This window comes from Sphaeramia orbicularis, chromosome 3 (genome assembly GCF_902148855.1).
Source record: "Sphaeramia orbicularis chromosome 3, fSphaOr1.1, whole genome shotgun sequence".
Lineage (NCBI taxonomy): Eukaryota > Metazoa > Chordata > Actinopteri > Kurtiformes > Apogonidae > Sphaeramia > Sphaeramia orbicularis.
In genome coordinates, this window is record NC_043959.1 from 23,849,686 (window position 1) to 23,993,864 (window position 144,179).

The following is a 144,179-nucleotide window of genomic DNA, read 5'->3' on the forward strand; positions in this document are numbered from 1 at the left end:
CGTCTCTACAAGTCGGCCTTGTGATGAACTGGGATTTGTCCAGAGTGTACCCTGCCTTCACCCATAGGTAGCTGGGACAGGCTCCAGCACCCCCCATGAAACTAAGTGAGGATAAAGCAGGTTCAGAAGGTAAATGAATGAATGAATGAATGAATGAATGAATAATAACCCTAGCAAATTGGGTTACAGATGTGACCTGTAAGTGAAGCTCATTATTCTTCTAAGTTTTATACATTCTGTGACTTATCTGGATCTGAACAGGAGTAAAATTGTACAGATATAATGTTACAACTAGTCAACTTCACGAAAAAAACAAAAAAAATAATGCTAGTTCCCGCCAAATCAACAAATTAGCTCATGTTAGCTAAAACACATTTACAATCTGTTAGAATCGTCCAACTAGTGTGAGCTATTACGTACAGATTATGTGGTGCAATTAAATTAAATTCATGTAGCTTGGTTACCATTTTCCCCCAATTTGCCATTAATTCTGTAAGTTGGAAACAAAATTGGTCAGAACAACCTAGTGAGTAGGGATGGGAATCGAGAACCGGTTCTTTTTGAGAACCGGATCCCAGTAGCTTGATTCCTTGGAATCCTTTGCCTGCCTGCGTAACGATTCTGCTTCAACTTTCAACTTTATTTGTATAGCCCAATATCACAACAAGGTTATCTCAAAGGGCTTTACAGAGGCAGTTGGAGTAAACAACAGTCAAATAAACAGCAAGAAATGCTTATGGATTCCGCCTTCATTGCGCATGCAAGATGACTTCACGTGTACGCTGCATTGTTTTGGTCAGAACGTAGCCAACATGGTGTTGAGGCAGAAACGGTCTGAAAAGACGACACCAGGTCCACTTGTAACACTGTCAAAGCTTCCATTTCTTCAGAAGGGTGGAATCCGTCCAATACGCTCAAACATTTGTCCACAGCATGTGAATCATTTGATTCGCTACTTAGCGGCGCTTGTGAATCTAGCGGCAGAGTGAACACCAGACCATCATCCAGGCCCAGTTCTGGTTCTGGTGTGGGCAACAAACATCGTACCCCCTCAAATACAAGTTTCCAAAGGTAGGGGAAAGGAAATGACGTGCACAACAATGGGAGACAGGCCGAGTCGAACCAGTTCCATGTAGTGGAAATGCGGCAATAGAGAAATTGGTAAAGCGTCTTTAGTTTCACTTTCACTGCACACACACACACACACACACACCCCAAACCGGAACCGGCATCATCTGTTATTATTATTTGTACATACTGTATATGTTACATTTTCTGAGCAGAGATAGAAATATAAAAGACAGTTAATGCAAACACACCCGTTTGTACTCTTTTATTCCCTTTCCCAATGAGAATCGATAAGAGAATCGATAAGGAATTGGATCGATAAGCAAAATCCATAATGGAATCGGAATCATTAAATTCTTATCTGTTCCCATGCCTACTAGTGAGTCGGGTAATTTTGTTTTACTTGTAATAATGTCAGCGAAGTCTGAAGAAAAGTGACCCACAACCCAGCTGTGTCATGTCCAGATGCTGCTCAAACAGCGTTCACAGTATTCAGACACTCCTTATATTGGGGACAATAAAAGGACACCTCAAAATGTCACAGTCCCTCAGATGTCACCAAGACACAGATGTCGCAAATAATGCAGGAACTGTTCCGGATAACATCCCACAGCTCCGTGTAGCCCTCAAAGAGGAGTGGAATAACATGCCACGGGTCACAACTGACAATATTTTCAGCTCGATGAGAAGACGATGTGTCTCTCTACGGGAAGCCAGTAGTGGACACACAAGATATGGAGTTGTGATTTCCTTCAGCCAGCCCCCACCGTGTCTACATGAGTGTCCCTGAATGCCACACGCCACTATCATGTTCTAACGGACAGTAATCTGTACCACACTGATCAACAAAATACTGTACCACATTGAACAACAGAATAAACTGTGTACAATTTAATATATTGCAGAACAACTAATGCTATTAAAATTTAAAGGGGTCATATTTATCTAAACCCACTTTTATTAGTCTTTGGTTCATTTATTTGTGTATTTGGACCCTAATAGTTCATACAGTTTGAATTTGAACCCTCCAGGTGCTGCAAAACTATCTTTATATTCATTTTGGCAAAAATCGAGTAGATTTCTACAACCTGTTTTAATTCCTGCTTAATTTCATACGTTTTATAACTAGTTACGTCACAACATTTGCACATATAAGGTCAAGACTTCCGACGAACATTTCACAGAGTACGACATAACTGTTTGTCAGCAGCAGCGTTTGTCGCAAAAACTGAAAATATGTCCAAATTTCGATCTGATTTCCTAAAATGTTCAGTTGTTGGTTGAACGGGACAGCAGCACAGCCAACAACCTGGAAGGGTCGGGGCGTGAAGTGGCTTATTTGCATTTAAAGGGCCAGCGCTCAAAACCACCTTTCTGGTGTCATTACTCAGAAATAGGGCTGAAGATGGACCTGTGGAGTTGAATTAGTGAAGAATTTTGTTTGGTTTGTTAGACTTTATACAGTATGACTTTATAGCTAGTTGTGTATAGATAATCATTAAGGCTATTATTATTTAGAAGGGGGCAGGAAATGTACATTTTTCTTCATCCTGCTCCTTTTCGAGCGTGGGTGTGTACATGTTTTTTCACCTGATGATTATTGAATGTCTGCTGATGAAATGCACAACCATGAATGAAATAAATGAAATGAAATAAATGACTTTTTTTTTTTACTGTATCCTGCAGCTCTGTCTGTGTTTGTAGGTGTGTCATACATATTACACTGTTTTAAGGCAAGGCAGGTTTATTTATATAGCACGTTTCATGCTATACATAAAACATTAAAAGCATTACAGCAGGGAAGCGATAAAAAGTATAGACATGAGAGAAAAAAAAAAAAACAACAATAGATAAATAGATAAAACAGATAAAAACTTTAAGCTTAGAAGAAACAGTGCAGATCTGAACTGATGAATAAAAACTCTATTCAAATGCAGCTGAGAACAGGTGGGTCTTTAACCTGGATTTTAATAAACGGTGTGTTTCAGCTGATCTGAGGCTTCCTGGAATCCCTAAAACCTAGTTTACCCTTTTCCACCTGGATGCAGATATGTCTTGAAACAATACGTGTATGGATATGAAACTTTTAGAATCCACTAAAGCAGGGGTGTCAAACTCATTTTAGTTCAGGGGCCACATTCACCCCAATATGATCTCAAGTGGGCCGAACCAGTAAAACAATACCAGTGAAAAAGGTAAAATTACATTATGATAATGTTTGTATCTACATCGTTTCCTTAAAAATCTGAATAACAGGAACAACTTGAAATGTCTTAAGAAAAACAAGTGCAATTTTAACAATATTCTGCCTCAGTTTATCAGTTTATCATTACACGTGCGTTACAACTTACATTACAATTACAAATACACAGTGTTGATAAAATTACATTTACTTTTCTCAAGACATTTCACGTTGTTCATATTTCTTCGGGCAATTCACATTTTTTGGAAAAGGATAGTTTGTTAATATAAACATTTTCATGTAATTTAACTTTTTTACACTTAAAACAAAAATTAAATCTGCAGTTGTCATTATTTATAGGTTATTATGACAGTATTTTCTGGTCTGACCCAGTTGAGATTTAATTGGTTTATATGTGTATTTAAAATTATTTTTACACTATTGATTGTTATTATCTTCAGTGTAATTTTTGCGTTTCACAAATTCATCCTACGGGCCAGATTGGACCCTTTGGCGGGCCGGATTTGGCCCCCGGGCCGCATGTTTGACACCTGTGCACTAAAGAAACATCCCACGAGCGTTGTCGTCTGGGCATAGCCTAAAAAAATCTTTAGCGTTACTCTTCTGTAGAACTAAATAAAACATGACAAAATAAAACAAAACATAATGACAAAACTGTAACTACAGGTTCTAATAAATCCCACTACACACAGAATGATGTGCAATTTGTTTTACGTCATGAGAAATTGGATGATTTCTGGCAAAAACAAATGCATTTCCATGCTTTCTGCTGCTATCTGGCAGAATGTACACATTGCATATGCTATGAGCCGGCACCTGGGAAGCAATGGATATGTGAGCACTACTGTAAGAATCCCAAACATTGAAACTGAGCCCCCTGAACAACAGCACTGCTGATCCCCCCCAAATGTTCCAGAGAGAGGGGTCTTTCTGGGGCACTGACACCGGATCCAACCTCTCGGCCCTGGGATGAGGATCAGGGCCAGTGGGGGGTGGGATGGGACTGGTGTTGGTGAGATGAGTGGGAGGGTAAAGGCACAGAAAGGGCGGGGGGGGGGGCAGAGAATGGATTGTCCACGGGTGCTTGGGAAGCTGAGGAATATGAGGGGGTATTACCGCCCCGGCACAGCGGCCAGATGGATAGCAGATGACTTTAGTTCTTCCAAAATACTCCACAGGCCGAAGGGGAGGAAGAGGGGTAAGAGGAGAAGGTGGAGAGGAGGTGAAGACGGAGGAAGGAAAGGAAAGGAAAGGAGGGAGGGGAGGGGAGGGGAAGATTTGTGCAGGAGGAGAAAAGCTTCAGTGAAAGTTTCTGTTTTACAGCACTCCCCCCACCCTAACCCCCATCCCCCGTTTTCTTATGACTGTGGGCTGTGACATGTTCATCAGCCGTTTGTGTGTCCCAACATGTCCAACTGAGGGGAAAAAAAAAAAAACAGCCTCCATATCCTCTACATACACACACTTTAAGCAGCAAAAAAAGGGGCTCATGCTGGAAACATCAAAACATCTCAGAATTCCCCCTTTATATCCTCACATCAGCTTAATATCCATCAACTTTCAGTCATCTGTGAACACAACTTGAAGTCTTATCATGTTCCAACTTTTCTACAGGACTTAGTCTGGTTCCAGTCTGCCCCCTGGTGGATGGACCAGAATTGTCTCTGCTGGACTGGTCTGGTAGTCTGCAAGGCCTGTACTGCCCTCTTGTGGTGAAGAAAGTCATGGAAAATCAGGTACGCACACATCATCATTATCATAACTTTTATTTAAACTTGGAGATATATTGACTTTTTGTCAAATCTCTCAACAAAATTAGCATTCGAAATTCTGGTTCTTCCATTCCAATCCAATCAATTTTTTTTTAATTGATTAATTAACCCTTTCGTGCATAGTGGTCACTCCAGTGGACAGTTCTTCTCCAGCTGTTCTCTTGTATACCCATGGGTTTTGTTGTTTTAGATCCATATCAGCCAACACAGTGGACACTTATGCATTATCCCATACACTGACATTCAGACCATTACTGTAACTTTGCTTTTCTTGATAAACCTGATCTGTTGTGACATGTTTGAGTGTAAAACAATTGCTAGTTGTAATTAGACTGTAATTAACAGTTTTTTTTTTTAAACAAAAAGTTGTTGTTTTTTTGCATATTATCTTCATGAAGTGAGTAATAACTAGTATTAGACTATGATAAAATGTGAGAAAACATCAGATTGGCTGCATTAAAAAAAATTATTCTGTAGTTTTCACACAGTTTATCAGTTTGTGATATTGCATTTTAAATACATGTTTCTTTGTGAGTAGAAGCCAATAACGTAATAACGGCTGATAACGTAATCAATTTGCCATTTTTAAACTGTAATAGGCCAAAAACGTAATAAAAGTTCTGAACCGATAATGTAATAACTTATGACGTTATCGGCCTAGTAAAAAAAAAATTCTTTGCAAATGTAAGAACTGAGCCAATAACGTAATAATATATTATTATCACTGTATTTAAGTTTGATTCATTAGATATAACTGTGATAAAATTTCTCTCTCTCTCTCTTTCTCTCACTAACCAGCCAATAACATAATAAGTTATTATGTAATTGGCCAAAAGTTATTACGTTATCGGTTCAGGACTTTTATTACATTATTGGCCAGTTATTATGCTACTGGCTTATTACATTTAAAAATGGCAAATTTATTACATTAACGGCCTTTATTACAAATTAAACACATGGTGTCCAGCTGAGTGGGCATTTTTGTAACTCCTGTGACGTTGACTGGCCGTTTAGCGGGTGGAGGTCCGTGAAATGAGAAGGAGATGAGGCAGAGGCAGGAGATGGTGTGGTCCACAATTTTTTTTTAATATTTTCAATATTATCTATTTCACACAAAGTGCAAGTGCTGAAAGTGCAAAGGCTAAAAAGTGCAAATGCCAAAAAAAGTGCAAGTGCATGTGGAGGTTGGAGCAGCAGTGTCTTCTCCAGCAGTCGAACACAACTGATGAAAATGGGCGCCTTTTATATTGTTCAACTTAACTGGCTAAAACCACTACAACTCCATAGGGAAGTTACAACTCAATATAAATTGCTAAAACTAATCTAAAACCTCCATAACTAAAACCCACAACCGTAGCCTATCTAAAACCCAAGCTAAATATCTAAAACTCTAAATCTAAACACCAAAGTTAAATAAACACCCATAAACCAATAAAATACATCTCCAGACTCCCCCACACATTTCCCTGCCTTAGTCCAGGCCGGAACTTTCTTAAGGGCTGTTGTTCACACTGGGACTCTTTTTGCTGACGGACCTGGACACAAGGACAGGGTAAGCACAAACACTAAAACACCATTCACTAAAACACTTTAAAATCCACTCACACAGACACTAAACAAACTAAACTTAAATACTGCACATTTATATTGCACTTTATCTTTGTGTCTTAATTTGTGTCTCCTTTTTTCCAGGGCCAAGCAATCATCAATCAATTAAAATACAAGCACCACTGGATGTAAAAACTGAAAAGGAAAGACAATAAAGTCAATAAACTACTTTAAAAAAAACCAATTGCGTGCAGTTACTCTGTTTGTGCAAATATGTTTAAAGTGCTGTGCTGTAAACTACATGTGCAAGTTAAAGTGCTTAAGTGAACACAGGTGTCTGTATTTGGTACTTAAGTGACACACGGCTGTTTGTCACACTCCGTTAAAACTAGGTTCATTAAAAAATTTCAATCACATAGTTTTTTTCATGCCTAAAGAGGGATAAAAACACTCGGGGAAAAAAAATCTTGGCTAAGATCCTCATAATTCATGCATCAAAGGGTTTATTTATTTATTTAATTAATTTATTTATTTATTTAGAACATGCAAAGGAACAAAATAAAACAAAACGAAGCAAATTAAGACCAAAACAAAATAACATTTAAATGAACAGAATCTATCTTCAAGCACATACAAATCTGAATTTTCCAAAAGGAGGAGGAAGAAGGATAAACTTATTTAATCCTACCCCTCAGTGCTTTTACACCTTTATCACTAACTTAATACAAGAATCAAACTATACAATTTTCCTAATTTTAGCATCGAACCACAACAAATCCATCGTGCAGTAACTGAATTATACACAATATGATCATGGCAGTACAGTCATACAAACAGACTCAACAATTCAACAATTTTCTTCAATAATTACAGCATATTTATCAATACAACATTATCCATAAACAAACAGGCCTCATTGTCATTATTAAATACTGTACCTCTCAATAATCAGTTCTTTATATGTTTTTTAAACTGAATTATGTTTGATATTTGTTTTATCTTTTCACACAATTTGTTCCACAGTTTTACTCCGCAGATGGTGATACAGAAACTTTTTAACGTAATGCGTACTTTATGAATCTTTAAATTAAAATTTCCCTGTAAACCATAGCCTCCCTCTCTTTCACAAAACATTTCTTGAATATATTTATTTATAATACACAAATTTAAACAGACACAAAGGTTTCCAATGTGCTGTGCAGTGAAATAAATGCAACAAAAACCTTTACAATATCATTTACAACTAGAAGCACTCGGAGAGCGCAGACCTCCGCCAAGGCTGATCAGTGGCCCCCCCCGTGGGCCCCCCCACCCCCGATCACCACCAAAATTTAATCATTTCTTCCTTATCCCATTTCCAACAAACCCTGAAAATTTCATCCAAATCTGTCCAGAACTTTTTGAGTTATGTTGCACACTAACGGACAGACAAACAAACAAAACAAACAAACAAACAAACCCTGGCAAAAACATAACCTCCTTGGCGGAGGTAATAATACGTATCAGTCATATTATAGTGTATAGTTTATAGTATAGATATGCTAAGACTAGGAAGATGATTACTGTTATTAATTATTTAAGGAGAAGGGGTGGGAGTTTATAAGTTATACGTCTTCTCACTCCTTTTCAAATATCAAATCAAATCAATTTTTTTTAATATAGCACTTTACAACAACATAAAGAAGCCCAAAGTGCTTTACATCTAAAAGCATGATTAAATTATAAGATAGAAACAGGTTAGTCAAGTACCATAAATATGCATAAAACAATAGGACACAATACACAGTGATGAAAAAGACTACAGATTAAAATCTAATAGTGTTTCAGTGCTAAGGGTTCAAAGCCAGTCTAAACAGGTGTGTCTTTAACCTGGACTTGAACAGGGGCAGGTTGGTGAGGACTCACAAGAATATGTATTATATGTCTTATGTTTAAGTGTTTTATTTATTTATTTTCTTCTGTTTTGACATTCATATTCGAAATAAATACATCAATCAATCAATCAATCAATCAATTAAACAATATAGCCGAGACAGAGCAAGACATTTGAAACATCCAATGGAGGTATCAGAAATACCGAAAAGTAAAAGTGACAAAGACAAATTAAAAACAGAGAACTCCACTTAAAAAAAAACAGGAGCAGCTGGAGGTAAAATAAAATGAGTTATGGCTTTAAAACACAAAATATTTGAAACATACAATGCCATATTAGAAGTATCAAAAAGTAAAAGTACATACACACACATCACACAAGAAAATAATAAAACTTGATTTAAAATTATTACAGAAGTATTTCATAATTAACCCTTTCATGCACAGTGGTCACTACAGTGGACAGCTATTCTACAGCTGTTCTCTTGTTTATTTATGTGTTTTGCTGTCAGCCAACATAGTGGAGCTTATGCATCATCCCAAACACTGCAATTCATACAATTACTGTATCTTTGCTGCTCTTGATAAACCTGATCTGCACTAACATGTTTTAGTGGAAATCAATTGCTAATTGTTATTAGACTGTAATTAACTATTTATTTTTTAAGCAAAAAGTTTTTGTTTTTTTGTTTTTTTGCATATTATCTCCATGAAATGAGTAATAACTAGAATTAGAGCATGTTAATATATGAGAAAAAATAAGATTAGCAGCATTAAAAATGTTTCTATTTCATAGTTTTCACACAGTATATCAGTAAATGCATGTTTTTTGCTTCATAAATTTAATGCATGGTGTCCAACCGAGTGGACATTTTTGCAACTCCATGAAAAATAGGTTCATAAAAAAAATTTCAATCTTGTTTTTTTCTTTCATGCCTAAAGAGGAATGGAAAGACTTCGAAAAAAATCTTGATTAAGGTTCTCATAATTCATGCATGAAAGTGTTAATGTAAAACAGCTAAAACTGTCCATTTCCTGGGTCTCAGGAGGGTATTATCTCCATGAAATGAGTAATAACTAATATTAGAGTATGATAAAATGTGAGAAAACATTAGCAATTTAGCAATTAGCGGCATCAAAAATGTTTTTATTTCATAGTTTTCACGCAGTTTAGCACTTTCTGATGATGCGTTTTAAATACATGTTTCTTTGCTTCAAAAATTAAATGCATGGTGCCCAGTTGAGTGGACATTTTTGTAACTCCACGAAAAATAGGGTCATTAAAAAAAATTCAATTGCATTGTTTTTTTTTCATGCCTAAAAAGGAATAAAAACAATCAAGAAAAAAATATTGACAAAGGTTCTCATAATTCATGCATGAAAGGGTTAAGGATAGATTTGTATTATAACCACAAATCTGAATTCTGTGGTGACAAGATTTTTTTTTGTTTGTGAAATTTAGTTTAGGGTGATGTGAATGTGAACCACAATGACATTTTTGCATGTCAATTGAATTAAATTAATTAATGAAGATTGTGTATCAGCATACTGAGATATGTTGCTGCTGTTAAATCAGAAGAATTCATTAGCAAACTGCATTTACAGAACAGTCATAGCAGTCTCTAAAGTGCAATAAAAACTAAATTATGTATTCGTTAAATCACTTGAAACTTTATTTTACTGACAAAAAAAATACAAAGACTGTTTTTTTCAAAGTTTTCAAAGATGGAATTAACTTTAATCTAGATTTTTAGGATAGCGCAATTAAATACAGGGAGTGATAAAATAAAACAAAAGGAAAAAAATGGTGACAGATTATCATTTTTAAGTTATTTTTGTTTACTTAATTTATTCATATGCTCCTATTATATGTATGTTTTTTTATAACTATGTTGGATTCTATTCTATTCTATTCTATTCTAGTCTATTCTAGTCTATTCTATTCTGTCTTTTCTTTTCTTTTCTTTTCTATCTATTCTATTCTTTTCTTTTCTTTTCTATTCTATTCTTTTCTATTCTATTCTATTCTGTCTTTTCTATCTATTCTATTCTTCTCTATTCTATTCTTTTCTATTCTTTTCTATTCTATTCTTTTCTTTTCTATTCTATTCTTTTCTTTTCTATCTCTTCTATTCTATTCTTTTCTATTCTATTCAATTTTTTTCTTTTCTATTCTATTCTATTCTTTTCTTTTCTATTCTATTCTATTCTTTTCTATTCTATTCTTTTCTATTCTTTTCTATTCTTTTCTATTCTATTCTTTTCTATTCTTTTCTTTTCTTTTCTATTCTATTCTATTCTATAACAGGCGACTTTTCATCAAATCTCTCAACAAAATCAACATTCAGAATTTTGGTCCTTCCATTCCAGTCCATTTTTATTTATAAAGCACAAATTTAAACAAACACAAAGGTTTCCAAAGTGCCGGACGGTTAAATAAATGTAACAAAAACATAATAAAAAGATAAAATACTGAGATGAAAAGGCAACTACAATACATATTGACAGATTGAGGGAAATCTCGGGGCAAAGAGTGGAAACAGCTGTTGAATGTATGTGACCTTTGACCCTTAAGTGCCATTGCATGAGATTATAAACACGTGAGTTCAAGTTCTCCTCCTCTCAGTTCTTCTTAGTTCTCCAGTTATATGATGTGCATCGATCGTACGCTATATCATCTAAAATAAATAAATAAAATGAAATAAAATACACATTTTCTGTATCACATTACCATAATCAACACTACCATGTCTGTGTTTAGTGCAGTGGTTTTATTCATCTCTCACAGATCGTGGTTAGACTAATACACTTGCTTTTTTAAATAATGTATATTTTCAACTTTTTTTTCATGAACATTGGAAAAAACACAGCTAACCATCTGTTTAACTTTGTGAGTCGTCTTTGACAATAACATAAAAATCAATTAGTATACAAGGTTATAATAGTTTTGGATTTTTCATTATAGTTCAGTTTTATTTAGTTTTGCCTTTTTTTCTAATTCAGTTAGTTTTAATTAGTTTTTAGAGCAGGTTTGCTCGTTTTTATTAGTTGTTGTTTTTTTCTAAATGCTTAGTTTTAGTTTTTTCATATTTTTTCTCTTCTTCGCTGTCATATTCACATAAATCCCATACAGGACTCTGCTGCTTTAGTCTCCATGTTTCCAGGTACAGTTCGGACTAGAAGACGATTCTAAACCAAATAACGGACCGTGAAGTGTCGGATTGGTGAAGCTAGCTAAAATTGCTGGAGTGAAATAAATCAGTTTCGTATCAAACCAACATTGACAAAAACAAAAACGAAGGGAATTTTATCCATAATTTTTACACGTTTTAGTTAGTTTTATAAGTACACGATACAGTTTCAGTTATCATTTTTTTTCTTTAAATTATAGTTTCTATTTCAGTTAACGAAAATGTTTTTTCAATTCAAGTTTTCGTCATTTCGTTAGTTTTCATTAACGATAACACTGGTCAACAACAAATTTATTGTTTAAGTTTTTTGAGCTGATTTAGGATAATTTTGGTGTGCTGAATCCAAAAATCACATTAATTTTGCTCAATCAGGTCAACTTTCTGAACTATGCTACATATTGGCTTTTTAACATTTTTGCTTACATTTATGGGCATTTTCACATCATATGTTACAAAATTCTTTCATATTTTTTGCAATAAACGAGTTCAGAAGATTTTACTTTTGCCAATTTATCATTAATGTTTTTTTTAATATTACAGGTGAATGAAATGGCTTCGACTAGAAGATCTTGCAAAAATAAGCCTGATGTATTCTGCTACATCTGCGGTGAATACACCATTGTACCTAACAGGAACCAAGTCACAAGTTTCATAAAGTGTGCTTACCAATCTTATTTTGGTATTAATTATTATATTTTGTAGGAAGATCAAATTTTTCAAAATCAAATTAGCAAAAAAACCTGACCTGATTGAGAAAAACAGATGTCATTTTTGGATTTAGCGGTGCAAAATGGTCCTAATTCAGTTGAATCTTTTTTGTAACCCAGTGTAATAACCTTGGTATACAATATAATTTCTGTTACAGTTGATCAAAAATGGTCATGTGTGCTTAAAACACTACAACATCTGTGTGGGAGATTTAGGTGGAATATTATGGAAGAGAGAAGGAAATCCAAAATGCATCAGAATCTGTTACATACAAATCATCTTTATCATTATTATTATTATTATTGCTACTTCTTTTCACTTTAGCCACTTTAACAAACTTATTTATACTGTTTATATTTCTATCTCTTAATTTTTCTATTGTATTGAAGCATACTATCTTGCACTGTTGTACACACTGGAATTTTCCCCCTTGAGGAATCATAAAGTGCAATCAATTCAATTTATTTCACTTCAATTCAATATGAAGGAAGGTTTTGCAAATTCCTGAAATGTACTATTTTCATTTTCTTTGTTGCTTAAAGTCATTAAGGCCATTAGAAGGAGTTTCATAGAAGAAAAAACACTCAAAAGAAATGTGACCTGAGCACAAGTGGGTTAAATAACTAATACGAGAAGTGGAAACATCACTCATTTCCTGCTGCTTTTTCCACATGTCACGGGGTCAGATCATCAAAAACACCTTCAAAGGATACACCTGTGTTCCCCTGGTGCACCGTGACCAATGTCCAGGTCACAGCTGAGGCCTGAGGAGTCGAGGAATGAAGGAAATGATAAACGGGGAATGGAGAAGAGCCTGAGAAGGTTGGAAAACCGTCATTTAACACAGTTCACTGTAGCACCCAGAAATACAAGCTGAAACTGTGTTTAAAAAGAAGGAAGGTGTTTATTAAAACCCTCCAAGACCGTTAACAGACGATCATATGTGGATTAAAGGTTGGTTTTGTTTTCAAATGTTTTCAATAATTTTTGACTCACTAAACTAAACCACACATATGCTTTAATAAAGTAAAGTAACGTAATATAAAGTAACGTAACGCAACCTAAAGTGAAGTAAAGTAAAATAAAGAAAAATGAAGGACTGGAAAGTAAAAGAAAGTAAAGAAAAGTAAGGTACAATGAGGTAAAATAAAGGAAAGGAAAGGAAAGGAAAGGAAAGGAAAGGAAAGGAAAGGAAAGGAAAGGAAAGGAAAGGAAAGGAAAGGAAAGGAAAGGAAAAGAAAGTAAAGGAAAATCAATTAAAGTAAAATAAAATAAGGTAAAGTCAAGTCAAGTAAAAAAAATTAAAGTAAAATAATGTAAACAAAAGAAAAGTAAAACAAAGTGAAGCAAAAGAAAGTAAAGTAAAATAAAGTAAAGTAAAGTAAAGAAAAATAAAGTAAAGTAAAGTAAAGAAAAATAGAATAATGTAAAGTGGAGTTCCTCATCTTTTCATTCACATTACGTAGCTCTTATTTATTCATAAAGGATCCATAGTGAATGAATCACCTATAATTCACAAGAATTTCCTACTTTGAGACAATGAATGGATCTAATTAACAAATTAGAGTGAACAGTCATTTATTTGGAAGTCTAAAATATCTTTAAAAAAAAAACTTTCAATAAATTTTGTCTGAGTTACAAAGGGGAAAAAATCATTATTATTATTATTATTTTTATTTTTATTTATTTATTTATTTATTTATTTATTTATTCATTCATTCATTCATTCATTTATTTTTCTGAAAATTATGACTTTTAATCAACTCAATGAGGTCAGTACTCCTGAATTAAATGACATTTGACACCTGATTCTGACCAATACTATAGAAATACTCTAGAAAAACTAAATAAACTAGTAGAGGTCAGAGGCTTAATTCTGTGCAGAAACGTTATCAAGGTCTCTGGATCTGGGCTCGTCTCAGACGGACTTAAAGACGGTCCTTGTTTCAGCTTTTTCACCCTAAACCCACAGAACTCCACCATCACTGATTTAATTCAAATGCTTCATTGTTGGACTTATGTAAAGCAGACCGTTTTTAACATGTTTCATAGGAACAACATGTACTTTGATCAGTGAGAACTGGATGGTATTAGTCCATGTCACAAACCTGTTTCTACATCCAGGGTGACTTTGTTTGAATTCCTTTTGCCTGAAGGTTTGAGACAAGCACAGACAAGATAGAGTTAAATGTCGTAACTGCTCAAAGTGAAGTTCTCACATAAAAGCACCAGTGAAGAGGATTAGTGTAATGACCAGTGAATGTTACAGCCTCAGCTCTAAGACGCTAGTGCATGCACAGAGGCTTCTACTTGAGTTGTAAGTATTTTATGCTGCTTTTGGTTTTTTTTTGGTTTTTGATTTAACCCATAAAGACCCAAACATCCACCGTCGACCAAAACCATACTGATATAACTGTTGATCCACTAATCCTATCAATACATGTAAATAATTAGTGTAAAATACAGTTTGTCGTCTTTTCACGGTCATCAGATATAACCCATTTGGACATTCAGAGGCTCTGTAGTTACCATGGAAACACCGTCATCTTCTACAACATTGATTCACCGTTAAAGCCCATGGAGTTGGATCAATGACAGTGGATGGATACACTTGGTTTACATTCATTTAATGATAAATTTTGCTGAAAAAGTCACCTTTTCTTCAGTTTTCTCTATTTCTGACATAACTAGAACTAAACTTCGGACCATAAGAGACCAGGCCTTCTCCTCTTTTTTATTTTAATTTTTTAAATTTTTTTTTAATTTATCATTTTATGAGCAATGTAACAGTATATACAAAGGAGCAGAATTACAGTGCATTCATTATACATTGCCTTTTATATCATTTTCCCCCATGCCCAATCCAACCCCAAGGCCCTCCGAGAAGGGGCAACAGCAGAAACAAGAACATCATAACAGTCTCTGAGCAGTAGAAAAATAAGTACAAGCAGTATCAAATCTGTTGTGTACAAGAATATTAACTGAGCTAATGGAAATAGAAGAAAATAAAAATTAAATTAAAATAAATAAATAAATAAATAAAAATTAAGAGTCGTACCTTGTAGATACCTGTGTTTACTTTTAAATATTAGACATTACCTAGATGTATCAAATGTGACAATAATTGGTGGACAGAACAAATTACGACAAAAAACAATACCTAAACAATAATAAAAACAGAGTAGGGTGGAGGTGTGAGAGATCAGTCTGAAGGCAGCGTTTGTAAAGATTGAAAGTAATCTAAAAAAAGATTGCCATTTATTAAAGAATTTAGTTGAGGAGCCTTGTAGTGAGAGTCGAATCTTTTCTAATTTAAGAAAAAACATAACATCTTTAAGCCAAAATGAAATTGACAGGGGTTTAGGAGACTTCCACAAAAATAAGATACGTCGTCTTGAAAGGAGGGATGTAAAAGGTATTATATCAGACTCGATTTGGTTAAAACAGGAGTTAACAGGGAGCCCAAATACCGCTATAAAAGGGCACATATTGATATTTTTCCCAAGAATATTAGTCATGATCATAAAGTAATCACCCCAAAATTTCAGTAACTTGGACAGGAAAAGAACATATGGGTTAAGTTGCAGGGGGCCTTCTCCTCTGTCGCCCCCATGTATCTGGAACTCCCTCCCTGACCACCTCAGAGCTCCTCAGTCACTAGACTCCTTCAAAAAGGGGCTAAGAACATTTCTGTTTAGACAGGCTTTTTATGGCCCACCATGATGCTTTTGTTTTATTCACGTAGTCTTTTATTCCTGATACAGTATTTTATTTTTTATTGGACTGTCTTCTCTCTGTAGCACTTTGAGATTCTGCTGAATGAGAAGTACTTTAGAAATCTGATTTATTATTATTATTATTAATTATATTATCATAACCTTCAACTATAATCTGAGCTTTTATGAATGTCTGCATGATCTGTGAATTAAACATAAGAAAATACATGATTTTCACTGAAAAAACACAAAATACAGAGGATAATTTCATAATAAATGGCGATAAAGCACTTAAGACAGGTTAAATAGAGAGAAAATTCATTTGGGAACTACCATAAAAGTCAAAATGGGTTAAAAGGGTCAAATTACTGGCCTCCATCCAACAAAGAAAATACTTAAAGAGATGTTGAAAGTACAGACTTTAGGTTAAAACCATCCAATGCATTATTAAAACTTGAGAGGGTTATGGTTATGGTTATGGTTTCCTGTATTTCATTTACTGATCACATTAATGTTCATAAAAGCTAAAGTTGATGGTTATTACATCAAAAACAGAGAAAAAGTGACTTTTTCTGAAAAATATATCATTAGTTGAATATAAAAACAAATGTCTCCATCCACTGTCATTGATCCAACTCCATGGGTTTTACTGGCGAATTAATGTTGTAGAAGATGACAGTGTTTCCATGGTAAATACAGAGCCTCTGGACGTCCAAATGGGTCATATCTGATGACCATGAAAAGATGACAAACTGTATTTTACACCAATTATTTACATTTATTGATAGGATTAGTGGATCAACTGGTATTAAACAGTTTATATCAGTAGATGCTTTTGGTTGGCACTGATTGTTTGGGTTTTTATTGGTTAAAGAAGAGTTGCATCTTTTCCATGAACACAGGATCTGTCTAATGATGTGATTGTTTCAGAAATGAGAGGCTCCTCACTGCATCAGTTACAATTTAAGAACCTTTTTTTTTCCCCAGCTGATGCATATTAATCACTACTGGAGTTAGCTAATGGAAGAATTTTAAGATCTTAACAATGCCTTTGACACTGTCATTCTTAATATATTGATTAGAAAAATGGAGATGTATGGTTTCCAAGGTGTTGTTTTAACTGGTTAAGGAGCTATATATGTAACAGACAACAAAATGTCATCAGCAAAAGTGAATTAGTATAAATTTAGATGGATGGTGGAACATGTGGTGTACCTCAAAGGTCAGTTTTAGGTCCTAAATTGTTTAATATGTATATAAATGACATTTACATGGTATCATATGTATTAAAATGTATATTATTTGCAGATGACAAGTATTTTTTGTTCTGGTGGAGAGTTTCAGCAGCTTTTAGAGGTGATCACAAAGGAAATAAATACATCTTAATTAAAAACTGGTTTGATATAAATAGAGTGTCTTTAAATTTGAACAAAAGTAAATTTATGTTATTTGGAAATCAGAAAAGAAATACAGGAGTAAAAGTTAACATTAATAAAGTAAATCATGATCACGACTGTCATGATAACAGAAATTATGTTGAAATAATGATTATTTTGGTTTCTGCAACATCACTGACTGAGTTGTAATAGATGTACAATGTTTGTCATGTCGGGAAGGAGTTACTTGGAAATACTCAAGTAACGCACCTCAAAGCTTTAGTACCTGATTAAAACATGCCACTACTATGTGTTACTGACAGTAGATATCAGAGTATTTTAACAGACCATAGTCTTATTCAGTCTAACCTGTACTAAAGCTCCCTCTGTTCAATCTGCACAGGTTCAGAGTGGAGTTTAGAAGTGAGCACATTTCTCTGTGGCGCTAAGAGCAGCTGTCAGCCAATGGGATTAGAGAAGAGGCGACATCTCTGCGATTCAGGAAACCCTCTACTCCTCCGGTAGAAACCTACTGAAGGCAGACAGCAGGAAAACCACATCTGGGCTTCACTTTCAAAATAAAACCCCATCCAGGTCTGTGCCATAATGCCTCTGATTGAACCAGGACAAATTATATTCAAATCAAATCAAATCAAGTCAAATCAAAGCAAGTCAAATCAAAATAAATGAAGTCAATTCAAAGAAAATCAAGTCAAATCAAAATAAATTAAGTCAATTCAAATTAAATCTAATAAAACCAAGTCAAATCAAATCAAATCAAATCAAAGCAAGTCAAATCAAAATAAATTAAGTCAAATCAAAGAAAATCAAATCAAAGAAAATCAAGTGAAATCAAATCAAAATAAATTAAGTCAAATCAAAGAAAATCAAGTCAAATCAAATCAAAGAAAATCAAGTCAAATCAAAATAAATGAAGTCAAATCAAAGAAAATCAAGTCAAATCTAATAAAATCTAATAAAATCAAGTTAAATCAAATCAAGTCAAAGCAAGTCAAATCAAAATAAATGAAGTCAAATCAAAGAAAATCAAGTCAAATCAAATAAAAGAAAATCAAGTCAAATCAAAGCAAGTCAAATCAAAATAAATTAAGTCAAATCAAAGAAAATCAAGTCAAATCTAATCAAATCAAGTCAAATCAAATCAAGTCAAATCAAATCAAATCAAGTCAAATCAAATCAAATCAAATCAAATCAAAATAAATTAAGTCAAATCAAAGAAAATCAAGTCAAATCAAAGAAAATCAAGTCAAATCAAATCAAAATAAATTAAGTCAAATCAAAGAAAATCAAGTCAAATCAAATCAAAGAAAATCAAGTCAAATCAAATCAAATCAAAATAAATTAAGTCTAATCAAAGAAAATCAAGTCAAATCAAATCAAAGAAAATCAAGTCAAATCAAAATAAATTAAGTCAAATCAAAGAAAATCAAGTCAAATCTAATAAAATCTAATAAAATCAAGTTAAATCAAATCAAGTCAAAGCAAGTCAAATCAAAATAAATGAAGTCAAATCAAAGAAAATCAAGTCAAATCAAATAAAAGAAAATCAAGTCAAATCAAAGCAAGTCAAATCAAAATAAATTAAGTCAAATCAAAGAAAATCAAGTCAAATCTAATCAAATCAAGTCAAATCAAATCAAGTCAAATCAAATCAAATCAAGTCAAGTCAAATCAAATCAAATCAAAATAAATTAAGTCAAATCAAAGAAAATCAAGTCAAATCAAAGAAAATCAAGTCAAATCAAATCAAAATAAATTAAGTCAAATCAAAGAAAATCAAGTCAAATCAAATCAAAGAAAATCAAGTCAAATCAAATCAAAATAAATTAAGTCAAATCAAAGAAAATCAAGTCAAATCAAATCAAATCAAAATAAATTAAGTCTAATCAAAGAAAATCAAGTCAAATCAAATCAAGTCAAATCAAAGCAAGTCAAATCAAAATAAATTAAGTCAAATCAAAGAAAATCAAGTCAAATCAAATCAAGTCAAATCAAAGCAAGTCAAATCAAAATAAATTAAGTCAAATCAAAGAAAATTAAGTCAAATCAAAGAAAATCAAGTCAAATCAAAATAAATTTAGTCAAATCAAAGAAAATCAAGTCAAATCAAATCAAAGAAAATCAAGTCAAATCAAATCAAATATCTCAAATTTGCACATATTTCTGTTGCTCACTATATATGTCTGTATTGTTTTGTGTTGTGCTAGTTGTATAGTGCACTGTCACTGGCAGACCACCCATAATTTTGTGTAATGACGATAAAGCCTGTTCTATTCTATTCTATTCTATTCTATTCTATTCTATTCTATTCTATTCTATTCTATTCTATTCTATTCTGTTTTACATCATAGGCTGTGCTATGAAGTCAACATCACAAAGGCTTCGTTCAAACTGAGGGCAGAAAAAGCCCAAATCTGATCTTTTCATTCTTATGCGTCTCAGTGTGTTTTTTTCATGACACTGTGAATGGCCTCATCTGAATCAGATACAGATCGGATCTTACACAATGTGACCTTAGTGTGAACAGTTTGAGCAGGATTCATGCGACTTCTGTCACAAAACATCAAGGTTTGTTACAAGATGAAATCACGAGCAGTAAAATAGTTCACATGCAACATATCCATGAGTGCAGCTGTAAAATGAATCTAAAACATGAGATATGATAAGGTTCACACATGCACATGTACTGCATAAAAGCGCGAAGTGCACATGAATGCAGCTGAAAAATGAATAAAAAAACAACATATATAAAGGTAATTTTACTGCACAATGACAGTTTTACAGTAAATGTGAACATATTTACTGAAGTAAGGTTCTGGAAATACTTGTTACCCCCAAAAGAATATCATTAACTGCTGTTGAATTAGAATGAATGCAGATGTACGGCAGAAAAATACAAAATGCACATGAACGCAGCAGAAAAATGAATCAAAAACATCTATATAAAGGTAATTTTACTGTACAATGACAATTTTGTGGTAAAATGTTTACATATTTACTGAAGTAAGGTTCTGAAAATACTTCGCCTTTCAAAAGAAAATCATTAACTGCTGTTCAATTACAATTAATGCACATGTACTGCTGAAAAATACAAAATGCACATGAATATAGTAGTAAACTCAATCAAAAACATCATATATAAAGGTAATTTTACCACAAAGAGACAGTTTTGCAGTAAAATGTTCACATATTTACTGAAGTAAGGTTCTGGAAATACTTGTTACCCCCAAAAGAATATCATTAACTGCTGTTGAATTAGAATGAATGCAGATGTACGGCAGAAAAATACAAAATGCACATGAATATAGCAGTAAAATCAATCAAAACATCATATATAGAGGCAATTTTACTGTACAATGACAGTTTTGCGGTAAAATGTTAAGATATTTACTGAAGTAAGGTTTCTGAAAATACTTCCCCCTTCAAGAGAATATCATTAACTGCTGTTCAATTACAATTAATGCACATGTACTGTAGAAAAATACAAAGTGCACATGAATGCAGCAGAAAAATGAATAAAAAAACAACATATATAAAGGTAATTTTTCTGCACAATGACAGTTTTACAGTAAATGTGAACATATTTACTGAAGTAAGGTTCTGAAAATACTTCCCCCTTCAAGAGAATATCATTAACTGCTGTTCAATTACAATTAGGGCGACACGGTGGTGCAGTGGTTAGCACTCGTACCTCACAGCAAGAAGGTCCTGGGTTCGATTCCAACACCAGTCGACGGGGGGTGGGACCTTTCTGTGTGGAGTTTGCATGTTCTCCCCGTGTCTGCGTGGGTTCTCTCCGGGTACTCCGGCTTCCTCCCACCATCCAAAGACATGCACTAACAGGTTAATTGGTTCATCTAAATTGCCCATAGGTGTGAATGTGAGAGTGATTGTTTGTCTCTATATGTCAGCCCTGCGATGAACTGGCGACTTGTCCAGGGTGTACCCCGCCTTCGCCCCTATGTAGCTGGGATAGGCTCCAAGCGACCCCCGTGACCCTAGTGAGGATAAAGCGGGTTCAGAAAATGAATGAATGAACAATTACAATTAATGCACATGTACTGCAGAAAAATACAAACTGCACATGAATGAAGCAGAAAAATGAATCAAAACAAATATAAAGGTAATTTTACTGCACAATGACAATTTTGTGGTAAAATGTTTACATATTTACTGAAGTAAGGTTCTGAAAATACTTCCCCCTTCAAAAGAATATCACTAACTGCTGTTCAATTACAATTAATGCACATGTGCTGCAGAGAAAAAACAAACTGCACATGAATGCGGCTGAAAAATGAATAAAAAAACAACATATATAAAGGTAATTTTACTGCACAATGACAGTTTTACAGTAAATGTGAACATATTTACTGAAGTAAGGTTCTAGAAATACTTGTTACCCCCAAAAGAATATCATTAACTGCTGTTGAATTAGAATGAATGCACATGTGCAACAGAAAAATACAAAATGCACATGAACGCAGCAGAAACATGAATCAAAAACATCTATATAAAGGTAATTTTACTGTACAATGACAATTTTGTGGTAAAATGTTTACATATTTACTGAAGTAAGGTTCTGAAAATACTTCGCCTTTCAAAAGAATATCATTAACTGCTGTTCAGTTACAATTAATGCACATGTACTGCTGAAAAATACAAAATGCACATGAATATAGTAGTAAACTCAATCAAAAACATCATATATAAAGGGAATTATACCACAAAGAGACAGTTTTGCAGTAAAATGTTCACATATTTACTGAAGTAAGGTTCTGGAAATACTTGTTACCCCCAAAAGAATATCATTAACTGCTGCTGAATTAGAATGAATGCACATGTACGGCAGAAAAATACAAAATGCACATGAATATAGCAGTAAAATCAATCAAAACATCATATATAGAGGCAATTTTACTGTACAATGACAGTTTTGCGGTAAAATGTTAAGATATTTACTGAACTAAGGTTCTGAAAATACTTCCCCCTTCAAGAGAATATCATTAACTGCTGTTCAATTACAATTAATGCACATGTACTGTAGAAAAATACAAAGTGCACATGAATGCAGCAGAAAAATGAATAAAAAAACAACATATATAAAGGTAATTTTACTGCACAATGACAGTTTTACAGTAAATGTGAACATATTTACTGAAGTAAGGTTCTGGAAATACTTGTTCCCCCAAAAGAATATCATTAACTGCTGTTGAATTAGAATGAATGCACATGTACGGCAGAAAAATACAAAATGCACATGAACGCAGCAGAAACATGAATCAAAAACATCTATATAAAGGTAATTTTACTGTACAATGACAATTTTGTGGTAAAATGTTTACATATTTACTGAAGTAAGGTTCTGAAAATACTTCGCCTTTCAAAAGAATATCATTAACTGCTGTTCAGTTACAATTAATGCACATGTACTGTAGAAAAATACAAAATGCACATGAATGCAGCAGAAAAATGAATAAAAAACATCAAACACAGAGACCATTCGATTGCACTATGACAGTTTTGCAGTAAAGTGTTATCATATTCACTAATGTTCTGCCTACACACACACACACACACACACACACACACACACACACACACACGCACACACACACACACACACACACACACACACACACACACACACACACACACACACACACGCCTCTCCTCCATGTGCTTTTATTTTGTCAGCCCTCTTCCGTGGTGCGTTCACTTCCTGTCTGGACTTGACGCTTCTGGAGTCCTGCTGCTGCAAACGGCTCTCAGTGACTGATGAGTGCAGTGTTGTGGATACGGACGGCCGCCTCTTTTCTTTAACCTGGCTCTTTTTCTGCCTCTCATATTCGGTGTTTAACGGACCTTTTTTTCCTCCGGAGCTGAAGTGAAACGCCGGGGTGGAAGATGTCAGTGGCCGGGCTGAAGAAACAGTTCCACAAAGCCAGTCAGGTACGGAGACGCCTGGCACCGCCGCTTCATAACAACAATTGTTTGGATGTGCATCGTGTTGTGTGTCTGAAAACGGTAACGGAGCCGAGACTGAGGCATTAAAAAAGTACATTTAGGAACTTTGAGTCAAAATATTGAATTCTGGACACATTTGGCGCCGTTTCTGGCACTGTTATGAGGCGTTTGAGTGCTTTCTGCGCAACGGTGTCTCACCACAGCAAACCTCAGTGGAAATTGTGGCAATATTAGATTCTCTCCCTCGTACGTGAAAATAAACCCACTTCTTTCATTTCTTTAAAAGTGTTCTTGAGTCGTGGAAGTATTGCGAACAATTCGGCATCATTTGTTGGCGAATATATGTTTATTTAGCAGCACAGTTTTAGCACTTTGCGAAACGTGTTTTAATGCATTTTCAGCCGTCTGCGTAGTGTTAGCCAGTTTGTTTTTGTTCAGGTACACCAGACTCCCTTTAAAAATGTGAATATTTTTTGTTTTCTCTGCCATGAGGAAACAATTTTTTTTTTTTTTCTGGATGAAAATAAGTTTATTTAGTAGCACAACATTGCATTTGGTTAAACAATTAATTAGGCATTTTAGCTGAATTCCTTTTACAAATATGATTTTTTTTTTTTTATTTATTCTCTGTTATAGGAAAATATACATTTTGTTGCTCAGTGTTTATGAAGACAGTCCATGAATTGGTGAAATATTCTGGACTCTTTTTTTGCATATTTGTAAATGTAAATATCTGTATTAATTTCTGAAATGAACAAAGTATATTCTCCTTGCTCCATAGCCTGGGACAGGTTGGAGGTTTTCTAAGTTGTCTAACAGTACTTACTTGGCTTGGAAAGTGACACTAAAATGAGAAAATTTTATATATTCTTCATCATTGTTAAATAAATTTTCCTTGCTTGACCTCTTTGAAGACGGTCCATGAATTACTTGAGTATTGTGGACATTTTGGTGTTACTTGTTGATGAAAATATCTGAATTCACATATTCTTTGCCTGGTACAGGTTGGAGGAACAGGATATGAGGCATTTTCAGCTGTCTGTTACTTTGTTTTGTAAAGTCAGACCAAAATCCCTTAAAAAATGAGAAAACGGGATGTATCCTCAGTCATTGGTAAACTATTTTGTCTTACTTGAGCTTATTGAAGACAACTAATGAAGTAATTTATTGATGACTCCCTTTAAGAATGTGGATATTTTATGTTTTCTCTGCCATGAGGAAACTTTTTTTTTTTCTTGTTGAAAATAAGTTTATATAGTAGCACAACATTGCATTTGGTTAAACAAGTAATTAGGCATTTTAACCAAATTCCCATAATAAATATAAAAAATGTTATGTATTCTCTGCTATAGGAAAGTATAATATTTTTTACTCAATATTAATGAAGATAGTCCATGAATTGGTGAAGCATTCTGGACTTTTCTGCATATTTGTCAAAGAAAAAATCTATTAATTTCTGAAATGTTAAAGTATATTCTCCTTGCTCCATAGCCTGGGACAGGTTGGAGGTTTTCTAAGTTGTCTGTCTAACACTGCCTACTTGGCTTGGAAAGTGACACTAAAATGAGAAAATTTTATATATTCTCAGTCATTGTTAAACAAATTTTCCTTGCTTAACATCTGTGAAGACAGTCCATGACTTACTTGAGTATTGTGGACATTTCTGTGTTATTTTGTGATGAAAATATCTGAATTAACTTTAATATTAAAACATATTCTTTGCCTGGTACTGGTTGGAGGAACAGGATATGAGGCATTTTCAGCTGTCTGTGTTACTTTGTTTTGTAAAGTCAGACCAAACCCCCTTAAAAAATGAGAAAACGTTATGCGTTCTCAGTCATTGGTGAACTATTTTGTCTTACTTGAGCTTATTGAAGACAACTCATGAAATAATTAAATACTGTGGATATTTCAGCTGTATTTGTTGATGAAATATTTTAGTATAGCACTTGGATAAACAAGTTGAGGCATTTTAAGTGGACAATCTAATGTTATCTTGTTTGTTTTGTGCAGTCAAACTAAACTTCCTTTAAAAAAATGAAAAAGCAAAACAAAAACTATGTATTTTCGGTCATATGTAAACAGCTTTTTCTTGCTTTACTTTAGTGAAGACACTTTATGAAGTATTGAAATACTGTGAACACTTCGGCATTAATGAACAAAAAACAACTTTATTCTTCCATTTTTTGGGGGATTTCTTAAATATTAAAGTGCTCTCACTACTCCTTAGACCAGGGGTGTCCAATCCTGGTCCTCGAGGGCCAGTATCCTGCATGTTTTAGATGTATCCCTCTTCCAACACAGCTGATTCACATGATAAGCCTATCATCAAGCTCTGCAGAAGCCTGACAATGACCATCAGGTGTGCTGGAAAAAGGAAACATCTAAAACATGGAGGATACCAGCCCTCGAGGACCAGGATTGGACACCCTGCCTTAGACTGTTAGAGAATAACCAAACAAGTCATCTCATTAAAAGTACAGTGGAATGTTAATTGTTCAAGACATGTCCCCAAGAGTTCTGCTAACATGAACATAAACTGACATATTTCTCAGTATAGTTAAATCCAATTGCAGTATTTTGGCCTATATGTCCTTCTGTACTGTTTAGTTTCATTTGTTTATTCATACTTTGTTTAATTAAATGGAGAAACAATAAATGACCTGACAGTCCACTCATCAAAATTTCACACATTCCACCCATTGTTACTTTCACTCCATGCTATTCACTCACATTAGTCATAAAAATACCATTTAGACTGAAAGCCATGTTATTCCCACAGCCTGTTGCCACTAAAATACACATTGGTGGGCGGCTGTGAGTAATGTTGAACCAGTTCTAACATGCAGAGAACATTTAATCAAACGCCGCTCAGTGAATCGTCTTTTTCTGTAAATGACCAACGGTTCTTTGTGATTATGAAGCATCTTTAGCCTTTGTTTACAGATCTTTTCCAGTAACTAAGCCAACAGTTAAACTTCCAGGTGGAAGTGGACTGGATTAGAGTGGAGTTGGCATGAGGGGGGTTCTTCTCCATGGGCTTCCTGTCCATCTGTTTAGTGTTCCCTCAGCATACATGCAGCCTGCTGAGGCTTTTGGCTGTTGGACATAGTTCAGTTACATTACATGGCAAATTACTGTACCTCTGTGTGGGTTTTTTACCATTTTACTGTTTGGGCTTGGAATAAATAAATTATTTTCCTGTGTGCTGGAATAGAATAGATCTTTTTATTGTCACTGTTACAGGAACAATGAAAATCAGTTTAGCAGCTCTGTTTCTTATTTAACAGCAAAAACACTTTTTATGCACTTTTATATATTTATATAGCCTACATATTTATAGGTGTATGTGGACTTTTTTACAGAATTAGGTGTTTTTTCTAGTATCTTTTATCTGACTCCATGAACCACTGCACAAAAGTTTCTATGAGTATATGTATGCACAAATGGCAAATAAAATTTTTGAATCTTGAATTTTTGAAGTGCAAAGAGACTATATAAAAATATCATGAAAAATTATACAGAAAATATATAGCTACTGACAATATACCAAAAAAAAAATACAAGAAATTGCCGACTAAAATATACAAAAAGCCAACTCTATACAGCATATAAGGATATATACAGGTAGTATAGGATATATACAAGGTAAAATTGATAACAAGGTGCATGGGTGTGAGGATTACATTGTCCATTAGAACAGGGGAGGTGGTCATTTATTATTTCTTCTGCTTATGTGATGTACCAGTCCTGTTATCGGTAATGTTTTTTCTGCCACTAATTTGAATCCCGTCGCATCATTGTTTGCTGCTAATTATAACACTGAACCACTTTTAAAGTGCAAATGCAACACAAGTCTAATGATGCATTTTCAACCTGCTTTGGACAAGAAGGAAACAGCTGATGTGACAGTAGCAAGGCTTCTATTACCCTTAGAAATGCACAAAGTGTAAATTGTGCAATAGAAAACTGGTAATGGAAACACAGAAATGTTGCAAAAACTGTCAAAGATCTCAAAAAAGTTCTCTCATGAGGTGGTTTTTGAGATGTTTCAGTATAGAAGTATTGTGCAAAAGTGTAACGGAAACACATTTTGTGCATTTTCACAAGTCACGGGCATGACAAGTCCGGTGCCACGACCGGTTCGATAACATAACAGTTCATTAAATGTTACTCGGGTCATTTGGAAATTCTGGATTCACAACTCGGTGAGTTCTGTAAAATTCTCTCCCAGAAATCCATTCTGCGTGGCCACTGCTAGCAATTATGCTTTGTCAAAATTGTAAAAATATCGCTTTTATTTTGGGGAAAACTGTATGTAATGGAAACCCAGCTAGTGAAACCAATGTAGAAGCATCATATGTAGTAATACCACTGATGGCCAGGAGGCTAGATGCTGGGTCCCTTGGACTTGCTTTCAATTTCTTTCCAAAAGTACTTGATTCTGGAGTCATTCCGTGTCAGTTGCTGTATTTGAACCTTGTAATCGAGTCTATCTTAAAATCGGTTTCCCCTTTATAAGATTTAGTGATAGAAGGCTTTGTCTGGTGTGTTGGGCATTGATCGACATGATGATGCCTAAATCCCCTATTGAGTTTGACTGCCGGAGCACATTTTTAATTTTCTTGAAACTTGACAAGCCCATCAAATTATTATTTTTTTTGATTAATTTCACTTTTTTTGTATCAGTAAGTGAATATTAGTATTATCTTCCACCATTTTAATTATTTTGTCCAAATATCTTCACTTCTGACTCAAAAAAGCCATAACAGTAGCAGCCAAACCTCAATCTCCTTTAATTTCATTTTAGTTTTGTCCTGTTGGCTCACATGGCCTGATTTGCACCCATTTATATCAGACTGTCGGACTCTGCTTAAACCTGTGTGGTTCCCATTCTTATGATGGATGGACTATTGTACTTGACATTCCCAGTCTGCTGTTGGACATCCAGGTATAGCATCCGATATCCTAAGAACACAGGCTCTTGAAACTCGACAGATTGGCCTGAATATTCCTACCTTTATTCATATTGATTTCACTGATGATCAGAATGTGATGAAATATGCTGGTGCTAATTGTACCATGTGTCATTTCACTTCCTGCCCATGTCAACCACTGCAACAGCAAGGTTTAGTGATGTGTTTTATGGTTGACTCATATGCTTCTATACTTAGTCTTGACCGTAAATCTGATGTTAAAACCACAGAATCCACTTCTCACATTACTGCTGCATTACTGTTACCTGACACGGAGAAGATGGAGCAGGCATTACAACATTAAAAAAAAAAAAAAAAAAACATATGGGAGGGAATTGAGCACCATTTATTTAAATTGTAGTTATTTTCCTTCAATTTGTTGTGCATTTGTTTTTGCCAGCCGATGAGCGATCGCCTCAGTAATTCTCTTCTGTCTGTAGGAATCAGTCGGGTTTGGATTTGTGCTGCATAGAATGGTTATATGGACAGAACCTTTTAACATCACTTTTAGGGTGTATTCACACCTACCACGTTTGGTCTGTTTAAAACGGACCAGAGTTCGTTTCCCCAGAAAGTCCGGACTTTTTTTTAGGTGTGAATACAAACCTGCGAACTCTGATTCGAACCAAACAAGCGGTCCACTTCCAAACGGACTCTGGGCTGGTTCACTTCTGGTGTGAATATAACCAACCTCAAACGGAACCAAACCAAGGAATCTTGCGCCTTTTTGTGCTTGACGAGCCACCGTAGCCGCTGGAAGTAGCCGAGGTTTACGGGTGGTCAGAGCTAATAGCCGCAGCTATGAGCTGTGGACAGACGAGGAGCAATGAGGAGACTGAATCTGCCATTGACATTTGGTCAGATGCCCGGATTATGAAACTGGCTCCGACTGAGCTTTTCTTGAGTGTTAACATTATTTTCGAAAATTTGTGTTAGTAAAAATACAATTTATATTCCGAAAATGATAACTGTATGTAGGAGTACCATGATTATTTTCATCAACACCGGCCATCTCTGGTTCACCCCGCCCCCGACTTTTCTGTCCAATGCTAGCGCAGTTCGTCACATGCGTGCTTGTGTTCACGCATTTTGGTCCACTAGCAAAAAGTGCAATGTGAATGCGATCCAACCCAAATGAAAAAAATAAAGTCTGCATTTGATCCGAATCAAATAAGTGGACCAAAGGACTTTTCAGGGGTGAATAAACCCTTAATGACTTATAGTAGTGCTAAAAAGAAGATACTGTCAAAACACAACCTGAATAAAACCAAGTTGGACTCAGTGTATTAGACAGAAATGGGGGTATAGGGTGTGTAAAAAAACCAAAACAAAACAAAAAACAGCCAGGGTGTGTAATATTCCGATGGGTGTAAAAGCGACTTGCATAGCGCGACAGCGTCATGAGCCTGCCACCCCCTGCCCCCCCCCCCCCAAAAAAAATCTGGCCTGGGTGGGGGTGGGGGGGTGGGCTTACACGCATTTTACAGTAATTATTGACATGTATTGATAGGATTAGTGGATCAGAAATTATTAAACATTTTAAATCAGAACATGCTTTTGGTCACTGGTGGATATTTGGGTCTTTATGGGTTAAGGTAGGGTAGACTACTTTGATTAACATTCATTTTGACATTTTGGATGCCAGGACGACTAACGGGTGATATGGAAAATAACACATACACCTCTGGATGAATATAAATAAGACTGCAGACAGGAAAACCGAGAGTAAATCATATTCATGTGGGTTAGGGTGCATCAAACCCCCCTTTTGTCAAGTTTTTTCCAGTCCCTAGTCTAAAAAGTTTCCATTTGAGCAGAAAACACTACCTGTAAAATACTAATGAATTTTGACCATGTTTAGGTGGGCCACCGTGCGTTTGAAAATTTGAACTGCAAGGTTGTTGAATTCGGCAGGCTCAGAAAGCGAATATACCATTTAATACAGTTAAGTTAAGTAAAACTTCTTAAGTTGCTCAAATATGCTTTATAAACCTTACTATCAATAGTTTAAGCCCTAATTAAACTATAAATAAAAAAAAAAAATACAATAAATTTGATCCTAGATTAACCATCTGGTGCCCTCCCTTTTCTTCAGTTCAGCAGGTACCAGATTTTTTTTCCAGACAAGGGTGGGCGGCTGTGGCTCAGTTGGTAGAGCGGGTCACCCAATGACCAAAGGGTCAGCGGTTTGAATCCTGGCTCCAACTGTCAAAGTGTGAACCCCGAACCCTAAACCCTTGCTCCTAGTAGGGCCAGGCTGTGCCTAGCTTAAGTTCAGTCCATTTACCATAACACATTTTCAGTGTAAATATGCTAAAGGCAAACCACCCAAGAGTAGTGAAGAGAAGAAGGTGAGGCACCCTGGGGGCCCTTTGAAGAGAAAAGGTGGCCCTGCAGATGAATGGGAGGAAGTTATTGGCCCTTTACTGAATGCTATTCCAGCCACTCAGCTTCCTTTGGTCAGAACAGTCCTTGAAAGGTACAGATCACCGCCAAAAGAAAAGCCATTAGAAGACAGCAAAACCATAGCAAAAGGAATATCTCTAGAAGTTGAGACAATATGTTCCAACAAAGGCCCACCATAACTGTGTTCTAGCTGTGTGTGATGTGATCAGCCTCTGGAAAGACTGTCATAACCCTGGTTGATCAAAAACCTTGCCATTTTTTATTTATTTACTTCTTATGATTTTATAGCAAACAGGAATGAAAAAACAAACCAGTCAAAACTTTGGATTTTCTAACCTGCCGAATTTGGCAGCCTTGCAAGTCAAATTTTCAAACGCCCGGTGGCCCACCTTAAGCAAAAACAAATTTAGCTAAAATTTTGCAGGAGTTACTTTTTCACTAAACGGAAAAAAGTTAGACTAGGGACAAGTAAAAAGCAAACACTGCAAAAAAATGGGGGGTTTGATGCACCCTAATATGGGTGTTTCTTTGTAGTTGAAGTAAAAAATGCACAATTGGGGTGGCCATGTCTCAGGAGGTAGAGCGGGCCGTCCAATAACCGAAGGGTACTGGTTACTATCATAGTTTACCACCGCCAGAGTGTGAATGTAAGAGCGAATGAATAATGGATCAATAAGGTAAAGCGCTTTGGGTGCCTTGAAAAGTGCTATAGAAATCTAATCCATTATTGTTATTATTATTATTATTGCGGATCTGTTCTTCTTGTGGTTTTTATTGGATGGATGGTTCTCATTGTTCAGCCGTCCACCATTATCAGTAAGCATTCCTTCCACGTGCCTCAGACTATTACTGACATTGTACCATTTGTTCTCCCCCCAACAGATACCATCAGTTATCTAACTAGAGAGAAAACACTGGCATCTATGCTGACCTTAGACCAGCAGCAGGGGTGGCTGAATCATAGATCAGGCCACTCTTTAGAGATTTACTGACTCACTATTCAGAGTGTCACTATCCCTCTCACAGCAGAGGAACCTTTATTGTGGGTATCTGGGGTTTTGCAGGCGAGTATGAACGCCGTAATATACAGTGCGCGATTGCTCAGCTTTATCAAGTCGTTCCCCTGTGCATGAATTAAATGTCAACCCGTCACATCCTGTTTGCGTTCATGGTCGTCATTGTTGGGCTGTGTGATCCCCTTTGCACTTTGATCACAGTTCTACTAAAGCAGCTTTATTCATAGCTTGTTTTCATGACATCAGAGGGAGGTCGAGACTGCTTATCCTCTCTCTTCATTCATTATTCGCAAACGGCCATTTTTCCCTTTATTCAATATGAAATTCTCCGCATTTGCAGTATTTTCTACCTGTTATTCCATAATACCCGTTTGATCTCTGTGTTGTTGTTTTCTGGAGCTCCAAGGCTGCAAAACAATTCACTGAGCATCTGTCATTGAATTCAACCACTGTGGTTTCCCATAAGTGGAAACGTGGTGACAAAACAGCTGAAAAATAACAGTCGGGCTTATCATGCCTCTGCACAAGAGAAAACAAAAGATTTTTTAGAGCAAGCTGCTTGTCATAGATTTGAAAAATATTGTTTGGTACTACAGCTGCTTCCTGCGGTGATAATGGTGTAGTGACCAGGCCCCGAGACCGCATATCGAAATCTGTGCAGAAGATACCGGGACAGGAAACACTGCTGCTTCCTGTCAACTGTATCTGAGTCTTTTTGCTCTATTTTTGGACGTGACACAGGTGGAGTCAATGGAATTTTATCCCTGCTCATGTTAGATCAATGAACCAACCACTGTAAAACATTAGATACTGTCTCTGCTTATTCCACTGAGCTGACAGATATAGAAAACATACCTATATTGATATTTGTTGTGTGGGTTGCAGCTTTCAATTAGGGCCAAAACTAATGACTACTCTATTAATATGTCAGTTATTATAAAACACCCAATCAAAACCATTATGCTGGTCTCAAGTACTGTATGATAGTTGTGACTAAACATCTTGTACCAAACACTGTATTTTTGAGATCACACTGCTATCGCCATCTATTTAGTTTGTCTGATCTGTTTATTTCAGTTCTATGTTGTTCTACATACTATGCACTATCAAACAGTCCTAATAATGTCCCAGCAAATGAAATCTAATAATGACCTTTCAGACAAACAGCAAAGGGTCTGAGCTTTGAAAGGATCTCGCACTGCTGCAACAACACCAGTTTTTACCACAATGACCATTTAATTCACAAATCATCCACTAAATGTATTTGTTAAAGGCTGATTTTGCTTTGCACAGATTGATCCTCATCTACACATTGAGAGGCATGTTGCTTATTAAATTAACTTCGGTACTGGATTGGGACTTGGTATCAGCTGATGCCTAAAGCTTGGGAATTGGTGTCGGCATCACACCTGAAAATGTCATCTTGGTGTATCCCTGACTACCAGTACATGACTTTAACTGGTTTATACTCAGCCTGGTCTGATGTCATTATGTGGGTAATTTGGCTCATTTTAACTTCCTCCATCTTCTCTGTGATTTCCTGTCGATAGCCTTATGTAGCTTCATGGAATCGGTCCGAAAATCTGGACCATCCAGAAAGTACTGTCACACTATAAATCAGTGAGTGATTTTGCATGAAAACGCTGTGTGTTAAAGATGGCTGTTACTGAAATGTTCTGATTGTTGTGTCAGCTTTATGACTAATGCTTGTATAAGTGACTGAATGCACTTTTAATTTTTTACTGAGTACACTTTTTGGTTTTGGTTAAAATGTATGTGATTTAGCGTTAAAGGGAATATTTCCCTCTGTAGCATCCCCACCTGATGGTCATTTTGGTTTATCATTAAACTTGTCTTTTGTGTTTTCATACTGTGATATTCTGTATTATCTCACGTTCAAAACACACTGTCTTTAGTTTGGGAAGTATTTGGGCCACGGCTTGTCATTTAGGGCTGATAGTGGGTCCTGGAGCCAGACCAGTTGAGGACCACTGCTGTTAATGATCCAAGCCAGAGTTCATTCTGATCTGGGCCAAGACCCCACTGCCTGTTAGGACCAAAGACTGGCTGTTGGTCAACACTGTATTGGTTCAGTAGGCAGATGGGTAGGTAGTCTGAATTAAACAAGGCAGTCTGCTCACTGATTCCCTGAGAATCCTACTGTATCTACTGCATTGGGGCGGGGGGGGCATTTTAAGACCCTTGTATCCTTGTTTCTCTCCACTTTTCTTATTTTTCTTTTATTAGAATGAATTGAATTCAATGATTGGTTAAGATGCAACTTTGTTGTTTGGAGCTCTGTTTCATGTCATAGACCTATTATTGTTATTATGTCAGTGCCATCTTTTTCTCTACTGTGTTATTAGTCCTGAAGTTGTTTTTCACCCTGTGAGGTAAATGGACATTTGGTCTGAGTGCTGGAGAGACTCTTGAGTGGAACTAAAGTAAGAAAAAAAAACCTGTTTCTGTGAAGATAAAGTCATGCACAGAGCACCTGTTGGCTTCATAACTCATGTGTGTATTCCGTGACGATAGATTTGTCTAGGAAAATAATGCTCACATTTTCAATAGACGAGCGTTGATAATGACACAAGGTTTGTTTGCTGCTGTTGAGGAGCTCCACGGTTCAGCTTTCCATCTGTCCTGCCTCCTTCCATGACTGTATAGGAAAACTGGTGTTTCTGATCTACTGCTCAGTTTACGGTGCAAAGTCCAGAGTTGACAGGGAGTTTACAACACGGAAATGTGTTTACTGCACTCCACGCTTTCCTGTGTTTAGACAATTTGCTGCTTATGTGTAGAATATAACAGGAGAGTTTGCATAAAATGTGGTAAGTGGTCGATATTTATATAGTACTGGTTGTCAGATATAGTTGAAACCACTCATTGATGGTGTCTGACACATTTTACCTTTAATTTCTTTTTCAGCAATTAGTCTGTCATGGTTGGCCACATTGAAAATGTGGATAGTTTCAATGAATTGTTCAGCCTTAACCCTTTATAGGACACTCAGAAATAATTTAAACCTTAATGTGTTATTGGAGGACCTAACAAGACTCTGTTACTTTTGTGCAATATTTAAATTTTTTTTATTGTTATATAGAAAACCAAGGTCAATGAAGTTACCATATTTGTTTCCTTATCTGTAAGTGGCAAAAAAAAAAAAAAAAAAATCCAAGAAGTAAATTTTAAAAATACAAGAAAAAACACGTAAGGTGAAAGGAACATGCATTTTAGAACATAAGAACATCTGTTTTAGAACATTAGACCAACATAAGTGCTGATCCAGACACCTGTCCACATCCACATGATCCCTTTGAACATCATTCCTTACATTAGTACCATTACTTCATGGTACCTAACAAAGCAGGTACACTCTCTGTTCATGCAGAGGTGGACCTTACAGACCCTGTAGACCACATTGGACCTGAGATTGTTGACTCACTGTCCTCACTGGAGCTGTTGTATTTTTTTTTTTAGATTTACTTCTTGGATTTTTTTTTTTGCCTCTTATGGGTAAGGAACCAAATATGGTAACTTCATTGACCTTGGTTTTCTATATAACAATAAAAAATTTGAAATAGCCTATTGCACAAAAGTAACAGAGTCTTGTTAGGTCCTCAGATAACACACTAAGGTTGAAATTATTTCTGTGAGTACCCTATAAAGGGATAATTCTGAACAATTCATTGAAATTATCCACATTTTCAACGTGGCCAGCCATGACATACTAATTGCTGAATAAAAAATTAAAGGTAAAATGTGTCAGACACCATCAATGGGTGGTTTCAACTATATCTGACATTGTAATGTGTGCAGAAATGACCAAAAATAGTCAGTTGCCAGATAAAGGGTTAGGTTTGGAAATGCACTCCTCTCCCTTTTCATAAAACCTAACTGTCTTGATTGCATCACCATTTCTTCACCTCAGGTCACAGTACACAACGTTCAAGGCAGTGTGTTGTCATGTGTGCTGTAACTTCCATACAGATCCGCTGTCTTTCATCTGTAGCACTAACATTCAATAACCTATGTACACACTGGAATAAAAGCCCTTAATCGGAGCCATCGCTGACACCTCGCTCACAGGAGTCTATCCATGTTTAATGATGTGCTGATGGGGGGGTGGGGGTGGGGGGTTATTGAGACTCAGTCGCCTGGTGGTCTGGCAGGCAGCCTTTCAGCTCATTAACATTTCAGCAGCTCATCATCATTGTATGCAGCTTCACAGTGACGTGGCTCAGGCAGTTTATGTTGGACAGAACAGAATGAGAGTCTGCCAAGTGAATAGCATCTGATACTCGATACACACAAACAGGGAGTCTTCCTGAAGCGTTTCCCAAAGAGTACAACATGATACCAACACCCTGTTCTCCCGTCTATTATGTAACACCGACTATCCTCGGGGGCTCAGAAGTCAAGACGTTCAACTTTTCAACAATATTCCAGCTGAAATGATTCAGTTCAGGTACTGGTTTCAGCTGTTTTCGAGGCATAATTTTGTTGCTGTTACCGATATGAAGGCTTCCATCAAATGTATCTGTTTATCAAGAAAGTAAACAAAGTAATTGTTAGGTTGTTCATGCCTATGGAATAAACAGGGCTGTGAAAATATGACTAAACTGGAACATCTCACTAAAAATGTTGATAATTCAATACCTTTTAGAGAGGGGGGCGCTGAGACCGAAATGGAGGGCGTTAGTCTGTATAAGTATCAATATCAAGCAGTATGTTATGTAAGTGGTGAATTTCCAGCCTATTTTGGCCGTTTTTGAGTACTTCTGATTTTGCCTTTACATACTATATAAAGAAATGTTTACTATACCCATGTTTGTTTGTTTTTTCAGCACAACTTCATCTATATCATCTGCCTATTATTTTTTCACTTTAACCTACTGTATCAACACAAAAGGACAAAAACACACAAAAAATATAAAATCTGATTTGAAAAATTTATATAATTTATTGCATAAATAACACAAAGATGCTTAACGAAACTTTTCAAAGAGTGTAAAAGTGAATATTGGTTCCAGATACTAGATATATAAAATCAAAATTGGAATAAATTAAAACTATACTCAAATATTTGACATAAAAGCATATCTCTACATAGGTGTTTTCACTGGTTTTCTCACCACCACCCCACCCTGGTCCTCCTGGTTTCCGCATCTGGTTCAGGTGGGGGTCGTCTTCACACTTACCTGTGATGGCCAGTTTCTTCCATTTTGGAAAAGGACAAAAAAAGATGAAAGTATGATAAGAAATATAACACTTAATTTATATCGCTATAATGACGGAATATCTCTTATTTGCTCCGAGTTCAAACCGTCATATCTCCGGTTGTATTTGCTCTATCAACATCAAATAAAAAGTGGAAGAGTGTGTCAAGTCCACACTTTTGAATACAATTGTCCCCAGTGATCGTTGTGACCGACTTTTGACACTACGACGTGTTGAAAATGTCATGTGATTCAGTCATGGGGCTGTGACCGTGGACCCCTAAGAGTTAAAAGTAGGGCTGGACAAGTTAACGCATTATTACCGTGTTAACGCATTCATTAAATAACGCTGACATTTTTTAAAATCTCACGTTAATGCCGTTTTATTATAACTCATATTATTCTGCCCTCGCTTGTGTGCGTGTAGCGATTAGCTCGGCAGATAGACAATAGGTTTCCCAAGAAAAGCCGGATGCCGAAAACTTCTCTCCAAATCTTTTACTTGAGACTCACTGTAAAACTGCAACATACATACAAAATATGTCTCAGTTATGTTCATTGCCTTAGTACAATTATATGGCATTATACATTTAAATTAATGGGAAAAAAATCGCAAGCTCGATGCTAACTTGAATGGGAAAATCCATAGACATGCTAACGATTAGCATTTACAGATTTACTTCAGATTTACAACGTCCTTTTATCCAGCAACAAAGGTTCACATCAGAGATATTTTATACTATTCATTCTTACAACAACTGAGCATAAAATACTCACAGGCAAATGTTTTTCAGGCCATACAAACAGTGAAAGAAACGTGTCTGTTAGTTCCTTCTTATGTCCGAACTGGCAACGATAACACCGCAAGTACAAAACATACATTAGTGCAACTAGGGCTGCTCGATTATAGAAAAAAAAATAATCACGATTATTTTAGCAATAATTGAAATCACGATTATTAAAAACAATTATTTGTTAACCTTAAAGTTGTTTATTTTTTTCTTGCAAAACAATGTAAGATATACTCTTTAAATATAAATAAAGCTTTTAACCATTAAAACAAAGTATGTTCACTTTTGTACGAAACAAAAAAATCTTTGAATGCAAATAAGTATACTGTAAATTCAAGTATGTTTCCTTTTGTAAACAAATAGTGCACTGGAATTAAACTGCTATAGACTTGCCATAGAACTGGAGCAATAAAAAAAAAACCTCATGTAAAGTGCAAATTATAAATTCAAGTATGTTCAATGTAGTATGAAACATAGTAAATTCAGTGGCGTGCCGTGAGGTTTCAGTTAGGTTAATACGGGAGTTGCAGCGTAAAGAGATTCAGAGACTGAAGATTGCATTGCGGACGAAGTTGTAGACTGAGTTTTTTTTATGTGTTTTAGTTTTTCATAAGATTATGATAAAGGTGGCGGTGGTTAAACTTCAGATGGTTACAAAGGTTTGCTGTGTTACCGGTCGGTGCGGACACAACTACGAAACACTTTTTGCACGTAATGGGTTGTTGCTCTTCATCAAACCCAAAGTGATTCCATACAATTGAATTTGAGTTGCCTTTTTTGTTTACCAAGCACTTCTGCTGCGATTCTCCTGCTATTTTTCCAGACCGCTAGGTACAACTTTCCTCTTGGGGTGGACCTGCCGGCTAGCAGGCAGCTGTAGCTTAGAGGGGGGCGGGGCAGAGCAGCTCATGGGAGCTTGCGTGCGCGTGAATTAAACAAATCAAAATTAATAATCGTTTTTTCTCGATTACATAATTTTTGTAATCGTTGCGTGTAATAATCGAAATCGTAATTGAATTTCGATTAATTGCACAGCCCTAAGTGCAACTTATTCCGACCACTAGAGGGCCCCCTTTGCTTGCTTTTAACAACTGAACATCAGATATTATTGGGCTTATTAGTATTAGTACTTATTAGTGGGCTTAAGACTCCTGTCAATCACTAACAACCAGAAATAAACTGGTGGGGACATAAACTTGGAGAAAAGTACTGGTCTTTTCCATGGACATTTTCATTTTAAATGTCTTCAGATGGTGGGGTTGAGAAGGACAAACTTGTTTGTAAGCACTGCAATGTGGAATTATTTTTATCACTGGAGTACTTCCAGTCTGAAATATCACTTAAAGGCAATACACGCTGTTGATGCCGGCACCCCCCCCCCAATAACTATGCGATTAATCATGATTAATCGCAGAAATCCACACGATTAATTGCAATTAAAAATTTTAATCACTTCCCAGCACTAGTTAAAAGTAAAAAAATCTATTAAATGAAGCTTCATTCTTACTTCTGAACAACATGTTCACTCTGGAGTTAGTTTCAGGACATTTCACCTTTTAACAGAGTAACAGGAGGGATTTATCTACTCTGGCAAAGGGTAGATAAACAAAATGTCAGCGCTGATGTTGTGCAAAATGTTCCATTAAGTCTAAAGCCTCAAATTATGAGGAGTGTTTAATTTTATAAGATTGCTGGAACATTGGACAAAACAGTTCATCTTCGTCTGTAGAACTGGAGTGATCACATAATAAATCTTATCACCTACGTGTTGAGATGGAACAGTGGAGGTTATGGCAGCAGCAGATACCTTGTTGATGTTACAGCTAGCACAAGAAAAAAAGACATGAGTTATTAGTATTAGTTTTTCCACCGACAATGTAGCCACAACTCAACAAAGTCTAGGGTGATCACAGCATCTGTAGCCGGTATGACAGTGAAAGACTTCAGAGAGTTCAGACTGTTTGGAAATAACAATATATAGACACTATGTCAGGGCTTTTATGAAATATACAGCATTGACTTGAAGATTTGAAGGAATTCCATTAAATCTTGGTTAGAACTGCAACAGACTTGAATTGAATTGAATCATATTATCCTTGAATCCTATTGTAGTCCCATGAAGATAAGACAAGATAAAATAAGATACAACTTTATTGATTCTACCATGGGGAAGTTACACAGTTGACAGCAGCAAATACAAAAATAAAGTGCAGGGAGGACAGAAAATATACACTTGTGAAACATAAAATATAAAGAAGAAAAAAGAAATCTGCTACTTTATAGAAGTATTTGTATAAATTTAGATTTACATTTAAATACAGGGTGTCCCAAAAAAATTGACATCATTGGAGATGCCCATATCAGAGTGACGACATGGTCAGGAGAAATGATACTTAATAGGAGTATTATCCAGCCATCCAGATCCTTTTTTCCGACTCTAACCGCCTTCCTCTTGAAACTTCTTATACCACGTCCAAATCTGCTTTCCTGTTGGCGCTTGTTTATTAAATTTTCTAACAAATTCACTTTGTGCATTCACATTTGACTGATTTTGGGTGTACTTCAAAACACAGAATGACTTTGCTGTTGCAGTAAACAGCATGTCTGTTCCTGAAAGCAGAACAATATCAATGATTACACTTTTTTGAGCAAAAAGAACAAACAAATTTTAAACAAATTACTAGGTGATGAAATGATGTCAAATTTTTTTGAGATACACATTTGCAATCTATTTGCAAATACACATAGTGTGATATGTGGGGAGTGGCTAAATCGCCAAAATCCCACGGCGCTCTATGTTTCGGGCAAACGGGTCTGCCATGGCCACCGGGAACATAATGTAAACCTAACTTAAGATAGCCTACATGTCAGGATTACTTTAGCCCGCTAGCTAGTTGGACACTATCGTCATAAGTATAATATTTTCATCCATCTCTGTTTATCAGGCCACCAGACTAACATTACCTATCGTTGACTACAACTAATACATACAACACTAGTTTGATAGCCTATAACCAGAGCTGGTTGAAGACTATGGCTGAATCCAAATTCGCCCCTTGGCCCCTCCCCCTTACCCCTACCCCGCCGTTTTGCGTGTACACATGAAGGGGTACTATTGTCCCGATTCTCAATTAGGTGGAGGGGAAGGGCTGAGGCGGAGAGCTGTATAGTCCTCGAAACGGAGATATTTCAGGACCACACTGCGAACAGAGGGGTAGGAGAAATTTCCCATAATTCAGTTTGAATCATTGGCAAGATGGAGGTACACACAACAAAAAAGTACAGCAGTGTGATGAAAGAAACACGCAAATGTAAGAATTTTCTTCGTAAAAACAACTTCATCATTTGATTAACCGTTTAATGCCATTTCAATGTGTTATAGATCACATTTCTTTGGTTTATAGTTGATCGCCACAAAAAGATGCCCAAAGCCCATGCAACAGAGACGGTTACAGCTACTGACAGCATGGGGAATACTTTAGGAAACAAAGTAGTTTCCTCTGTCTATAGTGGCATCGATGACTGCTGATGATGTAACAGGTCGCAAAGGGTTGTCCCATTTCATAGGGGAATGGTTCAACCCCTTCCCCTTGCAGCTCCGTTTCAAGGGGTAGAGTCAAGTGCAAGGGCCAAGGGGTAGGGGGAAGTGGGAGGGCAAAGGGGTGAAATGGGATTGGGCCTATATCTTGCTCGTCTCTAGCCATAACAAGTCGAGGTAGCAGGCTAGTGGTCGCTAACTATACCTGAAGCCATCGTGAGGATTTATCCGATGAATCGATTACTTACTCAAATAATCTACAGATTAATCGATTATTAAAATTATTGTTCATCGCTGTCCTACCTGACAGAAATGTAGAAGAATGCAGCTGTGTCATGTTTGATTCTTTAGCAGCTGTCATTATGATTTCATGTTCTGATGGAAGTTCTAATAATGACATTATCTGTGGCCATGGTTCAGTCAGCTGTAACGACACACTGATGGTAACAGACAAGTGTGTCCCTGCTCTGGACAGGACTCTAATGAAACAATTACCTGAAGCAGCCACTTTAACCAAGGCATGACAAGAGGGATTAATCCAATCAGCTCACACCGTCCTGTCTGATTGTTATTTTCCATAAAGGAAAGATCAGCTCATATCTTCAACGTGCTACAATTGTATTTTTTATTTTTTTTGCAGCTGACAACCTTGTTATAACTCACTTAACAGGAGATGATTTTTCTGCAACAACTCTAGCATAAGGGCTTGTATTTTCAAGTTTTTTATTTTTCATGCATACACAATAACATGTCTGCTACTTTGTCTGCTGCCTCTTCCTTCCTTCCTGTGCACAAAAAAGATCCACCCACAGCTCAACAACCCTGAACACTTTCCACACAACATGTGCTCCACAGCCTGTGGTTCAGTATAAACCTTAGCACACATCAGCAGCATCGTACGGTGTTTTTACTGTGCACGTGCAGCCGCTGTGGAATGGATGGTTTTATTTCATGGTTTTCTAATGTTAAAGACAAGCTTTGCATCCTATAGATTCTCTGCTTGATACCACACTGCATACTCTATTTCCAGGAAGGAGAACAGATTATGAAAGCCCGGAAGGTTGTATAATAAAAACTAATGTAGAGTGAAAGTGAAAGAAGCAAATCAGGAAAAGGAATCAGCGGTAAAGTTCAGTGCGTACAGTGCAGTAATGGTGGTAAACAAAAAACAGCCTTCAGGCAAACCTCTACATGTCAGTACTTTATAGGAAATAACCATTTTATCTTTATTTATTTATTTAAAGGAAAAATATGCAACGTTAACCCATAAAGACCCAGTGCTACTTTTGTGGCAGTTCTCAAATTAATTTTTCTCTATATTTAACCTTTAAGTGATTTATCACCATTTATTTTTATTTTATCCTTTGTATTTAGCATTTTTTTCAGTGAAAATAATGTATTTTCCTATATTTAATTCACTGACCATGTAGATGTTCATAAAAGCTCACAGTAAATTTGAGAGTTATATCAAAAACAAAGAAATTACTTTTTCAGTAAAATATATCATTAATTGAATGTAAGCCAAGTTTTTCTATCCACTGTCATTGATCCAACTCCATGGGTTTTACTGGCGAATCAATGTTGTGGAAGATGATGGTGTTTCAATGTCCAAATGGGTCATATCTGATGACCATGAAAAGATGACAAACTGCATTTTATAGCAATTATTTCAATATATTAATAGGTTTAGTGGTTCAGAAGTTATTAAACATTTTAGATCAGTAGATGGTTTTGGTCCTTAGTGGCTGTTTGGGTCTTTATGGGTTGAAAAATAAACTGTATATAGACTCTCACTATAATAATCATTCTTAATCATCAGTGAACTCCTGATGCTTGTGGCGATAGTGGGTGTTTTTGTTTGTGCTGTGGAATATAGATGATAGGAAAATGTATTTTCTACTTCACTGCCTTTTTTCTTGCTTTTTTTTGTCAACATCCTCATTAACTGAATCACTTGATTTATCACTCATTGAGTAAAAAGGAAGAACTGTCTGAAAAGTCTTTTTTTAAACAAATATGAAATGTTATTTATATATATATATATATATATATATATATATATATATATATATATATATATATATATATATATATATATATATAAGCTTTATTAAACCAAATGTATTTAATACTGATCACAGAAATATTGGATATCCCCCTGTTGTAATTTTGCTCTAAAGATTCAATTTTATAAAAGGGTTTGGTGTTGATTATTTATTATCATTCAAGATATTGGCATATTTTCTTTGTAAATCTTTGTACAGAATAAGTCAAATGTGTAATTAGGTTGTTGATGATTTAATCTTAACATAGATGGGAATGAGTGGAGCCTCCAACAATTATTCCTATTTTTTTGTCTATTTTAGTGTATATTTTGCGTATTTTATATATTTCTTTGGATATTTTATTGCATTTTTTTTCCTATATTTTGGTGCATTTTAGTGTGTTTTAGTGCATTTTTCTGGCCTACCCTAGTATATTTTTGTACATGTTGGTGTGTAATAACTCCAACAGTCATTAATGGGTGGAGGAGTTCGGGTGTGAGCTCTCGCAGCTTGAACATCAGTGGCAGAAACATCAGTCATGGACAAATGGAAATCTAACGTTAATGGATTGAAACATGGTTAAAGCTTTTTCAACACAATAGCTATGTGGCCTGTTGTTTATGTGAATGGAAGGTCTGAAATTTGACCAGACCAACCTTGAAAAATGTCTTAAAAAGTCATACATTTGCCTTCATCACACTGGTAGATTGGCTGTTTTACTGATTAGACATTATTGAATATTGAAGAACATCTTGTTGTTGGCAATATTTTAAGCCTGGAAAATATTTTTTTTAGCAATATGGGCTGGAGTTTCATATGTTAAACAGTATTGTTGTCATCTCAACATAGGTTTCTGAATAGGTAGATATAGATAGATGATATAGATAGATAAGAATAGATATAAGTTGCCCTTACTGTAAATGTACCTTTGTTTCCCTTACCTCTAAACCAGGGGTGTCAAACTCATTTTCTTTCAGGGGCCACATTCAGCCCAATTTGAACTCAAGTGGGCCGGACCAGTAAAATAATAGAATAACAGCCTGTAAATAATGACAACTCCAGTTATTTTTGTCTTCGTTTTAGTGCAAAACCCCCCAAAAATTAGTAAATTAGGAAAATATTTACATTTACAAACTATCCAAACAATAAAAGAAATCTTGACATTTCTTGAGAAAAATAAGTGCAATTTTAACAATATTACACCTCAACTTTTTCTTTATACATGTGCATTACAGATCAGATCTACAAAGGCACAAAACATAACAGGCAGAATACTGTTTAAATTGTAATTTTCTTTAGACATTTCAGGTTGTTTATGTTTGGTCAGGTTCTCCACGTTTTATTGTTAAAGGATAGTTTGTTAATGCAAATATTTTCATAATTTAATGTTGTTTTTTTTTTGCACTAAAACAGAAAAAAAATTGGAGTTGTCATTATTTAGCCTATAGGTATAATTTTTTTATTAAAATTTTTTTCACATTAAACTACAAAAAGAATTTGGAGTCATTATTTATAGGTTATTAGGATATTATTTTACGGCTCTTTATGTGGAACCTGAAGTAAAACCATCTTAACATCCTTTATTGTTAATATATTCAGTGTAGCCTTATTTTAACACATTGCAAAATCCTCGCATGGGAACCTTTGGCCGGTCGGTTTTGGCCCCCGGGCCTCATGTTTGCCACCCCCTGCTCTAAACCCTGAACTGAGCTTTGACGGCACTGATCTGTGATCCTGCAGAGCTGAGTTTACAATCAGCTGTCTGCTCTCAGCGACATCTGTCTGATCAATAAAGAGCTGTTAACTTCAGTTTGATGCTCTGACTAGATACAGTCTGGAAAAAAACAAAAAACAGATGCTCTGTTTATTCTGAGGGAATGGCTTCTCTAATAGCTGTGGTATGCACGGCTGCTCAGCGTTATCTCAGTGTGTCTAAGGTGATGTCTCTGCTAGTTTCCAGAATTCCCCCCCTATTAAATGACAGCTGATACTAACACTCATCTGTATTATTAATTATTAACCCGCTTAGCACCTGTGTGTAACGTAAAAGGTGTTGGCTTTACAGTGAACTGTCTGTCCTTGCATTCAGCTCTGTGGCTCCACGCAACATTCAGGATTCGTTTAACTAGTGCTGCTACGATTAGTCGATAGGAGTGTGTATTGGCAAGAATCTGGCAATACGATACAAATCACAATACTAGGATCACGATCTGATGTATCATGATATATCACGATATTGTTAAAAAGGCCATTTTTGTATTGGTTTTGTTTCTTTTTTAAAAGATTATTTCCTTGAAGAATTGAACTACACCAGAAATATGCACAAATACTAAACACATTTTTATTTGATCACAACAGGATCTGATGTTATATCACAAAAATTTCCTCTGTTGAAGCTTAAATTTTACAGACATTACAGTTTAAGATCCTGTTCAAATGTTCATATTCTATTAGTTCAGAACTAACATCAGAACATTATTTTTGTGCAATCCCAACAAAGGAACTAATATTATTTAATAAAAGAGTGTTAAATAATAATAAATAAAGTATAAACAAAAAAGAAAATATCTCCATTTGAATAAATACCTAAAAATATCGATACAGTACTTTTTAATATTGATACAATATTACGAAATGAAATATCGCGATATATTGCAGAACCAATGTTTTCTTACATCCCTATTAGTCAACTTAGTCAATGTAATCAACCATGAAAATTAGTCGATGACAATTTTTTTGGTCAAAGTGATTTTACTATTGACCGCCTATTTATTTTTGTTGTCCCTCTCGTCTCAAAAGCAGTAGGAACAATAAACAACATGAACAGATGGACATCATTGTAACTCTTAAAAGTGAAGAAAGAAAGAAAATAGAAACACACATGTTTCACTGCATAAACAGACTGTGATTAATCATCTCTTTATTATAGGTGTGGAAAATGAGGAGATTGAACAGGAAACACACAACTTCGAAAAGTCACACAAACATGTTGCACATTTTGTTGTATTTTACTATAATTACAGTTAAAGCTGTTTTGTTGCATTGATTCCTGCTTTGTGTTTGTCCACAGATATGTTATAATGAAATATAAGGCAACGGGCTAATTTAGTAAAACTGCCTTATATTTCATTTTTACTCATCTGTGAACAAACAGGAAGCAGGAATCAATGCAACAAAGCATGTGTAGCTATGATGATTTTTTTTTTCTTAAGTTTATAAGCTGTATTTTGGTTAATTTTACACTATACTTTATGGTCAGAATATGACAAACACTTGCTAAACTCCATCATATTTTAGAACCCTAGAGATAGAACACAGACAACTATTATCTATCATATAAAGGACTAGAAAAAACTAAAACCTATGTGCAAGAAAACCTCTATATGCAGGAAGTAGTTTATGTAAACTCATTTTATGGTCAACACTCAGCTTCTGAAACCTAATATCTATTTATTTAATGGCAATTCACATTACTGCGCCTTAATCACTGTTTTTATGTTTATTAGAATTATTGTACGAAGTGCCATGATTAATGTACAAACTAAAATAAATTCATTCAATCAATCAATTAATCAGTCATTTTCACACCTGTACACATATAGTGTATATTTACCTCCATTTGCTGTAGATTTGTACATATGCAAATCTTGTATTTTTGTCTGCTTTATTATATTCTGTTTATGTTATTTATTGCTTTTATTTCGTCACACTTTCCTTTTCTTTATTGTTTGCTATATTACTGTATGTATATTACATATATTTTACTTTCATTTCCTGTAAATTTGAAACAATGCAAATCTTGTATTTTTATCTGCTTTATTAGTTTGTTCTATTTATATCTTTTATTGTTTTTATCTCTTCACACTTTCCTTCTTTTTTTTTTTTGTATACCACTGAGCTATTGTGACCAAGAAATTTCCCCTGTGGATCAATAACATTTGTCTAAGTCTAAAAAATGAATCATAAAAAAATAAACTGTACATAGACGCACACAATAATAATAATAATAATGATGATGATAATAATAATAATAATAATAATAATAATAATAATAATAATAATAATAATAATAATAATAACCCTTCGCAATCATCACAGAACTTCTGTCCCTTCTTGCCATTGTGGATGTGTTTGTTTGTGCTTTAGAACATAATAGCTGTGAATCAATCAGAAAATATTGTATTTTATACTCTATCGTGTGATCCTAGTGTGACCTACCATTATGTAAACACCATGAAAACACAACATACATCATTCTGCAGTGCATTGCAAGGAGAGATGGAAGGAAGATTCAACAGCTTTACCATTCATCTCAATTAAAATGTCTCGTTAAAACATAATAATTCCACACATTATGTCAAAATGTAGATGAGTACAACTAAAAAGCATTGATTTGTAAGTGTGAACATGAAGACAAAAGAAAAACGTGCATGGAAATATGCCATAATCATCTTGATTTGGTTGGTTATCTCTACAGTAAAGGCTGAGCTTTGGTTGAAACTCCCCCAAACTACAGAAAACCATCTAAAATATTATGTCACCTTGTTTTCCTCCGTTTGTTCTCAGCTGGAAATCAATGGGTGGTTCTAGTTTCCAGCTCATCCCACCCACCGCTGAACAAACACACTCCAAACAGCAATAGTGAAGGTCAGAGTTTGGCCCCATAGTCTGTCCAATACCTACATGATGTTAAAAATATTTGTGTTTTATGCTTTGGTGAAATCTATTCCAAAGCAATGTGATTTATAGGATGTTGAGTTTAACCCTTAAAGACCCACAACTATTTTTGTCACAACTTCCAAATGATTTTTTTTTGGCCTTTCCCAAGCAGTTTATCACCATTTATCATAATATTATCCTCTGCATTTTGTATTTTTCAGTGAAAATCAGGTGTTTTCCTATATTTAATTCACTGGTCATGTAGGTGTACATAAAAGCTTAGGGTAAATTCAATGGTACATAACAAAATATACACTATATGGACACAAAAGAGTGTAGAGTCTAGAGAAAAGAATACAGATCATGCACTGTAAAAACAGCCCTAGTACAAAAAACCCCCAATATTCATGAATACAATCATGTTGCATTAAACCAAAAGCTTTTCTATGGAAACTTTGCCCTGATGTGAAGTTTATGTCGCACATATATTGATGTTAACTGGTTGCATTTCTAAGCTAATGCCAGCTAGTATTAAACACTTTAGAGGAGCTGAAGAACTCAAGACGAAACATGAAGATACCCTATATGGACAAAAGTATGTGGACACATTGAATTCAGGTGTTTCTTCTGTAACAAGGGTCTGGGATACAAAACAAGAATGACAAATGTCAGAATACAGTTGGTTAGTTTTGTTTAAATTGTTATCTTTGCTTCTAAAATACCTCAGAGATGGTTTTTACTTAATTTCTTTCAACTTTGTTTTTGTTTGTTTTTTTATCCATAGCTATGATTTCAAATGTTCTACCTCTAAATTTCTAAAATATTTTTTTTGCTCTCACTGTAAAGAATAATTTTCTATCACAACTAGCCATTGACTTTCTTCACATCTCACTTTGGAAGAAAAATCTCCCATTAACCTTTAAGGAAATATTGACGTTTATAAATTACATGGATTAAAATATTGGGACACATCATGGCTACAGCTGTAAGATGTCCTGTTCATGTTGATTTGAGATAAAAAACATGATGTTTAAATAACAATTTAAACAAAACTAAACAATGCAATGATATTTATCACAATATAAAACTATAGTCTGACATTTGTCATTATTGTTTTGTATCCCAGACCCCTGTTAGAAAAGAAACACCTGAATTCAACTTGTCCCAATACTGTTGTCTGTATAGTCTATCATTAAAGGGGTCATATTTTGCTAAACCCACTTTCATTAGTCTTTGATTCATTTATTTGTGTATTTGGACCCTAATGGTTCATAAAGTTTGAATTTGAACCCTCCAGGTGCTGCAAAGCTCTCTTTATATTCATTTTGGCAAAAACTGAGTGGATTTCTACAACCTGTTTCAATTCCTGCTTAATTTGTTATGTATTATAACTAGTTACGTACATATAAGGTTAAGACTTCCAACGAACATTTCTCTGAGTACAACATTAATTGTTTATCAGCAGCAGCGGTTGTTGTAAAAACTGAAAATATGTCCGAACTTTGAGCCGATTTCCTAAAATGTTCAGCTGTTGGTGAGCACAGTCAACAACCTGGAGGGGGCGGGGCATGAAGTGGCTCATTTAGATTTAAAGGGCCAGCGCTCAAATCAACCTTTCTGGTGTCATTACTCAGAAATAGGGTTGAAGATGGACCTGTGGAGTTGAATTAATGAAGAATTCAGACCCAAGCAGAGCATTTACAGTTTATATAGACCACAAAGAAATGTTTAAAAATGCATAATTCCATTTTAAAAAAAGCAAATCAACGTTTTAGAAAATGACAGTGTTTCCATGTTCACTACGAAGCCTCTGAACGTCCAAATGGGATGATCATGAAAAGATGACAAACTGCATTTTACTGTAATTATATACATATATTGGTAGAATTAAAGGATCAACAGCTCTTAAACATTTCATATCAGTAGATGCTTTTGGTCGCTGGTGGATGTTTGGGTCTTTAAACATTTCCCATTTGTCTCTGCTCTGCAGTACAGTTCCTTTGGGAAACCCAGTCACAACAACACAGTGCCTGTGAATACACACACAAACCCACAACAGCAGTGACACTATTCCTGTGTACGTGTGTCCTCCAGAGATCGCACATTGTTTTGAAAGGAAACCGCTGTTTGTTTGACTCTTGTGTCACTTTCACCGCTACCAACAGCATGTCTGGGCTGAAGGGGGGGGGGGGGGGGGGGGGGTCCGATCTGCGGCACAGTGACAGTGAGTCACGGAGCGTTAAATAAGCACAGCCTCGCATTCCTCTCTCTCTCTCTCATTTTATTTTCTTGGTTTTCTCGTGTGTGACCTTGTGCATTTATTTCCCTCTGTCTACACCCGGCAGGCAGACAGTCGAGTCACAGTGAAAAGCTTTAGAACTTGTCCAGACTCATTTCCACTGAGATCCTCTGCAATGTGGTTCTTCTTCGGCACGAGGCTACGCATGTATTATCTCTGCAATATTAATGCGGTGCAAGTTTGGAAGAATTAAATTAACCTCTCTTCCTTCCGATTCAACCTTTATTATTAACCTTTCAATCTAGACTCTAATCTCTTTTCAGACATTTGGACAGATTCAGAATTATCACCATGTCATATTATTTAATGAACGTTTGGGAATAAAACGACTGTATCTCAGTATAAGTTAGATAAAAGTTTTAGCCCTAATGGCAAATTGAATTACTTCTTGATAAGGACATTTTGTGATTTAATTTAAGTACCTCTGCTGCTTCAGATGACGTTGAATCCTTATTATTGTGTCTTTCAAGTCTGTGTCTATATGACCCTGTGTCAAGTGTGGTAGAGCAGATTTTTAAGTAGAAATCTCAGCTCAGACTGACATATATGAGCTGATAAATGATGGGAACCGATGAGATACTTATGATACCAGCACTGTTATTGATTCTGCTTAATGGTCTGGTTCTCTGTGATTCCCTTATTGATTGCTGATCTGATGTTTCCCATTAATTATAAACTATCGACTACTGGTTCTTTAACTTATTCACCAGTGCCCCATGAACCATCATTGTGACAGAGAGTACAGAGAAATTACAATTTGTTTTATGACCCATTCACACTAATAGAGATATTTAGCAAAACTGATATTTTTCACCATATTTAGGCTTCTCATCCACATGTACACAGTGTTTTAGGTAAAAAAAAAAAAAAAAACAAACAAAAAAAAACAGACTTTTTAAAGAAGTCATCCAAATTGAAGTTTTGTTGAGAGAAATTAAGTTAAAACCATCTCTGAGGTATTTTAGAAGCAAAGATAATAATTTAAAGAAAACTAACCAATGGAATCATACAGGGGTCTGGGCTACTAAACAATAATGACTAATGTCATAATTTAGTTTTATATTGTGATGAATATCATGGCATTAGTTAGTTTTGTTTAAATTGTTGTCTTTGCTTTCAAAATGCCTCAGATGGTTTTTAGTTGTGTTTATATTTCAAATCAGCATGAACAGGACATCTTACAGCTGTAGCCATGATGTGTCCCAATATTTTTGTCCATATAATTTATAAACATCAATATTTCCTTAAAGGTTAATGGGAGATTTTTCTTCCGAAGTGAGATGTGAAGAAAGTGGATGGTTAGATGTGGTAGAAGAAATGTTATTTACAGTCAAAGCATAAAAATATTTTAGAAATTTAGAAGTAGAGCATTTAAAATCATAGTCATGGATAAAAAAACAAAAAAAACAAAAACAAAGTTGAGAGAAATAAAGTAAAAACCATCTCTGAGGCATTTTGGAAGCAAAGATAATAATTTAAACAAAACTAACCAACTATATTCTGACATTTGTCATTCTTGTTTTGTATCCCTGACCCCTGTTAGAAAAGAAACACCTGAATTCAATGTGTCCACATACTTTTGTCCATATAATGTATCTTCATGTTTCGTCTTGAGTTCTTCAGCTCCTCTACAGTGTTTAATGCTAGCTGGCATTAGCTTAGAAATGGAACCAGTTAAAGTCAACATATGTGCGGCATAAACTTCAAATCAGGGCAAATTTTCCATGGAAGACTTTTTGGTATAATACAATATATAATATGAACAATAGATGAACAGGAAATCTTACAGCTGAAGCCATGATGTGTCTCAGTATTTTTGTTCAATATATTTTATAAACATCAGTATTTCCATAAAGGTTAATGGGAGATTTTTCTTCCGAAGTGAGATGTGAAGAAAGTAGATGGTTAGATGTGGTAGAAGAAATGTTATTTACAGTCAAAGCACAAAAATATTTTAGATATTTAGAGGTAAATCATTTATAATCATAGTCATGGATAAAACAAAAGAACTTAAAAAAACATCTTTGAGGTAGGCCTATTTTGGAAGCAAATCTAACAGTTTAAACAAAACTAATGCAATGGGAGAGACTTTTACTGGAAAAAACATTACTCATTATTTCATAACCCCTAAACAAAAATCTAGACAAATGGGGACCCCACTACCATGCTGGAGGTGCAGTAGAATAATGGTGGAACACACTCATGCAATTTAATCGTGTCCGTTTATCAGGCTGTTTTGGGAGGAAGTGTCCAAAACAATCTCTAAAGCACTAGGTTTTGAGGTTAAGATGTCTTTTCCCACACTGTACCTTGGACTTCTCCCAGGGGATTTAAACAAGAATGACTCTTATTTACTAAAAAATTTTGTGGAAGAGAAAAAAAAAGAAAGTTAGTAAGAAAGACAGTAAGAAAGCTGTCAGGAGATGCTGGCTTCAAAAATACGACCCCCCTGTAGACGTCTTTATAAATATTGTGAATCAGCTACATCATATGGAGCAGATCACTTATAACACTGGGTTACAAAAAAATGTTTTTTGCAAGTTGTGTAGGTTTTTTCTACTGAATTAGGACCATTTTGCACTGCTAAATCCAAAAATGACATCTGTTTTTCTCAATCAGGTCAGGTTTTTTTGCTAATTTGATTTTGAAAAATTTGATCTTCTCACCGTCTGTGCCGAAACTTTATCTTGGTCACCAAGTTTAATACCAAAATAAGATTGGTAAGCACACTTTCTGAAACTTGTGACTTGATTCCTGTTAGGTACAATGGTGTATTCACCGCAGATGTAGCAGAATACGTCAGGCTTATTTTTGCAAGATCTTCTAGTTGAAGCCATTTCATTCACCTGTAATATTAAAAAAAACAATCATAAATTTGCAAAAGTAAAATCTTCAGAACTCGTTTATTGCAAGAAATATGAAAGAATTTTGTATCATATGATGTGAAAATGCCTATAAATGTAAGCAAAAATGTTAAAAAGCCAATATGTAGCATAGTTCAGAAAGTTGACCTGATTGAGCAAAATTAATGTGATTTTTGGATTCAGCACACCAAAATTATCCTAAATCAGCTCAAAAAACTTAATAAATTTGTTGTTGACCAGTGTTATCAGAGGGTACAAAAGGATGTAGGAGAAGGACATTGGAAAAAGTGGGCCCTCTTCTTAGCTTAGTAACTTCAAAAATGGTTTAAGCCAGTGTTAGCTATCTATCTACCTACCTATCTACCTACCTACATTTACATTGTGTGAGAATGCATATTTATTTATGTATTAATTTATTATTTTTCCTGTCAGTTGTGACCCCCTGATCCTACTGTTTGTGTTATGTATGTTTTACCATGTTTGTAGTAAAATAAGAAAAATAAAGTTAAAAAAAACCCCAAAAAACATAACGCAGTGATATTTATCACAATGTAAAACCATATTATGACATTTGTCATTATTGTTTTGTATCCCAGACCCCTGTTCGAAAAGAAACACCTGAATTCAACGTGTCCCAATACTTTTGTCCATATATTGTATCTTCATGTTTCTTCTTGAGTTCTTCAGCTTCTCTACAGTGTTTAACCCATAAAGATCCAGCGCTACTTTTGTGTTAGGTCCCAAATACACTTTTCTCTCTATGTAACTTTTCTTAAGTGATTTATTACCAGTTATCATAATATTATCCTCCCCATTTTGCATTTTTTTCAGTGAAAATCAGGTATTTTCCATTATTTATTTTACAGATCACGTACTTTAATCATCATGCTGAAATTACATTTGAGGATTATCATACCAAAATAAGAGAAAACTTGAGAAAAAGTGACTTTCAGTAAAATCTATTATTAACTGAACATAAACCCAGTATTTCCATCCACTGTCATTGATCCAGCTCCATGGGTTTTACTGGTGAATCAATGTTGTAGAAGATTAGGTTTTGACATTCACTACAGAGCCTCTGAACGTCCAAATGGGTCATATCTGATGACCATGAAAAGATGAATAACTGTATTTTACACCAATTATTTTACACGTATTGATAGAATTAATGGCTCTAAAGTTATTAAACATTTTAGATCAGTAGATGGTTTTGGTCACTGATGTATATTTGGGTCTTTATGGGTTAATACTAGCTGACATTAGCTAATATTAGCTGGCAAATTTTCCATAGAAGGCTATAATGCAACATGATTGCATTCATGAATATTGGCTTTTCTTTGTACTAGGGCTGTTTTTGCAGGTGCATGATCTGTATTCTTTTCTCCAGACTCTACACTCTTTTGTGTTCATATAGTGTATATTTTATTATATACCTTTGAATTTACTCTGACCTTTTATGTACACCTACATGACCAGTGAATTAAATATAGGAAAACACCTGATTTTCACTGAAAAATACAATATTAGGATAAATGGTGATAAAGCGCTTGGGAAAGGCAAAAAAAAGAAAAATCATTTGGAAGTTGTGACAAAAATAGTTGTGGAAAGGGTTAAACTCAACATCCTATAAATCACATTGCTTCGGATTTGGGTCTTTATGGGTTAATACTAGCTGGCATTGGCTTAGAAATGCAACCAGTTAACGTCAACATATGTGCGACATAAACTTCACATCAGGGCAAATTTTTCATAGAAGACTTTTTGGTAAAATGCAACACGATTGTATTCATGAATATTTGGTTTCTTTGTGCCAGGGCTTTTGTTTGTATTATTTATCTTGATGGAAGAAAATAGCCATTTCAACCTGGGAATGCCACATACATTACGTCTGATTTTGTAACAGATGTACACATGATGACAGCGGCCTTTCCCAGATTTGATTAGAAGATTGACTGAACACTATTACCTCTGAGTTGACTGGAAATGATATCCCAGCTGGTTTGTAATAATTGGTTTTTGTTTATTGCACCTTTCTCTTCCCATCTGAGCTGTTATTTCAGAGACTTTTTTTTTTTCATCAAATATGAGAGCTGCAGATTGTGTGACCTTAGAAGGTAAATCCTTGTAAATCCTTGTAAATTATTTTTTATTGCCATAGCAGCGAGTAATAATGAAGAGGACGTGACCCCGTGCAGCCCTTCGTGCTGCAGAACTCTCTTATTACAGTGTCGCTGTTTGGCCGCGGGGTCGTCATTGACTTTGTTTAGACCCGGTGGTGCGAGCCAGTGAGGATATTACGCTTTTGTGTTTGTGTGTGCATCCCCTGCTGCTCCCCTCTCTCCTTATCTGTACTCAGAGTGCAGGAAGAAGGAACTCACAAATCTAACCAACCAACAATCAAACACATCTCTGTTAAAACAGACACAATGCTGCTGCTGTGTTTGATGTGAGACTTTAAAGACAAAAAGACGTCAACACCCTGAACCTGGACATCACAGCTCACCCCACCCCAATAGTTTTGAATTTTTCTTCATAATTTCGTTTTATTTAGTTTTGACTTCCCTCTAATTCAGTTAGATTTAATTAGTTTTTAGAACAATTGCTAGTTTGTATTAGTTTTATTTTTATTTTTTTCTAAATGCTTAGTTTTAGTTTAAGGCGAAGTCAAGGGAAGGGTAACATCTGGTCAAAAACATTTAATTACAATAATATACATCAAACTTATATTTTTGGGTTGGTAATTACTTACATTTTCAGGAAAATGTATTTTGAAATGAGAAAAAATTTTAGTTTTGAAAGTGTGAGTGTTTGGAAAGTGAAAAAGTTTTCTTTGGTCGTTCTGGGTTCATTTCATAAACTCTCATAAATAAAATAAATTTATTCCAAATACATTGATATTTGACTGTTACACTATTTATGGCATATTCTAAACACACAGTGTTTAAAATTGATAAATGCATATATCCATGCAAAGTACATTTCAATATAATGTTAATATTATTTGTATGTCATAAATATTATAAAAAAGGTATATGATATTGATATTTGAAATAAAAAATGTTTAATTTGATATTTACTTTTGTTGTCCATCCGTGACGCTGCCATTTTTCAAAACTCTTGCTATTTAGGTATGAGCAAATATTTTTTCCTCTAACCAATTATTAGGTTGTAAAATAGAGGGTTTAAGGCAGGGGTGTCAAAGTCATTTTCTTCCAGGGGCCACATTCAGCCCAATTTAATCCAAAGTGGGCCGGATCAGTAAAATATTTGCATGATAGCCAATAAATAATAACAACTCCAAATTGTTTTAGTGAAAAAAATGACATTCAGTTATGCCAGGGGTGTCAAACTCATTTTAGTTCAGTTCCACTTTCAGCCCAATTTGATCTCCAGTGGGCCAGACCAGTAAAATAATAACAGTGAAAAAAGTAAAATTATATCATGATCAGGTTTACATCTACAGAGTTTCCTTAAAAATCTGAATAACATGAACTTGAATTGTCTGAAGAAAAACAAGTGCAATTTGAACAATATTCTGCCTCGGTTTATCAGTTTATCATTTACACATATGCATTACAATCGCACAAAACATTTAGTAACAAGCCGAATATTGGTAAGGTTGCATTGACTTTTCTTAAGACATTTCTGTTTGTTCATATTTGTTCGGATTATTCACATTTTTTGAAAAAGTATAGTTCTGTAATGTAAACATTTTCATGTAATTTTACTTTTGTACACCAAAAAAAACAAACAAAATTTGGGGTTGTCATTATTTATAGGTTATTATGATAATATTTTACTGGTTCTGACCCACTTGAAATCTAACTGGACTGTGTGTGTCTGTATGTGGAACCTGAATTAAAATGATTTTAATACCATTGATTGTTAATATCTTCAGTGTAATTTTTGCATTTCACAAATTCATCCCGCGGGCCAGATTGGACCCTTTGTCGGGCCGGATTTGGCCCCTGGGCCGCATGTTTGACACCCCTGGTTTAAGTTATACACTGAATACATTTTAGGATGAAAATGTCAGAGGAACTTCCCTTTTGAGGACTTTGTAATTCTTGCGAAAAATAGACTAGAGCTGAAACCGATTAATTGATTAGGTGCTTCAAGCGAATGCAAAAATTCACGATTCGATTAATTGACTCGAATTGATTGAAGGGAAATTTTCTATTGCAGTTTTCCCAAATTAACGCTTCTTTGTGCATCACAATAAGCATCTATGTGAAACAACAATGGAACCAATGTTTAACAGCAGAGAAATGAAGGAGACAATGCTTTGATTCAGGAGAACTGTAGTTGAAGGATTTTTTTGGATCACTTTGAGTCGATCAATCATTTCAGCTCTAAAATAGACGTTAATTTTTTGTCCATCCGTGACGCAGTAGTTTTTGATATGTTTCGTTTAAAAATATTTGAAACTAAATTTTGCCATTTGAGTATGTTTAAGATGGCATTTAGATCTGTACAGCTATGTGTAATATTTGTCTTAAAGTTGTCTGGTTCAAAAGTTATGAATCAAAAAGTAGTGGGCTGTCCATTTGTGACGACCTTGACCTCGCCTTTTAGTTTTAGTATTAGTTTTAGTTTTTTCGTATCTTTTATCTTCCTCGCCATTGTATTCAAATAAATCCCAGACAAGACTCTGCTGCTTTCTCCCAACTTTAGTCTCCATGTTGCCAGGTAGAGTGGGGACGAGAAGACGACTCTAAATGACAAGTGACGGACCGTGAAGCGCCGTTTGGTGCCGCTAGCTAAAATTGCTCAAGCGAAATAAATCGATTTCATATCAATCCGACATTGACAAAAATGAAGGGAATTTTATCCATAATTTTTATACGTTTTAGTTAGTTTTGTAAGCACACAATACAGTTTCAGTTACTTATAGTTTTTTCTTGTGATCATAGTTTTTATTTTTTTCAGTTAGCAAAAATGTTTTTTCAATTCTAGTTTTCGTCATTTCGTTAGTTTCCGTTAATGATCTGGGTAATTGCATCTCTAATGTGTAGATTAGACGGCATCAGCGTGGATTCAGAGCAGGACTCGACACTGGTCATTTACTGGCCCAGCTGTCACCTGCTGCTGCAGCTAATGCATCTGGCCCCAAAACATGCCATTGTTCCAGTGTGCACCGCTGTTTCCTCCTCCTGGCCTTTAATGTGACACAATGTAGTCTGAATCCTATCATTTGGAACCGATGAGTCACTTAGGTCAAGTATGGCTACCGAAAGACATTTAAATGGCATTCACTTGAAGAAGTACTTCACATTTTCTCTTTTTGTCAACTTCAAAATGGATTTATCTCTGCATTTAACCTTTCCTCAGTGATGTATTATAATACTATTGCATGCATTTTTGTATTTTTTCAGTGAAAATTTGGTATTTTCTTATATGCATTTACTGATCACGTAGATGTTCATAAAAGCTCAGAGTAAATTCAAAGGCTGTCATATGAAACAGGGCTGCAACTCACAATAATTTTAACAATCGCTTAATCTGTAGATTATTTTAAAAACTAGCCTAATCGATTCATCGGATAAACACAAAAGACTCATTTCTCAAAGATCGGTATTTAACCCAAAGCAATAAAGGCTGCAGACAAGTCACTCATAATTACATTTCTGCAATGGCTTTAGGTATAGCCTAGTTAGTAAGCACTAGCCTGCTACCGAGAGACTAGCAAGATATAGTCTTCAACCAGCTGTGATTATAGGCTATCAAATTAGTGTTGTATGTATTAGTTCCAGTCAATGATGGGTAATGTTAGTCTGGTGGCATGACAAGCGGAGATGGATGAAAACATAATTACAACGATAGTGTCTAACTAGCTAGTGGGCTAAAGTAATCACAACATGTAGGCTATCTTAAGATAAGTTACATTATGTTTGCGGTGGCCATGGCAGCCCTATTTGCCTGAAATGTATTGCACTGTGGGATTTTGATAGGGCTGGGTATCATGGCCAATTTCCATAATCAATTCGATTTCGATTCATAAGGTCCTGAATCGATTAATCACGATTTGATTCGATTTGATTCGATGCAATGTTGATTCGATTCAGTATTAATTGATTGATTCAGATTAAATTAGTAACACCAAAGTACAATTTTGAGTTGTAACCTGATTATTTGACTACTGCAGTCATGCTACACATCAATACTGGTATCAATATTGATATTACAAAGGAAATAAATATGACATTTTAGCAGGAAGTAACTGAATCTGCTCTTAAATAATGAACAGGACAGAAACATTGCCATGTTTCTACAGTGGCTCAGAACAGACTTCTCCATCATCTTTATTCTGTTTTATGGCTGGTGGCTTCTACTCACCGGGGGGGGTGTTTGCGCTGCATGATTGTTGGTTGGGGGGGTAGCGCAGCAGTCGGACATTGTCCTTTACTGTTCCTCTAACTCCATACCCAGCCATAGGTGATAGTATGGAGTATGGATCCATGTTATTATTCCAAAAACAACCAGCTTCCACGACTCGCCTTGGAGAACCTCCAGGCGGCCAGTTCCTTCACACCGTGGGTTCGAGTTTGAGGCCGAGAGGACCTCACCCTTTCTCCACCCTTCCTCCACGTCTTTTCCGCGCCAGAACTGTCACGAGCGAGACCAAAACGCCCCGTCTTGCTCAGGGGTTCACAAGACGGAGCCGGTTGCGCTTTCACATACTCCCGTTCGTGCTCTGAAAAATCCATCTCATCCACTATTAATCGATTACGCAAAATTAAAACGAAATCGATCTAAGATCGATTAAATCGATTTTTTTACCCAGCCCTAGATTTTGACCTTTTTTTTTTCTGGATGTTCAAGTTTTGTTACATAAATGACACACTACGTTTCGGGCAAACGGGGCTGCTGTGGCCACCGCGAACATAATGTAAACATAGCTTTAATAATCTGGCCCGGCATCCGAACCCTCCGCCATGCTCTGCTCTGTTTTCCTCTGTTACATTACACAGCTTAAGGGCATGCCTCAGTACTAACGTGCGCAAGACTCAATGAATCAACTGCCGAATTCATTGCCAACTCTTTTAAGAATCGATTAGGATTAAATTAATCAATTCATTGTTGCTGCACTAATATGAAAACATCGAAATCTGAAGAAATTGTCACTTTTTCAGCAAAATATGTCATTAAATGTATATAGAAATTAGAGTCTCTTTTGAATCCAGATACTTGGGAAAAGAGAACCAGGGGATAACAAATTCACAGGATAAATATCTATTCAGAATATTGCCGGTGGCAGGTAAAAAGCCATCACTATGAAGTGGCTAAAAAGGATGCACCAAAAATGGAGGACTGGATAGAGGTTATAGGTGATATCTATAGAATGGAGAAGTTGACTTTTTCTGTCAGACTTGATTCAGACCAATTCACCAATTATTGAAAAAACTGGGTTGATTTTATGACACTTTTAAGAGCTGATTTTACTTGATAAGAGTAATGTGCATATAGACCCATGTAAACCCTTGGTTCATTCTACTCACTAAACGTTTGGTGTTAATGTTATTCAGGGAAAAGGGTCTCTGGAAGGAATGGCTGGAATGGGAAATATGCTTTTTTCCCATTAATTCTAATTTAGGTTGCTGTATATTTTTACTATTTCTGTCATTTCTCCCCTGTATGAATATGAGTATGAGGTTTTTTTTAAAATTGTTTTTCTTACGTATATATAAGTTATATACATGATGCAAAATGCTAAGATAAAACTGCCTGAAAAAAAAAAAGATAATTACAAAAAAAAAAAAAAAAAATAGTGTCTCCATTAACTGTCATTTTTCAGACTCCATGGGTTTTACTGGTGAATCAATGTTGTAGAAGATGACGGAGCCTCTGAATGTCCAAATGGGTCATATCCGATGACCGTGAAAAGCTGAGAAACTGCATTTTATCTGAATTATTTACATGTATTGATTTGAGGGTTCATAATAAACATTGGCAGTAACTTACCAATCTGGAGCTTGTTGTAAACCATTTTAGACTGAGCAAATACTTTCGATGTTCTCATATTTTACAAACAAAAGCAGTAATATATACAGTATTTAAAGCCCCCCAAATTAGGGATGGCTGTTATGAGCTGCTTGATGTATAAGTAGGGTTATTCTTTTTGTGAAAGTGAAGTAAGTAATTCATTCCGTTCTGCGTTGGTGATGTTTGCTCATGTTCAGAAACCTGTTGATATCCATAAATGTGGGCTTGTCTTTTTGCTGTCATCTTTAATTCATCATATAAAACCGATGCCTACTTAGCTCTGCTCTGACCGTAAGAAACACAGAGGTTGTGTCGCAAATACTGCAAAAACCCCATGAGTCACGTGCTGGATACATGTCCAAAGAATGAGTAACATCGGCACATCCCACATGTCTCAATCAGAAAATTCTCCATTCTAAATCTGGTGTAAAATCAGAATATGCTGCAGAATGTTGCCTTTTGAATAACAGTGGATTCTAGTGTGCATGTAAACATTTTCTCCTGCTCTGTGTTCTCTAAACTCTGCACAATGACATCAGTCTCAGTCCTGATGCTGTCATGATGTTTACACATTTCATCGGATTTTCTATTCTCTCCAAAATTCCCAATTACTCCAGGCATGTACCCACCCACTGCAAACATTACTGAGCTACTCATGATTTACATTTATATTTATGCATTTGGCAGACACTTTTTTCCAAAGCGACTTAGAGGAGAAAAACCAAAATAAAAGAATAGATTAAAGACATAAAACAGCTATACAGTTTTTTTAAAAAAAAAGTCTCATACAGAAGAATAAAAAAGCAAAATGATAGACTAAAATACAAGAATATAAAAAAAAGACATAAAAACAGCTGTGCAATTAAAAACAGTGAAATAAAGATACCAAGTAAATCAACGGAATAAACATAATACATTCAAAATGGAATGATTTAGTATGCAACAACTGTGTACGCGACATTTACTACAGTGAAAATGGGCTTTTAACAGGAGCAGGAAAGAGCCGTTAAACACTTTAACTCATCATCCAGTGATTTCAAACAGGTGTGCATGGATGACTATTTTATCGCCATGTTATTCTGTTATATTTACCTCATAACACGATCATTCATGAGCCTCAGCGTCTCATTTTCAGCCTCTCTAAGCTGAGTTTCCCACCTCCCTCTGTTCTCATCTCATTAAGTTGTAAAATATAACCATATGAAATCCATTCAGAGCACTAGACGTGATATAGTGCAGTGCTTTTCTGTTCATTTTCCTCAACAGAGCCCTCCAACCACACTCCACTGTCCTAGAAAGACTCTGGCAGCCACATCAGGCTGTTTTGAGTCTGCTAATTATACCCAGGCTCTGACCCACTTGGTGCCTGAAACTCTCCCACTGCTGGCAGGACTTGGAGTAGATTTTTGGACACACTCTCACTCAACACTACCTCAGGGGTTGCCAAACTGGCTCAGTAATAGTTCTGTTATTAATATAAAATTGTGATGGGGAAATTTGGTTTGTAAGTTGTTTGATCAGTAGGAATGGAATAAATGATCAGGAGGATAGTTATCGTACCTTTTAGTTTTTATTTTAGGGCATAACATTGAAGGTGTTTACACTGTGTACATAGTACTGTTAGCATTAGCATAGAGTTGTGTTCATAAGCTTACATACCCTATAGAATTTGTGATTCTATGGCCATATGAATGATAATACAAAATCTTTTCTTTCACTTGTGGTTAGTGGTTTGGTGAAGCCATTTATTACACTGGTCAACAACAAATTTATTGTTTAAGTTTTTTGAGCTGATTTAGGATAATTTTGGTGTGCTGAATCCAAAAATCACATTAATTTTGCTCAATCAGGTCAACTTTCTGAACTATGCTACATATTGGCTTTTTAACATTTTTGCTTACAATTATGGGCATTTTCACATCATATGATACAAAATTCTTTCATATTTCTTGCAATAAATGAGTTCTGAAGATTTGACTTTTGCCAATTTATGATTAATGTTTTTTTTAATATTACAGGTGAATGAAATGGCTTTGACTAGAAGATCTTGCAAAAATAAGCCTGACGTATTCTGCTACATCTGCGGTGAATACACCATTGTACCTAACAGGAATCCTGTTAGAAAATGATTTTTTTTCTCTTAAAACCTATTTTGGATGAGAACTATATAAAAAATCAACTGATAAAGTCACAAAAATGTAATCAATGTTGTGAGAAGATCAAATTTTTCAAAATCAAATTAGCAAAAAAACCTGACCTGATTGAGAAAAACAGATGTCATTTTTGGATTTAGCGGTGCAAAATGGTCCTAATTCAGTTGAAAAAACCTAGACAACTTGCAAAAAACGTTTTTTTGTAACCCAGTGTTATCAAACAAATGTGTTTGCTCTTTTTAAATCAAACTGACAACTTTCCAAATGACCCTAATCAAAAGTTTACATACCCTTGTTCTAAATCCTCTGTATTGGACCCTTTAACATCAATGACAGCTTGAAATCTTTTGTGGTAGTTGTGGTAGGGATGTCACGATACCAACAATTCAAGAATCAATACAGATAGCACTAAAAGTACACAGTTCTGGATACCAAATTGATACCACGTTAAAAAAATGAAAAAAAAAAAAATCATAAGAACCCATAAACTTAAACAAGAAATACTTGAAATATTTGCATATAAATGAATATTGCTGTTGCCTCTAACTCAGTCACTGTTTACTGCTTTGAATGCACAGACATGATTGGCTGAGTGGTATCACGTGTGATGTACATTACATACATGTAATTGGTCTGTGCCTTTCCTTCCTTCCACACATGACTTTTGGTCCTTTTTTGTCCATTAGAAGAGGCGGAGCTTTAGCTGCAGCTGTTCCCATTCTTTCATGAGTTGCTGTACCTGTTGCATGTGTACTGTCGGCGCATACTGCCCCCATCAATTCCAGAGGAGTGGTGGCCTACTGATGGTGTTGATTCTTAAAAAAAATGAGTATCGACAGTTTTTTTTTCATCATAGCATCGACTGGTATCATATCGGTTCTCGTGACATCCTTAAGTTGTGGATGAGGCACTTAATTTTCTCAGATGGTAAAGCTGCCCATTCTTTTTGGCAAAACACTGTCAGTTCCTTCAAGATTTTGGGTTTTCTTACATGAACTGCATGTGTAAGACCTCCCCAAAGTGACTCAATGATATTGAGGTCAGGAGCCTGAGATGGACACTCCTTCACCTTCACTTTTTTCTGCTGTAGCCAATGACAGGTCAACTTGGCCTTGTGTTTTGGGTCATTGTCATGTTGGAACATCCAAGAACATTCCATGTGCATTCTGTCAGGATATGTAAACTTATGAGTACAACTGTATCAACTGTCTCATTGAATCAGTCATACTTACAGTACTGTCCATCTGCTTCCTGTGAACGTGTCACTATGGTGTTTGGATCTGCAAAATGCTGTTACTCAAGGGCCTCGGCTCCAACATGAAGCCAAATTTGAGGAATCTAATGGTAGTTAGAACATGGATGGCCACTGATTTAGTAGTGAGAGCTTTTTGGAGTCAGACCCACTGTGTTTTTTTTTGTTTTCCCAAAAGTCATTCTGGTCTTATCTGTTTCATGTGTACCCTGTATCTAATAAGTGATCTGGTGGTCCATCTGTGCTCTGGTAATAAGATGTATAAAAGCTATCATGTCCACCTTTTTGGGCTTTCACAGAATCAGTTTATTTAGTCAATGCAAGAAGCTCCACAAAACAAGAATATAAAATTTCTTTGTTAACCTGGACTTGATGAAATTTACTCATTTATTGTGTCAGCGAACACACCTCTGGAGGTAGTACCAGAGCCATGATAAAGGTGGGATCAAATCATCCACCATTTTGTTTACACAAACATCATTCCGCAAAAAAGGCGAAATATTCCCATAACAGCAGTGCTGTGGAAAAGGGGCTATAGATGGATGCAGTTCTACTGCTCTGCTCAATGTCTCAACAACTTGGAAAATTGCCTTCACTTTTCCATAATAGCATGAAATGGTAGCAAATCATCTGTGTTTATATTTAGTCCTCTGATTCAGACTGAGAAGAGAAAGCTGCAGAAGAAGTGCTTGTATTTCAGAAATTCTTGACATTGTCTCTTCAGGATGTTTAAAGTAAATCTCATATGAGTGGTCAGACTCCAGGGACGTTCTGTGAGCTGATGCCTGATGGGAAATTTCAGCCCTGAGGCCAATGGCATCAGATAAAGCTGTTTACATGACAGTTTTTATTGCTGGATGGTTGCATTGATGGGGTTTAATTGTGCCCAGTGCTTCAGATGATTTGACTGTGTTGATGATTTGGACTGAGTTGTCTGCACACCAGTCTATACCCATGAGTGTGATGATGAAACCCAGCAGCACCGCTCTCTCAAATTCTTTACACTTGTGTTATGCTCTTGTGAAACGCTCAGTAATAAGTTTGGGCTGTTTGTGCTCTTCTTTGTGCTTGTGCAACCACGCTTTACACGCCGCAATGTCCAACAATAACAATAACACAGCGTCTCTGCTGTTTTCCAGACAACCCCTCAACTCCCCAAACCTCCCCCTCATCCCCTCATTCCCTCTGCTCTCTCGGAGCCTCAGTCATACTGTACATTGTTTGCTGATCCAGTCTCGGTGCTTACATAAGGCCTGGCAGCAGCAGACTCCAGAGCTGCTGTCGTCATGAACTGATGCAACAGAGAGCCCCATGCTGGAGGTGATGATGAGAGCTTCCTATTCAGCAGCTCCCACACTTAATGTATCTGGCAATGATGTTAATGATCAGGAGGGATGTTATTAACCCTTTAAGCGCCAAAGTCACAATATTGCGACAAGCAACATAATTGAATGAAATAGACCATAGCTCCAGATAGAGTTTCCAAATCTAGTTACCACCGCCCACCAATAAATGGCGGACACGTGCCTCATCAATCCTATCACCATTTCAGGGCATGTTTCTATTCAAAGTGAAGGAAAAAAATCCAGGTTAAAGGTGTGATCCTGAGCTGGGTTAGTAAGTAAGTAAAGTTTATTTAGTTTTAGTTTGGGTAGATAAGGACAGATTTGGCTTCTCTGCTTGGCTAAAAAAAAATACTAAAACTTACTGCATTTTACTTTCTATTAATGTTTAAGTTCATTTAGTTTAAGGATAAGATGACAAAAAACAAAAACACAAAGAAAACGTTCATGTAAATATGTTCAAAGTTCAATTTTACTGATAGTTACACAATCCAATATGGCCGCCACCATGTGACATCACAATATGTCACTTTATCCCCATCATAAACTTTGGCTCATACCCAATATTTTTCTCATTTACAGTATGACTTTATCTCTAACCACTTCCAAGATACAGCTTTTTGAAATCTTCATATCAAAATTTATTTTTTAAAACTGGTGCCTAAAGGGTTAATAATCAAAGTGTATTTATTAGGGTTTTAACATATGAGGTTAAACAGGTGAAAAGTACAGTTTGCCATTTCTCCAGTGAGATGATTTGATGTTTATCTTTGTCACATTTAAACTTCAGGTTTTAGATCTGGTTGAATTTTATTGAAAGAAAAAAAAGGGAAGAATGTCACCTCTTATTCAGAGAAATTAAAGCCTACTTGTTTTTTTATTGTCTGACATTTTAGTGATTTGAAGGAAAAAAAAAATCATTAAAAATGATTGAGACATCAGTGGCGTCAACCAACAACCAGACGACAGTTTCTGGCTTTTAACAGCCTCCTCTGATTGGCTGCTGAGTGGCGCCTGCCACACAGTCCAGGTTGTCCTAACATCCGCTCTGTAATCTCATCGCAGGGTTCTGTAACTACTCATTAACTCAGTCTCTACAACTTTACAGCCTGTCATCATTCTGATCTGCTGCATCGTTACAAATGTGATATGGCAGAACAAAACCTGTCAGTCAACGCTCATGCACAGAATACTCCATCCCCCGCATTTCAGTCAACCCCCTCAGCATTCAGTTACTTGAGAAAGTTTGCCCCCCCCCCCCCCCCCCCCCCCCCCCAAAAAAAAAAGCAATAAGGAGTGAAAATGCTGCATATTCCCCTTTGACTCCAACAGCTTACACAGCAGAAAGGAATAAACAGAAGAACTTACGTCACCTGTACCTTCACTTCTGCTGCTCTGTCTGCTCTTACAAACAACAGCAGAAATAAGAAAATAGAATAGAATAGAATAGAGTGTAGAATCGCCCTTGTCATGTGTGTACAATGAAATTACTCCACTCAGTGCAACAATATTAATCGAACACCAGTACTTCAGAAAACAAGAATATAATGAATATAAAATTACAAAAACTGAAAATGAGATTTGAAAATACAATCTGAAATTTAACAAAAGTAAGAGATATGAATAGAGCTAAGTGGAATAAAAAATAGACATGAATTGACACAGTATTTACAATGTAAACAGTATGTGACAGTATGCATATCTGTGAACAATATTTATAAAAAACAGTATTTATATTTATTTATTTGTTTTATTAGCAGGGACAGTACACATTAATGAACATTTCTGTAAATGTGTCAGTATTAGCAAAAAAGCTATTTTTCAACTGTTGCCCCTGAGTAAGAAGTAAAGTGCCAGCATTCATAAAATTAGAAACATTTTAAAAAATTAAGTCCATATCTAAGTAAACCATGTTTCTTTTTTCCTGTCCACACAAATAGAGATATTTTGCTGAACAGTTATTTACATTTATTATATTGCATTTACATTTTCTCTACATTTGGGCATCTCGTTCATATTATTAACCTTTTCATGCATGAACTGTAAGAACCTTAGTCAAGATTTTTTTCTTCAGTGTTTTTATTCCTCCTTAGGCATGAAAAAAACAAAGCGAGCAAGTTTTTTTTTCCTATAGAGTTACAAAAATATCCATGCATTTAATTTTTGAAGTAAAGAAACATATGTTTAAAACCCAATATCGGAAAGTGATTTGAAAACGATGAAATAAAAACATTTTTAATGCTGCTAATCTGATGTCTTCTCACATTTTAACATATTCTAATGCTAGTAATTACTCACTTCATGGAAATAATATGCAAAAAAAAAAACTTCTTGTCTAACAAATAACAATTGATTTACACTTAAACATGTTAGCGCAGATCAGGTTTATCAAGAACAGCAAAGTTACAGTAATGGTCTCAATGTCAGTGTATGGGATGATGCATAAGTGTCCACTGTGTTGGCTGATATGGAACTAAAACATCAAAACCCATGAATATGCAAGAGAACAGCTGAAGAAGAACTGTCCACTGGAGTGGCCTATGCATGAAAGGGTTCAGGTGCTTTTGGTTGCAAAACTAGAGATTTGATTGTGTGTATCTGTGTGAACAGGGAAAACCACAAATGAATCAACACTGTATCCACAGACTGAATCACTCACTAGATAAAGTATGAAGCTCACTGTTTACACACATCTGTGTTATGGTATTATCAAGTCGCTTATTTTAACAGTCTCTCAAAATAACACTGAATCTTATAATCTTCACGTTCTGCGTCAGCTAATAGTTTACATTATATTCAATTCAACTTTATTTATAGAGCACATTTCATGCACAAGGCGGACTCAACGTGCTTCACAACAGGTATATAACATAAAAGCATAAAAAAAAGACACAGGGCTTTACAGAATTAGTTGGATATGGAAACAAACAACAGTCAAATAAACAGTAGAGGAAGGGAATGGATTAAGGTCCCGGGCATCCCCCATCCTTAGACCCTCCTTCTCGGCAAAGAAAAACAACCAAAAAAAAAAATTGGAAAAGAGAAACCTCAGGGAGAACCACAGTGAAGGAGAGATCCCCTCCCATGGACGGACAGGCTGTAGATGCACCAGGACTGATGGACGTCCATTTGCAGACGTAGTTCCAGTCTGTAAAGATATTATAAATTTATTATTATCATTTATTCATTTGTTATAAATAAATATTATAGCACTGTTAGCTTAGCTCTAATAGCTTAGCTCTGTTTTTAGATGAAAATAGCCACAGTAAAACCACCAACCTCCTCCGTTTTCTGTATAGTTTGTGTTGTCAGTCGCTGAACTAAAGATCTGTTTGGAATCCGACAAACAAGGTCAGAACTGTCACAGTTCAGTCTGAATCGTGGATCAACAAACGGCAACTTAGCAAAGATAATAATATCCCACAATAACTTTATACCTTCAAAATCAAACTCCAAATGTCTCCAAAAGTCCAAGTGTCTTCTCATCAGAAGCTAAAACAGTGACATTTATTTAAAATAGTCAGATCTCATTGAGTTTAGATCCTGTTTTACTGAAAAAAACAAACAAAAAAAAAACAAAACAAGAAACATTCACATAAACAAACAAACAGAATAGATGAGTAATTTCTGAGATTCATTAATGACTGGATTATGCCGTGTGCGTGTCGATACCAGAGCGATGTGAGTTATTGTGGAAGTTTCAATAGCAGAGCTCTATAAATGGATAACCTGACATAGATCACGTCTAGACTGTAAGGAAGGACGTGACCCATGACTCCTGTACGTCATGTAGTGTCCAGATTCCGCTTGAAATGATGACTAATAATAGTTGTAAATGACTCGTTCGTTTCCAGGTATGATGGTGTGAGCAGCTGGAATGTGTTCAGGGGCAGATGAGTCATGAATTTAATTATTAAAATGAGATTCAGTCACAGTTTGGCAGGACGTCAAGCAACCTGTTCAGCAGCTGAGAACATAGAATAGAATTGAATTGAATAAAGTAGAGTAGAATTGAATAGAGTAGAGTAGAATAGAGTAGAATTGAATAGAGTAAAATAGAATAGAATAGAGTAGAACTGAATACAACTGAGTAGAGTAGAATACAGTAGAATTGAATACAGCTGAATAGAGTACAATTGAGTAGAACTGAATAGAGTAGAGTAGAATAGAGTAGAATAGAATAGAGGAGAGTAGAACTGAGTAGAATTGAATAGAGTACAATAGAATAGACTAGAGTAGAACTGAATACAACTAAATAGAGTAGAATACAATAGAATTGAATACAGCTGAATAGAGTACAATTGAGTAGAATTGAATAGAGTACAATAGAATAGAACTGAATAGAGTACAATAGAGTAGAGTAGAACTGAATACAACTAAATAGAGTAGAATACAATAGAATTGAATACAGCTGAATAGAGTACAGTTGAGTAGAATTGAATAAAGTAGAGTAGAATAGGGTAGAATTGAATAGAACAGAGTAGAATTGAATAGAGTAGAATTGAGTAGAGTAGAACTGAGTAGAGTAGAATTGAATAGAATAGAGTAGAATTGAGTAGAATTGAACAGAGTAGAGTAGAACTAAATACAACTGAATAGAGTAGAATACAGTAAAATTGAATACAACTGAATAGAGTACAATAGAGTAGAGTAGAATTGAATACAAGTGAATAGAGTAGAATAGATTAGAGTAGTTTAGAATAGACTAGAGTAGAATTAAATAGAGTGGAACTGAATAGAATTGAATAGAGTAGAATAGAATAAAGTAGAAGTAGAGTAGATTAGAAAAGAATAGATTAGAATAGAGTAGAATTGAGTTGAATAGAGTAGAATAGAATAAATTAAAGTAGAATAAAGTAGAGTAGAATAGAATAAAGTAGAATGGAGTACAGTAGAGTAGAATAAAAGAATAGAATAGAATAGAATATTATCACTGTCTATTCATTTTAACCCTCAAATAGGCACCAGTGACCAAAAGTATCAACTGATCTCAAGTTTGTAATAACTTTACGACAACTAATCCTATCAATACATGTAAGTAATTGGTGTAAAATACAGTTCTTCATCTTCTCATGGTCATCAGATATGACTCATTTGGACATTCAGAGGCTCCGTAGTTACCGTGGAAACACCGTCATCTTCATCATGAAGTTTGGTAAATGACAATGGATGGACACACCGGGTTTATGGTCAGTTAATGATATGTTTTGCGGAAAGAGTCACTTTTTCTTCAGTTTTGTCTGTTCTTGATATAATAAATTGCACATTTTCTATGAGCGTCTACTTAAATAATAGATTAAATATTGGAAAATACCTGCTTTTCACTAAACAAAAGTAAAACACAAAGGAAAATATAATAAGTGGTGATGAATAACAGCATGAATCATTCAGAGGCAAAAACTAAACAAAACAAAACAAAAAAAACATAGGTATTAAACCACTAAGTGTTTCTAACAGCAGGTTACTAAAAATGACACTTCATAGTCCCTGCGAGGCAGTTCTTATTGAAGTGAATATAAATGAGACCATATAAATGTCTGCTGCCAGAAACAGATGCAGTTCAACCATATCAAACACAAGATTTACTGTAAAATACACCGTCAGATCCTTCCTCTAACTCAGTGTTTCTCAACGGGGGTGGTACCGCCCCTCAGGTGGAGATGGGACAACGTCAGGGGGTGTTTAGAACAAGAAAGCTAAGAGGGGTGCGCTGAGACAGAAATAGGGAGGTGTTAGTCACTAGTCTCTTTTCCATAGGACATCTGCACAAAACTTTGCCGATATTTACTAAATGTCGAAAAAACACAAGTGTGTAATGTCGGTTTTTCCATGAAATCTAGGGATGTAACGATATGAAAATTTCATATCACAGTTATTGTGACCAAAAATTATTATGGTTATCATTATTATCGCGGTATTGGTGAAATTGTGCTCAAAATGTTCAACAAGTACTGATACACACACTGAAATAATTTAACCAAGTTGTATTTGTCATTTGTTAAGTGTTTAACTGGGGTAGCAGGTTTGAAATAAACATGTGAAAAGAAATGGAAATGAAAATTTTGAAAAAATGAATAAATAAATAAATAGAATAAAATAATTGGCACAATGCACTTTCTCTTGGCAGAAACATGTAAGTATTAACCCTTAGTGGTCTGAGCCAATTTTGTCAGTTTTTCAGTCCTTTTGATTTTGCCTTTATATAAACAAATGTTTACTATACCCATGTTTGGGATCTTTTTTTTTTCAGCACAACTTCATCTATATTGTCTACCTGTTAGTTTTTCACTTTAACCTACTATAAAAACATAAAAGGACAAAAAACACACAAAAAAAAATATAAAATCCGATTTGAAAAATGTATACAAGTTATTGCATAAATAACACAAAGATGCTTAACGAACCTTTTCAAAGACTTTAAAAGTGAATATTGGTTCCAGATATTAGGTCTATACAGTTAAAATTGTAATAAATTAAAACTATACTCAAATATTTGACAAAAGCAGATCTTTACATAGGCGTTTTCTCTGGAAAAGTGCGGTAATCAAACACTGTTATCACGATAATTAGAATTTAAACAGTAATACTAACCATATGCAATTTTACCGAGATTTATCACTATACCGGTAATCGTTACATCCCTAATGAAATTACAAATGCGATGATTTGTTTATTTGTTAAGGCAAGATGGCATGAGAAGTCATTCCATAAACACAGCGATGAATGTAAATATTGTATTAATTTGCAGATATATTCATTATTATTATGTATTATCCCATCTACCACTTACAAAATTTAAAAAAAAATGATTCAGTTTCCTGGTGTGTCCACACATACCGCACCATGTTTATTTTTAAACTCATGTTCTTTGCTTGTTGTAACATCCGTCAACATCCATTTTTTTAATCACGTGGCTCTGCTTGCAGAAAAAAAAGTGTTTCCATTGCAGTTTTGCACAATATCCTAATTGCACTACGCGCAAAAAAACACCTTTTGCCAGTGCAAAAACTTTTAATTGAAAAAAGAGAATTTTGGTGAAAGTCGTTTTTCCATTAAGTAAATTTTTATATGCAAGTTATATTTGCGCAATTTGAGGGTCAATGAAAAAATGACTACTGTTTGTCATCACAATGTATAAGTATTAGTACCCAAAAGGGGGCAAAAGGCTCACAATGACATGAGGGGGCATTTGGTCAAAAAAGGCAGTGAAACACTGCTCTAAGTATAAGAGCAGCCGTTGCTTTAACATACTAGTGTAAAAGTACGTCAGGCTTCACTTTGCAAACCGATGTTAATGGAAGTGCCATATATCTATGGACCTTAACTGAGTACATTTCTGACCTAATGTTATCTACTGTTGCAACTGCAGAGGAGGATTTTTAAGATTCATATTTATTTATTTAAGATTCAGATTCAAATGTGTTTGTCATTTCAGCATATGAAATACACAGAAAGGAAACACTGGAATCAGGTCCTGATTGTCAGCAGCATTTAGTAAATACTATGAAATACTGATAAAAATACAAAAATGCTGATAAAAGAAAAAAACCTATAAAAAAATACCCCCCTTAAAATGTTACCCATAAATGACTAAGATTATTATTTATAGATTTATAGATAATCCAACTGCAAAACTCCATAATACTGGACTCTATTGTACTGGAGTCAGGTCCAAATCCACCATGGTGACACCTTTAATACAGATAAAAAAAAAAAAACAGTCATGTCTTTACATATTTATCTGGTTAAAATGTAAACTCATACTTAGTTATTTCTCATTCTCTTTTCTTCACATACAAGAAAAGGCAGGAAATATGAGCAAACCCTGAAGGGAACACACAAAAAACTGAACTAAATATGTTGTCATGGGGTCAGAGGTCACACTAAATAGTGACTTTAACCTTTACGAGAAGCAGCACAAACAATTAGAAACATCTGACGTGGGTTGAATAACCTGGTGTAAAACATCAGGAAATTAAAGCCATAAATTTAATATTTTCTGAACAAAAGGGTTAAAGACGTGTTAAGTGCTAAGGGAGGTCACACTAAATACGACCACTGTGGTTTATAGAAGCTGTTTTTACCCTGAAACTTTAGTTTGTAGTTTTTCCTGCAGTTCGTACTTCACATATATCAGATTGGATCTAAATACAAAGACAAATGCATATGTGTGAGCATTAGAACTTTAATAAACCAACAAACAGAATGTTGGACCAGCAGTTTTGCACAGGACTAGCCCAGAGGTTGCGCTTGACATTTTTACTGACCGTCATTTTGACGGACAGGGTCGTAAAAATTCCGTCAGAACATATTATCCGTCATATCAAATTTTTATTTTTTAACGATAATGAGATATATTTAGTAGTATTTAATGTTCAAAAACATCTCAGTGATGCAGCAGCTGTAGTTGCTGCTGGCTGATAAACCAACGTGATATCACGACTCGCATAATTATATACACCACTTTTAATTGGTGTGTTATCTGTAGACATTCTAAACTTGTGTTTGTTTAGGCAGTGTCAGTCCCATGCACTCAGGGTTAGGGTTCAGGTTATGTGAACCACAAATCTGGGCACAAACTGAAGTGCCATAACACATGAAAGGTAGAAAATGCGTACATATAGCACACCAAATGCCATAAGAACTGGCGTATAACTTGCTTGTCTGTCATCCTTCACCACATCAGTCCCTCTTTTTTCACCGTGTTTATCAGTGCCATCACATTTACTGGGCTTTTAAAAGAACTAAGGAGACTCGGCTGTCTTCACAGTTTGCGCTAGCAAAGTAGCACCTAATTTTGGCTAAAGTTAGCTAAACAACAATTACCCTCAGTATTTTAATCTGTCAAAATGACGGACGCCCTTCAGAATTTTCCGTCATTTAAAAAAAAATTTGTCAATGGCGGAATATTTCCGGTTAACGCGACCTCTGGACTAGCCTTATATCACAGTCTTAACATTATAATATTGTCAGTGAGAAGTGATCTTACAGAAAATGTAGGTACTTGGTTGCATCAAAAAAACAAAAACAAAAACAAAAACAAAAAACAGAATTGTCATATTTAGGAAAGCACCGATGTTGATACCAGTATCAGGTATTGGTGTGATACTGAGTGCATGAACTTCTACTTGTATGTAAAAGTGCTCCGAGACAAACTCACCGATACCGTTTTATGGCAGCGTTGCATTCACAATTAAGTGCAGCAGGTACGCGGTGGAGAAGTAATGTCAGCAGTGTGGAGATTTTTCAAAATAAATGACGGTGACAACAGCAACGGTGACTGAAAGTTGACATATTTATGACAACTACCCTCATCAATATCAACATTAGTATTCACATTAGTATTACCTCCTCTGTCGTCGCCATGTTTGTTATTTACGTTCTTCTTCGTCTCAAAAGACTTAATTCTTCTTCGTGATATTTGTTCAGTATGGTTAATTAAGAGCGGCGCCCTCTGGTGGATTGATTTAAATATCAGTTGCAGCACTTCGTTACAGTCAGACTAATGAGAACGACAATAAAGCACATTTACAAAAGGAACTAAGAACTGTAATGGTATTATTAAGTACTCATATCAGAACTTGGAATGTGGTATGTGGAAAAAAAGTGGTATCGTTGCATCCCAAGTCATATTCGACATTATTATTTTTTTTTTTTTAATTTTACCTTTATTTAACCAGGTAAGTTCATTGAGAGCTGATTCTCATTTTCAATAATGACCTGGACATTTAGAAACAAAAATCCAATCACTCACATTCACACCTATATGTTGTAATTTATTCATATTTTATATATATTTTATTCTTTGATGCCAAAAATGATGGCCTCATTTCCTTTGTTCTTCCCATTAAACAACCCAAAAGTGTCAGCACATTTACCAATTGGCCCACATGTGGAAATGATAAACTGAGGCATGATAGTGTTAAAAAAAAATCTTATGTGTATTATTATTTTTTGCGTCCTTGAATTTTCATTTCTATATTATGTTGTGTAAAGAAGTCAATTAGTCAGTCCTTCCAGGATTTCACGGAAATTTTTTGCGATTGTTGCAGCCTAAAATACCTGATTTTGCAGCAGGTTTTCCAAAAAATTGCAGCAAAAGTTGCGATGATTGAGGCTTCTTTTATTAAAGTCACAGGAACATGGCCATTTGCAAAATAGCTAGAACAGTCTTTTTTGAGTTTTTAGTCTTAAAAAGCAGCAGGAAGCAATGATTTTAAACAAAACAGGCTTTTTTTTTTTCATTCATTCATTTATTTTTTGTGTACAAGAAATTAATATCAGAGCAAATACATTAATATAGATGGTCAAGACAAAATAACAATTGCCATGTACGCTAGTAATAACAAAATAAATTCAATATGTACTGCTCAAAAAGGAGTGGGAAGAAGAAAACTTATTAAATCCCACCCCCGTCTCACATTTATACAACACATGATTTTTGCTTCTTTACTGATATAATAGTATATTTAGGATTAGGGTTAGATGCATTACATGGTTTAGATGGGTTAAATGCACACAGAGAGACTGACATACACATAGAGACACACATGCACATATAGAGACACGCACACACTACACAGAAAGGAAAGCCTGCCTCCACAGGTTCTTTCTTCTTCTCTTCTATTGCCTTATAGAGTAGATCTGCACTAACCTTGACCCTTTCAGCTCCTGCTGTTGTTCTGGATCCAACAGCCTCTGTCATTGGGACTTGTCTGATCTTTCCTCTTCCAGTTTCAGTCGTTCTCTTGCATGTTTTACGGTTGAAAAGTGTCTGTGGAGCGGCCACTTTCGTTCGTGTTCCACCACAATATTGCAGGCAGTGCAGAACAGTATACTTCCGCTTTTGTGTAACACATCTGGAAACTGACTTGCACGAACTTTGGCTCTGATATTTGTTGGTAAATATGGGCGTTATGCGTCGCACATGTCTTCATCTTCTCAAACGTCAACAAGTAAGTAAACGTGATGACGTACATATCACGTAGACAGGGGTGGGCGAAAGGGGGCTAAGGTGATTGGTCAAATTTGCGGAAAATTCGCAGTGATTGGTTGAATTTGCGTTAATAGTTGCAATCGCAACATCGCGAATTCCTGGAGGGACTGATTAGTAGCAGTCAGGAAGCTTGTACCATTTCCATATTCAGAATAAATAAATTAAAAAAAAAAAAAAACTTATTTTTCTTAATAAATTCCAGGTTGCTCATGGTTCACATTTTTTTGAAGGATAGTTTGTAAATACACATTTTCATGTTGTAATTTTACTTTTTCATACTAAAACTTACCGAAAACTTTGGAGTTGACATTATTTAAAGGTTATTGTGTTATTATTTTCCTCGTCCAGCCCACTTGTGTATCTTATTGGGCTTCATGTGGCCCCTAAACTGAAATGACTTTGACCCCCCTGCCTTCGGTGCTGTTTCAATCACTAAAATTAAGACTTCGATGGATCCTTTTTTTTTTTTTTTCTTTTTTTGTGTTTGATGTCTAAAGTCACTGTTGACTGTGTGCATCAGCGCCAGTCTCAGTGAGTCAGATCTCTTCTATTCTGGGTTCAGCTCCAGGTTTTCCCACTTTGTAGCTCTCTGTTAAATGTTTTGCTGTTGGCAGAGCTGCTAATTGGGCGTCATTATGTAGCTGGTGTCAACGCCAGAGCTCCCATCACCACCGTCAGCTCTATATTTAACCTTCAGCTTCTCTACTGTTGCTAAACTTCTACTAAAACAAAGCAGACGGTATGTGTTCTGGACCGGAGGTTAAGTGAGGTGGACCTGATCCTTGTTTAGATTCAGTACCTTGGCAGAAGAAAAATGATGAACCAACTGACTGAAAACGATGATCACAGTTGCACTATGTAGACAAAAGTATTGGGACATGTTGAATTCAGGTGTTTCTTTTCAAACAGGGGACTGGGATACAAAATAATAATGACAAATATGGTTAGTTTGGTTTAAATTGTTGTCTTTTCATTCATTCATTCATTCATTTTCTGAACCTGCTTTATCCTCACTAGGGTCACGGGGGTCGCTTGGAGCCTATCCCAGCTACTTACAGGCGAAGGCGGGGTTCACCCTAGACATTTCGCCAGTTCATTGTCGGGCTGAACATATAGAGACAAACAATCACTCTCATATTCACACCTATGGGCAATTTAGATTAACCAATTAACCTATCAGTGCATGTCTTTGGATGGTGGGAGGAGCCAGAGAACCCGGAGAGAACCCACGCAGACACGGGGATAACATGCAAACTCCGCACAGAAAGGTCCCACCCCCCCGTCAACTGGTGTTGGAATCAAACCCAGGACCTTCTTGCCGTGAGGCACAAGTGCTAACCACTGCACCACCGTGTTGCCTAAATTGTTATCTTTGCTTGCAAAATGCCTCAGAGATGGTTTTTGTACTTAATTTCTCTCAATATTGATTTTTTTTTTTAATCCATGACTATGATTTTAAATGTTTTTCCTCTAAATTTCTAAAATATTTTTCATGCTCTGACTGTAAATGATAGTTTTTTTCCAACAACTAACCATCTTCTTTCTTCACATCTCACTTAGGAATAAAAATCTCTCATTAGTAGGGGTGTTAGAAAATATCTGTTCGGCAATATATCGTGATATTTCCTTTCACAGTACTGTATCAATATTAAAAAGTACTGTATCGATATTTTTAGGTATTTATTCAAATGCAGATATGGTGGGTTTTTGGTTTTCTTCATTGTTTCTATCGTATTTATTATTATTTAACACTGTTTTATTAAATAATGGCTATTTGAAACATCCTAAAAGCACTTTTTACTGTCTGAGAGGCAGATGGTAGTTCTTTTGGAAACTAGGCAAATTAGAAAAATGTTGTGATATAGTATTAGATCCTGTTCTGAAATAAAAAATATGTTTAGTATTTGTACATATTTCTGGTGTAATTCAATCCTTCCTGGAAATAATCTTTTAAAAAAAGAAGAAACAAACAAAAAAATTGCCTTTTTAACAGTATCGTGACAAATCGTGATATATCGTATTGTGATCCTAGTATTGTGATTTGTATCGTATCACCAGATTCTTGCCGATACACACCCCTACTCATTAGACTTTAAGGATATATTGATGTTTATAAACTGACTGTTAAATTGTTGTTTTTACTTCCAGAATACCTCAGAGATGGTTTTTTTACTTGTGTTTTTATCTCAAATCAGCATGAATAGGACATTTTACAAGCTGTAGCCATGATGTGTCCCAATATTTTTGTCCATATAGTTTATAAACATCAATATTTCCTTTAAGTTTAAAGGGATATTTTTCTTCCTAAGTGAGATGTGATGAAAGTAGATGATTAGGTGTGATTAGGGCTGCACGATTTTGGCAAAAAAAAAAATCCCGATTTTTTTTCCTCTAAAAACTCGATTTTCGATTTTGATTTTGATTTTTGGGTATAACTAGAAAAGACAACAGAAGTCAGCATGTCGTTTTCATGAGCAGCCCACAATGCAAGCCACTGCTCTGACCTCAAAGCTGTGATGAGATCACGTGATGAACCTACAGTTTTGTTTTGTTTTTTCTCTTCATTAAATCTTTGAAATGAAGTAGAGTATACAAACAATGTATACAACAAGAAAATAACATAAGTTTGTCAGGGGGAATATACTATAAGAAAATGTCCAAATCAGAGCAAATACTGATAGTTGTTACAGCCTTTTTGTTTCCACATTTATCCAACAGCTTTAAATAAATTTCAACATCTTACAAAACATAAATAATATTTGGTTTTGTGTTACAGAATTTACATTTGTGAATGAAAAATTTAGCAAGTAAGAGGACTAAATTAATTATTTAAAAAAAAAAAGTTTTTTTTTTTCTCTTTTCTGGGTATCTGGCCCACAGCAGTGATACCAGTGTCAGTCAGTGACAGGCATCAGTCGTGTGTGCGTGGACCAGGTTAATATGAGTGATCCCCATGTGGTTCTATTTAAACTGGAGGATCTGTGCGTGGAACAGACCGACCCAGGACACACTGGAGGGATTCTATGTGTGGAGCTGGTGGATGTGTGTGGGCACAGGGCTGTGTGGGCTCCTCTGCTGAGGCTGCTGACCCCGAGACCCGGACCCGGTTTGGAAGAAGATAGTACAGTACGGATCCAGGACAACGGAAGATGAGTGATCCGCATGCAGTTATATTTCAATTGCGGGATCCGTGCGTGAAGCCACGGCTTATATTGCTATAAGTACTGCGGGTTCATTAACAGATTTAACGTCCGGTCATTACACAGACTTCTGTGACAGACCGCTGTAACAGGAAGAGCCTACGGTAGCCCGCGGGCACGCGGAGGCGCGCGGCCCGGAGGCACGAGAGAGATGAAATCGATTTTACGATTTCCCTTTTTTAAAAATTGTCCTAATTAAAAAATCCGATTTCGATTTAAAATCGATTAATCGTGCAGCCCTAGGTGTGATAGAAAATTATTTACAGTCAGAGCATGAAAAATATTTTAGAAATTTAGAGGTAGAACATTTAAAACTAGAAGCACTCGGAGAGCGCAGACCTCCACCAAGGCTGATCAGTGCCCCCCCCCCCCCCCCCCCGTGGGCCCCCCCACGCCAAGGAGGTTATGTTTTTGCCAGGGTTTGTTTGTCTGTCTGTCTGTCTGTTTGTTTGTTTGTCTGTCCGTTAGTGTGCAACATAACTCAAAAAGTTATGGACAGATTTTGATGAAATTTTCTGGTCTGCGCCCCCCCCGTGGGCCCCCCCACCCCCGATCACCACCAAAATTTAATCATTTCTTCCTTATCCCATTTCCAACAAACCCTGAAAATTCCATCAAAATCTGTCCATAACTTTTTGAGTTATGTTGCACACTAACGGACAGACAAACAGACAAACAAACAAACCCTGGCAAAAACATAACCTCCTTAGCGGAGGTAATAATTGTCATGGATAAAAAGAAACAAAACAAAAAAAAAAATTGTGTTTAAGAATTTAAGTAAAAAACATCTCGGAGGCATTTTGGAACAATTTAAATGAACCAATGCAATGATATTTATCCCAATATAAAACTATATTATGACATTTATCATTATTGTTTTGTATCCTAGACCCCTGTTAGAAAAGAAACACCTGAATTCAACATGTCCACATACTTTTGTCCAAGTAGTGTATTTCAGCTGTAGAACATAAACCCTGCTAAGTTCTCCTTCCAACCCTAACTGGCCAACTGCCCTAAATATTTTTGTGCCAGTTTGTCTATTTGTGTTCACAGAATTTTAATCCTTTGTAAATCTGCGATGGAATGGTGTCAGAGTCTCAATCCTCCGTTTGACACAGTTTTTGTAAAGCCATACAAGGCCAGACATATTTACTGCAGCAAAAACTGAAATCCACAGTAGTCCCACTGAGCCTTCTCAATAAACTGCATCTGTACAGTCAATATGTACAAGAAGAGGACACCACCTTTCATTAGAAGTACCAGACCCACTGTGTGCATTAATATGACATGTTTAATAAATGAGATGATTATTATGGCCTTGAAATGAGTGAGATTATATCTACACATACTGTAATAGCAAATGAAGTAACAGTTTTTCCTCATAAAACATTTAAAAAATGATCAACAAAGGTGTATACAACAACAAAACCTGTGGTCAAATTATTATTTTTTTCACTTAAAATTTTATGGAAATTTTATAGACACATAGTCACCAAAAACAACAAACAAACAAACCTTACTTGACACTACATTCACATTATTCAGTCCTACCATTCCGGGTTCTGTAATCAGTCCATTTATTCAATTTTTTGTCCATTTGTGCTTCTTGTAGTCGCAGTTTTTGAGTTATTTTTACCATTGGATATATTCCTTCAATAACTGTGATCCATTGGTCCTTTGTTGGTGGTTCTGTCTTCCCCCAGTTTTTTGTAATAGCTTTTTTGCAAGCCACTAAAAGTACTTTAACCAAGTATATGTCGTTTCCTGCTACATTTTTGTCAGACAAGCTACACAAATAGTCCATCACAGCACATTGGAATCTCACACCCCATTATTTGTTGTCGTACCCCACACACCGTCTCCCAAAACAGTTATTTTATCATATTTCCAAAAAACGTGTGTGATTTACATCAAATTCTCCACATTCCCTCCAACATTTCTGCTGTCTAACTGCTTACTTTTCTTCTAAGGATGGTCACATTATTATTAACTCATTTAATAAGGCATTTTGCATTGAACAACATACAAAATATCATGGAGAACCTTCATTTATGTGTCTGTTCCATTGTTTGATACTATATATAGTTATTATAATATGCACCATAATATAAAGGAAACATACTTCACCTTACTGCAATAAAAGGATTTTCAACGTAGTGAAAAGCCTTTTTTTTGGGGGGGACATTAGTCTTATTTTTTGTTTCAGAAGCATGCATGTTATCAAGTGTGTTTTTTAAAGAGCATACCCTGGCCTTACGAAGATATTCCAGCTAATATTTGACAGATTAAACCAGTAACAAGCAAAAAAAAAAAAAAAAAAAAAAAAAAAGGTTAATGAATAATATTCCAGCAGAGGGAGCTTTAAAGCTGTGTATGACTTTTGTCACCAATTTTTCATCAAATCTGTAAAATCCAAGTCATAAACTAAGTATCATGAATCCGTAAGTCTTTCCGTGATTACATACCTGAATCTCTTCCCTCGTGAACAATTTCGAAGTGTACTCCACCATAAATAATCCATGTGCTTACAAACAGAGCCGATAGGTCACTTGGGTATTTTCGGAAATTTGTTGCGATGTGCACTGTGGGATGCGGAGCTCCACGCAGCTGTGGTAGCGGCAACAACAAACATGTTGACTGAGCGAAAATGGGTTGCGTGGAATGCCGCTTCCTGCAAAGCGTGTCGTGACAAATTTCCAAAAATGCCCGAGTGAATCCCTTTCCATGCCAGTTTTCCTTATTTTCCTTCGGTGCTCTCCTCCTCTCCCTGTATCCTGGAGTGTTTTTTACAGTATTGCATTCTAATACCAGTTCCTGTGCTTTGTCTCTGCAGCTCCTCAGTGAAAAGATCAGCGGGGCCGAGGGGACGAAGCTCGATGAGGACTTTATGGAGATGGAGAGGGTGAGTTCACACATGACCTGCGGGAAAACCTGGGAATATGATGAATATATAGTGTCACATTTAATAGTGTTGGATCCAGGGCTAGTCCTTCAGTACACAGATAGGAATGGTCATTATTTATGTACTGTACTTTACACTTTATGTAAAATAACCAGGAATCATTGGCTTTTTTGCACATTTGAGCTCATTCACAGCCCGTCCTCCATCCTTACAACAGATGCTTTATCTACCACCTCAAGCAGATCTGATTCAATACAACACTTACCCGACAAAGTGTGAACTTAAATAAAAGTACGATTGTGATTTCATGCCCAGAAAGGGAAAAACAATATTTTAAAGAGTATTAAATATGTTTCTTCTTGAAGCCATCTTCTCTCAGCTTTATTTAACTTCATCTTCAGACCCAAGACCAAGTTTTGGAAATTAGCCTTAACTATCAACACTATAATCCATACAGTCATGGAAAAAATTATTAGACCACCTTTGTTTTCTTCAATTTCTTGTTCATTTTAATGCCTGGTACTCTTTTTTTTCCTACTAAGGCTGGCTGCTTTACAAGGAGAAGAGGTGGAAGAAGTTTTAATAGTTCTGATCACACTGGTGTACAATTTTTTAGAAATGATTTGCTTCAGAGATTAAATGTGCTAAATGTTACGTATTTTAATAAGATTAATTGGAAAATAAATGACAAAAGTGCCGGTTTGCTGATGTTTTCAAGATATAGGACTAAGTGTTATTACACATATATATTAGTTTATGTACATTTATTAAATAGTTTTATAAATCTTCCACTAAATAGAACCTGTAAAGTGAATGTATTCTAATGTGCAGACAGTGTTTTGAAGTAGATCTTGAAGCTCTGAGACAAATATTCCTTTTGAGTCAAACCCATTCTCTCGTTAATTCTTGAGTTTCACATTTTGACCCAAGGCTGTATCTTGGAAAATTCAGCCAACCAGCATTTTTTACTTGATTTTTCTTAATCAGTGACTCTCATGTGGTAAAATTTCATTACTTTTATTCTGGAAGCATTTTCCTTGTAGACCAGTATCATAAAGCCATGTGAGAAATGACAGTATAACTTGAAGAAAACATTGTTCTGAGTCGTCTCCAATTGTTCATGTTGGGATTTTACAGGTGGAAGTGAGTTTAACAAGTCCTATTACAGTCGCGGGAAAAATTTTTAGACCCCTTGTTTTCTTCAATTTCTTGTTCATTTTAATGCCTGGTACAACTAAAGGTACATTTGTTTGGACAAATATAATGATAACAACAAAATTAGCTCATAGTAGTTTAATTTCAGAGCTGATATCTATGCATTTTCCATGTTTTCTTGATAATAACCAAAATCACTTTAGTTCTGACATCAGTATCTATGGCATTGTACTGACAAAAACAGTGCTTTTAGGCATTCCATATTTTCTTTTCTGTCTGTTTTAGTCACATGATACACAAAGGAGTTAGTACTTGATTGTATAACCATTGTTTTTGATGACTTTTGATGGTCTAAAAAAATTTTTCGCGGCTGTAAATTGCTGTTCTTATTTTACATATGTGCAATATACTGCACGAATAAAGTGAATAAATGTTCAAACAGTAAGAAAATGAACTGAAGTTAGTGGCAGTTGATAACTTACTGGTATCAAGTTCGTTTCCACAATAAAGAATCAGACATTGGATTAAAGTTGAAAGTAAAATTCAAACTACATACATACAATGATAACAGTTGCATATTAAGTATGTTCAATAATCGCACTGACATGTTAAACACGTGAAACCACAAAACAATTTGAAGTTTTTAATGAATGTATTAAATTATGGTTGAAACAGAAACAACTCTGTTCTGACATGTGATATTTTCTTGTAGTGCTTCTTTTTCTTATTCTTTTATTTTTGCCTCCTTTTTCTTTTTCTTCTCCTCCTTTTTATTGTTACAAGCTCTTAATACAGTGCATGTGGTACTTATTCATGTTGTATTTTGCAGTTCTAATGCAACTGTTCTGTCCACAAATTATAGCACATGTACATGCTCACCCTTAGAATTGCAGGTTTGTAAATAACTGAAGTGGACCTTTTTTTTTTTTTTTTTTTTTTTTTTTTTAATAAATATCTTCTTTTTTGCTTCTGTCAGAAAATCGAGGTCACCAACAAGTCAGTTCTTGACCTCCTGTCCAAAACAACAGAATACCTCCAGCCCAACCCAGGTAACCAGATACGAGTCACATATGTCATCATTTCATACAAGGGGTTCATCCTAATATAAAAGTAAATAAAGATGGCTTCCTCTTTTATTGTGTGACTTTTTAAAATTGTTTCCCTCTGCAGCATCCAGAGCTAAACTGAACATGCTCAACACAGTGTCCAAGATCCGAGGGCAGGTGAAGACCACGGGTTACCCCCAGGCTGAAGGCATGCTGGGAGACTGTATGCTGCGCTATGGCAACGAACTGGGAGATGACTCTGTGTTTGGTACGGATATACACCAATACTTTAGGACAGGGATGTCAAACTCCAGGGTTTCTGCGGGTCATTACAAGGCATTAAAAGTCATTAACTCTTTAAGTGCCAGACAGTTAAGGGGCTAATAAGCCTTAAAAGTGCCACAGAATTTGGCCGTTTTTCAGTATTTCGTGTCGTTTTTATATTTGAAGAATCCTGCAGAAAACCGCTCGGTAACATCCGACCGATTGCTGATTAGATTCAAAACGCACCGGACGCAGCCGATTCATTATTGATCGTAATTTGCATAATTTATAATAATAATAATAATAATAATAATAATAATCTTTATTTATATAGCACTTTTCATACATTAAAAACTGTAGCACAAAGTGCTTTACATATCAGTTTAAAAATCAGTACCGCCCCCCACCCACACCCACCCACTCACCCGCACACACACACACACATACATGCAAACCCACAAGCTCACACATACTTAAGAAGACTGACTGAGCACGGGTAGACCAGAACAAAAATGTACAAGTAAAAGTAAAACATCAATTTAGGAGGCGCTGTCTCAGGGAGCCATCCGCACCAGGAGGCAGCCGCCGACCCCGGCGACCAGGCACCAGCAACACAGCCCCGCATCCCAACTAGTGGGAGAGGGCCAACTGGGACCCCCACCCACCAGAAAGGAGCGGACCCCAGTGAGAGAAGGCGCCACAGCCCCCGGAGTCCACAGCCGCCCCCCGGCATGGAGGGCTCCCTCTGATGAAACACCGGAGAATAAGAAACATTAAAAAGATATAAAAATATTATTCGGTCGCGTGACCTCAAATTCCCGTCTGCTTGGTCTCAAAAGGGGGACACAGAAAGAACGTCATCGAAATGTGAGAAAGAAATGGGGGTGGATGGTTTGTTTGTACACAAATGTGGCGTGTTCTCCAAAGCCGATCTGATCGGCCCGTGGCACTTTACAGGTTGTTTTTGTAAAGCCGATTTAATCGGCCCATGGCACTGAAAGTGTTAAATAGTCTTTGCGAAAATTAAGGCCTTAAATGGCAATAAAAAACATTAAATTTGATGTCCAGAGGGATTAAAACATGAAATACACTTGATGGGAAAAAAAATTGTTATTCACGATTCTTTTTTTTTTTTTTTTAATTTACTTTTTATTTTGTTTTTGAGAAAACCATGACACACATACTTATACTAACAAAACAATACAAAACAAACAACAGGGGGGAGAGTCCAGCCTTAGAGCAACATCTAGTCCACATATACATACATCACACACATGCCTCGATATACTTGTATACCCATATTATTTTTTTCCTTTACAGTAAAGTTTTATTCACAATTCATTTTGATTATATAAACATTTCATCATTTTGATTGGAAGTATAGTGTGATGATTGACAGAAGGAACCCTTTAATTGGCTATTGTTTATGGCCGATACGCGAAGTCACAACACCGGATGCTTGGAATGCAACGTGCTGTGAGCGTGCTCATGCCGTGGCGAAAGAGCAGAGGGAATATTAGCAAATGCTGGAAAAATGGGAAAATGCCAGTTTCAGCAGAAGTGATTGGAGGAGGAGCCTGGCTGACGCGTGTCGATGGTAAACAGTCATAAAACTATATATAAAACTGTATCTGCAGATGGACATGGGCATTAAATTTGATTAAAGTGGCATTAAAAAGCATTAAATTAGATTTGCTGATACGAGCAGAAACCCTGAATTCGTTTTTGGTCGGGGCCACATACGGACCAATATGATCTTAAGCGGGTCAGACCAGTAAATAATAACCTATAAATGATGTAAATTCCAAATTTTTGTCTATGTTTTAGAGTGAAAAAAGTAAAATTACGTTATGAAAATGTTTACATCTACAAATGACCCTTTAAAAAATGGGAATTACATGAACAGCCTTACTCTTCTTAAGAAAAACAAGTGCAATTTTAACAATATTATGCCTCTGTTTATCATTTACACATGTGCATTACAACTTACAGATCACAGTGGATCTACAAATACGCAAAACATTTAATAACAGGCAGAATAGAATGGCAGTTACTTCTCTTCAGACATTTCTTGTTGTTCGTATTTGTTCAGGTTATTCACATTTTTTGGGAAAGGATAGTTTGTAAATGAAAATATTTTCATGTAATTTGGCTTTTTTACACTAAAACAAAGAGAAACATTTGGAGTTGTCATTATTTACAGGTTATTATGATATTATTTTACTGGTCTGATCCAGGTCAGATGAAATTGGTTTGAATATGGAACTTGAAATTAAATTATTTTCACCCTTGATTGTTAATATCTTCGGTGTAATTATGTATTCCTCACATTTATCCCGCAGGCTGGGACGGACCCTGTGGCGGGCCGGTTTTGGCCCATGGGCAGTACGTTTGACACTGCATTAGAACTTACAGATCATAGCGGATCTACAAATACACCAAACATTTAGTAAAAGGCAGAATATTGGTCAAATTTCAGGTTGTTCACATTTTTACAAATTACACTAAAACAAGAGAGAAATATTTGGAGTTGTCATTATTTATAGGTTATTATGATTGTATTTTACTGGTCTGACCCACTTTAGATTGAATTGGTCTGGATGTGGAACCTGAACTAAACTGATTTTGACACTTGACTGTTTATATCTTCATTTCGCAAATTCATCCCATTAGACCTCATGCTATTGGAGGAAACATAGGCTTTTCCTATAGTATTCCAAAAGCATGTGCTCTATGTTATATAAGTACATTGTCTTATAGTTTACTTAACCACCCATGTGTTTACCAGTGTCCTCCTTTAACATTCACCTACAGCTTCCTATGTGTTTACCTGATGTCTTCATTAATTATTTCCAAAGCGATAATCCTTCAGGTCACTTTAAATGGGTTCTTACAGTATAATCCTTCCATTTACTCATGCAGCCTAATGATAGTTTCATGGGGATGAAAGAGATGAGGATCACCTCTGATGTGCATTTAGAGTATTATTTTGTGACTAAACAAGGCTCAGACTGATGCAGATGACAAGGTGTGTTTTTAGCATCATCTGTCTCTAAAACACCATTAACTGCAGTGGTAGTATCATCCAAACTGACTCTGTTATGGAAGATTAAAGTTTTAGGCTGTCTCCCTTTGTGATTTTCAGAATTACTCGAGGCAAAGAGATAGTAGATGTTCATATGCATCCAAAACTAGACAAATGTATGCAGCAGTAAAGCTAAAACTTCAGCATAAGCCTTTTTCACACATGGCTTCATGGAGCTTTTAAAGTGATGACGTTCATACATACGATATGTCACTTGCACTGTTGGAGTTTACATGCAATTTAACAGCAAGTATCTGACAGTACATGTGTGCCTTTGTTCCCTCAAAGCTCATGATTACAACACATATGTACATATCTGTTGACAGCTTCATTTTCACACCGAGTCCTCTGATGCATTTCTACAACAGTTTTATCATTACATGTTGCACAAAGTTCATTCATGCTGAATCCTGTTACATTATTACTGCTGTGCACAAGCGTTAAATAGGATGCAATGTTTCAGGAGGGATGCATCAGGTTTCTATGAAATACGAGATAGAAAATATTTGAAAATGTAAGGAAATCATGTCAGATTAGAATTTGGTGAATAATAGACTGATGTGATGGACAAGAGATGTCAAACATAGGGTCCGTGGGCCAAAACCGGCCCACTAAAGCGGTGGTTTCCAACCTTTTTTGGCTCGTGACCCCATTTTAACATCACAAATTTCTGTTGACCCCAGACATTCAAAACGGAGACTTTTTTTTTTTTTTTTGCTAAAATTAATTTGTTTTTGATCATGTAATAGTTTGCTATACTATGTTGCAAATAAATGTTAATTTTAGATGACATTTAGTCTATATAATGTATATTATTATGGATGGAGGCAGAAAAGCCAGGTGCAGATTACTGCACAAAGGGAGAATTTATTTTCCTCGGTCAGGATATGTACAGTCAGTCCAGCTTGGATTTACAAGGCTGACAATTAATACTGAACAAACAAGAACTCAAACTGTGAATTATGAAAGAGCTGCAGCATCTGAAACCGACCACAATGAACATTTGACAGATAAACAGTACCACAGTGCTTCAGTTTCAGCTTCACAGTTTGTCATGTCTTTTATGGATTGTGATTGTCTCTCTCAACTCACCATATATTTTTCATTAGTATGTTTTTGGTTTGGGTTTTTTTTTTTTTTTTTTTTTGGTTTTTGATCAATTACTAGAAATTCCAGGCAACTCCATGTGGGCTCCAGACCCCAAGGTTGAAAAACACTGCACTAAAGGGTCCAATCTGGCCCATGGGATAAATTTGTGAAATGCTAAAATTACACTGAAGATATTAACAATCATGGGTGTCCAAATCAGTTTAGTTCAGGTTCCACGTACAGACTAATTCGAACTCCACTGTAATGTGTAAATGATAAACTGAGGCATAAGATTGTTAAAATTGCATAAACTTTTCTTAAGAAAAATTTCCGGTTGTTCATGTTGTTCACATTTTGTGAAAGGATAGGTTGTAGATATTAACATTTTCTTTTTCTTTTTTTTTTTTTTATTATTTTTTTCTACACCAAAGCAATTGGAGTTGACATTATTTATAGGTTATTATGCTATTATTGTACTGGTCCGGCCCACTTGAGTTCATAATGGACTGTATGTGGACCCTGAACTGAAGTTTGACACCCCCTGTGATTGACCAGTTGTGTCCATTATTACAGTTAACATACATCAGAAAAAAAAAAAACATGAAATACAACATGTTAACTCAAATGAAGACCTCCAGAGATTAGGAACTGGAGCTTTATGGAGTTCAGAGGTTCAGATAAATTATATTGAATGAAGACTTACAAACTGACTAGAGTTATGTTCCAGACCATTTTGCGGGCTGGTTTTGGGCCAGGGGCCTTATGTTTGACACCCCTGCTTTAGACAGATATCACAGCACAGCCTGCCGGTAAACTGAGTCTCTCTGTGTCTGTCTGTCTGTCTCACAGGCTGTTCTCTGGTGGACATGGGCGAGGCCATGAGGCAGATGGCAGACGTGAAGGACTCCCTGGACATTAACGTCAAACAGAACTTTATTGATCCCCTGCAGAATCTACAGGACAAGGACCTCAAAGAGATCATGGTACGTTAGAACAGCCTCCACCCTGGAATTACCTTCTGCTCAGAGTAATTCTGATGGTGTTTCAACACCCAGGAACTGTGACAACTCTACAGCCTGAGAGACGGACACGACAGGCGGTCCACACCCATATGAGTGGAGTTTTATTCCTGGAGTTAAGAGTGTATGTTAACTGAGAGTGTTTTTTTAAAAGCTAATATAAAAATGACAGTTTGGAGCAAAAAAAAAAAAACAGTAGGATGACTACAGTGGTTCCATGACTGTGCTCGTTTTGCGATTTACTCATTTTACGAATCAGTTTTCCCCATTGAAATGAACTGAAATATAATTAATACTTTCCAGCCCCTAAAACCACCCAAAAATCCTTTTTAAGGCATTTTAAAACAGAAAAAGTCAGGGTTCGATTGGGTGTTTGAAACCCTTGAAAAATCAGATTTACACTCACATTTACGGACAAAATACAAGAGCTGCAGGATGTAAAGCGAATTTCTCACACTGTGGTTCACTTGTACTGCAAGTTTGGTGTCAGAAACAAGTATTTTAATCAAAAGTATTCAATCTGTATTCATTTGCATGCCAGAAGTTATTCTTAGTGTAATGTGAAGATTGAACCAAAGTAACTGACTTTTTTTTTTCTTTTTTGGGAGAACTACTACAAAAAGACAAGTGCACCCATGGAAAGTTTCCAAAATATGGTGAACAAAAAAGAACACGAGTGGAAATTTTGGACATTCTGGGATATAATTTACATATTCTGGGAAAAAGTTACATATTTAAATATGATAAATTAATACTGGGAAATAGTTGCATATGTATATATGTTGTCCTATCTAGACAGACACCAGTACAAACTCACCCTATCTGGGACGAAGTCAAGGCAGGGGACTTCTGACGTGACTAGAATACGGATTAAATGATTACCGGTATAATGATAAACCACGGTAAAATTCCCAGTGGTTAGTATTACGATTTAAATTCTAATTATCATGATAACCGTGTTTTATTACCGCACTTTGAAAACAGAGAGAGAGACCTCTGTTAGTTCTATCTTTCTATCTTTCTATCTCTCTCCTCTCCTCTCCTCTCCTCTCCTCTCCTCTCCTCTCCTCTCCTCTCCTCTCCTCTCCTCTCTGGAAAAGAAACCAAAACAACTCAAACTTGATATGGAAAATGGTCAAACAATGGCCATAAGGTGTCATCTTTAATGCACATTTGTATGTTTGATGTTTACATGGTAATATATGAATGTTTCTGCCAACAAAGTACATTGCGCTGTTATTTTGTTTGTTTGTTTTTTTTAAATACAACTTTTTAAAATTATTTCAGGGTTTGTATAAGTACTTTTTGAACATTTTGAGCACAATTTCAACAATACCATGATAATAATGATAACCGTGATAATTTTGGTCACAATAACCGTGATATTGTTACATCCCTAGACTAGAATAATGTTCAAAATATGATTAAAAAGGGTGTGGTCTCTAGCTAAAACCCAACCTATTTTTGGTCATATAAAAAAGGTCTCCCAAGGCAAAAACACCAGTTGTGTCTGCAGATTTCAACTCAGTGTTTATTTTGTACTATAATAAACACTTAGTGCAGCTGAAATTCTGCCCGACCTCCAGCTTCGACTCTGTGTGACCGTCATTCGATGAAGCTCCATGACATAAATGGGAGCACAGAGACATAAATTTAACTTCCAGAGTACAGTTGTGGAAGAACATCAAAGAGACCAGAGATGTCTCCCACCACAACACCAGGTTCCACTGTAACGTCATCTCTACCTCTCAACCGTAAAACTCTGATATTTTAATTGTAATTTGCATGTGGTAAACTAGTTAGTTTTTGCTTTAATAGAACCTGGATGAAGTGAATCATGAGCGTGTCTCTGTTTCGTTTGCAGCATCACCTGAAGAAGCTGGAGGGTCGCCGGTTAGACTTTGACTACAAGAAGAAGCGTCAGGGGAAGATCCCAGATGAGGAGATCCGTCAGGCTGTGGAGAAGTTTGAGGAGAGCAAAGATCTGGCAGAAAGGAGCATGTTCAACTTCCTGGAGAATGACGTAAGAGCGGACAGAAACACTGTCACGATATGGCTGATGCTTTGGGACATTTTGTACCTATCCAATCTAATCTATTTTATTTATATAACACATTTAAAAAGCACAAGGTTACCAAAGTGCTGTACAATACAAAAAGTTTAAATATAGTTTAAAATGAATAGTCGAGAGAAGACATTCAATGAGAGAGAGAGGACATTCTACATAATCCTCCACTTGAAGCATTTTAACCATATCCATGTAATGCATCCTGGATTGCAAGTAACCATGGCAACGGCACTGATGCTTTTATTCTTTTGTACTTTAACCCTCAAAGACATACATCACTGGTGGTGAAAAGCATCGACTGATCTAAAATGTTTCATAACTTTTGAACTACTAAGCCTTTTAATCCTTCATAGTTCACTCATAGAAATAGTCTGAAATTCCAAATTTCAACCTTAGTGTCGTATTGGTGGACAGAACAAGATTTTATTATAATTGTGAAATAAAAAATAAATAAAAAAATAGTCATGTAGAAATTAAAGGTCAATGAAGGTACCATATTTGGTTCCTTACCTGTAAGTGGCAAAAAACAAAAAGAAACAGAAGTAACAAGTGGTGCCAGGCACAACAAACGCCACTCCTTGCATATATTTTGCCCATTATTAGTAAATGGGAAGATTTTAAAAATTCATAAAAAATTTGAACTTTGACCTGCTGTTCCCAAAATGTAATGAGATCCATTCTGGGTCACTGGCAATCTATAAACCAAATTTGGTATGAATTCAACCAATAGTTTTGCTGCTACTGACATGTGAAATTTCACCCATTATAAGTAAATGGAAAAAAAAAATTAAATTCATAAAAGATTTGAACTTTAACCTACTGTTCCCAAAATGTAATGAGATCTATCCTGGGTCACCGGCAATTGATAAAGTCAATTTGGTATGAATTCAACCAATAGTTTTGCTGCTACAGACATGTGAAATTTTGCCCATTATAAGTAAATGTGGGGAAAAAAGATTTTGAAAATTCTGAAAAAAATGTAACCTTAGACTTACTTTTTCCAAAATGTAATGAGATCTATTCTGGGTTACTGGTAATCTATAAACCAAATCTGGTATGAATTCAACCAATAGTTTTGCTGCTAGGGTGTCAACAAGCAAAGAAACAAACAAACCAAAAACAATACCCCTTGCCTCCCCTTTGGGGGGACGGGGTAAATATAAAAAAAATTCAAGAAAAATATATGTTAGGTAAAAGGAGCATGTATTTTAGAACATGACTTTTCTAACATTAGACCAACATAAGCGCTGATCCAGACCCCTGTCCACATCCACATTATCCCTTTGAACATCATTCCTTACATGAGTACCATTATTTCATGGTACCGAACAAAGCAGGTACACTCACTGTTCATGCAGAGGTGGACCTTACAGACCCTGTAGACCACATTGGACCTGAGATTGTTGACTCACTGTCCTCACTGGAACTGTTGCCGTCACTGTCTTGTAATATATGCTGAAATTGTCACTGGCTCGATAAGGGGTTAATAATACATACGAATAATTGGTATAAAATACAGTTTTTCATCTTTTCATGGTCATCAAATATGACCCATTTGGACGTTCAGAGACTCCGTAGTGAACGTGGAAATGCTGTCATCATCTACAACATTGATTCACCAGTAAAATCCAGTGAGGTTTGATTATATTTGACATTTGTTCAGTTGCTGAAAAATACACTTTTTCCTCAGTTTTCTCTGTTTTGATATAATAACCTTACATTTACTTTGAGCTTTTATGAACATCTACATGATCAGTAAATTAAATATAGTAAAATACATGACTTTCACTGAAAAATGAAAAAAAAAAAAAAATAGAGAATGATATAATAAATGGTGATTAATCATTTAGGAAAGATTAAATGTAGAGAAAAAATAATTTGAAAGTGGCCATAAAAATAGCTGTAGGGCTTTGAGGGTTAATACTAGTAATTTTCAGGTGTGAATGCACATAATTGAGGATAAAATTCACAATAAACAGTTGAGGTTGAAAGATAACACACACCTTTTTTCACAGTTGTAAAAATAACTTTTTCCTGTTTGTTCATTTAGTCGGACTACTTTATTAAGAGAGAGTTTTAGTTTTGTTGACGCCTGCCTTTGTGTGCATGGTATATGTGGCCAACAGGTGGAGCAGGTGAGCCAGTTGTCGGCGCTGATTGAGGCGGCGTTGGAATACCATCGGCAGTCGTGTCACATCCTGGAGGAGCTCAGCAGTAAACTGCAGAAGAGGTGAGCAGGTTTATTTATAGGTCCTATTGACTTCAGTGTCAGTGACGACTGTGAAAAAGGAAACGTCTTCATGTGTTCGTGTTGACGTCAGTATCAGATGCAGCATTGTTGGAGTTGAAATGTGAACACGTCAAACTCATTTTAGTTCAGGGGCCACATACAGTCCAATATGATCTCACCTGGGCTGGAACAGTAAAATAATAGGGTAATAACCTATAAATAATGACCACTCCAAATTTTTCTCTTTATTTTAGTGCAAAAAAATAACATTAAATTATAAAAATAGTTACATTTATGAACTATCCAAACAAAAAAGGTGTGAATAACCTGAAAAAACTGAAATTTTAAGTGCAATTTTCACAATATTATGCCTCAACTTATCATTACCTCCACTAGGAGGTATTATGATCGCTTTGCTTTGTGTGTTTGTTTGCATGTTTGTTTGCATGTTTGCGTGTTTGTTTGTTTGTTAGCAGGATAACTCAAAAAGTTATGGACGGATTTTCATGAAAATTTCAGGAAATGTTGATACTGGCACAAGGAATAAATGATTAAATTTTAGTGGTGATCGGGGGGGGGGCACAGATCTGTCTTGGCGGAGGTCTGCGCTCTCCGAGTGCTTTTCTTGTTTATGCATGTGCATTATGGATCAGATCCACAAATGCAGAAAACGTTTGTAACAGGCAGAATATTGTTAAAATTGCACTTAATTTTCTTTGGGCATTTCAGATTTGTATTTGTTCAGATTATTCACATTTTATTGTTCAAGGATAGTTTGTTAATGTAAATATTTTCATAATTTAATGGGTTTCTTTGCACTAAAACAAAGAGAAAAATTTGGAGTTGTCATTATTTATGAACATAATGTAATAGTATTTTTTTCACATTAAACCGAGAAGAAAATTTGGAGTCATTATTTATAGGTTATTATGCTATTATTTTACTCACATGATGTTATATATTTTTAGATATTATTTATTTTATGCTGATAGGAAGCTAAACGATAGACTGTTGTGTGGAGAAGGGATGGGATTAAATAAATTATACTTCCTCCCACTCCTTTTCAAATGTGCAAATGAAGTCGTACTTTGTTTTCATGTATATGTATGTATTTTTTCATGTCTTCTTGCAGTCTGTTTAATTTCTAAGTAGGGGTGGGCGATATGGGCAAAAAATATATATCTTGATTTTTTTTTTTTTTTTTTTAATTTCCCGATAATGATAATCTGACAATATCCTTTAAAATGTGAATTTTTTTTTTTCCCCTTTCAAAAAATGCTGTACAACTACTTGCTTACCAGAACATCTATGGATAGACACAGAATTTCAGTACCACAGCTCTTGTTTGGTTTTTTTTAGTGCTTCATACATCTTCTGCAAAACTTGCAGGGGCGGGGGCAGTAGTTATATACGTGGGTGTGCGGTCCATAACTAATGTAACTAACAGTGGCGTAAAACAGAAGTGAAACTTTACATACTTTCAATGTCCGACTCTGGGCTTCTATTCCTCTATTAAACAGTGGATCTTACATGAAATTTTCACAACTTCTAACCTGTATCCACTGGACCCCTTCCACTGCTCTATGGGCCCCCCACAAATGCTGGGCCCCATGAATTTATCACATTTACCCCCCCTTTATAGCGTCCCAGCTTGCATATAACATTATTTTGACCATCATCAGTCTGGTCAAAACCACATCATTTCCAGACTAGTGATGTGGACCCACGTCTGCTATGAAATCATACTCTGAGACAGGACACTCCTGCAGATTTCCTACATGTGAGATGATGTTCTGTTTTGGTGCCGCCGAATCACCACCAGACTGAATCCTTGCTGCTGATTGGCTTCTGAGGCATTTAGCCAATGAGGACTTTCATGCACCTCTCCTTTACTGTCTACAGGGTGGGGAAGCAAAATTTACAATATTTTGAGGCAGGGATTGAAAGACAGTGTATGACCAATTAGTTTATTGAAAGTCATGAGAATTTATTTGCCACAAAAAAATGTACATAATAGAATAGGGCTGCTCGATTATAGGAAAAAAAATAATCACGATTATTTTAGCAATAATTGAAATCACGATTATTAAAAACGATTATTTGTTAACCTTAAAGTTGTTTATTTTTTTCTTGCAAAACAATGTAAAATATACTCTTTAAACAAAAATAAAGCTTTTAACCACTAAAACAAAGTATGTTCACTTTTGTACGAAACAAAAAAATCTTTGAATGCAAATAAGTGTACTGTAAATTCAAGTATGTTTCCTTTTGTAAATAAATAGTGCACTGGAATTAAACTGCTCTAGACTTGCCATAGAACTGTAGCAATAAAAAAAAAAAACTCACGTAAAGTGCAAATTATAAATTCAAGTATGTTCAATGTAGTATGAAACAGTAAATTCAGTGGCGTGCCATGAGGTTTCAGTTCAGGCCTTCTGTATACATCAGCCATCTAGAAGACGTACGTTAGGGTTATACGGGTTAGGTCAGGTTAGGTTAATACGGGAGTTGCAGCGTAAAGAGATTCGGAGACTGAAGATTGCATTGCGGGCGAAGTTGTAAACGGAGTTGTTTTTATGTGTTTTAGTTTTTCATAAGATTATGATAAAGGTGGCGGTGGTTAAACTTTAGATGGTTTAAAGGTTTGTTGTGTTACCGGTCGGTGCGGACACAACTACGAAACACTTTTTGCACGTGATGTGTTTTTGCTCTTCGTCTTCTTCATCAAACCCAAAGTGATTCCATACAATTGAATTTGACTTGCCTTTTTTGTTTACCAAGCACTTCTGCTGTGATTCTCCTGCCTTTTTTTCCCGGTCGCTAGGTACAACTTTCCTCTTGGGGTGGACCTGCCGGCTAGCAGGCAGCAGTAGCTTAGAGGGGGGCGGGGCAGAGCAGCTCATGGTAGCTTGCGTATGCATGAATTAAAACAACTCAAAATTAATAATCGTTTTTTCTCGATGACATAATTTTTGTAATCATTGCGTGTAATAATCGAAATCATAATCGAATTTCGATTAATTGCACAGCCCTATAATAGAAAATGTTTTTATTCTATGTGTCCTCCTTCTTTCTCAATAACTGCCTTCACACGCTTCCTGAAACTTGGGCAAGTGTTCCTCAAATATTCGGATGACAACTTCTCCCATTCTTCTTTAATAGTATCTTCCAGACTTTCTCGTAATAGTTTTGCTCATAGTCATTCTCTTCTTTCCATTATAAACAGTCTTTATGGACACTCCAACTATTTTTGAAATCTCCTTTGGTGTGACGAGTGCGTTCAGCAAATCACACACTCTTTGACGTTTGCTTTCCTGATTACTCATATGGGCAAAAGTTTCTGGAAAGGTATGGATAATAGTGTTCGGTATGATTATGGCATCAATATATGTTTGGTTTCAAAACAATTGACGTAGTGCCTGCTGAGAAAAAACAACTAAATGTTCATTGTAAATTTTGCTTCCCCACCCTGTATGCACTGCCCGTTTGTTTTCTTTATTTTTTTTATTTTTTATTTTTTTGACACTTTTTATTTATAAACATTTTAATTTTTACAGAACAAGAACAAAAAAGTGAGGTCTGGGGATGACAATTATAACATAAACATGCATACAGCTTCAGCCTTTTTTTTAATTGGTACTGTCACAGTTTGTAAAGGTTGTCCATTTTCTCCAGCGCCTTTTTCCCAGCTCCTCCTGGAGCCGCAGGGTGAAAGTCATGCATTCCATAAGTCTAATGTTTTCTACAATTGAAATGAAAAGTTGCATTGTGGGTGCCTCTTTCTGCGGCAAACATTTTGTTATGGCTTTTTTAGCTGATGTCAACGAAATCTTTAGGTCAACATCGCCTGAATCCAGTTTTGTTTGTTTTGTTTTTGAGACAGTATGAATACTTAATAATGTAAAATTGCACATCATCAAATCAACATTTACGATATTATCGTAGGCGATGTATATCGGCCACCTCTATTTCTAAGGACTGAGTAGGATTACTTTTGTTTTGTTGCATGTATTCGAAATAAACTAAACTGAACATTGGTCTGTATGTGGAACCTGAACAAAAAACAGCTTTGACACCCTTGATTGTTAAAATCTTCAATGTCATTTTTGCATTTCACAAATTCATCCCAGGGGCCCGGATAGGACCCTTTAGCGGCCCGGTTTTGGCCCACTAGCCCCATGTTTGACTCCCCTGCCCTGTACCATCTGCAGTCAGCGTTTCCATACAGTGCTGATGTTGTTGGTGTCACATTGACTGTTATGTAACAGGAGGATGAGAGTCACAGAGCGATGAAATAGATCTGTGAACCTGTCAGCGTTGGATGCGTTTCACATGTTAATGTGTTGTTGTGACACATTCACCTCAGGCCCAGTTTTCCACCAGAGAAGACTTTTCTGTCTTTTACAGCAATTTTCATGAACGTGAAAATCGTGTCTATTTCTGCTCTCATGTGATCAGTGGGTTGAAAAATTAGAAAGCATGAAAACTACGATCACATAAGACCATTTGGCATATTTTCTGTGTGGATGGATGTCATTTTGGTTTGAATTTGTATGAAATGAAGAAAGTAGAGCTGGATGATATGGTAAAATATTCAGTGTCATTTTTTTTTCAGTGTTATGGATGATTTTAAATGTCATATGTGACTGGAGAAACTCATTCGCAATTAATTTATTAATTTAAGAGGACAACGCATTGCATTTAAATTGTTTTGTTGAATGGTCACCAGAGAAATAATATTGATTTTGCGATTTTTTTTTTTTTTTTTTTAAGATATTCGGACAGAAAAACTTCAGTTAATTGAATTAATTCGACATAATACCCAAAGTATACGTGAAAGTGCATGCATCTCCTTATATACAGTCGTGGAAAAAATTATTAGATCATCAACAGTCATCAAAAACAATGGATATGCAATCAAGTACTAACTCCTATGTGTATCATGTGACTAAAAAAGACAGAAAAGAAAATATGAAATGTCTAAAAGCACTGTTTTTGTCAGTACAATGGCATAGATGTTGATTTAAGAACTAAAGTGATTTTGGTTATTATCAAGAAAACATGGAAAATGGATAGATACCAGCTCTGAAATTAAACTACTATGAGTTAATTTTGTTGTCATCATTATATTTGTCCAAACAAATGTACCTTTAGTTGTACCAGGCATTAAAATGAACAAGAAACTGAAGAAAACAAGGGGTCTAAAAATTTTTCCCGCAACTGTAATAGGACTTGTTAAACTCACTTCCACCTGTAAAATCCCAACATGAACAATAGGAGACGACTCGGAACAATATTTTCTTCAAGTTATACTGTCATTTCTCACATGTCTTTATGATCAGAACTATTAAAACTTCTTCCACCTCTTCTCCTTGTAAAGCAACCAGCCTTAGTAGGAAAAAAAAGAGGAAAAATAGAAAAATAAAGCACTATTTTCTGATTGTTTGACGTTATGCTCTAAAGCTCAGACAAACTCACCCATAAATTATAAAAGCCTCTCAGACAGAACAGAACCTCGTGAATAGCGGCGTTCTTTATTGTTCCATTGCTGCACAAGATTTATGACATTGTGTCTTCAAGTTTTTATGATATCAGTCATTTTTATCTCACCGGCAGATTGGCCATGAGCTATTGTGAAGGCACTGTGACTGGTATTGTCCTCGTTAACAATTTCTTCAAACATTATCTGACGAAACTACAGGTCAGACTCATTTCAAATTGTATATGTAGCTTCCTTGGGACAATGTTTACAAAGTTTGTTCACAGTTTTGAGAAATTTATATTTTTGGGTTTTTGATGAATTTTTGAAATATTAAAAATTTGTCTGTACTTGTAAAGGTCCATAATTTGATGGTTTATAACATATAAATGGTTACAGATATCAATAAAGTTACTATTGAGCACTGATAGGAAGTCATATATGGAGTTTCATTTGGGTTCATGAACTTTGACCTTTGAGTGGCCTTGAAGGGTCAAAGCCAGGGTCATCACTGTCTAGATTTCCACAAGCATCTTCTCCACAACTACAGGTTTTATTCATTTAAACATATTTATACAGCTTCCTTTGGACAATGCCTACAAAGTTTGTTCACAGTTTTGAAAAATTTAGATTTTTGGATTTTTGACATTTTTTTTTAGATATAAAAAAATTGCCTTCACTTATAATGGGTCATATTTTAATGGCTTATAACATGGAAATGGTTAAAGTTATCAATATAGTTACTATTGACCACTGATAGGAAGTCATATATGGACTTTCATTTGGGTCCGTGACCTTTGACCTTGAGTGATCTTGAAGGCTCAAACTCAAGGTCACCAACGTCTAGTTTCAACAATCTTTCAGCTTCATTTCATTTTTTTTAATGTAGCTTCCTTGGGACAGTGCCGACAAAGTTTGTTAACAGTTTTGAGAAATTTAGATTTTTGGATTTTTGATGAATTTTTGAAATATTAAAAATTTGTCTTTACCTATAATGGTTCATATTTTGATGGTTTATAACATATAAATGGTTACAGATATCAATAAAGTTACTAGTGAGCACTGATAGGAAGTCATATATGGACTTTCATTTGGGTTCATGACCTTTGAGTGACCTTGAAGGGTCAAAGCCAGGGTCATCAATTTCTAGATTTCCACAATCTTCTTCTCCAAAACTACAGGTTGGATTCATTTAAACATATTTATGCAGCTTCCTTTGGACAATGCCTATAAAGTTTGTTCATAGTTTTGAGAAATTTAGATTTTTGAATTTTTGACATTTTTTTAGATATAAAAAAATTGCCTTCACTTATAATGGGTCATATTTTTAATGGCTTATAACATGGAAATGGTTGAAGTTATCAATATAGTTACTATTGAGCACTGATAGGAAGTCATATATGGACTTTCATTTGGGTCCAAACTCAAGGTCACCAGCGTCTAGTTTCAACAATCTTTCAGCTTCATTTCATTTTTTTTTTTTAATGTAGCTTCTTTGGGACAGTGTCGACAAAGTTTGTTTACAGTTTTTTAGAAATTTTTGAAATATTAAAAATGTGCCTCTACTTACAGTGGTTCATATTTTAAAGGCTTATAACAGAAATGGTTAAAGATACAATTTAGTTACTATTGATCACTGATAGAAGTCATGTATTGACTTCTATTTAATTAGTTGAGTTCTCCTCCAGTGAAAGTACCACCCACTTCTATTGGGAGATTGATCTGCATCCAGACCACAGGACTCGAACATAGAGACAGAACCTGACAACCTCACAAATTCAACTTGGTATTGATACTTGATAGAACATTTCGGTGAGATACAGGGATAGTGGTTCTATTTTATGATACCGTGATCATTTTTTCCTGTGTTTCTTGTGATTTTAGGATATCCACAGCCAGCGGTCGCCCCAAAAGGGAGTTCAAACCAAAGTCCATCAGGAGCAGCATCGAGGCGCTGGACAACAGTCAACACAACGGCCTTTCCTACAGCTCCTCTCTCAAATCCACAGGTATAAACCCTCCAACCACCGCCGCTGACCACATCAGTGTCCTCTTCTGTCTGTGTTTATCTGTTAGGTTTGTCTGTTACTCCCATCTCCATTATTTTCTTTGAGTTCCACCTTTTTTTTTGTTATCTATTACAGATATCCAGACCAACCACACAGTGAATGGGAAAAGTACGTATCCCTTTGTAAAGTTTTTGGTATCAACATTTACCTTCCAGTGTGTTCTACCAGTATTATACAGAGAAAATCAACTAATGCAGGGGTGTCAAACTCATTTTCTTCTAGGGGCCACATTCAGCCCAATTTAATCTGAAGGACCAGTAAAATAATAGCATGATAGACAATAAATAATGAAACTCCAAATTGTTTTAGTGCATAAAATAACATTCAGTTATGCCAATATTTACATTTAAAAACTATCCAAACAAAAAGGATGTGAATAACCTGGAAAAAAATGCAATTTGTTAAGAAATATAAGTACAGTTTTATCAATATTGTGCTTCGACTTATCATTCATACATATGCATTACAGAGCAGATCTACAAAGGCACAAAACATGTAGTAACAGGCAAAATATTGTTAAAATTGCACTTAATTCTCATTAGATATTTCAGGTTGTTCATATTTATTCAGGTTATTCACATTTTATTGTTAAAGGTTTGTTAATGTAAACATTTGCATAATTTAATGTTTTTTTGCACTAAATCAAAGGGAAAAATGGTGTTGCCATTATTTATAGGTTATTATTAGGGACCGAGCCGAAAGGTAAGGCCCTCTCACACAGTGAGAGGCCTTGCCTGCAAGCAAGGCCCTATTGTTTTTCGTTCGTTTTTATATTATTATTATTATTATTTTTCCGTGACGCTTTAAACTGGAATTTGCCCCCCTAAACATGCTCAAAAACTCACCAAATTTGGCACACATGTCAGGCCTGGCGAAAAATTTGATAAAATGTAAAAATTAACCCCATAGGTGCCAAAATGGCCTCTCTAGCGCCACCTATGTGAAAAAAATGGGAAAAGCCCTAGTGGCCACTAGGAATGTCGTACAGACATGAAACCAGTGCCAAAATTCTTGTTGGATGAAGCACTACAAATCATCCACTGACACTTATGACCTAACTCCAACAGGAAGTTCGCAATATGCCTTTCAAAATAAAATTTCTAAAACTAACTCCGATGACACCGTTTGTCATATTGACTTCTAAATAGCATCAAAAGATAGAGTGAAACCTCCTCAAAAAAGTGATCTCTCACTTTTTCCGGAACTGTCTTAGTTTTTTTTTTACAAGCCCGCAAAGTTGTGATGTTTGGAACTCATTTTTCACTTTGCAGTTTTTCCTGATATGTGACATATCTTCACGTTCAGGGGACTCAGCACAATGCTCACATGCAAAAATTTTTGAGATAGGATGTACGGTTGTTGATTTATAACAATTCTTTTATTTTCTTACTTTTTCCACTTTAGACTGCCATTTGACCCCCTTAACATGCTCCAAAACTCACCAAATTTGCCATGTATGTCATGGCTGGTGAACACTTTCATACAATATCAAAAATTAACCCCTTGGGTGCCAAAATGGACTCTGTAGCGCCACCTATGTACTAAAAAACACACAAAATCTGCCCTAGCAGCCAGTAGGAATGTCACAGAAACATGAAACAAATGGCAAAATTTTGGTCTGATTGAGCCCGACAAATCATACACTGACACTCATGAGCTAACTCCAACAGGAAGTTGGCAATCTGCCTTTGAAAGTTACTCTACGTTTCTGCAATTACTGCTTATTCATTTCAGAGTTTTGACATAAAAGTTAGACCTCATTGAATTCCCACAAGTCTGCAGAATCCAAAAGTGAAAGAATTTTTCAGATACGACCTACGGTTATGGAATTATAGCGATTTTTTGAAGACTATGTTTAGTTTCACTTTTCCAAATGGCAAAATCCCTATAAAAGTCTTGCTGGTGCACATTTTCACATGTCTCTCTGTAGTGCAGTGGTTCATGTAGCTGCCTATGGAGCTGAAGGACCCTGGTTCAAGTCCCAGGTAGTCCAAAAGTTTTTTTTTTTTTTTATTTTATTTTAAAACAGGTTTTACTGCATTGTATTGTGGATATTGGAAATTTTGCACACATTCAAAAGTACACGGAGTACATTTTTTCAAAATAAAACCAAAATTAAGAATAATACAAAATGTCTATTACATAACTTCTTTTCATTTTTATGACCAAACACTAAACTGTTTGTACAATGTTTCTTCATTCAAAAGTACTCTTTCTCACAGACACACATCCTCACACAATAGGGTTTTTCCAAAATAAAAGCCTTAAATGTGGTAAATCATCACTTTTATACTCACTTATTCATACAATTTCAATTAATTTTTCAAACTGATTCTTTCTCTCACATTAAAAACAAATGCACATACACACAGTAGGGTTTCCAAAATAAAAGTCTCATTTTAAAGGTGATGGTGGTTTCAGCAGAGGGTCACTGGTGTTCTGTACAGATGTAAGGAGGACAGACACTAAAGGATGGGAACTGGTATGGGGACGGAAAGTGTGAGTGGAGCTGAGGCGTCGACAGTCACGGGTGGCGGATCGCGGGGGAGGCGGATCGCCCGGTGCGAGGTCCCGCCCAATGCTGCTTGCAGCTTTAATATTATTTTTGAGTTTGATGCCCTAACTTGCACTTTGCAAATTCATCTTGCGGGCCGGATTGGAACCTTTGGTGGGCCAGTTTTGGCCCCCGGGCCGCATGTTTGACACCTGTGAACCAATGTGTGGAACATTGTGGGTGTTTTATGTATTTCTTGTGTGAGATAGGCCAGTAAATCAAGTAAAAATGTCCAAATCTTATCGTCATTTTAACTTTTTTGTCACAGTCCAGATTTCTCTATTAGAAAGGTATATTTAGTTTGTAGCAGTCTCCAATTTCACCACTAGAAGCTACTAAATCCTACACTCTGGTTCTTTAACCCTTTAACTGCTTGCTTGACAATATGGTATAGCACATTTTGAGCCACTATATTTCAATAAGTGGAGTACTTAACTCATCTTAACCTATAATTGAACTGGCTCTACCGCTTGGGCAGAATGTGTAATACCAAAAAAGTCCTCCAGGTGTCACTGTGATTGTCAGTGGTATGCTTCATCATCCACCCTCCAATCAGGATGACAGAAAGATGAAAATCGCTAAAAATATTCTGACTGGTTTTGGTGTTTAGTCACAGACACACAGATGAAGTGTGTTGAAGTGAAACACTTAAAGATGTCATGTTTCAAAGTGTAAAAATTATGTATCCAATACCCTGGATATTTTTGGGTGTTTAATTCTTTATAAATTTGCATTTTATTTATTTTCATCTACTTTAAAAAAAAAAAAAAAGATTTATTTCGAATATGGAAATGATACAAGCTTCCTGATTGCTACTAACTGACTTCTTTGCACAACATAATATAGAAATGAAAATTCAAGGAAGCATAAAATAATATAATAATACACACAAAAAAGAAAAAGAAAAAATCATATTCGAAAAGGACTGAGAAGAAGCGTAGTTTGTTAGCTCTCTCTGTCTAAACCAACAATATGTACACACATGCATATACACACACACACACACATATATATATATATGTATGTATGTATATATATATATATATATATATATATACACAAACACACACATATCACATGCATATATACCATCATGTACACATATATACATACCCATGCACATACATACACATATACATTCACATAGGTTTCTCTTCCTCTAATCCCTCTGCCATATCAATGAGTAAATGACAACAGTCAGTAATGAGAAGTATCAATTATAACTGCTAAACAAAATATCTTTGTACATTTTCTTAAACTGGTTAATATTTGGACTTTGCTTGAGTTCCTCACTTAGATTGTTCCATAACTTGACATCAGAATTATTACTATTGAGGTATTTGTATGAAATTATGTACTTTAACCATCAGCTGACATCTCGACCATTTGGTAGAGGTCAGTATTTAAAAAACCACGGGGTCTGTTGAAAAAAAAAAAAAAAAAAAAATGCTATTACTCACCCAAGCGTATAAGAAATACAAACAAAAAATTTTTTCATCAGGTTTTTCTTGGTGGGGTAGTTAAAGAGTTAAACGACAACACTGTATTATATGAAATCCATCCTCTGGATTCTAATGAAAAACTTCTGTCAAGTTGCATTATGGGAAAAGTACCCAGTAATTCTACACTACAAACAAAAAGTTAAAGATATTTTTCATTTTTAGGCTGTATTTTTCAGTTGGGATTCTTGCACAGTGATTTTTACTTTTTGTGTGTGAATTGAATTGAAACACATTTTTTTAATGACCAGACATAGTTTTATTTACACATGGCAAAAATGACCAAAAAAAAGACAAAAAAATAAAAAGAAATATCCTTAACTTTTTGTTTGTAGTGTAATTCTTGACCCATTCTATGAACTAGAAGCCTGTCAGAAAAGTATCATTGCCCTCTAGTGGTAGAAGGCGTCCATGCAGTATTTGAGGTTGTTTTTTTCACTGTGACGTCCTGGGTTTGTGTGTGTGTGTTTGTGTTTTATGTTCTGTTTCATGCTCACCACCACCTCCATGTGTGTCTCCATCTTACCCAGCTGATCACATAACCTCTGTCCCACTGTCATGGCCCGAGAGCCCCACTACCAATGGCAATAATCACCGTGAGTTTCCCACACCCACACCCACTCTGCACTCACACCTGCACGTCAGCCACCAGGAAAACCATTAATACGCACTTCATCTGCACTAAGCTACACTATATGGACAAAAGTATTGGGACACACAACCTGTTCTGAATCATATAAAAGAGGTAGATCACTTATTCCAGAGTAGTCTTATCAATATGAGTCTGTGAATTCTTTATTTATATATTATAATTATTATTATTATTATTGTTGTTGTTGTTGTTGTTATTATTATTTATTATTTTTATGGTGCAACAGGGTGAGAATGTTCATGGTTTGGGTATTAAAAAAAAGATGACTGTATTATGCTTTCCTGGTTGACTCGGATGTGTCATAAAAACACTTTAAACAAAAAAAAAAAAGTATTGGGACATGTCGCATTCAGGTGTTTCTTTTCTAACAGGGGTCAAACAATGACAAGAAATGTCATAATATACTTTTATAGTGATACATATTGTATTGCGTTGGTTAGTTTTGCTTAAATTGTCATCTTTGCCATTGATGTTTATAAACTATATGGACAAAAATATTGGGACACATCGTGGCTACAGCTGTAAGATGTCCTGTTCATGCTGATTTGAGATATAAACATCCGTATTTCTTTAAAGTATGATGAGAGATTTTTCTTCCTAAGTGAGATGTAAAGAAAGTAGATGGTTATTTGTGGTAGAAAATTATTATTTACAGTCAGAGCACGAAAAATATTCAGAAATTTAGAGGTAGAACATTTAAAGTCATAGTCATAGATTAAAAAACAAAATCAAAGTTGAGAGAAATTAAGTAAAACCATTTCTGAGGCATTTTGGAAGCAAAGATAACAATTTATACAAAACTAACCAATGAAATGCAATGATATCTATATTATAAAAGCCAAGTGGCCTCTGTGTGTGTGTGTGTGTGTATGTGTGTCTCAGGATTCACACAAGATCCAGAAAGAGCTGACTGCCGCAGTTTGGCTTACTTATGTATTTTTGGACAAGGAACAAACTAGCACAGTGTTTTTCAACCTTGAGGTCACCTGAAGTTTCTAGTAATTGATAAAAATAAAAATAAATAAATAATTACTAATAATTTTTTAAATGATTCAATATGTATTTAATTATAATTAAAACACCACACACCTAATAAAAATCAAGTTCAAATAATATGCAGGATATAATACCTCAGAGGGCATATCTTGATTGACCCGATCATGTGACTGCGTGCGTTACTACTCTTCAACACAATCGCAGTCAGAAAACCAGACCGAACAGAGAATGGAAAGATTTCTTCGTCCGCCTGGCCCTGCTAAGATATCTCCAAGAGAAACTGAGAAGCAGACACCAAAAAGGTGCATTATATAGCCTAAGTGTCGTCTAAAATTAACATTTTTTTTGCAACATAGTATAGCAAACTATTACATGAGCAAAAACAAATTCATTTTAGCAAAAAATGTCTGAAATTTGTGATATTAAAATGGAGTCATGAGCCAAAAAAAGTTGGCAACCACTGGTCTAGCGAAAACAAGTTGATAAGACCAAGATTTTTTGAGATATTAGTAATTTTGGAATGCAAAAGCCTAACAATCACGTTGCTATGGTCAGAACGCTTTGGCGGTGACTGCTGGACAAATGCGGTACAGCATGCACGAGTACACAACAGCATAAAAACAACCACGTCAACGCGCTAGTTTATTATTTGTTTGTCATTACTGTTTTGTATCCCAGACCCCTGTTAGAAAAGAAACACCTGAATTCAACGTGTCCCAATACTTTTGTCCATATAGTGTATAATAATCAGTAATTATTAAACACCTAATAATTACTCTATAAGCAGACAACTGGCACCATAAATGTACAAATCGAAACACTTAGAATTAATGAGACATATTGCACATTAACACACATCATACAAAATATCCTTCCAGTGTAAAAGTCTTTAATAAATATCATTGATTGCTGCTAAATAACTGTCGAATAAGTCATTTCTATTTGAGTCAAATACCAGCTTTTTCTCCAACAGCTTTTCCTGGCATGTTTCCGTGTTAACACTTAGTACACAACTCAAGGTCAATTCATAATTCTTTTTTTTTTTTTTTTAAATCCATTAACAATACCTTCAAGTCTTCGTCAGTGCACGCTGGGTTAGTTGTCATGGTGATAGATTGCAGGTAGCACTAACCCAGTACTGTTTGTAGCCAGATGGCAAATCTGAAAAAGGAAATATTACCTCGATGCTTTCTGTTCCACAAGGACCCGCCATGTTCCCCTGCTTCCTGTTTTTTTTTTCTTTTTTTTTCTTATAATTCTGTTCTTGAGCCGGTGATGGTGTAGATATAAAGTACAGATGTCATTTGCACTCCTTTATTTGACAGGATATTAGAGTAGAGATAGATGTAGAAGAATGATATTTGGAAAGATTTTCAAAAGTAACAAAAACTGCTGTTGATAAAAGTATGAAGTATACTATATTAGATTTTTTAAGCCTTTTTTTAACCATAGCTAAGTTATCTTCAGTTTTCACCTTTCGTTTTACCATTAGATGTACAATTTCTGAATCACAGTTTGTTTTAGTGGGTTGTTTACTTACCAGCCACATTTCAGTGATGATTATGGTTTAAAAAGAATTATTGTTGGCTTCATAGAAACCACCAACAAATGTTATTACTTTTGACTGTTTTGAATTGTTAAAATAATTTATTAAAGAGCAGTTGTTAAGGCTTTAATGTCGTGAAAATCTTAATATAAGTATAGCAATAAAAGCAGAATTGGGATTTTTACACCTCTTTGCTGTCTAATTTGGATATCGATAATTATCTCTTTTAGATTAGATTAGATTAGATTAGATTTGCACAACACTGAATGTACGAATATGAAGAATTACAAGACAAAAAAGGAAAAGAAAAAAGTTATAACAATAGCAAAAAAACAGTATTGAAAAACAGGCAATTGCACATTAGAAGTACTAATGTTAAATAAGGAAGTAGTAGTAATAATAAATAATAGTAATGAAAGATAACTAAATAATTAGGCTATATTATTATGATATATACATACATATGCATTGATACATGCATTCATAATAGCTGAAATAATAAATAATAACAATTATAATAACGTGATAATAGTAATAGTCAAGTGATAAATATAATGATGTATAAATAAATGATAAAAGTATTTAAGTAGTAGTACTAATAGTAATAATAATAACTAAATTGACAACAACAAACGTATACTGGATACATTATTATTAGTTTTCAAAATTTTGACCAATACAGTGACAAGGAGCAGAGAGAGCTTCTGAATTTATTGTTTTGTGTTGGATGTCGGGTCTTTGTGAACCAGGAAGTTCTGACAATAGAGCCCTGAAGCCCCGCCCCTTCCGGTTCTATCCCATGGGACCTTATTGTGGAAGAACACTGGATCAAAGTCAGTGAAGACAGACAAGTCATTTTTTGATCCTGTTAGAGCCATTTTTACACATATGATGTTTGTTAGTTTACAAGGTACCCTTACAAACCAAGAAGGTTGTACAATTATTGACGTATCAGACTGAAGGTGCATAAATATAAAGACTACACAGTTGAAAGTCATGGAGGTGATGTCATCATAACTGTCTGCAGCTTCAGTTCAGAAAAATGTGGAGTTGTCATTATTTATAGGTTATTAAGATCATATTTTACTGGTTCGACCCATTTGAGACTGAATTGATCTGTATGTTGAACCTGAACTAAAATGATTGTTAATATCATCAGTGTAATTTTTGCAATTTCTCAAATTCATCTGACGGGCTGGACTAGTGATGTCCTGACCTGGATTTTTTTTGCTTCCAATCGAGTTTTTTTTAGGATTAGTTTTGCTGATACCGATCCGATACAGACTTTTTACAATGAAATTTTGATTTAAATTTGGAGTCATTATTTAGAGATTATTATACTATTATTTTACTTGAGATCCCAATTGGGCTGAATGTGGAACCTGAACTAAAATAGCTATGACACCTTTGACTCTGAAGAACTTTAGTATTATTTTTGCACTTTCCAAATTCATACTGTGGGACAAATTAGAACCTTTGGCAGGACGGTTTTGGCCCGTGGGTCGTATGTTTACCACTGCTGTAGCACGACTATGGACAGGTCCGTCCAGGTATTATATGGGAGTGCGTTCCGTTCTGTATGTTAGTGATGTGCGGATCAGTGGGTTACTCGCGGGTTGGGTTGGGTCAGTTGGGGGCAGGTTGGGTCGGGTCAAATAATTCTAATTGAATAATTGAAAAAAAACCCGACTTGCGCATCACTACCGGACCATAAAGTGAAAGTGAAACTTATAGATGCTTTGCTAATTCCTCTAATCCTCCCGCTGTTATGAAGCTAATTTCCCTTTTCCTACCTTTGGAAACTTTAATTTAAGGGGGCAGAACATGTGTCCCCCTCCCCGAACCGGACCCGTATCAGCCCGATCTCATGAAATCTAAGCTCTGAATCCAGATTTTAAAAAAAAAAAAGCCAGATTGTCAGCTGATACCGATCTTTACATGTTTGACACCCTTGAGTGAACTGATAAAAGAAGTTGAGAAAAGCTGTAAATGTAATAATAAACATGGTAATTGTGTGACAGAGTCGGAGGTTCTGGACCAGCCCTGCTGTCGCTCCCTCTACGACTTCGAGCCAGAGAACGAAGGCGAGCTGGGCTTCAAAGAGGGCGACATCATCATCCTCACCAACCAGATAGATGAGAACTGGTACGAGGGCATGATCAACGGCGAGTCCGGCTTCTTCCCCATCAACTACGTGAAGGTCATCGTCCCCCTCCCGCAGTGAGACCGCCGCCTCCAGTGAGTCCTCGGCGAGACTTCTTCTTCGCCTCGTCACACTTCAGCCTCTGTCCTCGACTCCGGGTCCGGAGGAGGAGGAGGAAGGGGGGTGGGTTGGCTCAGCCCTGCGTTAAAAAGAAATAAAAAAGTCTGTCTTCTGAGTTTAGATGGGGCCAGATGGGTAGTAGTTGTGTCCTACGCTGACTTAAGATCAAACGTCGCTGATTACATAGTCTCTTTTTTCTGTCGATATTTATGAACCTGAAGCCAACTGAAACCCAAGCCATTAAGTGGGACCTGACGCCTGGTCGGACTCTACGTGTCCTTGGGTCTGACCGTGGTGAAAACGTCACACGCTTGTCAAACTTTTCCATCCCGTTCGCTCTCCGTTCATCCTCTTCAACTCCTCCGAACCTTTCAGCTCTCTGCCGTCGAGAGAAAACGAGTTGACGAATAACTACTTTGTTCTGTGTTCTCCTAACACAAACCGTAAGTGTTCATGATACCTTTTGAGGCCTAAAAGTGAAGTCTAGGATCATGAGAATTCCATTTTTGCTTCTTAGTTTGGTAGTTTGGCCACTGTTTCTGTCGTTAAGTCATTCGTTTATTCACTGAGCCTGTGTTTTAACTCAGAAATACCTCAATAAAGAAATGCCTCGATTACCGATAGGGATAAAAATGTCAAACGAGTAAAATAATAAAACCATTAATACGCAGGATTTGATTTATGCCGCAAACCAGAAATGAAATCCATAGTTTTTGATGTGTGGGATCATGGGAGCTGCTGTTTTCTGGACTAGTGGCGATGAAAACCTACAGATGAGGTAATGTATTAAAGATTTATTCACCTTATATCGTGTGATGTACTATCACACAATTTCACTGAGCTGCTGCAGATAACATCAGTAATAATGTGATGTCATCAACAGGCGACTGAAAAAATGACAAATATCATAGAATTTTAGCATTGTTGGAAATATTTCAAATGACCTAACAAGGAGTAACAATATATACAGGGTTCCTGCAGGGTCTTAAAGGGGTCATATTTTACTAAACCCACTTTTATTAGTCTTTGGTTCATTTATTTGTGTATTTGGACCCTAATAGTTGAAAAAGTCTGAATTTGAACCCTCCAGGTGCTGCAAAGCTATCTTTATTCTCATTCCGGCAAAAATCAAGTAGATTTCTACAACCTGTTTTAATTCCGGCTTAATTTGTTACGTCTATAACTAGTTACGTCATGACATTTGCACATATAAGATCAAGGCTTCCGACAAACATTTCTCCGAGTACGACATAACTGTCAGCAGCAGCGGTTGTAGTAAAAACTGAAAATATGTCCAAACTTCAAGCCGATTACCTAAAATGTTCGGTTGTTAGTTGAACGGGACAGAGCAGCACAGTCAACAACCTGGAGGGGGCGGGGCCTGAAATGACTCATTTGCATTTAAAGGGCCAGCGCTCCAAACCACCTTTCTGGTGTCATTACTCAGAAATAGGATTGAAGATGGACCGGTGGAGTTGAATTAATGAAGAATTCAGACCGAAGCGAGGATTTACAGTTTATGTGGACCACAGGGAAATGTTTTAAAATGCATAATTCCATTTAAAAAAGCAAAATATCTCTTTTTTTAAAAGTCCTAAATTTACAAATCTTCATTTAATACCTTTAAAAAGTCTTTAAAAGGTACTACATTTGATATGGTAGGTCTTGAGTTATGTTGCTTTAAACTTGTTCCCAGTATTGTGTGTAAATGTGTCTGTTAAATCTCCAAACTAGAAAGACAGAAACATTAGTCTACGCAGGTCCACCCATTCCAACCTGACAATTTATATCAAAATTAGAAACCAATTATCGCTAACTTTGCAGCCCCCTGGTGAGAATTAATCACGGAACATTCAGTTCGGTGCTTTGTAAATAAATATATTTTCCTAAATTCTAGGAGTCACGAATTTTTGCCAGTGTAATTGTGAAACGGGCATTAAATTTGGTTCTGAGTAGTCTTAAAAAGTCTTAAATTTAACCTGTAGGAACCCTGTATATAATATTCTGGTGCTTTTTAGATGCATATTATTTATCCTAACAGATAGAGGTAGTACTTTAAGTTTAAAATTATTCAGAAATATTGAATTGAGATGGTAGATAAGTTTTTTTTTTTTGTTTTTTGTTTTTATTTTTTATTATTATGATGTGAATGCTTGATATTGTACACATCTAAGTTAATGTAAGCAGTTTATTAGTTGAAAAGGATAGGCAAAAAAAATAAGCTTTTGGTTCTAGCCTGTTCCTTTTTTGGTTTTTGTGTTTATTACGATTAATGTACTGAGAACAATGATTGATGTAAAACCAAAAATAAATTCATTAAACAAAAACAAACATTAAACAATAAACAATGCATAAATCTAACAGATTGTGCATTTTAAGAATAATTCAAGTGATACATAGAATTACAATGACTGAAAATATGTTGAAATTTAAACTTTCAGTGCTGCATTTTATTCCGTTAAATGATATCGTCTACCCATTTATGTGTCATGACAGTGTAGGAACTAAGAGCAACTAGTTATATGGTCAAACCTGGAGTAAGTAATTGCTATTGTTCTACCACAAATATTAAGTCTGACTGTTTTGAGTCAGTGCCAGTGTATTTCCAACAACATGGAAATGGAAAAGGTCTGACACAAAAATTCTGACACAATACATGCCTGTCACCATGTAATGTACTGGTAGCAGAGCATTTTGCAGACAATAACCCAGCCAAAACCCAAAAGGGAAGTGAAATAGGATTGGTTTTTCCATTTCCTCGAAGGCCAAAAAAAACCAAATGAGTTCAAGTCAGTTTATTTGTCCAAAAGCTGCTTTAGCACAGGCACATACAGTAGTACATAATAGTTTAGTAATTAATAGATGAATTAAATGCAAATGTTGCTCGTGGTCTGTTATAAGTTTGCAGCCGTTCGCTTGCTAACATGGTTGCTATGGTAACTTTCTACATCTGTTGTGTTTGACATGTTCAACGTACCCGACCCCTGATGTTGGTTCAATGCATTCAGGACCGAGCACAGTCAACCCACAGGCTTCGATACATCCAGCAGGTTTGGGCACATATATTGCGCTGCTGGCGTTTTACCCCTTCATTTTAACTCCGTAATAAAGCACTTTAGATGAAGCAGCTGAACTTTATTGTCATGACATTTCAGCATTTTAAGAGATACAAACTGTGGCCAATACTACCAAAGCCCACGATTATTCTTTAAAATGTGAACGTTATCGTCTCTGAGACAAACATACGGAGCTTCCGGTGGTTCAGGCAGGCTGCACATGGGATGGGTACTGATGATACGATGCTGTTATTGATTCCTCCTCTTGGTCTGATTTTTATCGATTCTGTCATTGATTTTGATCAGATTTGTATGAGGGGGGACAAAAAGACTCCAGCATGATTGAAGTGAAAGAGCGTTTGTATACAGAATGGAATATATCAGAGGATACTCAGCCTCTGTAAAGCAGTGGCGCTCATGCGTCACGCTCAAGTGTCAAATACATCACATTCCTGGTATTGGACCAATTTAAATATAGGCACTGATCAATAACCAGAGGATTTTCTGATAAACTCAACAGGATTTTTAATGTTCAGCCAATCATAAAGAGAAAAAAACATCCATACATTGTACTTGTTAAAGCTTAAACATGGTTAGTGTTAACATAATACAAATAAAGGTAAAGGTAGATATATCAGGCCAATATATTGATTTTTTTCAATATCTGCCTTAATTTTTTTTTTTTTTAAAGCTGATATTTGATCTGTAATAAAGACGTTATAAGATATTTGATCAGGCACGTGTAAGGGCAGCACTTGAAGTTCAATAAATGTTAAAAGAGTACTATATTTAGATGTATTAATAATTTCATTTATATTGCTGCATAAAAATTGTAATTATCTGAGTGTGCCAATTGTATTTTACGGTCAATGTGCTTTAAAAAAAATAATAAAAAAAGTCAGCCGTAAATATCAGCTTCAAAAATTGGCTATAGATATCAGCCATTGGCAGGGATGGGAATCGTTTAGAATTTAACGATTCCGATTCCATTATTGATATTGCTTATCGATGCGATTCTCTTATCGATTCTCATTGGGTGAGGGAATAAAAGAGTACAAACGGGTGTGCTTGCATTAGCTATCTTCTATATTTCCATCTGCACAGAAAATATAACATATACAGTATGTACAAATAATAATAACAGATGACGCCAGGCCAGGTTTGGGGGGGGTGCAGTGCAGTGAAAGTGAAACTAAAGACGCTTTACTAATCTGGTATTGGACCAATTTAAATATAGGCACTGATTGATAACCAGAGGATTGTCTGATAAACTCAACAGAATTTTTAATGTCCAGCCAATCATAAAGAGAAAAAAACATGCATACATTGTACTTGTTAAAGCTAAAACATGGTTAGTGTTAATATAATACAAATATATTGGTGCATCCACTCATAACTGGTAAAGGTAGATATATCAGGCCAATATATTGATTTTTTTCAATATCTGCCTTAATTTTTTTTTTTTTTAAAGCTGATATTTGATCTGTAATAAAGACGTAATAAGATATTTGATCAGGCACGTGTAAGGGCAGCACTTGAAGTTCAATAAATGTTAAAAGAGTACTATATGTAGATGTATTAATAATTTCATTTATATTGCTGCATAAAAATTGTAATTATCTGAGTGTGCCAATTGTATTTTACGGTCAATGTGCTTTAAAAAAAATAATAAAAAAAGTCAGCCGTAAATATCAGCTTCAAAAATTGGCTATAGATATCAGCCATTGGCAGGGATGGGAATCGTTTAGAATTTAACAATTCCGATTCCATTATTGATATTGCTTATCGATGCGATTCTCTTATCGATTCTCATTGGGTGAGGGAATAAAAGAGTACAAACGGGTGTGCTTGCATTAACTATCTTCTATATTTCCATCTGCACAGAAAATATAACATATACAGTATGTACAAATAATAATAACAGATGACGCCAGGCCCGGTTCGGGGGGGGGGGGGGCAGGGAAAGTGAAACTAAAGACGCTTTACTAATTCCTCTATTGCCACATTTCTACTACGTGGAACCAGTTCGACTCGGCTTGGCTCATCTCCCTTTGTTGTGCACCTCATTTCCGTATTTGAGGGGGTACGACATTTGTTGCCCACACCGGAACCGTTCACTCTGCCACTACATTCACAAGCGTCACTAAGTAGCGTATCAAATACGTGACATTCCTGTAAATGAATCACACGCTGTGGACAAATGTTTTAACAGATTGGAGTGATTCCACCTTTTGAAGACATGGAAGCTTTGACAGTGGACCTGGTGTCATCTTTTTAGACCATTTCTGCCTCAACACCATGTTGGCTACGTTCTGACCAAAACAATGCAGCATACGCGTGACGTCATCGTGCATGCACAACGAAGGCGGAATCGATAAGCAGAATCGTTAAGGAGGCAGGCAAACGATTCCAAGGAATTGAGCTACTGGGATCCGGTTCTCGATTCCCGTCCCTAGCCATCGGCTGACCAAATTTTTAAAAATCTGCATTGGCATCGGCCTTAGAAAAACCCATATCGGTCAACCTCTAATAATGGATAAATCCTGCATGTTGCTGGTGTTTTACTCATTTTACAATTACAATGAGATATTAAATGACTTTTTATTGCATTCCTTCATTTCTTCTTAATTTACCTTTATCTTACCTTGTAACAGATCATAAAATACCGCATCAGGCAGTAACACATGACAGATGATACTTCTGTGCCATGTGTAACAGACGTCACATTAACACAGCTCTGAAACAAGGACGGTGCCTTTTGTTAAACGCCTGTTTCCTCTAAACCTCTGTCCTTGTGTCGGTTCTTTACCTCTTACGCCCACTTGTCCAGTGTCAGGGACTCTCTGGACTTCCGTTGTAACAGATTGCCAGGCATTTTGTAGTTATACATAAGTTTCAGTATCTGAGTTTGAATCTGAATGAAGATAACATTGTAAGTAATTTACTGTACCTGAGTTTCCGGTAGGGGTTAAACTGTGGGATTGTCGAGTATTTCCGGGTCTATTCCTGGATGAATTCTGTTGTTGAGAGGAGTTGGTGTCAGTTCTAATACATAAAATAAACAAACTATTAACCCTTTTTAGGGCACTCATTGAAATACTCTGAAATTCAAAATTTCAACCTTAGTGTGTTATTGAACATCGTCATCTACCTCCTCTGGCCTTAAAACATCTGAGCAACACTTGTAAAAAAAACAAACACATGCAATAAAACAACTGTTAGAAGATCATAAACTGACAAAAATCACTCATATCCACTATTTACAGTTTCAGAGTGTGTATAAAATTTCTCTGAATCACTGTATGGTGTTACAAAAACTAACAAACTGAGGCACAGGATTGGCCCAGTATTTAATGTTTTCAGAAATGACCAAAAATAGTCACTTGCCCAATAAAGGATTAAGGCAAAAACACTGCACTTGGTGGTAACTAAAACAGTTCAGTCCTTTTTGAGTCTTTAGACTGAACTGGACTTAAAATCTCGGGAGAAGACCAGTACTCCGTCGAATTTTCAAAATATTGTGACTTTAATCTCATAAAAGTCCGACTTTATTCTTGTTAAATAATGAGGGTTTTTTTAGCTGTGACTTTATTGTCATTATATAATGAGTTTATTCTTAAAATATTACAACTTTATTCTCGTTAAGTTATGAGTTTTTAAAACTACAACTTTATTCTCGTTAAGTTATGAGTTTTTAAAACTACAACTTTATTCTCATTATATGACTTTATTCTCAAAATATTGCGGCTTTATTCTCGTAGTGACAAGCGTTTTTATTTTCTTATGTGGCCCTAATACGCTGTTGTATTATGGACCCTATTGAAAGAGAAATTTAGGTTCACAGGAAAATCACCACTTAACAATTAATGGTTAATCAGTCGAAAAGGTCAACCAACTATTGATTAATGAATTGATCGATAATTTTCATCCCAATACCATTGAATAAGCAATGGTTCAGTCTGACATCTGTGACCTGCCTGAACTCACACTGAAACATCCCATCATGTTTGGTTGATCTCAGAGACACTCTACCTTTACACACAAACATTTCAATTTATTTTCCACGTGTTTTTATGTCGTTTGTCGTCTTAAAGCCGCTGCCCTCTCGACAGTGATCACACTTAACCACAGAGTCTTCCCGGTGTTTGGAATCCACTCACATTCCACTGGGATCCACTGTATGTGACGTTTGCTTCTCCTGTTGGACTCGTCTAGTGATCATGTGACTCTGTGCTCTTTCTGTTCTCCACACTGACTTTGCCTGTTTGCCTGCTGTGCTCTTAAGTGTTTTGCCCTGTTTTATTTTTTGGATCTTTTCTGATGTTCGACTGTGACACGTCTCTGAATGTCCCTCTGTCTCTGTTTACACGACACCCTGATAGAAAGGATTGTACGCTCTCAGACGGGAACGGACACTTTGTCCCCTTAAAACCCACATGGAAGTGCTTTTTATTTTTAAATGTCGTCTGTATTGCACTGAAGCTTTAGAGTCTACCTACCACATTATGAACATGCACCTTTTCATTTTTAATGTTTGGTTTTTTTTTCTTTCTTCTTTTTCTTCCGTGTTGCACTTTGTGTTATTCACCACGGGGGTTCTGATCACTACCATATCAGATATACAGTATGTGTGAAGTCCAAATGCTAGATACGTAGATATTCTATAACCACAGATGTGCTTTGTACTGTACTATAATGAATCTACTCTCTCAGTGGTTGTACCTTAGATTGGAATATTGTTATGACATCTAAAAAAAAATCCAACATTAGGTGAAGTCTGTGGAAGTAGCTCTTCCTGTTTACCCTGTGAACCTCATTTCAGGTTGTTTATTAGCTGGTGATGAACAGTAGGATCATTTTCACAAAGTCCCATCATACAGGGTTCCTACACAAGTATGGAAAAATATGGAATTTGATTTTACACATTTCCAGGTCTGGAAAAGTATGGAAAATGGAAACAAATGTATGGAAAAATATTCACATTTCCAAGACTGCCACTGTTCTATTTTCTAAAACATAAAATTAAGAAATGGATCTGGTTTTTTTTTTTTTTTAAAGGCTCTTGCTAACGCGGCTAAAATGTTTGTGAGAGCAAATACAGTCGGCTACATGTCCCAGAAAACATTTGGGCAGATTGACAAGTTGAATGTCCCGCCTTCTGCTCTTATCCTCCTCCAACCCATTTTAAGCCCCGCCCAGATGTCATGAAGTTTCACTGCTCCTTTGACGGACAGATGATGTCCACACACTGTTCGTGAACGAGCTATTGTATGATCGTTGGCAGAACTCATAATGGGTCGATGTAAATTCTCTGACGGCTAACTCATAAATCCCAAATATAAAGACTAGTTGGAATTTTTTTACCAAGACATCTGGAAATTAGGGTCTGGAAAAAGTATGGAATTTTGAGTTACAGATGTGTAGGAACCCTGCGTCATGCCACATAAGTTCCGTCATGTGCCGTGTTCATTTAACAGCCGTCGGACCAGAGCTCATATACAGAAACTGTCATCATGACTTCAGTGGCAGGCACGGCCTTTATTTACCTCAACCACAGAGAAAACCAGGCTTTTATTTTAAAGAAAAAGACCTGTCGTAGTATATTTCTAATTTTTTTTTTTTTCTTTTTGCCTCCTGTTTTCGGACCCATTCCTGTTTTTAATGTGCTTTTGACGCTCCAAGTGTGCAATGCAGTATGATGTCCAGTTTCACAGCATTCATTTTAAGATGCTGGAGTGGAAATTAGGTGAAAAAAATAACAAAATTAGAAAACTCACACCTTTGTTTTGCAGCTTTCCTGCCAAAATGTAGGGTTTTCCACAGTTTCACAACAGACTCCATAAAAAAGGGGGTAGAAATCATGTTTAATCCCTGACTACTACTGAATGTTAATAATGGTATTTTTGCACAGTTATTCAAAAAAACTATTAAGGTTAACTCTCTTTTTTTATACCTGTAGGGAAATTCAGTCTGCATCTGACTCAAAATAACTTAGCATTAGTAATTAGCATTAGCATAATATTAGTATTTAGCATTAGCAGACAGCTGCCATCGATGGCATTCAGGGACCAACTCCAGTTCTTCATCAGTACCTTGCTCAAGAGCATTAACCTACATACCGTTGCTGTCGGGCGGAAACCTCGTAAGTCCATTTTTGGTCTTTTTTTTTTTTTTTTAGTCATAAAATGATTGTATTGGTCAGTCTTTGCAGTTTTAGAAATATTTAACCCAGTGGTTCCCAATCTTTTTTGGTTGGTGACCCCATGTTAACATCACAAATTTCTGGCGACCCCAGACATTCAAAACAGAATTCATTTGTTTTTGATCATGTAGTAGTTTGCTATACTACATTGCAAATAAATGTTAATTTTAGATGACATTTAGTCTATATAATGATATTATTATGGACAGAGGCAGAAAAGCCAGGTGTAGATTACTGCACAAAGTGAGAATTTGATTTTCCTTGGTCAGGATATGTACAGTCAGTCCAACTTGGATTTACAAGGCTGACAATTAATACTGAACAAACAATAACTCAAACTATGAATTATGAAAGAGCTGCAGCATCTGAAACCGACCACAATGAACATTTGACAGATAAACAGTACCACAGAGCTTCAGTTTCAGACTCACAGTTTGTCTTGTCTTTTATGTTTCGGAATTGTCTCTCTCAACCCACCATATATTTTTTTTTATTACTAAGTTTTTATTTGTATTTTTATTAATTACTAGAAATTTCAGGCGACCCCATTTGAATTCCAGGCAACCCCAAGGTTTAAAAACACTGATTTACCCAATGAAAAGTGTTGAAAACAGCTTGTGACTACATCTCTTAACTCCATTCATTTATTAAGAATATATATCGTTGTGCCAGTTTCCTGAAAAATAACCATTTTGGACATAAGAGGTTTCCACCCAGCAGTGATGATATACCTGTTTTAAATGGCAGGGAAACTGGAGAAAGGTCCTGGTTCATACAGGACATGGAACCTTCTAGCTATGAGGTGTAAATGCTAACCACTACATCAGTGCACTGCAGTGGGAATATATGAGAATATTGTGATGAACAAAATGATAATATTTTCAGCTCATTTCAAGCTGTACAACAGTTGTTTTGAGAAATAATTAATAATTAGAAGAAGAAAAAAATGTTCAAAATGTACTGCAGATGTAGTTTTTTTTTTTTTTATACTTATGGAGAATATCCAAGTTTTTTTTCCAAAAATATGTGAATTTTATGGTAAATTTTCTTATATTTTAGCTTTTTTTTTTTTTTGTAATTTTACAAGTTTAATCTCAGGATCAAAAGTGGCTCCAATATGCCATTATAACAACTATATTTGTTTCGTAATTGAATTTTTTAACACCATAAGATGTGATAAATTGCTCCCCAGCACTGATAATGGCATTAATTTAATCCATCTTAAAACATGGTAGTGATTAAAAATGAATCGCTAATGGAAAGGGTGTTTCTGTTATGTGACTGACTTCTACTAATGGAATTAATGCTGTGGAAGTTGACATTAGACGTGTGAACGCACCATGTGAGCTGTCGGAGCTGATAGGGGACCACTTCTCCTCAGTGTTTACCAGCCTTAGACACAACCAGCTTTTATTTGTTCTTGTTAGACTGTAATTTTATTGCCGGGTCTTATTTTACAGAATATTCTCATGGCAATTCTTCACAAATGTCTTGTTTATCTCCTGAAGTGAGTGCATTTCCAGACTATATTTGTATTTTTTTGTTTGTTTGTTTTATTGATTGTATTGGATACTGTTAGCTTGCAATTGCTTAGATGTTGCATGGTGACATGTTTTTCTATAGATAATGGATACTGGGGAGATTTAATTTTTTTTTTTTTTTTTAGGGTGCTGTCTGCAGTTTAGTATCATTACACACAAGAATGTGAATGTTTTGCGAAGGTTTTCTCCTGCGTTCAGTCCTGCACTGCAAAAATAAAAATCTTACCAAGTGTATTTTTCTCATTTCTAGTCCAAATATCTCATCACACTTAAAATAAGACATAATCACCTAAAGAGGAACTTTTCAGTGAGATATAAGAAGTTACTTTTAGACAATCGATCTTGAAAATCTTTATTTCGAGAAATCTTACCAAGATAATTTTCACTTGTTCCATTGGCAGATTTTTTTTGCTTAATTCAAGATTTTTATTTTTTTTTTGCTTAATTCATGCAAAAAATCTGCCAATTGAACAAGTGAAAATTATCTTGGTAAGATGTCTCGAAATAAGATTTTCAAGATCTACTGTCTAAAAGTAACTTCTTATATCTCTCTGAAAAGTTACTCTTTAGGTGATTTTGACTTATTTTAATTGTGATAAGATATTTTGACAAGAAAAAAGAAAATACACTTGGTAAGATTTAGATTTTTGCCATGTAAAAGTCTTGGGTTTTTCTGTAGAACAGTTGAAGTATTTTCTTTTATAATAAATTCCCTCCAGTCAGACTTTATCATCATAAAACAAAGTGAAGTTTTCTTCCATTTCCGAAACATTCCTCTTCGTTTTCAAACTTAACACTGAACGCAGGATGAGCCTGTTTTCACTTCTTTATTACAGTTCGACCCAACAGTCACGGACACATTCTGAGACACTACAACGTTGTTTTGTTTTTTTTTTGTTCCGCCACTGTACCTCTGTTCGCAATCTGAAACAGTCTCCCCTCAGTATTCATCGTAAAACCAACTTCTAGGCAAAGGAAACTGGCTGCACATTTGTGTGTTTTATTTTTTCAGGAGCATAATTTATGCAAAAGGTGTTTTATAGATGTTGTAAATGAATATATTAATAAATATATTGCATAAATAAATGACAAATATTCATCTGTTGTTCTCATGTGTATTTGTGTCTGTGCATTTTCTCTTTAACCAGTTAATATATCTGAAATGATCCAACTGTGTTTTCCACTATGAGCACAAACATTTGAATGGGTTCTGTTCATTGTCCAAAACCTGCATTGATTATGATGATGATTGTTATTAATTACACTGGTGAACAACAAATTTATTGTTTAAGTTTTTTGAGCTGATTTAGGATCATTTTGGTGTGCTGAATCCAAAAATCACATTAATTTTGCTCAATCAGGTCAACTTTCTGAACTATGCTACATATTGGCTTTTTAACATTTTTGCTTACATTTATGGGCATTTTCACATCATATACTACAAAATTCTTTCCTATTTCTTGCAATAAACGAGTTCTGAAGATTTTACTTCTGCAAATTTATGATTGTTTTTTTTAATAGTACAGGTGAATGAAATGGCTTCGACTAGACGAATAAGCCTGACGTATTCTGCTACATCTGCGGTGAATACACCATTGTACCTAACAGGAATCAAGTCACAAGTTTCATAAAGTGTGCTTACCAATCTTATTTTGGTATTAAACTTGGTGACCAAGATAAAGTTTGGGCGCAGACTGTGAGAAGATCAAATTTTTCAAAATCAAATTAGCCAAAAAACCTGACCTGATTGAGAAAAACAGATATCATTTTTGGATTTAGCGGTGCAAAATGGTCCTAATTCAGTTGAAAAAACCTAAACAACTTGCAAAAAACATTTTTTTGTAACCCAGTGTTATTTAAGGAGGAGTGAGAGTTCGTAAGTTAAGTTATGCTTCCTCCCACTCCTTTTTGAATTTGTGTTTTCTGTCTTATGTTTAAATGTTATTTATTTATTTATTTATTGGGGGGTGCCATATTTGATTAATTGAAGTGTTTATTTCAATCAATCATTAATCTATAAAGACCCAAACAGCCACCGGCAACCAACATCATCTACTCATCTAAACTGTTTCATACCAGTTAATACATTAATTCTATCAATACATGTAAATAATTGGTGTAAAATGAAATTTCTCATATTTTCACGGTCATCAGATATGACCCATTTGAACGTTCAGAGGCTCCATAGTTACCGTGGAAACGCCGTCATCTTCTACAACATTGATTCACCAGTAAAACCCGTGGAGTTGGATCAAGGACAGTGAAGATTTTTTTGGCTTAATTGAAGTTTTTTTTTTTTTTTGCTTAATTCAAGATTTTTTTTAACTTAATTGAAGATTTTTTTTTTTTGCCTAATTCAAGATTTTTTGCTAAATTTTAGCTTTTTTTGCTTAATTGAAGATTTTTTTTTTTTTTTTTTTTTTTGGCTTAATTTTTACTTAATTGAAGATTTTTTTTTTTTATTTTTTTTTTTTTTTTGGCTTAATTCAAGATTTTTTCCTTAATTCAAGCTAAATTATTATTTTTTTGCTTCATTCAATTCAAGCCCGGAATTTTTGCACTTGGCAAAAACATCCCAGGGGCTGAACTGGACCCTTTTGGGGGCCGCATTTGGCCCCCGGGCCGCATGTTTGACACCCCTGATTTAGATGTACCTGAGAATTTACTCAAACTTTTAGTAGAATTAGACTGAGATCAATAATTAATCTTATAAAAAAGAAAATAAATTAAATATAAAATGACCTTAGTGACTGTTTCAGTGTTTGCTAATTTGTGTTGAAGGATGTATTTGTCATTTTATGGACATTTCAGAAGCTGCAGTTTGTGCTTCGCTGATATGTGTTCAGGTTTGTCTTGCTTGTCATCGCCAGACTGTTGGGTTTTCCTACACAGATAAAAGCCATCGCTCGACTTAAAGAATCACAGATGGCAGCCCGTCATCCAACCCGCCCCAGAGAAGATAAACAGCTGTGATTGGCTCAGCTGGATCTACACCAAGTGGACGTGGGTCTGGGTCCCAGGTCACTGTTTGTCCACTCAGTCCTGTAGATTCAGGACCGTCACATACGATAACACATTAAGGGCCGGTGGAGCTTCATCATGCAGATCAAAACAACTAGTCACTCAAGTTCTTTAACGGTAGAAACAAACGAAAGCTTCAAGTTAAATCAGCAAAATCACTTGAGACAAACAATGAAAATTCACACATTCAAGAACACATTTTGTTAAACCTGGATGAAACTTACATTTTGCAATAATTTTCCACCATTTTCACACAACTTGGAGGCAATATTTAATATATTTTATCATATTTCTAACTAATTTATTCAGATTTTTTGTAAAATATGGCACTTGCACATTTGTTATAAGCAAATATAATAATACTGTGCATTATGTTTTAATCATTTATGATCATTTTAACTAGGGATGTCCGATAATATCGGCCCACTGATACAGACCTGATCAAAATCTTAAGACCAGTTGAAAAATAGCTGGAATTGACCTTTTGCACATTTGGATCTTAATGAGGTTTTAAGTAGAGCTACAATATACAAAAGCAAGAAGGGGGAGTGAGACAAAAAGCACTTTGAAAAAGTAATTTATTGAAAACAACAAGTAAACTGAAATAGGCTGTTTATCAGCTGATCAAAAGTTTAAGACCATCGCTCAAAAAATTACAAAAAACTCTCCAAACCAGAACAAAAAATGTTCTCAGTAGGACTCAGTAATGAGTAGCTCCACCGTTCTTGTTAATCACTTCAAAAATTCGTTTGGCCATGCTTGATGCGAGTGTTTCCAGGAGGCTGGTGGGAACATTGCTCCAAGTGGTGAAGATGGCTTCACGAAGGGCATCAACTGTCTGGAACTGATGGCCATTTTTATAAACTTCCCTTGCCATCCATCCCCAAATGTTCTCTATGGGATTTAAATCAGGGGAACATGTGGGATGGTCCAAAAGAGTGATGTTATTCTCCCTGAAGAAGTCCTTCGTCAAGCGAGCATTGTGAACTGCTGCGTTGTCCTGTTTTTAAACCCAGCTGTTCCCACACAGACGAGGGCCCTCAGTCATGAGGGATGCCCGCTGCAACATCTGCACGTAACCAGCCGCCGTTTGACGACCCTGCACCACCTGAAGCTCCAGTGTTCCACTGAATGAAAAAGCACCCAGATCATGATGGACCCCCCTCCACTGTGCCGGGTAGAAAACATCTCAGGTGGGATCTCCTTGTCATGCCAGTAACGTTGGAAGCCATCTGGACCGTCAAGGTTAAATTTTTTTCTCATCAGAGAATAAAACTTTTTTCCACCTTTCAGTGTCCCATGTTTGATGCTCCTGGCAAAGTCTAAACGGGCAGTTTTGTGGCGTTGTAGGAGACGAGGTCTTTGAATTCGCTTTTTTGTTTTTGAAACCCTTTTCCCGCAGATGCCGTCTGATGGTTATTGCGCTGCAGTCGGCACCGGTAAGGGCCTTCATTTGGGTCGAGGACCGCCCTGTGTCTTGACGGACAGTCAGTCGGATCCTCCGGCTCAGCGCAGGTGTAATTTTTTTGGGTCTACCACTTGACTTTTTTGTTCCATAATGCTCAGGATCTGTCAAAAAATTTAGAATGACTGTCTTACTGCGTCCAACCTCAGCACCAATGGCACGCTGCCAGAGGCCTTGCTTATGCAGCTCGACGATCCGACCACGTTCAAGAAGAGAAAGCTTCTTAGCTTTAGCCATCAGGAGGGCATGACCGTGTGAATGCCCGACAGAAAATGAGAATTTTGAGCAGATTTTGGCTTTTATAGCCTGCGGTCTTAAACTTTTGATCAGCTGATAAACAGCCTATTTCAGTTTACTTGTTGTTTTCAATAAATTACTTTTTCAAAGTGCTTTTTGTCTCACTCCCCCTTCTTGCTTTTGTATGTTGTAGCTCTACTTAAAACCTCATTAAGATCCAAATGTGCAAAAGGTCAATTCTAGCTATTTTTCAACTGGTCTTAAGATTTTGATCAGGTCTGTATTATCGGCCCAATATTGGCATAAAAATGTAATATCGGTGAATATTGTTTTTTTTTTTGCCTATCATTAAAACCGATAAAATAATGCCTTGATCTCACCGGCATTTACCGACGTGTAAATGAAGCATTGTTTGTAGCTGTAAGAAATGTGCAGTTTTCAAAATTGCACAGTAGAGTTGCCACACTGTAATAGACTCATGGAGGGAGGGAGAGAAAATAAATAGACATGGCATTTTTTCCACAACTTAAGTTGAAGTATGTATTCTTTGCACAGACAGTGTTTACATTTTGAAAGCCTTGTTGCATTTGAGAATGCATCCAATGGGACATCACAATAAAATTAGGCATGATGTGTTAATTCCATGACAGGAGATATGTGACGTTACCTAAAATTAGTTTAATATCCCACATATATCCGCAGCGGTGTCGATAGATATCGGAATCGGAAATTAAGCATTGGACAATATCGGCATATCGGTTTTTGGTAAAAAAGCCAATATCGGACATCCCTAATTTTAACAAATAAGATGAGTTACACCTCTTAAATATGTTTTCTGATCTTAGTCTAACTAGTCACGTAAAAGCAATAACTGTCAGATTTCTATCAATTTTATCATCCCGATAATGTCACTTATTATATATTGCATTTAAGCTGTGCATTACAAAATGTTTTTTTAGAAATGATATCATGTGGTGTTTTTCCATACTTCCTTTTCACAACCTCTGTGTCCTTTCCTTTGACTGAAGGTTGAAATGTACAAACAAAACCAGTTTGTGTGACTTAAATATGTCTTGGGTTCAGTTTTGATCTTGCAGCAAATCCTGACAGTTCTGATCCTCATGGGTCATGTCAGGGGTGTCCAGTCCTGGTCCTCGAGAGCTACTATCCTGTACGTTTTAGATGTATCAATCTACCAACACACCTGATTCAAATGATAAGCCTATTATCAAGCTCTGCAGAAGAATGATAATGACTGTCAGGTGGACTGGAAGAGAGAAACATCTAAAACGGGTGTCAAACTCATTTCAGTTCAGGGGCCACATTCAGCTAAATTTGAGCTGAAATGGGCCCAACCAGTCAAATAATAACATAATAATATATAAATAATGTCAACTCCAAACTTTTCTCTATGTTTTAGAGCGAAAAAAGTAAATTTATATTATGAACAGGTTTACGTCTACAAACTGTCCTTTCAAACAATGTGAATAACTTGAACAAATTGAAAAAACAAGTAATTTTAACAACATTATGCATCAGTTCATCATTTCCACATGTACATTATAACTTACAGATCACGGTGGATCTACAAATACACAAAAGATTTAATAACAGGCAGAATATTATTAAAATTGCACTTAAGACATTTCAGGTTGTTCATATTTGTTCAGGTTATTCACATTTTTTGCGAAATTATACTTTGTTTTAGTGTAAATACATGAAAATATTTACATTTACAAAGAGAAAAATTTGGAGTTGTCATTATTTATAGGTTATTATGATAGTATTTTAACCATTGAGATTGAATTGGTCTGAATGTGGAACCTGAACTAAAAGGATTGTTCATATCTTCAGTGTAATTTTTGCATTTCACACATTCATCCGAAGGGCCGGACTGGACCCTTTGGCGGGCCAGATTTGGCCCCCGGGCCCCATGTTTGACACCAGTGATCTAGAATATGCAGGATAGTAGCTCTCGAGGACCAGGATTGGACACCTCTGATCTAGGTTATATCCAGACCTCAGTACTCCTCTGCTTAGACCCTCTGTTCTCCCTCTTACTCCTCAGAGGTTGCTTCTCCCCTTTATGGAGGTCTTGTCTCTTTGGTTGTCCTGGTCTCATCTCCCGGACCTCCTGAGTTTCCTTTCCTTTGCCACAGTTTGCAGCACAGGTCCAGTTCGGCTGGTGTCCCACAACCAGATTCAAAGTCGGAAACGAGGTGGTGCTGGTAACGTCCCTGAAGCCCATAGAGGATGTTGGGGAGGGGCTGTCGGGAAGGAAGGTTTCATACCCTCTTCTATTTCCCGAACAGCCTCCCCAAGCCCCCCTTTCCCGTAACCTGACCACCTGCCGGATCTTCTTCCATCCCAGGTGGTTAAGCTCCAGTAAGTTTAGCAGGATGCAAAACACCCCAACGCAGAACATAAAGAGCAGGAAGATGGTCTTCTCAGTCGGCCTGGAGACGTAACAGTCCACCGGCTGGCTGCAAGGGGGGGAGGTGCAGAGGAAATGGACCGGCACCTGGAACCCAAAGAGCTTCCACTGAGCCAGGACGAAGCCCACCTCCAGGACGGCCCTTAAACACACATGGAAGATGTAACATTTGGACAGAACTCCTCCAGAAACTACCTCCGCATTCCCCTCCTTGAAGGTGCACGCTGGGGCCTGGTTCAAGGACACGGTGTTGTTGGTGTTGAGGTTCTGGATCGTGATACCCTCCAGTACATCTGCTAAGCTGTGACCTAGATGTTTGTGGGATCGGATGGAGCAGCTGTCCGAGTCGCAGCTCCGATCGTAGGCCTCTCGACCGCTGTCTTGTCCTAAATCTGGCCCGGGGAAGTCTCCCTGTCCTTGCCCCTGCCTCTGGGTGGCGTTGTGGGGCAGCTTGGACAGGTTATGCCACGTGTAGATGATGAAGCAAAGAGATGGAGTGGAGACGCTGATGATGTGGAAGACCCAAAAACGAGGCTGCGAGATGGGCGCGAACGCATCGTAGCAGACGGTGGAGCAACCGGGCTGCAGGGTGTTGCACACGAACATCTCCTGCTCGTCGGTGTACACATCCTCGGTCGCCACGGCAACGATGAGCAGCCGGAAGATGACCATGACGGTGAGCCAGAGGCGGCCGATCATGGTGGAATGCTGGTGAACGGCATCCAGGAGACGTTTGAGCAGAGTCCACTCCGTCATGGCGGCCTGAGGCTGCCCGCGGCCTCGAGGAGGGACAAACTGCCTCGGGTTGAGCAGTCTGCTCCGGTCTGATCCACCTCTCCTCCTCCGGAACTCCAACCGAGTCAAATATGCCAACGCCTCAAACCTGCAAAAGACCTGATATGCCAAGTCTTTCCCAACTAACCTACATCACTTTCTGTTCTTGAATATCTCTCAATTTCTGACAGCCTTGCTTCTTCTCGGTGTTGACTCTCAAAGACCTCGCTCCGTTCCTCTGAATGTTCTCCCAGCTCTGCCTTCCTTCTCTGAGAGCCGTGGAGCAGCTGCAGGAGAGAGCCAGCCCATCCTTCACAGATAAGGATGTCCACTTGACATGAGTCACTTGGCACACTCACTTCTCTCTTGTCTTTTCGGATCCATTTTAAAACCAGGAGACAGCGTCCGTCCAGTCGTGGAGCACCTGCTGATAGCGCTGCCAGATACAGCATTCTTCACAGATTACTCCTCTGCCAGTTAATGGGCTCCTTTAATGGAGAGGCAGATTCTACAGGTTTTTTTCTGATTGCTGAGGCACTACTACTACACAGGCTCATTTCTTTTTCTTTCTAAACTTGAACCAAAAGAGTGAAACCATGGACCTCATGCAAGAACCACTTGTACTCCACTTGCACAACTGTCCTTGAACACTACATGGGAGTGATTTTGGAGACTTTACCCTATTGACCGATTCTATTTTTCCTCCAATTTTTTATCCTTGCAGGTAAAAATGCAATTTAAATGCAGTCCCAACCAGTTGCTTGTACTGTTTGAAATTGGTTGCTGTAGTTCTAATCTTGGTTTTTCACTTCATTACAATGAAGCGATTTGAGAGATTGAAAACACTATTTATTTCTTTTATGTCATAATCTTTCTCTGGATAATTTACTTCGTTTTTCTTAAGTTGTTTCCTAAGAATTGGAAATTGAAGCCCAATGAGCCCAATTTTTCTAAAAAAAATAAATAAATAAATCAGATAATTCTTGCAAAACTCATAAAATACTTAGGGTTAGAATTGAGAAACGGTGTTTTTGTGTTAATACAGTCCGCATAAAATCATAATATAAGTGACCAACAAATGAAAATCCCTCACATCTTCAAGTATTCTGAACTTATTAATAGAAATAAGAAAGATAACAATGTTCCATGACTAAACAATTAAAAATGCATGAAAAAGAAACAAAAAATAGACTAGAAATGGTTAAATCTGACCTTCTTTGTAAGTGCAGCCATAAGATTTCATCACAGTCACATCCATAGAGGAGTCACCCTCTGTAAAATCATTGACTAGAGGTGTAAATGGTTTCAGAGAGAGTGCTTTAAGTGTCACAGTTCATTAACTCTAGTGTTGGACAAAAGTGTGCACATTCAGTTTACAACTTCAGAAACACTTACTACTATATCCACTATATTGTAGAATTTATACGTAGAGAATCTGATCAAAACAAGCGTCTTAGATAATAGTAAAAACAGTAAAGTGGACGAGGCCTTTTTTTTCCACGTCACCGGTGTCTGTTGTGGTTTTCTGCTCAGGCCATGTTTTGACGGCTTCTCTGCAGCCACTCGCCAGTCGTCTTATCTGTGCTTTTAAAAAAAGACCCTTGGAAGGTCTGCTAGCATCGAATCACCACGTCCCCCAGATAAAACACTCAGTGACCCCCCCCGTCTTTACTTCAAACACCGCTGGCCCGGCCGATGCTCTGTCTCACTTTCTATTTCTGACCAGAAAATTTCATTAGTGTTTATTTTTAGCTGCTCAGTTTAGTTTTTTGAGTCTATTTGTTTCTTTTTTAGTTTTGTTTTTCAGGTATAATAAGAGAAGCCTTGGTTTAGATAAACTCAAAAAGAGAGACTGATTTGGGCTCATATTGTACAAATTCATTATATTTTTGTACATAATGAACCACTGATACTTTTTTTTTTTTTTAGCTCCAACTGTCTTTTGACTAGTTTGGTTTCATTGGTCATTATTGTGTTTTTGTCTGTTCATGTTTCTTCTTTCATTTTTTTTCTTCCAATTAAATTGTTTGTTCTAGTAGGTTTACCTTTACTACAGTACAGTGTAATGATAGTAGTTTTAACATTTGCAAAAAACAAACATATACTGGTAGTTTAATATTCAATGTCACTCACAAGCAGTGTTGGGAGTAATGTGTTACAAAAGTAATGCATTACAGCACAGGTGTCAAACATGTGGCCCGGGGGCCAAATCTAGCCCGCCAAAGGGTCCAATTTGGCCCGTGGGATGAATTAGTGAAGTGAAAAAATTACACTGAAGACATTAATAATCAATGGTGTACAAATCATTTTAATTCAGGATCTACATACAGACCAATTAGATCTCAATTAGGTCAGATCAGTTAAATAATATCATAATAACTTATAAATAATGACAGCTGCACATTTTATTTATATTTGTTTTAGTGAAAAAAAGTCAAATTACATGAAAAGGTTTACATGAAAAAATTATCCTTTTGCAAAAAATGTGAATAATCTGAACAAATCTGAACAACCTGAAATGTCTTAAGAGAAGTAAATGCAATTTTACCAATATTATACCTGCTACTATATGTTTTGTGTATTTGTAATTGTCATGTAAGTTGTAACGCATATGTGTAAATGATTAAATGATAAACTGAGGCAGAATATTGTTAAAATTGCACTTTTTTTTCTTAAAACATTTCAAGTTGTTCATGTTATTCCGATTTTTAAGGAAACGTTGTAGATGTTAACATTATCATAATGTAATTTTACTTTTTTCACTGTTATTATTTTACTGTTCCAGCCCACTGGAGATCATATTAGGGTGAAAGTGGCACCTGAACTAAAATGAGTTTGACACCCCTGCATTACAGTAATGCAGTAGTGTAAGGCATTACCAATTTTCAGTAATATTTTACTCGTACATGTTCAATAGCGCTTGCGTTACAACACACTTTTCGCCTATATTTTAATTCCTCAAATGACAAAAACTAAACAAACAAACAAACAAAAAAAACAGCAAGACCACAAGACCTTAAGGAATCAAAAAACTTCTATTTCCTGTCGGTGTTCAGCCAATGGGTGAAGACGACAGAAGACATTCCATTGTCCACATGGATGTATGCTCATTATTACTAACCCTAACCCTGCTTTAAGAAGCTAGTTAGCATTAGCATGATTACTGTAATCTGCAATAACAAGGTAAGCTAACGTCTCTAGAAAAGAACAGAACACAATAGAATGCAATAGACTTTATTTGCCATTTGCACAGATACATCCCAGTATAGGTACGCTGGAATTCTTGTGCGTTTCCCTGAGTCAAGGAATCCAAAGAAAAAAAGACATGAACAAAAACAGAAACAAAACATAAACACAGCTAAAACATAAAAACAGTTATTGCACAAACACAAATACACACTTGTAAAATAGAGTACTGTATCAGAAAATGACAACAACAATAATAATAATAATAATAATAATAATAATAATAAAAGTACTGGGAGGTAGAACAGGTTGTTGCACATTCTATGACTTGTCAGAATTCTTTATCTATTGTGGATTTATCTACTGGTGTCCTCAGCACTTCAACATCTGTTTGAACATGTAAAATATTGAGGATTATTAATTGACTTTGCTGGAGGTGGTGGGTGGGGGTGGGGGGGTCTACTGAGCATGTGCCATTTATGACAAGAGTCTGTATGTAACTCTGAAGTAATATAGGAGTCATGTAACACATTACAATTCAGAGACAGTAATATTGTAAGGTAAGGAGTTACATTTAAATAACATTAACAAGTAATCTGTAATAGATTACAGTTTGGAAGTATCTTGCACAGCACTGCTCATAAGTCATACTCTTAGGCCTTGATAAACTTGAAACTGCTGAATGGATGATGATGGAAAACTGGTTTTCTGCAGGTGAAATCATTCTATAGGCAAGGCTAAGCAGGTTTATTTTCTGGCACATTTCATGTACAAGACAATTCAGAGTGCTATACATAAAACTTTAAAAGCATTAAAACAGGGAAGCATTAAAAAGTATAGGCATGAGAGAAAAAAAAAAAGAGAAGAAGAAAAAAACAACAACAGATTAAACAGATTAAAAACCGAAAGCTTAAAAGAAAGTGCAGATCTGAGCTTCTGAATAAAAACTATACAAATGCAGTTGAAAACAGGAGGGTCTTTAACCTGGATTTAAATAAACTGAGTGTTTCAGCTGATCTGAGGCTTTCTGGAAATTTGTTCCAGACATGCGGCGTATACAGGGTGGGGAAGCAAAATTTACAATGAACATTTAGTTGTTTTTTCTCAGCAGGCACTACGTCAATTGTTTTGAAACCAAACATATATTGATGTCATAATCATACCTAACACTATTATCCATACCTTTTCAGAAACTTATGCCCACATGAGTAATCAGGAAAGCAAACGTCAAAGAGTGTGTGATTTGCTGAATGCACTCGTCACACCAAAGGAGATTTCAAAAATAGTTGGAGTGTCCATAAAGACTGTTTATAATGGAAAGAAGAGAATGACTATGAGCAAAACTATTACGACAAAGTCTGGAAGTGGAGGAAGCAACAAAAAACGTACCAAAGCTTTTATTAAAGCTCTCAAATCCAAAATCCTAAAGGATCCAACCAAATCCATGAGAAAAATGGCAATTGAACTTGAGGTAGACAACAAGACCGTTAGAAATGCAGTAAAATATGATTTGAAGATTTAAATTCTCATGACTTTCAATAAACTAATTGGTCATACACTGTCTTTCAATCCCTGCCTCAAAATATTGTAAATTTTGCTTCCCCACCCTGTAGAAGCTGAGTACTTCCATATAAAATGAATACTCAGATCACCAGATGTTTTTACTTCTTCTGTCTTTATATGATCCATTTTATTCCTGCTTTATTTTGAATAAATGTATGTTCTGACCATTATTTTTATAAGGAGCTTTGAACACAGCATCTCATTTTTTAATCATCACATTTGCATTTTGGTGTCACCGTGTGCTTCTCTAGGGCCAGATGTGACCATACTCACATAAAGGACGGAGCTGTGGGAGGGCAGGGGGTGATGGGTGGGCTCATGCTAAACGCTAGCTTATCAACATGATAAAATAATAAACTTAAATATTTGCATAGAGTCAGTTGATGGTCTAATTCAGTGGTTCCCAAGCTTTTTTGGCTCGTGACCCCATTTTAACATCACAAATTTCTGGTGACCCGATATTCAAAACTAGACTTTTTAGACTTTTTTTGCTAAAAATAATTTATTTTTGATCATGTAATAGTTTGCTATACTATGTTGCAAATAAATGTTAATTTTAGCCAACATTTAGTCTATATAATGTATATTATTATGGACGGAGGCAGAAAAGCCAGGTGTAGATTACTGCACAAAATGAGAATTTGATTTTCCTTGGTCAGGATATGTACAGTCAGTCCAGTTTGGATTTACAAGGCTGACAATTAATACTGAACAAACAAGAACTCAAACTATGAATTATGAAAGAGCTGCAGCATCTGAAACTGACCACAATGAACATTTGAAAGATAAACAGAACCACAGTGCTTCAGTTTCAGACTCACAGTTTGTCATGTCTTTTATGTGTTGGGATTGTCTCTCTCAACTCATTTTTTTTTTTTTTTTCAGATTTTTATTTAGAAATATTGAGAAAAGTTCAACATACATTTAAATTACATTGTGGTCACGTAACAAGTATGTGACCAATGACCAATCTTTCCATTCTCAACATTTCAGTTTTGTTTGTTTTTTTTGTTAATAAACAAAACAATTGAACAGTGAACAATGGATGCATTGTTACATAAAGAAAACACGTACGAAAGACAAAGAGACTTTGACCTCCTCTCTCTACAGAAAAAAAGAAAAATAAATAAATAAAATATGAAAAGGAGAATTAATTAATTACACAAAAAACAAGACAATTCCAGATACATTATCATTGTATTGTCATTTCTTGTACATTTAGGGTTCCAACAGATTGTGTTTGGTAAATGTAAACAAAAAATATCCACTTTGAATATAGATTTGAAAATTTGTTCATTTGTAATCGAAGAGAGAAGGTTAGTCTTGCCATCTGGTAAATTTCATTCACAATATCTACCCATTTTTCCAGATTAGGTGGTTGAGGTTGGAGCCAGTGCCTGGTCACAGCCTTTTTGCCAGCAGTTATTAAAATTCTATACAAGTAGGCATTGTTCACTAAAATTTCAGTTTTTCCCAAAATCAAGTTGGCAAATTCAAAAGGTAAGGTAATATTAAGTATACAGGGTGGGGAAGCAAAATTTTACAATATTTTGAGGCAGGGATTGAAAGACAGTGTATGACCAATTAGTTTATTGAAGTCATGAGAATTTATTTGCCACGAGAAAATTGACATAATAGAAAATGTTTTTATTCCATGTGTCCTCCTTCTTTCTCAATAACTGCCTTCACACGGTTCCTGAAACTTGCGCAAGTGTTCCTCAAATATTCGGGTGACAACTTCTCCCATTCTTCTTTAATAGTATCTTCCAGACTTTCTCCTAATAGTTTTGCTCATAGTCATTCTCTTCTTTCCATTATAAACAGTCTTTATGGACACTCCAACTATTTTTGAAATCTCCTTTGGTGTGACGAGTGCATTCAGCAAATCACACACTCTTTGACGTTTGCTTTCCTGATTACTCATATGGGCAAAAGTTTCTGAAAAGGTATGGATAATAGTGTTAGGTATGATTATGACATCAATATATGTTTGGTTTCAAAACAACTGACGTAGTGCCTGCTGAGAAAAAACAACTAAATGTTCATTGTACATTTTGCTTCCCCACCCTGTATATTCTATATTTTGTGTTTATCTTTCCAAATTGTTTTATTTTTGGGCAGTCCCAGAATATGTGCCAGTGATTGGCATCTTGGCTTCCACACAGTCTCCAGCACTTAAGCTCCTCCCCGCAACAGTGGCCTTTTTGTTTAGGAGTAATGAAAAACCTAATCAAGCATTTCCAATTGAATTCCCTCCAAGAATATGAGTTTGTGCATTTCCACACAAATGTACAGTAACCTTGCCATTCTTCATCAGTAATAATAGTGGTTTCCTTTTCCAATTTGATTTCCACATATTGTGTTGAATATGTTTTTTTACTCATATATTTATTATGAGTAAGTTTTCAGTTTTATTTTTAACAATTACTAGAAATTTTAGGCAACACCATTTGAATCCCAGGCGACCCCATGTAGGGTCCCGACCCCAAGACTGAAAAACACTGGTCTAATTAGTTAAAGTTATCACCCATAGTCCAGCCGTCTGTTAGGAATCATCATCATCATCATCATCTTTATTTGCAGACTTGGGAGTCCATTTAAAAACAAACAAACAAACAATCAACAAACAGAATACATTTAAAAATACAGGTTAAAAATACAAACAAAAAAATCATCAATATTATAGAAGACAGCTGTACCAGTGTCGCCACAGGGATGACTAGTATCGCACCGAACTACAGGGGTTGGACAAAATAATGGAAACACCTTAAAAAATCAACAAAATATAATTTAATATGGTGTAGGTCCGCCTTTTGCGGCAATTACAGCCTCAATTCTCCGAGGTATTGATTCATACAACTTGTGAATTGTTTCCAAAGGAATTTTAAGCCATTCTTCAGTTAGAATACCCTCCAACTCTTTTAGAGACGATGGCGGTGGAAATCGACGTCTTACTTGAATCTCTAAAACTGACCATAAATGCTCAATAATGTTGAGGTCTGGGGACTGTGCCGGCCATACGAGATGCTCAACTTCATTAGAATGTTCCTCATGCCATTCTTTAACAATTCTAGCTGTATGGATTGGGGCATTATCATCTTGAGGTGAAGGTGTTTCCATTATTTTGTCCAACCCCTGTATGACTGGGATTAATCAAAAGCTGAATGATGGAATTCTGACAATCGTTCAGTCGACAGATAAATTTGTAGATGAAGTTTCTCATAAAAGCCTGAAAAGTGTGAACTCCTGCATTGCAGAATAATTCACTTGCACTAGTCCATCAAGGTTTTTTAAACAGTATTCTCATGGAATCATTATATGCAACTTTGAGCTTCTGCACGCTAGCCTTTTTAAACCTGGACCACAAGGGGGCAGTATAAAGAGGAGTACAATATGCTCTGAAGAGATTCTTCTTGACATTTTCTGTACACATTGAGAATTTTCTTGCCAACACATTAGCCTGGGCATATAACATCCGACATTGCCTGTACATATCATCATCATCGGTCATTTGAGCCGTAATAAAGTGACCTAAATACTTTATTTTGGTGCTCACACTCAGCACCTGTCCTGACCGGTAAAAATTAGGGAAGTTTAGGTCCTTGTCCCCTTTTGTTCTGCATATCAAAACTGTCCTCATTGTAACATCGTATTAATAAAAATGTTTTATACAATATACAGAACAAAGAATTCAGCAGGAGATCACACCTGTCAGTAAATACCAGACACATCAGAAACAAAGACTTTTATTCATTCCAAGGAGTAAAGACTGCGGAAGAATACAGATACAGTTTAATGTTGTAATACCACTGATGGCCACCGGAGGTAGCTGACCCCCATAGACTTATATTTAGTTTCTTATGTTAATAATGTTCATAGTTAATGTTTTTCCAGGACTCAGTTCTTTCTCTTCAGTTTTATTTGGAAAATCACAGACTGATCCAACGAGAAACAAGTGCTTGAGAAAGGTATTTACAGGGTGGGGAAGCAAAATTTACAATGAACATTTAGTTGTTTTTTCTCAGCAGGCACTACGTCAATTGTTTTGAAACCAAACATATATTGATGTCATAATCATACCTAACACTATTATCCATACCTTTTCAGAAACTTTTGCCCATATGAGTAATCAGGAAAGCAAACGTCAAAGAGTGTGTGATTTGCTGAATGCACTCGTCACACCAAAGGAGATTTCAAAAATAGTCGGAGTGTCCATAAAGACTGTTTATAATGGAAAGAAGAGAATGACTATGAGCAAAACTATTACGAGAAAGTCTAGAAGTGGAGGAAGGAACAAAAAACGAACCAAAGCTTTTATTAAAGCTCTCAAATCCAAAATCCTAAAGGATCCAACCAAATCCATGAGAAAAATGGGAATTGAACTTGAGGTAGACAACAAGACCGTTAGAAATGCAGTAAAATATGATTGGAAGTTCAAATCTTACACAAGAACACCAAAACACTTGTTGACAACAGCAACAAATCCAACTTTAGCAATTTTTGGGAATCATGTTTATGGCCGCCTTCTAGCCCAGATCTAAACCCTCTGGATTCTGCTATTTGGGGCGTTTTAGAACATGCTACCAATAGAACATCACACAGCAATGTCGACTTTCTTAAAGATACTATTAAAGAAGAATGGGAGAAGTCGTCACCCGAATATTTGAGGAACACTTGTGCAAGTTTCAGGAAGCGTGTGAAGGCAGTTATTGAGAAAGAAGGAGGACACATAGAATAAAAACATTTTCTATTATGTCAATTTTCTTGTGGCAAATAAATTCTCATGACTTTCAATAAACTAATTGGTCATACACTGTCTTTCAATCCCTGCCTCAAAATATTGTAAATTTTGCTTCCCCACCCTGTATTTATTTATTTAGTTAGTTAGTTAGTTAGTTAGCACAACAAATCAAACATTAGGATAAAGAAACAAACTGAGCAGGTGAGATCAGAAAACCCCATGGGTCTGATAAAATTCATCTCACCTCATGACAGCATTAGTTTAACACTTTCACTCATGAATTGTGAGAACCTTCGTCAAGATTTATTTTTTGAGTGTTTTTATTCCTCCTTAGCCATGAAAAAAACTATGTGATCGAGTTTTTTTTCTGTGGAGTTACAAAAATATCCACGCATGTAATTTTTGAAGTAAAGAAACATGTGTTTAAAACCCAATATCAGAAAGTGATATGAAAACAATGAAATAAAAACATTTTAATGCTGCTAACGTCTTCTCACATTTTAACATAGTCTAATGCTAGTAATTACTCACTTCATGGAGATAATATGTAAAAAAAAAAAAAAAAAAAATTCTTGTCTAACAAATAATTAATTTACACTCAAACATGTTACTGCAGATCAGCTTTATCAAGAACAGCACAGTTACAGTAATTGTATGAATGTCAGTGTATTATGGGATGGTGCATAAGCATCACTGTGTTGGCTGATATTGAACTAAAACAACAAAACCCATTAACCCTTTCATGTATACTGGTCACTACAGTGGACACTTATTCTGCAGCTGTTCTCTTGTATATTCATGGATTTTGTTGTGTTGTTGTTTTTTTTTTTTTACACATATCTTTATTAAAGTTTTAAGACATTACATATCATTTCTGACATGAATTGGTAACATCGTGTAGATCTCCCCTGAGTGTAATAGTTATAGTTTTCACGCAATTATCAGTAAATGCATGTTTCTTCACTTCAAAAATTAAATGCATGGTGTCCAGCTGAGTGGACATTTTTGCAACTTCATGAAAAATAGGTTCCTAAGAATTTTTTTTTATTATTATTACTATTTTTTTTTTTTTTAATGTTTTTTTTTTTTTTTTTTACTTTTTAAAAATTTATTTATTTTTTATAAGAAAATTTTCAATCACATTTTTTTTCATGCCTAAAGAGGAATAAAAACACTCAGGCAAAAAAAATCTTGATTAAGGTTCTCATAATTCGTGCATGAAAGGGTTAATATACAAGAGAACAGCTGGAGAATAACAGTCCACTGAAGTGACCTATGTATGAAAGGGTTAAAGAAAGCCAATAGGGATAAAACAACAAGATAAAAGTACAACAAAAATATAAACAGAATAAAAGAAAAAGATTGTGTGTAAGTGTGTGTATGAGGAATATTTAAATTTGTGGAATCAGATATGTCCTAAGCCTAAACTGAAACTAAGTTCGACTGAGATGTGATTTGAATAGAAGCGTTCCATAGCTGAGCCCCCCTGAACCTCAGACAGAACTGACCACATCCAGCACAACTGGTTCCTAGAAATGTTATTGTGTTTGTTATGGAAAAATAATACTCTACTAATTCGTTTTCAATAAAGAAGGATAAGTTCAAACGTTCAGTGTCAAAGAAATCACTTTATTTGGAGCTCCATAGAAAGAGATATCACTCAGACAAAAGACTGAGACGGTCTGAACCCAAAAATACAAATCACAATGTAGTCTTCTGTCTCCCATGAGAAAATTATGATGTGTAGAAAGTGTTTTGGCTAGTGTCAGGAACTTAGAGATAAGACCCCTGGGAGAAATCTTCTCTATGCTGCTCAGGTGTTGGCCTGGCCTTCTACTCTGGACACAACACAGAAGAAGTCACACTATCTGAAATAAAGTTAGAAACCTATATGATATATGAAATACATGAATATACAGGGTGGGGAAGCAAAATTTACAATATTTTGAGGCAGGGATTGAAAGACAGTGTATGACCAATTAGTTTATTGAAAGTCATGAGAATTTATTTACCACAAGAAAATGTACATAATAGAAAATGTTTTTATTCTATGTGTCCTCCTTCTTTCTCAATAACTGCCTTCACACGCTTCCTGAAACTTGCGCAAGTGTTCCTCAAATATTCGGGTGACAACTTCTCCCATTCTTCTTTAATAGTATCTTCCAGACTTTCTCCTAATAGTTTTGCTCATAGTCATTCTCTTCTTTACATTATAAACAGTCTTTATGGACACTCCAACTATTTTTGAAATCTCCTTTGGTGTGACGAGTGCATTCAGCAAATCACACACTCTTTGACGTTTGCTTTCCTGATTACTCATATGGGTAAAAGTTTCTGAAAAGGTATGGATAATAGTGTTAGGTATGATTATGACATCAATATATGTTTGGTTTCAAAACAATTGACGTAGTGCCTGCTGAGAAAAAACAACTAAATGTTCATTGTAAATTTTGCTTCCCCACCCTGTATGGAATTTTGCCCTTACATGTTGAATATGCCTGAACCATTATTGGGGGAATATACACACTATGTCAGCTGTTTAAGTGACGGAAACGGTATGTCGCGAATTTACGACTAGCGGAATGAAGGAGTTAAGTGCAGTTGTGGTTCCTGTTGCGGCTGTGGTTCCTGAGGAGCGTCAGTGTCGTCTCCACGTTCGCTCTGGTTCACAGGTGAACCATGAAGCACATATGTGTATTAATATCCAGACAGCCTCCTACGGTGCTTTTGTCTGCTATCGATCCAGGCCGAGGCCCACGCCAGATTAACATCTTTAAATGGCTGCTGTGGGACCTGATGAAGCGAGAGATCGATAGACTAGAGAAGTGGCCCCTCGCTCCTGCCCCGACCGGGATTAAAGAGGGCCCCGGTCCCGTCTAGAGCAAAGATAATGGAGTAAGGGGAGGGTGGGGGTGGAGTGGATGGAAGGGTCCGCCAATCGCAAGTAGACCTTGACTAAAGCCCAGACACAACACCAGCAGACCTAGACCTGCACCCAGAGGCCAGAGTCCCAACCTCAGGCTCGTGTCCAAAGCGAGGGACAGGAAGTGGCGTCTCTTCAGCGTGGCGTGACCGGGTCCTGTGTATGTTTTATTTTGGATGGTAATCCGGCACGTCTGGAGCCCTGAGCACCGCTGTTCCGCTGCTGTCAAAGGAATTATCCAGCCTCTCAGTCTGTTCATGAAGGAATTCCCAATGATGTGCCTTCCGTCTCGGCTTTGTCAGGAGGAGCCTGGGAATGAATAACAGACAGGATTAGACGCAAAAAGGGAGAAAAAGAGAAGGAGTGGTGCTCTGTTGCTCACAGAAAGTCCCTCTTTTTCTTCCCAGTGCTTAGGAGTTATTTCGTTTTTCTTAGCGGGACTTTTATCTGAGGAGAAAAAACCATAAATATGAATGAAAGGCCTTCCTTAAGACGCCAGACTGTCATTATCGTTTGCTCAATTTTGATAACCTTCGCCTTATTTTTAGGAGTAGAGTGGAGTCGTCATGAGTAAAAATGTGACGTATAGGGATGTACAATAGAAATACAGGTGTTTCTCAAGGATGTTTGCTTTCCAAGATGAACTTTGATGCAGTTAACCCTCCGGTATCCTGTCCAGCAAGGCCCTTACTAAGCACCAAGTGTGTCTTTTTGGCACACTTGTGGAATAATGTCAAAAATTTTTTCATACAGTTTTTTAAAAATTCTTTTACACTTTTTTCTATTTCATCAACTTGAGCTGTAAATAAAAATACCAAATACTCAATAATTGTCACATTTTTCAACCCTTTAAATGCCGTGTTTGTAATGTAAACAAACCATTTTTTTGGATGCAGAAAACACAAAAAATATTTTTTTTTTCAATATACTACATAAAAAGT

The 144,179-nt window shown here is 35.9% G+C and overlaps 2 protein-coding genes across 4 annotated transcripts; one reads left to right on the plus strand and one right to left on the minus strand.

Annotated features, from left to right (window-relative positions):
* Window positions 1–23,215: 23,215 nt before the first annotated feature.
* On the plus strand, window positions 23,216–113,081 carry LOC115413320 (endophilin-A3-like). Of its 3 annotated transcripts, XM_030126084.1 has the most exons (11): window positions 23,216–23,424; window positions 83,013–83,081; window positions 85,213–85,285; window positions 85,407–85,550; window positions 90,570–90,703; window positions 92,604–92,762; window positions 94,934–95,037; window positions 102,401–102,525; window positions 102,661–102,693; window positions 107,169–107,234; window positions 111,854–113,081. In XM_030126084.1, exons 1-11 carry the CDS (start codon window positions 23,380–23,382, stop codon window positions 112,054–112,056), a joined length of 1,155 nt encoding a protein of 384 aa, XP_029981944.1. In that variant the 5' UTR covers window positions 23,216–23,379; the 3' UTR covers window positions 112,057–113,081. The 3 variants fall into 3 exon arrangements, with proteins under 3 accessions (XP_029981944.1, XP_029981952.1, XP_029981961.1); XM_030126092.1 differs by lacking the exon at window positions 107,169–107,234; XM_030126101.1 differs by lacking the exons at window positions 102,661–102,693; window positions 107,169–107,234 and having other exon boundaries at window positions 111,854–112,056.
* Window positions 113,082–129,625: 16,544 nt separating this feature from the next.
* LOC115417172 (gap junction delta-2 protein-like) lies at window positions 129,626–130,807 on the minus strand. The gene has a single exon (XM_030131183.1). The coding sequence runs from the start codon at window positions 130,805–130,807 to the stop codon at window positions 129,626–129,628; it is 1,182 nt and encodes a 393-aa protein (XP_029987043.1).
* Between the last annotated feature and the right edge of the window lie 13,372 nt (window positions 130,808–144,179).

Excerpts from the sequence above, each read along its gene's own strand:
- LOC115413320 (XM_030126084.1), top strand. The coding sequence starts at position 23,380 with ATGTCAGTGGCCGGGCTGAAGAAACAGTTCCACAAAGCCAGTCAG. Across the intron at positions 23,425-83,012 it reads AGTTCCACAAAGCCAGTCAG|CTCCTCAGTGAAAAGATCAG; the intron begins GTACGGAGACGC and ends TTGTCTCTGCAG. Across the intron at positions 102,694-107,168 it reads CCACACAGTGAATGGGAAAA|CTGATCACATAACCTCTGTC; the intron begins GTACGTATCCCT and ends CATCTTACCCAG.
- LOC115417172 (XM_030131183.1), bottom strand. The coding sequence starts at position 130,807 with ATGACGGAGTGGACTCTGCTCAAACGTCTCCTGGATGCCGTTCACCAG.